This window comes from Python bivittatus, unplaced genomic scaffold (assembly GCF_059951505.1).
Source record: "Python bivittatus isolate LINGU-HERP-01145 unplaced genomic scaffold, Pbiv_v1 ctg000700_np1212, whole genome shotgun sequence".
In the NCBI taxonomy this organism is placed as follows: Eukaryota; Metazoa; Chordata; class Lepidosauria; order Squamata; family Pythonidae; genus Python; species Python bivittatus.
In genome coordinates, this window is record NW_028277098.1 from 32,380,380 (window position 1) to 32,518,190 (window position 137,811).

The 137,811-nt window shown below is 36.5% G+C and overlaps 1 protein-coding gene across 2 annotated transcripts; it reads left to right on the forward strand.

Annotated features, from left to right (window-relative positions):
• The first annotated feature begins 14,970 nt into the window (after positions 1 to 14,970).
• Positions 14,971 to 106,223, forward strand: ADGRL4 (adhesion G protein-coupled receptor L4). Of its 2 annotated transcripts, XM_007432858.3 has the most exons (16): positions 14,973 to 15,604; positions 16,628 to 16,792; positions 55,470 to 55,622; positions 67,132 to 67,287; positions 68,282 to 68,349; positions 69,718 to 69,894; positions 69,995 to 70,178; positions 71,742 to 71,858; positions 75,093 to 75,286; positions 77,265 to 77,441; positions 78,950 to 79,150; positions 79,991 to 80,211; positions 82,699 to 82,765; positions 99,295 to 99,386; positions 101,277 to 101,445; positions 104,207 to 106,223. In XM_007432858.3, exons 1-16 carry the CDS (start codon positions 15,484 to 15,486, stop codon positions 104,267 to 104,269), a joined length of 2,325 nt encoding a protein of 774 aa, XP_007432920.1. In that variant the 5' UTR covers positions 14,973 to 15,483; the 3' UTR covers positions 104,270 to 106,223. The 2 variants fall into 2 exon arrangements, with proteins under 2 accessions (XP_088009613.1, XP_007432920.1); XM_088153487.1 differs by lacking the exon at positions 55,470 to 55,622 and having other exon boundaries at positions 14,971 to 15,604.
• The last annotated feature ends 31,588 nt before the right edge of the window (positions 106,224 to 137,811 follow it).

A 137,811-nucleotide genomic window follows, 5' to 3' on the forward strand; every position in this document is an offset into this window, starting at 1 on the left:
CCACCCTAATGGTGGTATCAATTCCTGGCAAATAGAAGGGGTAGAAATGGAAGCAGTAACAGACTTCATTTATTTGGGCTCCAAGATCACCGCAGACAGAGACTGCAGCCATGAAATTAAAAGACGCTTGCTCCTTGGGAGGAAAGCTATGGCAAGCCTAGATAGCATATTAAAAAGCAGAGACGTCACCTTGCCGACAAAGATCCGCATAGTCAAAGCTATGGTTTTTCCAGTAGTAATGTATGGCTGTGAGAGCTGGACCATAAAAAGGCCGAGCGCCGAAGAATTGATGCCTTTGAACTGTGGTGCTGGAGAAGACTCTTAAGAGTTCCCTGGACTGCTAGGAGGTCAAACCAGTCAATCTTAAAGGAAATCAACCCTGATTGCTCATTGGAAGGATCGATAATGAAGCTCAAGCTCAGATATTTTGGCCACCTAATGCGAAGAGAGATCTCTTTGGAGAAGACCCTGATGCTGGGAAAGATTGAAGGCAAAAGGAGAAGAGGACGGCAGAGGATGAGATGGTTAGATAGCATCACTGAAGCAATGAGCATGAAACTGAGCAAACTCAGGGAGGCAGTGAAGGACAGGAAGGCCTGGCGCAATATGGTTCATGGGGTCACGAAGAGTCGGACACGACTTAACGACTAAACAACAACAAATATAATGTCATCATTCTTGGAATTGTGATTGCCCTGTTCATACCTTCCACCAACTCCCCATAACATTCCACCCACCTTCCCTTTTCCTTGTAAATCAATTTATCTGACCCTAGATAACTGATGAGCAGAAATAGCAGTTCTGAGCACCACCAGAACCATTTTAACAACTCCAATAAACTTCTGCTTATGTACCATGATGTGTCAGGCTGTTGATATGACCTAGTTGATAATGTCTATCTTAAAAAAAAAAAAAAACTTGGATGAATGAGGTATTATTTGTGCACAGCTATCATATTTGGCCAAAGGAGCTATTAGACGAATAAAAAATATCTATTTAGCTTTTTGTTTCTGTTTTTTTGTTTTTTTTTAAAGACTAAAGTAATTTTCACAGATTGTTGTTGAATTCCAATGGTGTGATCTGAGGATATAAAAAGGGGGCTGGGGCCATATGTGGCTGAAGATAATAAGCCTCCAATATAATTTATGTAAACTGATTTATTACAGTCAATGTGATGGAATGACTGTACAAAAAACCAAGTCCCTAGATGAACGATGACATCTTGCTGTGATGTGATCATCTACTTTATCCATGAAGTGCTAGTGAAGATGGTATCCGGTAGAAATGTGAGAGTGGTTGTTTAAATCCATTCTTAATTCTATATAGTTTTGATTAGGCTTGTTTAGTTCATTGTTATTCTCAAAATAGCTTTACACTGAAATCATGGTAGCATCCATGACAAACTTCTGGTCAAATATGACTGTTGAATATCTTCATTCACTCAAATATGTGTAAATCATTTTAGAAAGTTCAGAAATTATGGCATCAATCTTCTCTTACTCATCCTTGGCATGGCCCACTAAGGCAGATAAACAAGGAGCAAAACTAACCACCCTGAAGTTATACAGAATGCATGTCATACAATACGCAACAAAAGAGACTCAACCCTAAGTTATCCAATTAGATTGAATAACGGAGAAAGACTGCCCTGCCCTTCGCTCTGATTGATATAATTCCAGTTGTGGTTGCCTGGATTATGTATGGGTTGTATGGTATGGTGTTTAATGTCTCGCACATTAGTTCTTTAAACACAGCCCTTTATGTAGTGCATATCAATTTCAGCAAGTACAAACATGTTGTTTCAGAGCAGTCTGACTGCTGGTCCTGATGAAAAGAGGATGCTGGAATTTTTCAACAAGGGAAAGCCTTACAGATCCGAAAATAATGCCCTCAGCTTTCCCACTCTCATATTTTCTCCCCCACATTTCTTCTAGGATGCACAAAAGGCTACAACTTTGCCAAAGGAAATTGCTATTAGACGTCTGTATTTCAAAACTGATTAAAAATAAATTCTCCATGCCTTACTGAAATTTATTCCATAGTGGGCCTTGATTTCTATCGGCACGAGCAAGAATATCTGGTACCCAGTTGTTAACTTGATTCACCTCAAACTTACCTCAGCAGAGCTAAAACAAATCATATCAGGTTTTCATTATGTTTCATGTATTCACCATTCTTGGAAGTTTTATCAGGGACAGATATAATAAACAGACTTTTTCAGACTTTTATTTTTTATTTGCTTACAGCTTTTGTTGTTGTTTTTAACCTTCCTGAATAAATTAGAAATACCTTGGAACAGTAATAAAGGAGTCAGCTTTTCCCTGTAATATTCAATATTTTGGCTCATAGACTAGTTGGAAAATGATAGGCATAATAAAGAAAATTTGCAAATTCCACCTGTTCATAGGGGAATTGATCCTGCTTTTTTTTTTTTTTTCCCAGTACTTAGGGAGAAAATGAAACTTGGCAGAATTTCCTCATGCAAATTCATTTCAGCTGGGCTTTTTTTTTTAAACGGCTTCTCTCATATTATCTCTTCAATAAATGAAAAAGAAAAGTGAAATTTTACCATATGCATTGCATACGTTTCAATTTAGCTTTCAGGTGTCACACCTGGCGTAAGTCTGTTATTGGCTGCATTTCAGTCAACAGACATTACCATTTGTTTATAATACTTGTCTTATTGCCTTGTGAGACTTCATTTATAGTAACACTTGCAATAAAAGCCCCATGCTTCTATAAATATAATATACCTAGCGCTTGAAAGGTAGACACTTGGCATCAAGCTCTCTGCAGGAAACATATTGCATCAAGTTAATTAATTGACAAAATTTATACCTTCTACACTTCAACTGATATGTTCTGAGCCTTAAAACTTGACTGCAAAGACATTCCATAAAAAAAGAAAAACAACAGAGTTGATAAAGATCCTTTCACAGTTATTTTCTTTTACAAGGCGAAATAAAAGTAACTGAGGAGTTCTTCCTGTAAAATGCAAGTCTACACATTTCTTTTTGCTCTTTCGTTTGTTTAAGAAATTTTGAAAGAAGTAAACATATCCATCTCTACTATAGTTCTCAGAAACAAGGAATTCTCAAAATCTAATAAACTTCCTGTTTTTATGTGTGCAGTTTTATGAATAGTATCAATTCTACTGTTACGTGACAGAAAGTAATGAAATCAAAACTTTATCTGCAGTCCACTGGAAAATTAAAACAAAGGCATATCCTTAATTTCATTGGTGCAAATGAATACAAATATTGGAAGAATATTGGCAAAATAGATGGCTATTCATACAATATTACCACTGATCACTTTTCTCTTATATGTGTCTCCTGGCACATTTGTTACTTAACTTTGCTTCTTCATATACTGTATATCTGTAAATATGTTCCCCTGTCCTGCTACTCTACTTGAGGCCATTCTTACCCAGTTTTCAGTATTTGGTCTCACTGAATGTGTGTCATTGGAAATGAAATCCACTTCCTTCAAATCTCCATCATGTTCTTTAAAGTTCTGCAAAATGTGCAGGGCTCCAAGACAGCTAAAGATGAGTTTTTCATTTGCTTGCTTTTGTTTTGAATATTTATATCAAGGGATCACAACTTTTTAATTAACTCTTCACCCAGTTTGTGATTTACATACAAAATTAAAATGGTTTATTCATCCGCTTCTGCAGTAAACCCAGTGTCATAAATCATTTTAAAAAGTTATCATATAGCGGTCTATCAAATCTGCAGGCCAGTAGTTGTGCTCAAAGGCTGAACATCCATTATAGAAGAGATCTCCAGTTACTCTTTTAAAGAAGCCTGATTGGTAAGGCATTCTTATCCCTTCTGAGTTGCTTTTACTTCTTCAGATTGCTTTCATGTGTCAATATTAAGTTGAACTTAATTACTTTTCTGAGTGCAGCAACCATCCTACCAGACTTCTGTACAAATCTGATTCTTTCTAAACTTGAGAAAATCTTGTCAGCTTAAATTAAAAAAGAAAATGATCAGGATATTTGCAATACCTCGATCTTAGTCTTCAATACAAACTGATTTAGATACTCATCAAAAATTATAAAAAAGCAGAACACAATTAACTTCTAATATCAATTATTTATTTCTATTTTAAATGCCTGAAGTGAAAATTCATAAATTTCAACTTGAGGGAGGCCTAGAAGACCAAATAAGACAAAGAAGCAGGGTTCATTGACATATTTTATGCTCCAAACTTTACAGGACCCCAACCAAACAGGCAGAACATTGTGGACAATCAACCTCTTAATCAGGGAATATATTACAAAACATCTACTCAGAGGTAGGCACTCTTTGTCTAACGACCTGTTCAAAGAAACTGCATGTATTCATGTATCTTTTTTTCAAAAGAAAGGCAAGTCAGATTGGGACCTTAATTAGCAATAACATTGACAACCCAGGCCTAAGCATATTTTCTCTCAACATTCTCCCCTCATTTTAGTTTTACATACTACACATTAAGTGCTATCTCCCAATGGCCAGCAGTCCAAAGTTCTTCTATGAGGCATTGCCACATCAATATTGAAAATATATATATATATATATATATATTTTACATTCAGTACGAATAATTAAGTGTATAATTCCTGAACCCTGTAAGAATGCTGCAATTGCTAGTTCCAGAAACCCCCAATGCTATCTGGCAATTCTCAAAGTTCCCCCATCCCTTTTGAAAAGCATTTCTCCACAAAATAGAAATGCCATCTTGATTTTTTTAGAAAACCATAAAAATCTGCATACTTCCACCTTCTTGGGTTGAGAGGAAGGGAGGGAGGGGATGAGTAACTATACATTTTTCAAAAGTGTAGAGTAATAGCTTGATATAAAGACAACATATGTAGTTAGACAAATAGGAAACTCAATATGGCATGTTTGTTTATGCATAATAAAGTTAATCCAGTTAAATCCTGCATCAATTCAAACTTTTGTTCTAAGTATCAATGACCCTAAATATCTAATTATGAGAACTGTGTAACTGGAATTGCCAAACACAATATACAATACAAAAGGAACAGGAATACAGATTTTTGCCTTTTTAAGAAATCTTGATTGATAAATCCATGCTCCCCATTAAATTCCAATTTCAGTGTCAGCCTTCTCAATGAGAATCTCATGAGGAAGAGATAGTAACTTGGATGAATTTTTACGACCAATTTAAAATATTTCATTTAAGATAATTGTTTTCTCCACTGAGAAATTTGAGGCTTTTTTCCCCTTAAAGGTTTAAAGTAGCATGTCCAAAGACATAAAAGCACTAAATTACAATGATTCAAAATATACCATCCCCAACCCATTTAATAATTCTGAAACTGATGAATGTCACAGAAATAAATAGTAAAATCAGTAGCTTTGATTCCCCCCCCCTTTTTTTTTGTTTGTTTGTTGGAGGGGGGTTAATACAGTAATTCTATTATTTTAACATGAGGTTCCATGTAAATTCTTATTCTATGGCAAAATATAAGTTTATGGATGGCACATTTTAGTCTAGAAATAGTCTTTTTTTTCCCAGCACTTATATAAAGTTAAGAAATAATCAACGTCTGATCTATAACCATTTAAATTGCACAACTTTCAGTTTGAAAGCAATTTTCTGACAGTTTAAACTTGCAGAGATTCCAGACACATTAATATGGCCACTGGTGTGCATGGCCAATTGCTTTTTACCTCCATTCCATCTAAATTGACCATCACAAACCACCATATGGCAATGATCTTGGCTGTGTCAAAGATCTAACCATGGTTTATGTTCATAGTGAATGACTCAGACAATCCATTCTCATAATGCAGTCTGGGTATGGGAAAAGAGTCAGCCAAACTTTGTGTGTGTGTGAATTGAATAATCTGATCAAAAATCACTTTCTATTGGAGACAATGGAAAATCAATTGCAATTAAAGGAGTATCTATTGACTATATCAATCCATGTGTGAATGAGTTGTCCCTCTAGAATGTCATTTAAAACTGACATTTGTAATAACTAAGAATTCTTTTCTTCCTATCCTTCCTCCTTTATATGAATCATTCAGGAAAGAGCAGAAAACTACAGATTAAATATCAGGATTAGTTGTGTGCCATTTTTAGAGCTTATTACAGTTTTTGCCATATGACTAAAGTACAGATTGTGACCAAAGTATATCTGGCATTAAATTCAATAAGTCATTGTGAAAAGAAAGAATTTATGATCACGTACGCACAAGTTTAATCTATTCTGATGTCAGCAATGTGAGTCAATCGGAAACAGAATAAGATATAAGGTTTATCCATCCTATTGACAAGGACAATGAAGGGAACAGGAAATGGAACAAAATTAGTCTATTTACATGACAACCTAAGACTATAATCATATGGTTCCACTCAAATCCTACAGAAATTGGCCATAAGAAGCAGCATAAACAAGACACATCATTTAAACCTATACTGTACCCATCAACCTTTCCAGTCTCTCTGCAGCACACAGAAATAAAAACAGTGAACAAAAATTAAAGGTTATCTTTTAACTTGCTATGGAACTATTGCTTATAAGCTAAAATTGTGCCTTAGAATAGTTTTTATCCAGAAGGGAGGGAGGGAAGGAAGGAAGGAAGGAAGGAAGGAAGGAAGGAAGGAAGGAAGGAAGGAAGGAAGGAAGGAAGGAAGGAAGGAAGGAAGGAAGGAAGGAAGGAAGGAATTCTTAGCAGCTGTTGTTTTAGATATTTTAGTCTCCACTTGTATTTGCTGTGTTTGTCATTGTTCTTGGGAATTAGACCCAATTAGATTGGACTGTATTTAGGTGTATCACCACAATCTCTTTAATTACAAGACAACTCAAAATAAATGCACAGAATATTGTGCCATATTCCTGAAAAATAAAATAGATGTTAGTATCCTATTTTCAGATGACATGAATTTTGATTCATGGAGAATAGCCCGCAAACTCTTGTAATAGCACATTCCTCTCTAGAAGGAAAGCTTAAGCTATAGAAAAGACAAAGAAAGAAAGGAATATATGATGAATGTGGTAGAATCTTTCAAATTTGAATTGGCTGTATATTTCAAAATTATTTATAAACAATATTACAAATTTTACAGAAGTTGCTCTTAGGTGTATCCAGTGCTTTTGTGTTGGTAGACATATTAGGAATGTTGAATGCATGTCACATATCTTCTCACAATAGTTGCTGCTCTGAGACTTGCCCATTCACTAAATGGCTGCCACAAAGATATGACATGCTTCAGACTGCTTTATTATTCAAATGGAAGCTAGTAAAGCTATGGAACAATATCCCATTTTGAGGGGTGTTTACATAGTATGGTCAAAAAAAGTCAAGATGGTGGCTGCAACAGTGCAATCTAAGATGTGTGTGTGTGTGCATGTGTGTGTGTCTGTGTGTGTGTGTGTGCACATGTGACATGCATAAAAAATAGGTGGAGTATCAACTGCACCATCAGTTGACCTTTTGACCTTTTTTGACCAGATCCTGCTGACACCCCACCCCACCCCAACCACCCTCAAATAAAGCACTAGCCTACAACTATGTCTTTATTATTCTTTTCTAAGACTGTTTAAAAAAGACATCATAGGTCCAAAGGCTTTATTTTTAGAGGGGGGAAAAAATAATGGTAGTTGTTCAGATGAATATGTAGCTTTGTGTGCATAACATTGAGGCAAATCTGTATCTGCTTCACAATTCTTATTCATATCAAGTATGCTAACTGACAGGGGTGTTCACAGGGGACATCAAAAAAGTCAAGATGGTGTCCACAACTATGTGTTTAAAAACCTGTCCCTTCTTTAAGTGAGTTAATTATTTCCATGTAATTCTCTCTCATAAGATCTTTGAATGTAACTTTGGTAGGTGCGCAAGATAAAATCTTTCCAAGAGGCTCTAGCATTCATATCAGAGTCACTTCTCTTTTTGATGAATACATTCCTATACACAGTTACCTGAGAATAAGCACTTCTGAACACAGTGACACTTATTTATAAATAAATATGCATAAGATATTAACACAGTGATCCTGGTCTAATTTTCTGCCTCAAGCTTCTTATAATGATTGTTGTTTATTTTTGTGACTTCTTTCTTATTCATTTTTAATTGTAATGTTTAAATATTAAATCTTCAATGTGCTAATGTTGGCTATTGTTTATTTCTCTTGACTTGTCATAATTTGATTATGTAGTTTTTAATTATGCATTTTGATTTTGTTGTGCGCCGTCATGAAAATTTGGTTGAAAACATGCATAAAAATAAACAATAACGTAATACGGACAGCACTTCATTCCTTTGGCTCATCTGCTTTCCTTTTTCTTGCAGCTGATGCTATGCATGGCTAAAATACTTTAAAGACTATAATCTTATGGGTTGCTGCATCAAGCTTTGGTGTGATGTTTCACTGAATCACATATGCCTTCGTGAAAAATACTCTGCCAAAAATACTCTTTCCTCCAAAACTTTTCCCCCATGAGAGGTTCAGGTTTATGAGTAATCTTCAGGGTATTTTTAGAATTTCTTTTGGTGGCATTTTTAAGCTCACTTTTGTTGAGAGACGGTTGATTGAGGAAGCTCCGGTTGTTGTTGTTTTTCCTACTTCGTACCTCTCCATAGCTCAGTGGATCTTTGATTGCCCCTACTTCCTGATCTGAAAAAAGCCACAGCAGAGAGATTACTGCGTGTCCGTTTCCCTTGGACTTTATGATAAGTACAGAGAGCCAGGAATGCTGCAAAGCACCACAAAGCTGATTGTACAATAAGAGATAGAAAGCCATAATGAAGATAAGTGCAAGATCTCCACATTTTACACGTGAGAAATCTTCTCATTTGAAAGCATGTTTGAAAGCAATTTGTTTCCTATCAGAGTATATAAAAATGGCCAAAAGTGCAAAAGAAAGGTTCAGCCTGGTCCTAATGAGCATCTCAACAGGGCTACGGATGCAGCTGATCCTAAAGTTGTATGAGAGGACCCCAAACTTCAACACAGGTAATTTGGGGGTACCCCTACTTTGGCAGCTCATTAAGATGGATAAACAGTTGTCTATCCTGCCTGCTGTGCAACAGACTTTCAATTTGGAGAACTAGAACTTTAGCTTTAGATTGTACTATTTCTACATAATCCTTAGGTCTCCTTGACATTTCCTGTGTTCTGCTGTTGGGAACTATAGCAAGTCCTATAAGAAGAAATTGTTTAAGATCAGATTTTTTTTTTTATAGTGACAGATGCTGATTTAATTTAAAACAGATCTCCTACTTGAACTTCTAGGAGGCTTTACAGTTTGAATTATAACTGTCTGGAACCTGGAGGTTTTCCTAGAAAGGCTGGGAGGCACAACAGTCCAAAACAATGGGAAATCCTACCATTGCTTAAGAGGTCACAGCTATGCAGTTCACAAGGGCAAAGGTAAATATTACTGGCACCTTCTCACCTAACCAACATGGGAGAATGATGAGGTAAATTATGTTTTTAGAAAGACAAGGCAATATGGGCTTTTCCCTCCCAGAAAACCATGTAGTGTGTGCAGGCAGCAATAAAACACAAAAGAATCCAAAAGCACTAACACAGAGGCCTTTTAGATAGTTCATTGAAAACATCAGCTCAATATGCTGCAAAGGTCAAGAAGGCAAATGGAATGTGACAGACTATTAGGGAAGAAAAATTACAGACGATCTAACAGCACTGTAAATTTGCAGCTGTGCAAACTGCAGATTCTACCTTGAGCCGGGTTATGATTGCTGAAAGGTCTACAGCCCAAAGAGAAAGGGCAGCGATCATTGCAGCAGATCATTGCCATGTACAAAGGTGTGGAACCTCTCTCACAAAAACAAACAAACAAATAAACTGGTAGACGAGATCATCCGCCCAGGACTAAAGAACATCGTTTGGGGTGATCTCGTGTGAGAAATCAGCCCCCTATCAAAAAGCATATTGCACATGGGATGGGACGATACATTCTGAAGGGAAAATGCATTACATAAGAAGCCTCAGTGGGTGGAGGCCTCTGGCCAACCTTGTCTGGCCTAACACAGGGTCAGTCCTGATTAATATTTTGACGGGAGCCCCCCCAGGGCTGTAGAAGACCATGCACACCATTTCTGTCAAGAAAACTGCACAACTATGTTCAAGAGTCATTAGGAGTTAAGGTCAATGCTAGGGCATCTTTAATGGTGAATCATTATAATCCCAATAGTCCTAAGGCAAGCAGCTATGCCGATCCATATCAGTTTAATGTCCCTATATGCATATGGATAGGGTGCCAAAATGTGCAGTATAATAGCCATCCCGCTTCTATATTGCGGCAGACAGATTTACAAGAAAAGGACATGTAGGGACAATACATGTTCAGTTCCAAGAGTTTTATCTCTTCCAGGAACCAACCTTTAGTAAAGCTAATGGAGTCTTCACTGCCCATTCAAAACACAAAGGAGAACTCACAAAAAATAGGGAGTTGCTCCTTCCCCCAGATGAAGTAAAGATTGCAACTAAACTTGAGGTGGAAGGCCAATGATAGCACCCTGCACAGGGTGTGTGCAGGGGGTCAACAAAGACAAAATGGCAGCCATAATGAAGTCCTGCCCCATTTTTATATGCGGCACATTATTTTTACATGTGTCACATGCGCAACGTACATAAAAGGCATGTTTTCAATTGTGTGGTCACAGCTGCCATCTTGACTTTTTGGATACCTTCTCCCCACAGACACCTCTGATTGTTCCTATAATGAAACAATCCCAGTCTTCATCCATAGGAATTAACCCTACATAGCATAGCATATACAATATGCTAAAACCCTGTCATGCAGAAACCATGTATATCTGATAGTTCAAGAATAAGTGTACAATGTTATGCACTTAAATATAATGGGAATTGCTTCTAAGTAAACACAGAACTAGCAAATCTGAAATACGGTTACAATGAATGCACAAATCTCTAAAAATCCTGTTTGTTCTACTATCTGTTATCCAGCAATTGCATTCTATGGGCTTGTTTTTTTTTTTTTTAAGGTTTACATTTAAGTTATATTTGCAATATTCCATAACATATGGAGGCTTTTCCTGTATCATCCCATAATTTATGTAACAGTTATTGTAAATTGCTCAAGAAACTTTTTTAATGGAATTCACCCAGTTTCCATACTTTGACACATACATTTCCCTTATGCAGGCTTTTTAAATGCAAATGTAACTGCATATGACTTGAAGTAGCACACTTTTTCTCTGGCACTTTTTTTTTTTTTTTGCAGATTATTGATTGAGAAAAGACAAACACTAGTCGATTTTGTTTGATGCCAGAATTTGTGCCACTGTGAGGTCGGAATTTAGGGTCTCAGGTTTATGGCTGGCAGAACTGATGATTGGAATATCTTTTACATCCTTAATGAAATGCAGATTTAGCTCACTGCTTATTTTCTATATTTTATTATAGAGAAGAGCTTAATGTTTTCTGATTTTCACTCCGGAAGATTTTTTTTCTCCCCGACTGTGATTTCAGAGCCACAAAAAAACTTGGCAATACAGCCGATTTTGAAAGCATTTTTCTCACATGCTCTATGGTCCCTTCTCAGGTGTCACTCCACTCTTTATCCCTATATGCTGGTAGATATGATCACTAAATCCAGGTGGTTTTATCTCCCAAATGTCTCTAAAATCTTCCATTTCCTCTTCATTCTCACCACAGAAATATAAAACTTGTCAAGTCCATCATCCTCTTCATCCTTGATTATTGCAACCTCATTTTCTTCAGGTTCCTGCTGATACCCTCAACATTCAGGTTTGCCACTAATCTGTTGTGAAAATAATCCTCCATTAAGATAGTGCTGTGACATTCCTAAATTGTCATCTCTGCCGGCTCTCTGTTGCCTGCTACATCTGATGTAAGCTTCTTGTATTATCCTTAATGGTCTTATGAGCTGACCCCTTTCCTGCTCTTCTCTGCTTTTCACCTTTCATTCCTACCTTCTTGGCTCATCTAAGCTCCTCATCAAGAACCTTCTTTTCCCCTCCTTTCCACCTATGAACTTCTTATGTGGTTTTCTTTCTTCTTTTTTTGACAGTCCTCAGAAACGATGGTGAAATACAGCTGAAAAATATAACCAGGGAAATGGAGTGAAGAATTCTAATTATACAAAATGGCAACACATGAAAGCAAGTAAATGAATGGGTGCACCTTGGTAAAATGTTTACTAAAATGAGAAAATGGATGGAGGAATTTCAGGATGTAGAAATGCTAGTGGAAAGAGAGTGGGCAGCATGTGATCTGTTGTGAGGAATGAACATTTGCTAACAAAAAAGAAATTGGCTATGTACATGGAACGGATTAAGTTCGTATCCCGAGGTACCACTGTATATGGACATGCTTCTGCCTTCTTTGTTATATGGAAGTGAGACTTGTCATAGACTAAAACAATGAACACAAATTTCACTTCATAGCACACACTACAGAGTCAAACAGAGATTAATCTAAGATAATGTTTCTCAACCTTGACCACTTGAAGATGTGTGGACTTCAACTCCCAGAATTCCTCAGCCAGCATGCTGGCTGGGGAATTCTGGGAGTTGAAGTCCACACATCTTCAAGTGGCCAAGGTTGAGAAACACTGGTCTAAGGCCTTCTCAAGGCACGATAGGGATTGATTATTCCAATGATATCTCAATGCAGTTGTTGTGGACATGGACTGTGCCAGATCAGAACTTTCTCCATCTTGATTTCTGGTTCCTTTTTGTCTGTTTGTTTGTTTGTTTTGGGTTTTTGTGGGAGAGATTCGAAATGGGGAAGTCCCATTTACCGGCAATAAGTGCTTCTGGAGCAGCAGCAGCTGGATTTTGCTTTAATATTGTCAGGTTCAGCCCAAAGAATTCCACGAGACAATGCAAATACAGCTCTTTTGCATTTATTAGCTTCCACCTCAAGACAGAATCTCAGCAGACTGAACCCAAGTTCCCAAGCCAGCCAGCCACAACACCGTGAATTCCTTAGGGAGGTGCCAGCCTCATCTTCTTGAACTTCCCACGCTCCCATTGGGGGCTAAGAACATGCTTATCTCCCTGAGCGTGGCCTTCATAAGTCCATTCCATCACAAATATCATTTACTAGCCAATACCTGAACACTGATTGCTTGAAATATCTGTGCATCCTTTTTGGCCAGGAAAGACAAATTCTGACTGGCTGTTGGTATTTACATATGCTGTAGCCTTATAGTACAAAGGTGCCCATCACATTCTGGTGACTTTAATAGTAAGAACGGCCACTCAAGTCCCTTTCCATTTAAAATGTGAGCTTGGAAGGTGTGGAGGGTTGGAAATCCCTCATGTCTAGAAGTGCCCTAATACGTCTACATATATAGATACTAAAAATTCATCTAGGGATACACCTCAACATACAAGGAAATATTCTCAAGCAGAAACATATAATTACATTCTTCTTTCTCTGAATTATAGAACAAATTTCAAAAATATAGTCAGGTATGAAAAGACTAGTTTGAAAAGAATCAATTCATTTTATAAATGTGTAAATTACCCAATAACAATATCCCCTTACCTGAAAAGGAACTGACAGCTTGATGTACCTTTTCATGTAAAACTGAACAAGATGAGGAATTTGGCTCTGAATAAACAGTTTAGATTCTAGTTATTTATAAATCCACTGTAATCTGGAAATACAGTCCAGACAGAAAACAATAAAATGAAAAAAAAAATCTGCCTCAATTCTATTGGGAGTGAATTTGGAAATCCATTTCTACTGGAATTTATGTTAGGAAGATACTCGCTATTGGCACAAAGATTTTAAAGCTTTAAGAAGTTGGAAGAATCCATTGGTCTGCTTCTGTCTTTAAAAAAATATTGCCAACCATTGTATGGTTTGGTGTATTTTTCCTGAGATCACCACACTAGAAAATTATCCTATCAAATTAGATGGTTTTAGATGTTTGGGCATTCATTTCAGCCAATCACTGTCCAGGCAGAGTAGGTATCAAAAAATGGAATTATTGGACATTTATGAGATCAGTACTTCATCATATTCCTATTTCTGTATCTTCTTGGCCTTCTGTTCTTTATTGCTATTGGTACGTGTGTAATGTGCCCTAAATGAACAATACATGGCAGGAGAGTGATAGGCAAGAGAAAAAAAAATACTGCTTCCCTTCTGTAGCCTTCTTTTGTAGAGGAACACAAGCAAAATGCATGGAGTACCATGGAATACTCCATGAGTACTCCATGATGGAGGGAGGATAGAGTATATCCAAAAAGGGGGAAAGATTCTTCCCCATGAGCATCCCAAAAGTGAGGGTTGATACTTCTGTCAGACCAAGATCTTCTGGATTTAATTTCTTTTGAAGAGTTTGCTAGAAGTAAAATGGGAGGGAGGTTAGGAATACCCAATAAGATTTCCTGTGACTTTGATACTTAGCTGAAACTACATCCATTTGTCTGTTTTGGGAGAAAGAACCACCTGATTTCACACAGAAGGCCTGCACTCATCTCATATATTGATTGTATATAGTATTATCAAATAAACATTGAAATACATTCTCAAAAAATCTTGAGCACTAAATCTTATTTGTAGTTAAGTCTCAGTTCAGTCAAGACCTTGGGCAATGATACTGTAATAGAAACAATTAGGTCCTCTTTATGTAGAGAATGACATTTCACTACATCATGTTGGAAGAGGTTTACAGCAAGCTTTCAAAGAAATTACACAGAACATAGACTATAACAGGAAATAACTCATCAGAGATAAAGAGATTGCATTATTTTTTTCTTCATTCTTTGTTTGGTCTAACAAAATTCTTGTTTCCCACCCCATAGTATAGCTCATTGCTCCTTTTCTTCCTTAATTATTGTGATGTCACCTCCTTTAGAGTTTTAACATGTTCCTCCCTGCTTAAGTTTCCCTGCTGACCCTGAAATTCTTTGCTGCACAGTTTCCTGCCTACTTCCTTCCAGAGCTTTACATCTTTGTTTTCCACACAAAAGAAATCTTAGTGGATTTCCTGTGCCTCCTTCTTATGCTGCTACTCTTAAAGTGGCAGAATTTCATATAGCAGCTGGGATATTTTGGATACCCAAGGAAAGCCATCAACAAGACAGAAGCAGACAGACTTCACGAGCTTTTGGGATGCTAGAGTTTTCATACGCTCAACCATCTTCAGGAAAAGGAGATAATAAGCTGGCACCTAGCTTGCCCCTTGTTTTTATTTCTAATCTGTTCTCCATAGCTTTCCAAAACCAAGGTAATCTCCAGACAGTTTGGCTTACAGCTCTTTCCCTAGTCCTTAACATCTCAACTTCTATATCCACCTTCCATGCTGAATTCAACATTCCCATCTGTTCTATTAGCCATTCTATATAATTCTTTTCTTTTATCCCACAACTTGTTATTCAAAATTTGAAACTTCCTCGCCCTTTCTTTAAAATATCTAAAAGAGCTTATCTAAGGATAAACGTCATTGTAAGGTCAGCACTTTCACAGGGATTTTGTCTTCTAACGGGCATGTGTGGATATCGGACACATGAGCATACACCATCCAACACGATTCTTTCATTTGTAACAACGGAACTTGAGACTGGGCACTTCATAGAAGCACCATCCATGAAGCTTCTCCTGCTTTTAGGTAGGTGATTTCCTTTTCTCAGTAAAGATTAAGACTAAATTAGAGTTAGGAAAGAAACAAGGTTCTTATAGCAATTCAGAAGTCCCTTTATGGCCGTTGCTACATTTGACAAGCGCAACAAATTTTTAGTATCTGTAGCAACTGGCAGGCAAGCCTGTTTACACTGAAGGGATGGCAAAGATCCTTTATGAATTCATTCTTGTTGTATCTGGAGGAGAAATTGTACTGTAATAAAACATGGCCAAACAAGATTTATTTGTTTATAAATGGCCAGATTTAAAAAAAAAAAAAACTTAAGTTCTCTGCAGGAAAGAATATTAATAATGTATAATAATACCACAGAGGATCTGAACAAGTTCAATATATTTACAAAGTTATTTAATCTTAACCTTTAAAATATATGTCTGTTACTGTAGTTCTGGTCATCATTATTCAAGAAAGCAGTTTCTGTTTTTCATGCAGCAATTAATCTTAGACTTGTATCATTAGGACTGTGATGCAGAAAAGCAGTATGTAAGTAAATAGGTTCTCTCCTGTACAAATTGGTTTTACCCAATCATTTCTTGATCATTAGGGTATAGTTTAAAAACACTTGGGAGTAAGTCCCACTGAGTGTGTTTTTGACTGTTCCTAATCAGACTGTTCATCTACTGTTCTTTTTTCTTTATATTAACACCTACAAGCAAACATGTATACATTTATTTGCATATGTATGTATGGGGAGATACACACACACACATGTATATACAACAAAGAAAAGAAAAAATTCTTATGATGGCATGGAAAAAACAGTGACTTAAGATATGACAGAGATACTTTCTTAACAAAAATATTTGAAAATTCTTACTCAGATATATAACTGTTTTTAAGGAGATCTTTAAAAGTTTAGTAGTGACAATGTAACTTGCATTTGGGAATAGGATGTCTCAGGTTCATACTAGTAAGTCCCAACTGTATTTAAATAGAACTAGTTCAGCATCTGCTCTATTCTTAACATTAATACTTGCTTTTCTTTCCCTTCAGTGTTTCTTTCCACCCTCCTGGATAGCTGCTACAGCCTCCAGAACTGTACCAACCCATGTCACAAGCATGCAAAATGTGAAGTTCGCAATGGAATCCATGGTTGTTATTGTAGCCCAGGATTCACTGGACCCGGGATAGAGGCAGATGGGAACCATGGTTGCTATGGTAAGGCACTGGCTTTCTTTGATATCTTTTCCTCCATTTGACAGCCTTGTGATTTCATCAGGCATCATACAGGAGAACACCAAATGTAGTTATATGAAGGTTTTACAGGTAATACTGTAGAGCTGTGGACCCTTTGAAAGTGATTTGGAAGGAATGCTTTGGCTCCTGCCCAAGCGCAAGCACAACATTTACCTGTCTTTAAAGCAGACTTGTTAGATTTTCATGCAAACCTGAAAAATGATACCAGGGGTTCAGGCATTAATTCATTAAAATTAAAGAGGCTGTTAAAGCAGCAGCGTCCTTTCTTTTCAGGCTCAATCAGAAGCCTGAAAAAGGATGGAACTGCTTTAAATGGTAAGAGGGGAGTGCTGTGTTCCTGCTAAGTCTGAAGCAATTTTTCTGAAAATCATTTTCAAAATGTGCACAGCTGTACAATGGAGTTCCAGAATTCATGCATTTCTTATGTCTTGTGCAACTGCTCAGGCAAGCATATCCTTACTTCTGGAATTTAGGTAGTACGTTCTGATGCCATCAGAGCTAGTGAGAAACAAGCATTAGCAGTATAAGCTTGTCTTTCAAACCATGAATGGACCAAATAACACTTAGCTGTAAGCACAGCAACTTGAGTGTTAACTTGACCAAAAATTCAATGGCAATGAAAATTATAACTTATAATACCAGTTTTCTGGAAATTATATCCTGTTTGTTCAACTGTCACCTGCAAAATTCTTACTCACTGTTACTTAAGTAACTTTAAGAAGGGAGCCAGTGGAGGCAGAACCACTGGACAGGGATAATTATTTGTTGGGTCCTTTTTAGATTTTAGGTGCTAATGAAAGATTTAGTCTATGGTCCTGAGTTTTAATAGATGCTTAATTTGTCAATCATAGGCATGCTTACTGACAAATAATTCCCAAACTATTCAGTAAAGTCATCTTTACTGAATAAGCTTTTACAGGATTGCAATATCAGCCTATGATTCTATGCACAATTTTCAACATTTAATTATTACAGCCATTAAACTGCCAGTATGCAAACGCAAATTAAATATTCATATTTTTACATATTGCAAACGCATATAACAAATATGGGAAATAATCTGTTATAAATACAAACGGATGGGAAATTAATGCTCATTCTCATGATTATGTTCATGATATCTTCTATCAAATTATAATAAACGTTGCTCTGTGGTCACATTTCTCAAGAGTATTGATGAATATATTGCATTTTTGCTGTCTTATCTAATTTGCTGTCTTATCTAATTGAAGTTGATGATCAACCCCCTCCTCCATTAATAGAAAACTGGAGCCCATTTTAAATTCCCAAAATGCCCTAGAGTGTTGTTGTATACATGGGAAATACAAAGATATACAGCTTTTCAAGTGAAGAGTACCTCCAATCAGCATTCAATTATTTCTGACTGGATTTGGTACTTTTTTATTATCAGATCCTTCCCAAGGATCTAGGATAGCTAAAGATCCCATTGTAATATTAATTATAATATTATTACAATATATAATAGTATTAATTATATTGATATTGTTAATGTTAATAATATTTATTCTTATTTTCCTCTTGTTGACATCCTTAACATTTTTTACTGAAATGCAAAAAAAGAAGTATTTTAACTAAAAGAAACACTTCCCACAGCAAGGAAATGTTAGGTCTAAGAACTGGATAATACAGCACTTTAAAATTAAAAGAAAAAAATGTTTCTTGAAGGCAGTAACAGTTTGGGGTTAATATTTTCTGTCTTCTTCTAAGAACATATTTATGGTCTTTTTGTAATTGGATAGGATCTTAGAAGGATTAAAAGACAGGATAATAATTAGCTTGAAGCTAAAATATGTGGAACAATGCTTTGACTTAATGATATGTTAGATACGGTGGTCTATGTTCCCCCCCCCTTTCTTTTTTCATAGGAATGACTTTTACTGTTGTAGAGATAAATGCTTGCTTCATTTTAACTGATAATCTTTGTTAGCAGTATTCTTCTATCAACACAGATTCATTTTTGTGTGCTCACGGGAGTCTCAGCTCCCCAAATAGCACCCACAGTGAAAGCATATTACATTAGATAGGTGGTAACATTCACTGTTACTGTTATTAGCATCAATTTAACAATTTTGCACCTGTTCAGTAATAGCCAGTTTTTAATGATATTGTTAATGATGTTATTTAAATACTCATTTTTTCCACTCTAACTCTGGCACTTTTTTATTGGTATAATCAAAGAAGCTACAGGAACTATTGCTTTCAAAAATAAAATTCAACCTTTGGAAAAAAAAAAAAAGAATTTGTGATGGTAAAGAAATGATCAAAGTTATAAATGTAATTTCTTCTAAGCTTATTCAGTTATAAATCCAACTCTTAACTATTGAAGAAAGCAGGAGAGTTGGTTCCTGAGTAAAGCTTCAGTTCTACTTGAGCAGAAAGAAGTGAGTGGAGAGCTGATCTTTGTCATTTGTGCTTCACCTTCCAGGACTCAGTGACTATCAGGAAATATTAAGAGCAGCATGCAGGATGATTGTTTCTATACCCTCTTTTCTTTTGCGGGAAGCCTCTGCCGATAGCTTTGGGAACCTGTGCTTTGGCCATGCTGGATCCAGCCCAGTAACTGCAATCTGCATTCTCAAGAATGACAGGGACAGGAAGTGGCTTGAGTAACATACAAGCTTTATTATCCATGCAGCAGGTGGGATCTAAAACTCAAGAAGTTAAACTGCTGCCAAATCACTAAGGCTGATGCAATACTTTTAAAATCTTTCTCAGTGACCCAAAAGGTGAATCCTGAGAATGTTCACATATGTCCTGTGGTTTATGTATAGTAAGATCTTCACTATAGAAAACATGTGTACATCAATGTGTATAGTTTCTCTCTTTCATAAAACACACACATGTATACAAATCCATAATCAAATTAAGATTACTTTTTCCAATACATGTGCAGATTGGTAGCAAAGGGGAGAAGAAGATGAACTAAACCACCTGTAGGCAATTTAGCACTTTAGGGTCACAAAGAGCCCTTCACTTAATTTCATCCCTAATTTTAAGCAACAAACTCAGATATTTAGTGGTGATCCATTACTCCTTTGGGCATATAAGAAAAAAAGGGAAGGGAAGGGAAGTGGGGAACCTAGAAAGTAGTGGCTTGCCTACACTAGCTTTGCACCAGCCCAACACTGAATGTAAAAGCAGAAAGTAGATCATGTAATCCTGAAATAAATATGCAGAAAAGATTCCACAAATTGCATGTGATTTAGTTCCAGAATTCATTTAGAAAAATTCCTGACCTTTTCCAAGAGTGATCAAAGTACTAAATCACAAGACTTCTAGTCATCCTTTCTTTGCTGCATAGAAAGCATGGGTGGGCCAGTAATGATATAATTATGAGGCCAAAGAAGTATGGCACTATTCTCCCAAAGCTATCAACAGATGGGTAAAAAATAGACCTCTAAACCTAATGAGTTTCTTGCCATATATAAAATGGGCAAAGACAGGCTTTCTTTTGAAGAAACTGTTGCAGCAGGCTTGCAATGGGTGATGAAGATGATGATGACGATGATGCAAACTCAAGAAAAGGAACTTATGCTAGATGTGAAAAGGGGTGAGAAGGATTCAGATGAAGGCTGTATAGTTGGGGATTGCACCACTTCTGTAAATTATAATTATGGTTTTAGGTATGAATACACTGTAAATAAGGCCTATATTACAGAAAAATGGAACCAGTGCTATGTATAATCCCTATCCAAAAACAATTCAGATATTGTTGGATAATTGTGGGTGACAAAGAAGCTAATTGAAATGCAATGTTTGGAATTTTTCCCTTCCTTTCCTTCATATTACAGATAAAAAGAGCTGACATACAGACTGTTTTGTAGTTTTACTATTTTACTATTGCCTGTCTTTGGACTTGCTGACTGCCAATTTGCTGTAGAGATGGCACGGTGCAGAATATTCAACTAATAGTTTGATCATAATATTTATTTTAACTTTCTAAAATATGTCAGGACAATGAAGTGAATTTGTTTGTTCTACAGAGCCCAGCAAACAGGGAGAGTGGAGAAGCAATAGCCACAAGATTTTCTTGCAAATGTCAATCACAATTTTCACTCCGACAAAACAAATCAGTCTCCCCTGAAAAACAGAAGCAGCTTTCCTAGATATCAGGAATAGAGTAGTTAGGCCTACTTTAATTCATATGTAGCTCTGAAAAGCTATAGTACCTCCCCTTCCCAAATCCAGAGCAATTGTATTTACTCTAGAAGTAATTCTACAGCTCAGGCTACCTTTTAACAGAACTAATTTCGCAACATTTAGTATGCATTCTGAAACACCCCCACAATATAATGCATGAGACCTACACAATAAAGACATTGGTGTCCTGCATGAGGATTGTTTTGCTTTCATATACCAAGTTACCTTCCTGTAACTTTTGATCATTCAAAACTGTAAGAACTGAGTGTGCTGGTGTTTGGGATGATAGGAAAGTTTGGTCTGTGTTCTTGAAACTCGGTGTTTCATTTGCACGTGCAGATTACAGATGTACACTGCAGTCACCAAATGATTAACATGCATGATTGAAACAATTCTTAATCATCACAGTACTTAGTTGTTGGTGTTTCTTGCTTTACCTGTGAATAATGGGACCAGTTTCTATTCTCTTTAGCAGACTTCTCTGTTGTGTCTCTTGAAGCATTTATTTATTAGATTTATATAGCTGCCGACCTTACAAATGTGTACACTGAAGTAAGGTGCCAAAACCAGAGAGATATTGCAGCAAATGTTACTAGTACCAAAGAGATCAAACTTGTTCTGCCTTTTTTTTTTTTTCTCCTTCCTTTCTCCTAGCTTCTAACCTGTTTTCCTTGGTTAATTCCAAAATCTGGACTGGCTCACTTCTCTAAAGAGATGTCTCTTAAAACCTGGCTAGGGCTGAAGAAATGAATTACAACAGAACACTACATTTGCTACCTTGATTTCCTTCAAATGTGCTTGGACAATAGGTATTCCTTAAGATCACTGATATGTTCTGAGTTTGCAGGAAAACTTTAAAAGGAGAAAGATGGGAAAGAATTCTCTTCTCTTGACTTACATTGGAGGGCTACTACCAACTGAAGTAGTTCATTCTAAGGAAAAAGGACACTGGTATGGAATAGCTCTTAAAATTCTCTTAAAATTGCTATGATATTTCTAGCATGAGAAATATGTGGGCTGAATGTCTACCTTAGTTCACTTCTTCTTAGCCTCAGGTTACAGACTGGTTCTGGCAAAGTCTGGCCCGAGGCATTGTACATCAAACTGGCAAGTGCAAGCAGATGATCAAAGCCCCACCCCTTTATATTATGTGTTGCATGCATCACCCACATGTAAAAAGGGGACAGAGCTTTGATCACCCCAGTTGTACCCACTATTTTGATGTCACTGATCCACTCCTGCAGTCACCCCTGCCTATATCCCTCCCAACCCTTCTTTACTACACCAAAAGTCTCTTAAGGTTTTTAACATACAAGTTTGCCAAACTAACAGAAAGCAGCAACCAATCTCACCATCTACCTGAATAGTTCATCCCATCCACAATTCATTCTTTAAGAAATGCAAAGTGCAATGTGGTACAAGATGCTTTGTGCTCTGCTGGTATAGAGTCTATGGAAATTGAATTTTAACTCATATGAGCACCTTGAGGAAAGTACCTTTATCACAAGATCTTTCATTCTTTGTAATTGTAGACTCAGAAGAGTGTCAAGCCCACAGGTTAGGATCCTATTCCAACTGAGGATCCAATATAAATTCATAGGATGTTGCTATTTGCCAAACCTAAAGGTTGCAGGATATTTCACATGTGTTCTACAAGCATAACTGATAGCTCAAAGGAAATATACATGATTTAAGGCAACCTTCTTCCCTAAAAGGAACCTCTGTTAAACTAAGTGAGACTTATTTCCAAGCAAACATGTTGAGGATTGTACTGCATCATATATTTTCTCTTCTGTCAACTTTCTCATTAAACTTTCTCATGCCAGTCAGTTTTCTTATGCTTCTCCATGGAGATTTGCAGTTGTGGAGCGAGAGCACAGTGGTGAAAGGCAAGATGTATTTTACAGACTGTCTAAATTATAATTACATGATTCACTAAAATGCTCAAATATTAATAGTAACAGTTCTTTTATAGCATCTTCATATATCACTCCTAAGCAGTGCAGCTTCAACACCTTACAGTAAATAAAATAATATATAGTGAAACCACAATAAAAACATTTTAAAGCAATGAAAAAGAGGAATGTAGTTGGGAGTTTTGGAAAGATAAAAAATACACTGAGAATAAACTCTAAAAGCAATTGATTGAGACACTTTTGAAATGGGAGAAGGAAGGACGGGTGATGGCAAAATGGAAATATAATGTTCTACAGTGAGGCAGGATCACAATGGAAGAATCCCCAAAGAGCAGACAATTATAAGGAATTCAGAAAGAATGCATTTATTTAAACCAATAAATGCATTCATAAAAGCTAAAGCAATATCACTCTCTAGTCCCAAGGTGGTAAACAATAGCTCAATTGTTCAAAGCTGCCATAAAGCTGAATCATATTACTTTTCATAGGTGATGAAAGATTGTTTTGATTGAAACTGCATTTTAAAAAAAAAACATAACAGATTTTGAATGGAAGTGGCTAGCAACTTAAAATTCCATCACATAGACTTACTATGCTTATTTGGTCACAATGGAAAAGTGACCTCTCCACATTGTGGGGAAGCTTTATGGTTGATGGATACATCCATGATTATAGGCTGCACATTATCCTCATAAATATTTGTTAATACTGATCATCAGATGAAAATAATGATATTTCCATGTCTTCCATAGGGGCTTTCCTTAGAATCTGGTTGGAAAAAGGAAACAGAATATAATGGATTGCTGCTTTGATCCAACGCTTCCCTTCCTATTCTCCTCTTTTGGGAAACTGGGGGAACACTGGGGAAGACTGCATGGAATGATACTGTTAAGAAGTCCTTTATGGTACTATCTACAATACATGAAAAATGATCTCACTGTTTAACAGTTTGATCTGATCCTGACTGGTATTGTTGATTAAATTATTTATATTGGATTGCTGCCTTCCATATTGCAATGCCTTCCATATGGGGCAGCCCTTGAGCTACAGCTGATCCAGAATGTAATAGCTCAGATATTTATAAGTACTAGTTGATTTTTTAAATTTTTTATTTATTTTGGTGCCTTCAAGTTCATGTTGACTCCTGGTAACTCTCTGGACAAGTCTCTGCAGTTTTCTTGGCAAGGTTTCAGAAATGGTTTGTCATTGGCTGCTTCCTAGGGCAGAGAGAGAGTGACTGGCCCAAGGTCACCCAGTTAGCTTTGTGCCTAAGGTGGGACTAGAACTCATGGCCTGCTGGTTTCTAGCCTGATGTCTTCACCACTACACTAATTCTCACTAGTTCGTTTACCCATGTAATGTTGCTACTTGGTTTCCAGTAAGCTTCTGGGTGCCATTCAAAATGCTGGTTGTCACTCCTGAAGCTGCTAATGACTCAGTGCTTGGGTATCTTTGGGACAACTCTTCCAGGGGCTCTGCCCACCTAATATAAAAGAGAGGGCTCCCTCTAGGTTTTACTCCAGGGGATGTCATCTGCAGAATCCTATACAGTACACTGCATGTTGTAAGTTTGCTAAACAGATTTTATGACCCTGGTAGTCCATTAACTGAATTAAGTGGCACTGCATTTTAATTAGAAGGTCCTAAGAAGCTATAGGTGTTTAGATTAGTATCTTTGTTTCACCATGAACTGTGATGTTAATAGCAACTGAAAGCACATGATGGAAAGGAAATGGTTGGTTTTGTTTTGTAAGAATATGAGAAAAGCAAAAAAAAAATAAATCTATATTAATTGTCTAAGGAGAAGGTTCTTATGTGATGACTTTAGGACTTATGCTAGCTTGTAGTAACATCACACCATTTTCTAGACAATTGTAGCTAGAAAATACAGAACAGTAGGATTTCAGAATAATATGTTTTCAGTACATTCTGAACATATTTTTTTTATATTCATATTCCCCAATTGTCCCAGGTTAAGGTTATTATGTATTTTATATCTCTCCCTCTTTTTAAGATTGACCATCTTAGTTAAGCTTTTCATTCTTCATGAGACTGTCACCATATTGTTTATTTTAATAATTCTGCTTTTATTTGAGCCACATCCTCTTCCTAATGTATGTTGATAGAATTAGGAAGATATGATTTCTTTTGCTCAGAATTACCTTCCATTTGTTTGATCAAATAAATAAATTTATTGATGCTGTAATTACTATATTTGATGGTGCCATTTGAGTCCTGCCATCAGTGAATACCTGTAATATATGAGCTGTTTAAAATACTTTTTCTTCAGATAATTAAATTGAAAGAAGTTTCCTTGGTCACGTCTTTGACTTTATTGGTAAATAAGGAGAACCAAGTGAGTTTATCACTACGACATGCCATCATGTATATGTTGAAATAAAATAGGTAGCTTCTCAGATCATCTTATGAAGAGTTCTACTGAAATTGCAGTGCTGGGGGGCATGGTCAAAAGTTTGGTGGAGAAATAATAATAGCTACATTTATTCCTCAGCCAAACTTCTGATCCACTCAAAGAACTGTCCTTTCTTATTTTCCCTAATAAAAGGAACCTTTAGAAGAAGCATTCACTCAGCCCTAGGTTTGGTTTGCTTATTTGTTATCACTCTTTAATGTATCTTTTTAATCTGACCATTAGTATCTTAACTGTATCTTACGTATTAACATGAAGTTGTATTTCTGTTAAGGATGCCAAACAGCAAATGTTCATTAGCTGTGGTATGGAAACAGGATCTGAATAGAACATAACTACTTTGCACTCCCCTTGTGAAGATTGCTGCAGCTGATGTTAGGAGAGATGGAAATTTGTAAGCCTTTAGTGCTGTGTATAAATATCACACGGATAGAGGCATACATGGAGACTTTGATTTAGGGCATATCTGCACTGCACCCTTAAGCTATTCCTGTCGTGTACTCATACCAGCTTGACTCTAAATCTGCTTCAGAAAATCCTATCTGGCCTGAGATACTTTGGTGGCACCTTTAGATTACTCAGCCCAGGACTGTAGGCTACAATGTCCTCCTTTTGGACAACTCCGCTATTGCTGTGCCACCACCACCACCACCACCTTTAAGTTCTGTGTAAGTGATTGGTATTTGCTTTCCTTCATGTGGGTGGGTCTTATTGGATTTGTGGTTGCTGGCCAGTACTAGTGACAGGGCAACAGACAGTTCATGGAGATGGAAAAGAAACCTATTGTCATACTCTGAATTCCTCTTCCATAGTCCTGTGGAAGTCCCATAGCATTCAATTAATGGTTTATGTCAGAGAGGTATAACTGTTTTGTGGCAAAACACAATGCATCGCCCCTTAAAAGACATGCTATGGGTCACATTGCAAAAAAAAAAAAAAAAGTCATATGTAAGTCACTGAAGCTAAGGGAAAAACTAAATTTGGGTTCATTTATGTTGCATTTAATTTGATTTTTTAAAACATACCTCCCTATCATATATACTATTTAAAAGTGCCTGAATATCTTGTTTTTAGGAATCACCTAGAACTGGGTATTTATGGGAAGAAATGCATAGTCAATCTTTGAAGAGTACAAGGAATCCCCAGTTTAAGAATGAGTTCATTCCTAAAGTCTGTCCTTAAGTTAAATTTGTATGCAAGCCAGAACAGTTTTATTCTATAATACTGTATAAGTAGCATTGTGTAATGAACTCAAACCATTGTGTATTTAACTTGAATCATTGTGTATTTAACTCAAATTTTGATACAATAGGCTCCATTCTTAACTATAGGTTGTCTGTAACCCGGGCATTCTTAATCTGGGGACTACCTATATATGAAAACAACCCAGAAGATGGTTTAGATCATCTGCAAATTAACAAACTTAAACTCAGATAGCATAATACATACAGAACAGCCTTCTGTAATGCAAAAAGAATGAGAACTCAGATTTTTTTGTTATGATTTAATGGTGGACATTTGTTATCAAGCCACAAGCTCTTGTTTTTGCAAGGAAAAAGATGAAACTTACTGAAAGTCCCCTCCCCACAAAATAAATGGCTATTTTCTTTCAAACATTTGAATCCAATCTTTGTATATTTTAGAGGCAGCTGTGTAATGGGTGCTGCAATTTAGAAAAATAGCTTGGGTAGATATGCAAGGGTCTGATGCTTTATTCATAATGAAAGCTATTCACATGGGTAGCCATCTAAACAAGTTATTTTAAAAGTAGGCATAAGCTCTAGCAGTGACTAGCATATTTCTTGATTTCATACATATTTCTTATACAGAGATTCTAGATTCCTTGGAAAGAAACTCTGACTTATACAAGGGAAAAAATGATGACTCTAACTGCAGATCACATTGTCCCATACTCAAAATAAAAATACAGAAATTTCTAAGAAAATAGAAAAAAGTTCACACTAGCTATGTCACATCTTCTATTAAAAGAATCAACATACTATTGATATTTATTAAGAGAAAAAAACCAATATGGAATATAATTTATTAATTTATATTATTTAGAGTTAACTGTAGAGCCAGTTTGGTGTAGTGGTTAAGGCACCAAGCTAGAAACCAGAAGACTGTGAGCTAGTCCCACTTTAGGCACAAAGCCAACTGGGTGACCTTGAGCCAGTCATTCTGTCTCAAACCTGGGAAGGAGACAATGGCAAAGCACTTCTGAAAATATTGCCAAGATACCTGCAGGGACTTGTCCAGGCAGTTGCCAGGAGTTATCATTGACTCGAAGGGAAAGAAAGAAAGAAAGAAAGAAAGAAAGAAAGAAAGAAAGAAAGAAAGAAAGAAAGAAAGAAAGAAAGAAAGAAAGAAAGAAAGAAAGAAAGAAAGAACTGTAGTTCTTACCCATTCATCTGCACCTGCAACAGTAGTAGTTAGGCTTATAATGGATGAGTGAAAATTGACTCTCTTATACAGCATTGTATTCCCTATTAGCAACTACTCACAACTTTTTTCTTCAGATGATGGAGGAAGTCACAAAAGAACAATTGTCCTTGTTGTGAGATAACTAGTAGGGAAGTCTTGATGCAGCAAGTGGAAGTAACACTGTGGAGAAACATTCTCACAGAATGCTGATGTTCTAAGATACTAAAGTTGGGTGAAGTCAAAAGTGTATCTTTTAGACATCAAAGACGTATATTTTAAGGAACTTTGAGCAATGACAAATAGAATTCCACAGCAGGTAAGTTAGAGGAAAGGAGCCCAAGCTGAATGGGAGGATTTTGTTTTTGCTTTTTTAAGAGAAAGCGATATCAGAAGTATAACTACCAATAATTCCAGTTGAATTCTAAGGGAAAAAAATGAGGATAGCAAAAGAAGTCAGTGTGGTTGCCCTAAAAGCTTGGTGAAGATCTGAGTACAAAAATATATATAGTATTGATATATACTCGGAGTTAGAAAATAGAAGAGTAGATATAGATATTCCCATCTGCAGATACGGTGTCAGAAAAGTTAAAGTAAGCTGAACTGGCAAAGAATGCTAAAACAACTCAGAGACCTTCTGATAAATTCAAGAAAAAAAGGAAAAGAATCAGTATGCCAGTTCTTCAGTAGAAGTGGAAAAATGCTAATAGAAAACAGAATAGGCAGAACTCTGTCTTCTCAAACAAGAGTATTTGCACTCCTCTAGGCAACTATGAAGGTCAGAATTGAAATTGAGATAGACAAAAACATGGTCAGGGTGTTGGATACATCTTCCCCATCCAACAAATTGCTTCTTTCATGGTGAAGACTAGAGGAGGGGTCACCTAATGTCCTACTTTCCATCTCTGCTGCTGCCATGGAACTAAGGGTTAAGACTGGAATAACCAAAGACCACTCCCTTTGGGACTATCAATCCAGTATATTATTTCCAACAGCTCTGGAATGTTCTGTGGTAGAAATATAGATAATACAGACTGCTGTTATTAAATCTGCTTCTCCTTGTCTGTGGTTCATGTCTTTCTCTCTCTCTCTCTCTCTTTGCTTTTTTATCTGTTTTTGCCAGTTAATTGTTTTTGATGTTGTTGATGTTTAATAAATAGACATCAGGTAGTTGAGCACAGTGGCACATGTGCTTGCTTTGATCTGGATTCAGGGATTGATTGGAAGAGGAAATATATTGACATTAAATGAATTTAAATCTTTAGAGCCAAATCAGTTGCATCCTAAATTGTTGAAGGAATTTGTTGATGGTAGGGATAAATATATATAATCTTTGAAAAACCCAGAGAATGGGTAAAGTGCCATGTTACAGCAGAATGGCAAGAATTGTCTCATTTTCAAGGAGAGACTGGAGAATTAAGGGAACTAAAGATTATAGCTATAGGGAGATGTGGATTCAAAGGGTAAATGGTAATTCAAGGAGCACTTGAAGACACATGTAGTACTTGTGAGAAACACTTTAAGCTAAATATAAAGAGTGCCTATTCAGCTGGCCCACTCCAGGCGACTGATGGACCCTGTGGGGTTCCAGAGGGAACTTGGGGTTTTTCCCAAGGACCTATCAGGCACTTTGGCTAAGGCCTTGGCTGCAGCCTGGACCAGACTGCTCCTATGCAGCCTCTCTCTGTGAGATGATCTCAGTGTCCTCCTTGGTTTTCCAAAGAGCTCCAAGAGATGAAATGCCAGAAGTGATACCTAGAGATTATATGCTTCAAGAAAGGGAATGAATGGAAGACCACCTCCCAAACCACATTTGGCCATTTTGAATAACAGGTCATGCCCTTCAGCTTATGTAATGCTCCTGTGGTCTTCCAACACTGATAAATGATATCTTCCCAGACCTCATGGAACAGTTTGTTATTGTTTACCTTGACAACATCTTGATTTACTCCCAGTATATGAGCTGATCATAAAGAGATGAATCTGTAAATGCAAGATGTGGAAATTACAGGCCAGACTAACCTTATTTTTTGAGTAATTTTATTAATAAACTGTGGGACTAAACTGTAAGCATAATCCAAATTTCAGGAAAGCATTTGACAAATTATTCCATGATATTCTGATTTGCAGGCTAATTAAGCATGGGCTAGCTGGTATGGCATAACAGAGATATAGCTGGATCAAAACTCAAACTCAAAGATTGAGTCTCATCAATGATTTCTCATTAAACTGGAGTTAGGGATCAAATGGGATCCTGCAAAGCCCCGTAGTCATAATCTTTTTAATTAATGATTTGGATTAAAAAGTGTAGGAAACACTTTTCAGACCCATAGATATTGGGTAGGATAGCAAATACCCCCAAAGATGGAAATAATATTCAAACCATCTTGATAGTTTAGAAAAATAGTTTAAAATAAGCACACAAAATTTAACCAAGACAAATGCAAAGTTTGTCACTTGGGAAAAAGAAATCAAATGTACAGATACAGAATGGGGAAACCTGACTTAGCAAGAGTACTTGTGAAAAATTTATTGGAATAATAATTGACTGCAAACAACACAGTGTGTGGTGGCTACTGAAAAAAGGCAAATTAAATTATGGACTGCATCAACAGAAATATAATTTCTATATCATGGAATGTAATTGAAATATTGTTTGCTTCCTAATTCAGTGATTTTATCCAGTTTTGGGCCCTGTACTTGAAAAATGATTCAAATGTTCTGGGCAGGTTCAAAGGGCAATAAAGATGATCAGAAGACTGGAAACTAAATCTATGAAAAGAAATGAAAGAAACGTTTCATGTTTAGCCTTAAGAGAAAACCGAGTATCATATAATAACCCTTTTCAAATTCCTGGAAGGAGGTCAAAATTTGTTCTGTATCAATCAAAGTGCAGGTTACAAAATAATGGTTATAAATGATGGAAAAGAGATTCTGATTAAATGTTTTTTTTAATTTCCCAAAAGTAAGAACTATAAGAAAAGAGGGGTGGTGAGCAACCCTTTACTGAATATGTTCAACTGGAGCCTAGATAGCCATCTCCTGGAAATGCTTTAATTTGGATTACTACACTGTGCAAAGGGTTGGATTTAATGGCCTAGATGCCCTTTTCCAGCTCTGTGATTCTCTGTATCCATTCTACTAATGGAGATAATTGACAGAGGAATAAAGACTATACATAGTTAAATTTATCTGTCAAATGCCAAAAATAAGACATTGATCATTCCAAGATATCTTCCTGTACTTCTTATTCTACATTATTGATCTTGGAATTTAGAATGTTAAAACTGAAGGAGCAATATGTGTCCACTGCTCTAAATTATTATTTTTATATGAGTGTTTTTAGAAGCCTCATGTCCAGCTGCTTTCTTGTATAAAGATAATCTCCGAAATTAATTCCAGAACTGGCCCAGGAACACTTTTCTGTACTTTTTGTCTGATCTTCTTTCTTATGCATGCATTGATGGGCTATGGATGCAATTAAATGAGCAGATCAGTGCTTTTTTTGCAATGCTCAATCAATGCAATACTTAATCAATGCGCAAAAGTACTTATGTACACTGAAATCAAGTTGCAGGAAAATGAAAATTGCATGATGACAATAATAATGATGTTGGTAAAATAACAGGTTTCTACTGCATTGATAACAACTTCCAAATACTGTAAGAGCAATCATCCAGAAACCCAGTATCTGGGGGGAAATGTGGATAGGGAGAATTCAGTAAAGATCCCTATTACAATCCAAATACTATCCTCATTACTTTTTTGTTAGAGTCATGCTCCATATATTATAATAACAAGCACTCTGTGCCTAGCAGACCATAAATCTAATACTTTAATGACTGAAATCCAAATCTTTATTCTCCATTAAGAGAAATATGGTGTAGGCATTTAACAGAACATTTGGTCGGTGACATGATACTACTTCTGCAACAACGTAGGGTGTAAGCAATTCACACTGCATACAGAAAAAAATCTTATTTCCAGAGCAAGCAGAGTGAACATAGCAGAACAAATAGCTTCAAAAAATATACTGACTTGAAGGTATATTCTGAGAGGGAAATTTCTCAAACTTAATAAGACTTTTCTATAACAGTTAAGTAAAACTAAAGCCTAACTGACCATTTTTCTATAGTATCCAATTTTTGAACAGATTTTATACAAGAGTTGCATAATCTAAAGTGCTTAATTGCATGATTTGCTAAGATGATTGATTCTGAGGGAAACAGTAGACTCTTAAAAGTGATCTTGGACCCATCTTTTACAAGACCTAACCATATGAATTATACTATTTTTGTACTAAGTGTGAGATCTTGTAAGACGATTTTAGAAGAGCTACAAAAAGGCATAGATTGAGCTGGTATCTTTGTGCCCCAATGTCTGCTACAGATGGGAGAAAAGCAGACTGTGAAACTATTTATACAGCTGCATGGTGTAAAGGAAAGGCTCATTAGCTGAACATCTAGTACATCTTTTCATGTAAACAGGTAGTTGGCTCATGCTCCCTTGTGTTTACAATATATTGAAGGAGGTCCACATTGGCTGGGTGCTTGTGTAGAGGATATGCATTCTTAAAACATGTGATTTTTCCTTTTGTACAGAGTGTCAGAAATTTAAATAAATCTCTACATAAGACCTGCATAACTTGTAACTCATCTAACCATGTGCAGCCTGCCTTATATGTATCATAATGCATATATACACTTTCTCTCTCCCATGTGCACATTCACAAACACACATATTGTTGTTTAACAGCCCCAGTCAATCAGAAAAGGCATAGGACAGGTCCATCAGATGCTAATGGTTCTGAAGACTCAGGTTTCGTTCTGGCTGGAGGCAGCATGCTTCAAACACCAGCAATACAGAACAACATTAGATATTGCCTTTTGGGTGGCTGCCCCTGTTCTGTGGAACTATCTCCCCCACCCCCCAATATACAATTGGCCCCAACTCTGCTTCCCATTAGAAAAGTTGTTATGACCTGGCTTTTCCCCCAGGCATTTAGGTCCAGTTGAGTGGAGTCCCCTTCCAACTGTTTTAATAATCCTGTTTGGTTCACCATGTACTGTATATATAGGGTGTTTCTTTGTTTGGTTTGTTTTTTGATGATGAAGATGATGATGATGTAGTATCATTACTTTCTGTAAATGATTATTTTTGTTATATGCTCCTCAGAGTGCAATATAACCCTCATGCAATTAACTTTGCATTCATGTTTAATACTGCTTTCTACTATCACGTATGTCATCTTCTATCCTCCTTCAACAATATTCTTTTAAGAGAAAGGAAAGCATCTAAATGCCTTTGCTGCTAGTGGTAAAGCTTCTTCTGTCCCAGGAAATTCAATAATTAAATAACTAGATAATATCCTCCTTATTGAGGAGATTTAGGAAATTGCAAGGACATTAGATTATTGCAGTGCTTAACATCAGCAGAGGGAGAAGAAAAGCATTACTACTGATTTTATTGGTTATAATACACATGCAGCTATTTTTCTTATTTTGAGTACCACAATACTAAGCAGCTTGTATCACCATTGTTGCTGATGTTCACTGTTCGGTGGTTAAAACATAAATAACTAGTGAAAGTGATAACCTGCTATTAAAATGCAGTTTCATAATGGCATGCAAATATCTTTTCAGACCGTAAATCCCAATACAATTCAACTATACTACAGAGGCATCATAAATTAAAACACTTAGAAATACCTCCTTCATTGTATAATTACTATTTTACATATTAAGCATCTTGTCTGTATTTTAAACACATTTTATTATTTAGAAGATAAATTCTTTTAATTATAGCAGGTGATGAAGAACTTCCCTTAATGCATAGGTCTATTCCTCTAAAATGCTTATAAAAGTTAGTGCCAGGGATAGTTTGTAAACATATTGTAGGGGATGGATGGATGGATGGATGGATGGATGGATGGATGGATGGATAGATAGATAGATAGATAGATAGATAGATAGATAGATAGATAGATAGATAGATAGATAGATAGATACTGTAGATAGGTAGATATACACACACACACACACACATACATACATACACACACACACATATTCTTGTCACCTTTATCCAAGTATGTGTATATGTTTGTGTATGTATGTACACACACACGTGTGCACACATGCATACACACACACTATCATTCTATTTACCTCTGGGGCAAACATGACAAGAAGGTTCATAATTTTTTATTCATGCAGAGTCAAGCACTAGAAGGGACTACTTGATTTTTAATCAAGCCATTTAGGCTGAAATATTTGGCAGATGATATTAGGTTTGCAGTCCTACATGCTATGGTTGATGTCCTTATATTACCAGCTTTATACCTTAATTCTTTAGTGCAGGACCTTTTAGATTCTAAATTGCATGGAGAATCACACTCTGATAATGGGAAGAAATGCAAGAAGCAATTCTGGGGTGGGGTGGCGTGGGGGATGTCCGAAGAGTCAAGATGTTGGTCCCAGCAACACAATCAAACCTCTGTCCCTTTTGTATTTGCATCTATTTTGCAAAGTTGTATAAAGGAGCAGGATTTCAATTACAGTGTCACAGTCATAATTCATTCATTCATTCATTTATTTGAAGTATTTATATAGCTGCCTAACTCTAGGCAGATGTGACTCTGGGCAGCATACAAAAGAAAGGAAAAATTCATGTCCCTCCTGACTGGTTAAGGCTACTCGGGAGGTGACATGTGGGTGGGTCCAGGCGATGGTGAATTCATCCTTGAGGGAGGAAGTGTTTCCAGCCATCTTTAAAGAGTGCATCCTTTCCTGATGCATCCCATCCTCAAGAAACCATCATTGGATCCCACCATATTGGACAATTTTCATCTGGTCTTCCACCTCCCCTTTTTAAGGCTCCAGAGGATCCTGACGGAAAAAAGAAAGTTGAAACCAACAAATACAAGAATATCATGAAAACCAAGTATCATGAAAACCAAATATCATGAAAACCAAGTAAACCATAAATGGTGAACATGGCTATAACTCCTAAAAATGGGGACTCTATTCATCACATTCCAAAGGCCAGGGGTAAGAAACAGTTCTTAAATATCTTCTTAAAGGCCTGCATGGTTGGGGCCAGCCATATGTCAGGGGAAAGTCATTCCAAAGGGCAGGAACAAGCACACCTCTTGAGTCCCATAAGATGACATTGTTTCAAGGAAGGGATCTTGAGGGTGCCTTTCCAACTGGAGCATGTGGGGCAAGCAGATACCCTTAGGTGCAGGCGATCCCACAAATATGCCATTTGTAGGTGATAACCAGCACCTTGAAAAGAGATGACTTTTGAGATATCCAGAAGGCTTCTTTTTGCCTAATTATATTAAAAGGAAAGCATCTAAAGATATTTATTGGAACCACTTCCTGTAGTTTGTAATAAGTAGTACGAATTGTGATGGTTACTAAGAGTTCTATTCTGGCAAATAAAAAAGGTAAAGATGCCATTGAGTCAAGACTGAATCTTAGTGAATACATGGACTCAACCATACACTATTCTTGGCAACTGTACAGTAGTAATTGCCACTGCTCTTCAAAGTGTTTTTAAAACTCCCTAGTCTAGCCTACAGCTCTTGCATTTCCTGCTGGTGTCCCAACCAAGTATTAATCAACCCTGGTCTGCACAGCCTCTGAGACCAGACATGATTTGACATGTACTTCCCTATTGGGAAGACAAAGAAGAGGCTGTTTAAATTATTCCATATTTGTAATTATGCATATGCATCAGAAGAGTGAGACAGATGTTGGGTTGGGTTGGATTGGGTTGGGTTTGTATCATTTTTTCTTCTAGAGCATAAGGCAGTGTATGCTTTCACTCATACTTCCTCATCTTCTCCTACAACAAAAGTCCCCCAGCAAGCTTCCATGATGGAGAATGGACTGAGAACCTGGGTCTTCTCAATCCTAGTTACCTCACTGCACTGACAGTCATTCAGCTACAAAACTCTTTGTAAGCAGTTATACTTACAAAACTCAAAGCAGTTATAGAACTCAGCCTGTTGCTGCCTGGGCCAGGAAAGACAAGCAGGTAGTACAAACCTCATCATAATCCTTCATGGTCCATCATGGAATGTGACATTGACTGACATCCCTTAATAGTACTGCCTTGCCTTCCTGGTGACAACATTGGAAGGACAGCAATAATTGTTCCCAGTCACTGCAAAAGTAAAGAAATATGCATTGCACATAAGCTGATTTCAGTTATTACAGGTTTGAAAATAGTCATTCAGCATACATCTCTGATATCCCTCAAGTGGAGCCTAATTTTCTGATGTCCTTCTCTGTTTGTAAACATGCATGTAAAAAGTCAGTGCCAGTGTGGTTCAGTGGTACACTTTCTCTCTGGTAGACTAGGGTTAGGGTGACCTAGGGTTAATCTTACCCTCAGCCATGTAGGAGGAGAGCCTATTAGTCTGTGTTAGTGTTAGTCTATGGTAACAAAAAATCAATAAATCTGGATACTACCAGATCCATTTTTATTTTTTTACTGTCACCCAATAAAAAAATAAAATTTATTGGGTGACTTTAGGCCACTCACCCTCTCTCCTTCCAACTTATTTCAAAGGTTGGTCAGATAAAATGAAGAGAGATCATTCATTTTGAGCTCCTACAGAAAAAGATGGAATATAATTTTAACAACATAAAATAAAAAGGAAGAAAAACTTAGTCATATATCTTGGGGGGGGGGGGTAAGTCCATTTTAATTTGGCAGACTTGACTGAGTCATTCATTACATGGCTATAAAGTGTGCATTTGGAACTAGTGTATCATAGGTACTAATGGAATTGAGTTGGTTAGAATTGTAACACGGGGTGTGTGCAGTAACAACGTTCCAGTTCTCTTCCTGAATTTTTAACTTTTTTAAAAAGTAGAATCTGTTTTTATTTAGAACTACATGGAAAATCATGCAGAGAGCATTATTTTTCTCACTGTGAGGCAAACCTGTTCCTGCCTTTGAAAAGTCTTAGCTAAAGATCTTGAGATAATTGAAACATTTTATTATTAAATGTTAGAAACACTTATCCAATGTTTTCTTGGTAACAGTACAGAAGTGAGATTTTTTTAAAAAAAATGTCCAGTCTCCTCAACTGGTACAGTAGATGGTCTCCCATCCAAGTACTTTCCAGACCTGACCCTATTTAGCTTTTCAAGATCAGCCAAGGTTGGCTAAATGCAGTATGGTCCGTTTTAAATAATGTTCTCCACTTTTACAGATAACATCTGAACATTTACCAGTCATTTGCTCTGAAATTTAAAGCGGCATTTGCAATCACAAATCCTCTTGACACCCCCTCCCCACCTCACTCTAAGGAAATGCTGTATGTTCTTCAGAACAAGGCATTTTGCTGAGAAATGGCCAGAGGACAGGGAAATTCCCTGTTTCAGGCAACAAAAGCTCTGATCAAGGAATTGGTGCTAAATGTTTCACTGATCAAGAACTCTAGTGAAATGTAATCAAGAGCTTATACAGTTGAAAGAGATTTGGAATTCACATAGCAAGCACTATGGGGATGCTTTGAAAATGCATTCACTCTGCCAAACGATGACTGTTCAGAATGTATGGAACTACTTAGTATGTTGATCCCTGCAGTTACGTTGTGAGAATCCAGTGGCTGCCATCATTGAAGGCATTGAGATGGCTGCACACCCACATACTTTATGATTCTATAAGTTATGACTGAGGCAGAAATCATTCGTCACAGGAGGCCATTTTTAGCACTATCCTTCGGCTAAATGCAATGAGGGTTCCATGAGAATAATGGAATAACTGTTTAGAATGGGGGAAAAATGTTACAGGCAAAAAGGAGGTGCAAGGAAAAATAGAAAACACAGCTCTGCCTGCACTTACTTGGTGTGGAATTTGTCAGCTATGATGGACTGCATGCTTATTGTGACAATATCAAAATCAAGTCATGAGTATCCAGAGAAAAGTTACTATACCTACAGCCCAGATCTATTGCCAAATAATTGTTTCAAGAGAGAGTTGAAATGAGTCTTTAATAGGAGGCTAGAGGCTATGCATGGCTTCAGCCTCACATGTCTAGAGTGGCCAAAATACTTCAGACAGATATGGCCTTAACCTTTTTGGATAATGGTAGTGATATGCAAAAACTGGATTCATGCTTTATGACAACTTTCCTGTTTTGAAGTGTCTGGACATCCAGCGTGCTAAATGTATTTCTAACCATTATTTTCAGGGACTGAATATATGATTCTTACAATAAACAGGAAGCTTATTTGATGTGTGGGCTGTCATGATTCTAGATTTAAAACTGTATTAAAGGAATGAAAAGGTTTCTTGTGGTTCTGACCTGGGCAAAAGACAGGAACTGGAAAACAACATGGAAAGTGAACCTTTAAAAAAGAAATTATCCCTCCAGCTCTGGATCAGAATTAGTAATGCTGTATAATTAGGAGATATCTTCAACCATCTACAGATGTGACTCACATTTTAACGCTTTTTCATTCATTCATTCATTCATTCATTCATTCATTCATTCATTCATTCATTCATTCATTCATTCAAAAGCACTAATATGTGGGTAGCTCTGTGGAAATTCCCCAACAGCTTTTCACTTTTAATCTAAGCTCCCATTAGAAAAAGAAACATAAATCTCCCAAGGTTTGGAGCAGGTCTTGTGTCTCTGTTGTATGTTCTTGTCCTTGATGACTCATATTATATCAGTAAGTGCATAGCATTTTAAGTACGATGCTTACTTTGGTGACCTTTACACCATCCTGGACATAGATTCTCTCCCTTTATAATAATATTTCATGCTTTGGGGAAAATGTTTTCTATTTGCCTAAGTCACTGGCAGCTAGAATGATAACTGGATAGAAACTAAAGATGAGTAATTCATCAAATTATTATAATAATATTAGAGGATGACTAAGTTATTATTGTGTAATAACTCTCTCACTTAGTGATTACTGAAGTTCTATAGCCTTCAAATGAATGTGATGCCTCTTGCAAATTCTGCTGCTCAGTGTGGCAAAGTCTGAATTGAGAAGGTAGGGAAACATTACCGGTAGTATGACAGTTTGCAATCTGCACACACCAAACTGAATGCCTGAAAAAGATTAATGAACCCATAGTATATGAAGCAAGGCCCATTCACAAATCCAGAGTATAGATATGGAGAAGTTTTGTTATGAAAGGGAGGGCAATTTTTATAATTTGATTTTTTTAAAGTCACTGAGAATTGTAAGGAAACCATAAGCTTAGTTGACATGTACATATATAGGCAATCATATTATATGCTTTCTAGCATCTGCTTTATATCACCACATTTCTCTTTGGTTAAGTATTTCACCCCTTCTCTTCAATAGTAAAGCAGTTTTCAAGTCCTTAATTGAACTTGAAAAAAATAAACAAGGTTGGACCTGGTTGGAACTTAGATGATAGATCCCTCCCCACCACCCAGAGAATTCCAGGTTATAGATTAGACTGGAAATGTGAAAAACACTATGGAAGAAATTAACGAAAAACCATTTTGTTGCCACAGAAAATACTTAGATATACCATATTTATGCACCAGGAATCAAGCTCATCTAGAGGAGTTACTTTTTCTTGACTCGGGCCTATATTTTCTTTATTTGTTATTGTTGTTGCTGCTGCTGTTTTTCATGTGTCTTCACTATACAATAACTGTAGCATCCTTAAAAATATAGGACTGGATTTATCCAGTAGACAATTACTTATTAGAAGGAGATAGCGTCACAGAGACGCAGAGATATCAAAGCTCTACTTGTTAATTCTCATTCAGTGGGATAATTTTCAAAATCACAGGGGATCTCTGAGAATAAGATTGGCTCAAAGTTGTAAATATGGGTTCTAACAGGGAACCAAGTTTTCATGGAGCAACTGATGCTTAGGGTATTTGTTTAAGGAAGAAAACCATAGCATAAAAATATTAAAAATATATTTAACATATTAAATCATATTCAGTAGCATTTATCTCATGTACTCTCCCAATTTCTGAAGACTTTCATATTGCTAAATAGTAACCATTGAAACAATGGCAGTGATGAATATTTTGTATACTAGAGTTTTGCCTGAGATAGATAGATAGAGAGAGAGAGAGAGAGAGAGAGAGAGAGAGAGAGAGATTGAAAATATCACTTTAATTGAGATTAAACCATAATCCTAAGCAGTCTGTTCAGATTGTATACTGGAAGAAAACCTTTTCTAGTCTCACTCATAATAACCCTATTCTTCTGGTAATAAATTAAAGAAGTGTTATCTGTTTTGAAAGAAGGAAGAGAAGAATTTCCTTCCTTAAGAATAATAAACAACACAACAAAATCCTTAATCATGTCACATCCACCCACTGGAAAGTGGCTATGATGATTAAATAAATCTCTTCATTTATATTATCACTAAAAGTTTGCTGTCAAATAGCAAATGTAACAACTTCATATTGTGAAAGTTTACTTTCTCTTAGTGGCATAGCCCTATTCTTGCCATTGTTTGTCCCTATGTTTTCATAATCCCTGTTCCACAGGAAAATGTGACTTAAAACAACCTGGACCTTTGCACTGTCACACTGTGAGCCTTTTCATTGTTTTCATTGTTAAATTATACTGCTTCCTCAAGTGATTCATAGGTTTGAGTTCTTTCAAGGACATCATGTTCTTTTCTATCTAGTTAAAGGGAAAGTATGTAAAACCGTGATACAAATTACTCTTAAGAATGCTGTGAGAATATTCAGACATGCAGAAAAAATAAAGGACATTGTTCTTCTGGATGATTCCTTCAAAATTAAGGTAAAGTCTAGCTTGGCTCTACCTTTACAAAGCATCCAGTGTTATGATGCAAAATCTATCTATTTTGCATCTCCTAGTATGGTTTGCTATCTTGGAATATAGATCAACAAAAACTCAGGTTATAGATCTAAGAAAAATATTCACCATCTTGGAAGAGCATTGCCAGACAAAATATTAGATGATAGTATTTGTGTTAAATACTGTATTACAGCCTATTAAAATGTCCCTGATATTCTTCTACTCACCATTTATGCACAAAATATCTTACATGTAGTAGAGCTTTACTTACTCTACATGGACAAAGATCGTTCATCCACTGAACAGAGCAAATTAAGCACTATTAGTATTAGTTCTGTAGTATAGGCAGTGTTGGTTTAGAACTGAAATGACATCATCTGAACCCATACTAGTTCATGCTGTTCTCCACTGAGAAGAATGACCCATTTCTAAGGTATGGTTCTCTGTGATAGTGATAGAAGCTTGCAATGCCAGCAGTTATCCAGTATGACCTAGTAGTTTAGGTATTAGACTAGGACCAGGAAAACCCAGGGTCAAGTCCACCTTCAGCCATGGAAATTCACTGGGTGACTTTGAGTCAGTCACTTTCTCTCAGCTCAACCTTATTGCTGCTGTGGGAAAAGTAGGATGAAGGTCTTGAGCTCCTGAATGAAAGGCAGGATATAAGTCTAATAAATTTAAAAACAATAGTAGCATTGTTTAAAAAAAAATGTACTGAATGTATATGCTTGTTTCCAAGATGGTACTATAGAAGGATAAGTATCATTCAGTGAGGAACTGACTGATTTTGAATTCTGTGAGAGTCCATCATGTCAGCACAGAATAGAGATTTAAATGGGTTTTCATACAATGCTATTATTATTACACTAGTTGTTATCTCTTGTCACATATTTTGCTTTCATTAGCTCTCTATATTTATACAAGCTAAGCATCTTCCAGAACTTAAACTGCATAGTTGTGAAAGGTAAGAAATTCCATTTTGAACAGAAAAATAGATATTCTTAGGCCTATGTGAAGTTGTTTTGATTTGCCTCACTGAGACATTTCTTATTGCAAAGGGGACACAATTCAGCTCTCTAAGGTGGTAAGATTTGTCATGTCAGAGACACTTTGCAGCCTCCTCCTAGCTTCCTCCAGCTTTTCCATAAGCCAGAAGAGCTACTACCAATTCTTCCAGGAGCTGACTGGACCCATCAGAAGAGTTTCTGTGCATCTGTAGCACTGGCTTTTATAAGTTCTGCAGAAGACAGCAGAGCCAACAATGCAGCTGCTCATTTCGGTTTTAAGGAACATCTGGCTTCATGAAGCAGCTTCAGGGGGTTGTTACACTCAAAATCTTCATTAGGGCAAAGCATCCCCTTAAAGAACTGCACAGCCTTAGATGTTATTTAAATCTACTATTACTTTCACATACACACACATATATGAATGAATGGATTTATACTATTATGCACTTCATGAAAAACAGATGCATATTTTATAGTTATATGTGTTTTCTGAAGGTTCTCTCTTTTCTTTTCTCCCATTGGGAAAGGACACAAGCAATATTATTGTTAATATAATACAATTTGATCCCCCCAAAATTTCCAATTATGTGGTGGATAGCTCTGGTCCAATAGCATAAAAACCCAGATTCCCCCCCCCTTTTTTTTTTGGCCTTGTGGGGTCAAAATAATCAGCTAATAAGATAGCTGCTGTGGTTAGCAACTGCCTTGGACAAGAAACCGAAGATTTCAGGGTGATTTTAGGATGTGTGGCAATTATTCTATGACAGCACATTTCTTGGGTATGATTGATGGAAGAAACGACTGTGAAAGCATCTAACTGGATGCAAAAACAAAAGTACTGTAAATTGTAACACTGTGGTTAAAAACAAATACAAATATTTTAGATGGAATGAAGTAGAAGAAAAATAATTAATTTATTTTGCCTTGGGTCTGCTTGCTCAATAGCTCCTGTCATGCCACATATAGGAGCATAAACAACTTAATTCTAAGGTTCATACACTGACCTTTTCTGTTCTTTGATTTAAAAAGTGTCTGAAATACAGATTAGAAACCTGGAATATAAGTAGTATCCTTTCACAGAGGAATAGATTTAAATGTGAAATGAAAAAAAAAAATCCGGTTATAGGATGCTTCAAATGAAGTTCAGGGAATACACAGCTTTGTAACAAGCCTGCTAATCTTATAGTTCAAAGATGACTTACAGCTGAGTGTAGTTGTGACCTTTGAATTGTCCTGCACTCCTTAAAGTTTTTTGAAAAGGGGTTAGCATGTAATACCAAAGCACTGATTTTTCTCATCTGCTATTTCAAGGCAAGGAATTAATTTGTGAAAAACTTCCAGTGCTTTTCACATTATAACTAAAAGTCCTGTATTTCTGCAAGATGACATGTAATGGAGTGTTAAAGAATAGGCAGATGTGAAAAGCACATTTTTGAAAAATATACAGTATGTACAAAATGTAACAGAGTATATTTAAAACAATTAAATGTGTTTCTCTCAAATATTCCCAACTTGCTTACCTTAATCAATAAATACGAGCTCACTTTTCAGGGACAAGCCCCAATACAAATTTAACAGTAGGAGCTGTATTTTAATACAATGTCTGAGGGTGAGACAAAATGTGCATCTGAGTGAAACTAATTCTTCAGCAACTGAAAACAGGACTAAAAATCCTAAAGTGGTTCCCAGATTTGTCAATTCCCTTCAAAACAGACAGATAACAAAGTACAAAAATCTAAGATAGCCCTCCTTCTCTCTACCTCACACCAACCTCAGAGTCATTTATGAATGGTAACCAAATGGCTTCCCATGAAGGGCAGCATATAATCCTATTTTATAGGCTTCAACATAAAATTTTGCACTGCATTGTCAATCCCTTATCTTGCTTCAGCATCCAATGTAATTTCATGGAGGAAAATAAATCAGTAATCAGTGGTAGGGATGTTTTTCCTAAAATGAAGGCAGTGTTGAAATCAGGTATAGGTCACAGGATATGTAGTCTGGTCCAGAAATAATTGTGTGCAGATTGCTCTGTATAGCTACTAGTCCTAGCCTAGGGATGAAGAGTTATAGCTTTCCACTAGCTTAGTGATGAGAAAACACTTGATGACTTGTTTCCAAATGCACATTGCCATGCACTGTAGGTATTTATCAATCTATCTGATTTGGATTCATTGTTTCTGCCCCCTCCATTTCCACCCCTTCCAATTCAAGGGAATCCATGCATGTATGTTATCCTTCTAACTGTATTTTATGAATTTTGCATAATGTTGTAATAGTAGGGCTTGTCAGCAAAGTGCAGTCAATACATTTGATGCATTTACTGATGGTCTTTCAATTCAGAAAAGGATCTCAGTAGTTTTCCAATTAAATTTGAAAAACTTTTCCTTTCAAACAAGACCTTCTAAAAAAACCTGAAGTTGTGTGTTTCAATAGCTTTTTCTGTAGAATTAAATTAGCTTAATCCTTTGGGTACTCTATTTCACATTATCTGGGATATTTGGAGTTCTTTTTCTTGGTAATTGCTAGACTAAAGCTATTCTTGATGTAAATAGAAATCTTCTGTGCTATGTGTGGTAGAGTATCCCTGGATCAGCTGTTATAAAGAATTAACCTATTCACTACATGCAAGCATGAAAAAAATTAGATTGGAAGTATTCCAGTTTTACCTGCAATATTGCATCTTTAGCTAATATTCATTAATTGTAGGGGAAATCTATTTTCCCTAATCTGGTGGCAAGTCCTATTGAACACAGTGGAAGGTTAGAGAAAGAGATATTTCATTGATAAAATATTTCTATGCTATCTTTCTATCAAAACAGAATTCAAGATAATTTAAGAAAAATAATAGAGGCGTTTTGACTGACAGTTTCCAGAGCATTTGTCTTTCTTTGAGAGAATCATTTGTGATAGGAAGTAACATAATACAGGATATGACATTGAACTTTGTACAAGTTGTTATTTTGGGTAAGAAGTCACTGTAGCACATAGAAAAAGATTATAGATTCTTACATTTCCTGCTAACTCATACATCTGAAATAGATAAAAAGTTTTAATTGTTAACTTTAGAATTCGAACTCAATCATGAGATGAAGTACAGTTATGTGGAATTTTTTCTGTTATATTTGTAATCCAGGGTGGCTTACTGACACATGAAAGCCTGTTTGATACTATAATTGTGATCCTTGGGTGATGAATATCTATTTGTGAATGTAAGTCTAGTACCTTTCATCCTGAAGTTGGACACTGAATATTGCTTTGGGTCTTAGCAATCAGAAGTACTAGGTTGTCTCAGGAAGGATGTATATGGAATCATCTCATCTGATGTTAATCAAAAACAAACAGGCAAAGAGCAGGAGGAAAGTGTATGAAATACCTGGCAAAATTAATTTTTCCAAATGACCAATTTATTTCCTATTACCTAAAATGAAACTCATAATTTTCATTATCTGACCCAAGCAATCTATTTTCTAACCTTTTGCCCAAGCTTTCTTTTTGACATCTGACCAAGTATATTTTCTATTGTATTTGTATTTTTTCCAGTATTTATTTATGGTATATAGTTTCTATGTAATGGCAAATTATTCTGCAAAACATTAGTTTTCTCCCTCCAGTAATTTTTATCCAGTTTTTCCTAATTCTTTCCAAATTCCTTATGTTACAAGTAACAAGAAATGGAGAGACAAATTAAGGCTTCTAAATCCACATTCTGCCAATATCTTTTAAATATGGAAGCATGATAATGGTGGAATGTAATCAAACACAGATTTAGCAGAGAAGCAGAACACATATGGTAATAATATAATAAATATAACAAAATAAAATATAATAACATAATAAAAGGCATGTCATGCTCAATATCATACACACACACACACATATTATTTATTTATTTATCCTCAGATATTTGCACACTCTCTGAAAGTCTGTGATTACTCAGAATGCTTAGATCAGATCAAAGCCTAGCACAATATACTAAGCTTATCGTTAACTTTGGTTAAGTTTTTGTGGCTTAGATGTCTTATGAATTCAACCCATTTACTTTAATTTTCAGCATACTGTGCAAACTCATAAAATGGGTTGATTTACTAACCATGCTGAGCTTGTTGTATGAACTTAACTAGTCCACTTACATTGAAGAAACAAAAATCACATGACTGCTCTGTTTGTTATGAGGTTTTCTCATAACCTCCTTCAACATAAGATTCCACATGTAGATAAGCCAGGCAAGACCCCAAAACCTGGGTGATAAAATACAATAATAAACTAAGGTTATTAGCAGAATAGATCTCCAGGAAGAAAGGGAGAGAAATTTTAAGTCTTAAGTCACAAAATACTTCTATGATCAGTGTGATATCTTACGGAACTATTCCATCATACTGAGATTCATTTGTAAAAGTTCCATATGATGCAAGTAAATAAAATGGCCTTTTTCACTCAACAAAATAACTCTTCAGTTGAGTTTGTGTGAAAACAAGAACAAGACACCAGCTCTGTTTCAGTTTTATTGGTTTATTGTTATAATAATTAATCTAGGATAGCATCAGACCTGTGTCTTCCTATTTCTTTTGATCTCCTCCAACATGGCCCCAAGGAAGACATTCTAAGTTTTTGCTTTAGATTTTGATTAATTTCAGTTTATTATTATGCCCCAAATTCTAAATTGTGGCTAACCTTAACTAGGACTTTTTTATTAGGTATAGTATATCATTTTACGAGTAATTGGCACTTAAGAATAAGTCTACAATATCTATCCATCTACCTGTCTAGTGCGTATACTGCAAAATCAAGAAAATAAAATTTAGATTATTGATAGGTATTTTTTATTTAGCTACAAGCTGGTTCTTTTTGAACAAGATGTGGGTTGAAATACTGTTTAACTTTCTGAGTGACTGAGAATTCTAGTCTATTTTTTTCTTTTACGCATTAAAAAAAGTCCTGATACACTAATGGCAACACTTTCAAGAGTGGAAGCATTACTCTAGCACTTCTTAGATTAGCCATGTGACCCTGCAAAACTGCATCATCCCCTAGCCATTTCCAAATATATCAAAAAAGAATCCTCTACTTTTCAAAATACTTGACACTGCTGCAAGTATATTGAGCTTTTGAAAGTATGAAAAAAGAGAAGCTACTTCCTGAAGTTTTTGAAATTAGTCCAATGTCCATCTATTTCTGGCAGATTTCCATGTTCTTTTAATAAAAGATAATAGATCATAAATTTGCCAGATCTTTTCCTAAAAACAATGTATAATGGGCCTCACCTAGATCACTAACCCTTTAACCAGATTGCTTCTACAACTCCACATCCTGAGGTATAAAACTTTCATATGAATCATAAAAATTATTGCCTACAGTAAAGCAGTAAGGAAATGGTCTCTATTAATCTCTTTCTAAATGGGTTTTTTTAATGCAGTTGATGCAACTTGCACAATTTGAGGTGCACCTTTTTGAGCTCATAAGAATAGTTCCTCGACTTTTGAACATTACTAAACTCACTAGTGCTAGATAGAAAACTACAGAACAATGAACCTTTAGTCAGGAATGGTGGAGATTATTGCGGGCAGTACAACTGTGAACTTGATTTTGTTTCTATATAACTAGAGCAGTAGCACAAGAGGTAATATATGCCAGATTGCCCACTTTGTGGAGGCCTCTACGCTACCTAAATACAGCAAGGTGAATATCGCTGGGATTTGTTTTACAGGAAGACTTCATTTTCTTGTTTTGGAGGGGTTAAGTGAGCAACTTCAACCACTGCTTCCCTTTGGGGATTACGCTACAGAAAGGCAGCTCCAATATCCCCCAGAGAGCAGAGAGAGCAGAGAGCGGCTGTCAGAGAAATAGAGCTGGATGCCATGAATCAATGTGTTCCCCAGCCACCTTCGCTCCATTCACTTCCCAACCAGGGCTGTCCAGCTTTGTGCAGTGACAGCCCCTCAGCGGCCACCAGCCTGAAGCTGTCAAATTCACCCCAGACAGGATTTGATCACAGGGGACCCTGTGTCCAGGTTATTCTGGAGAGAAAGAGGTGAAATATCTTCTTTTGTGCCTTGCGAGTCTCTCTGATGCTAGCGAGGGGGAAAAGACTACATCTTTAAGTATAGAAACTTTGAGCAAAGTTTGTCAAAAACTACTCCAGTGGAAGCGCCATTTAAGAGAATTAAGGCTGTAAGAGAAACAAGGATATTTATTAGCAGATACCTAATTATTTGAATATGGAGTGGTTAGCAAGTAGAGGCCCTCTTCTAAGATGACCTTAGGGACAGCTTAACTTAAAATTATAACAGTGTCAGGTCTAATAGGAGGCCAGTACATTGGATCCCTATAATGGCTCATTTCATATCTTATGCCTAAGCAACTTCATAGCCCTTTCTATACTACCTCCATCCTCCCTGTACCACTTCATTGCTCTCCCTTAATTTCTACCCACATATCACATCCTCACTGTGTATTAATTTCCATCTCAACAGGAAATATAGATTTTATATCCCCGCCCTGCCACCCTCATAATAGCGACTATACGAAATTTCTAGTGGTGGCCTGAAGATACTAATCATGACACCTGTTGAGAAGTGAGAATGAAGATTCAAGCTATCCCTTATAATCTTATGATTACTCATTTCTGGCTTTGCTATTTTGTCCCAGTTATTTTCAGTATTATAAGGGATATCTTGAAATGAAATTCTCAATAAAACAGTAAATATATACTGTTTTCTTGTAAAATTGCCATGAAGAGTAATCCAGGGTCCACTGAAATTCATGGAAAAATGTTCCCTCTTATTTTAGTAGTGTTAGAACAGATGATGCTGTAAGTATTCAGATGATATAGCTTTAAAGTTATTGTGAGTGAATTGTGTAGTTATGAAGAATATTGATAATAGACATACTCATTTTTATTGAATATTAAGTATATAAAGTCAGCAAGCATTTTTGCCTGGGAGACAAAAAATACGTACAAGCATTCCACAAATTACTTTGTTTTATCATGTTATCCTCACTGCTGAACATACTTATGAGGAAAAAGATCCACTATGTTCAGCTGAACTTATTTCTGAATCAGCATTATGTATAAAATATGCAATGTAGGATTATCCGTGTTTATTTTAAAGTCTGTGTCCAACAGAGTTTGCATCCTCATATTTAGAAATTAGTGGCAGAAACAATAGCATTGTTCCTGGTAAATTAATGTTGTATAAAGATACCTTTCATTTATGTTGTCTGAAAGCAAGTGAAGGAGAATCTGGATTGCCATTTTTTCTGAACTGAGTTAGAGAAGGTAAATCCCTGAAAGCTCTGATTAAGAGGTGGCACCTTTCCCAAATCTTGAGTGGTTCTTGAAGATCATTGTCAGCTTGACTCTTAATTAATCCTTTGGCTCTTAATGAATCAGAGTCTGCCTATTTTTTGCTTCTTATTTATATTCTTGAAATCATTAACTTATACTTTTCATATTTTGTCACAGTTATCCTTCTTGGGTTTGAACTTTCAGAAGTCTGGAAGTCAATGAACTGAATTACTGTTCTAGTTGGATCTACAATTCTAGGGAAGTAATCTGCAGATAAGTTTGTAGAAGTCTATCACATTTCTGGAGAGACTTTGAATCTGGTCAGCAGCACTGCCACTTAATAATATAGGAAGTATGGAATTATTGAACAAGGCCAGAATATTACTTCATAATCTACATACAACATGATCTAATCAATAGCCCCTAAGGTGTCTCTCAGGCTCCTCATCTTTCTCCCATGGTGGTATGTTTTCTGTAAAAGAACTAAGGTTGAAGTAGTTTTCATACAGAAAATTTTATTCTACTATGAGCCACACTGAATTTGTTAATCTCAGATATTGTTGTTTTCTGGGTAAACAAATTAATATAGCTTTCCCTCTGGAATACATAACTGTAGTAATATATTCCACAAGATCAGACAACTTCCACTCACTCTTACTCAGTAGCTGATAGTGGGACTGGTAATTAGCCATCAAGATGCCATTTGAAGAACATTTATTGGCCTCTACTTTTCCTATTTGTGCTGGTTCAATGCTAACATCTGCTGCAAAGTTACATTGCCTTATTCAAGCTATTATTATTAACAATGGTGAGGATTCAAACCATTATCCATTCCCATCAATGTTATAAGTGCTCTGAGATTTCTCAAATGTCAAAAAAAATTATTTCCTGTGATGCCTTTCTCAGGTTTATTTTCAGTGAAGAGAGCCATTCATTGTGCATATTAGGATTGGGCAAAGCTTTGAAGAGAAGCTTCGATTTATTGAAGCTTTGATTAAATCACTCTATCAAAGGAGATTCATGAATTGGAGTGGGGACCTGCTTCAAAGCAGCAGATCAAAACAAGCATATTGTAGCCTCTGGAAACACACTACAAATTTCAGTACATTTCTACTGCTTGTGTAGTGTATAATGTAACTTCATTTCCATGGGGGTGGAGATTGAGTGGTATTCTGAGCTGTTTGACATTGATATGAATAGCCAATCAAAGAGTTTCATCTTATCAAAACTGATTTTTTTTTTGAGATGGCAAGACTAGCATTACTTAGGACTTCATTCTTTTTCTCAGCTGTCAACTTCTTTAATGTGGCCAGTCATACATCTTTTCTTTGTCCTTTCATTTGCTACTAGAGTCTTATATTTCTGTAGTGGTCCCAGCAACACATTTACTACTTCAATTCATCACTCAGTATGGGCTCAAGGCTAACCAGTCCAGTATACATTCTTAGGTCGAACCAACAAGGCACTCTTAAGTGAAAATTTATGTTTAAGTTTCTGTGAACGGTCCTGCTTTAAGACACTCAACAGTGAATGAATTTACCAGGGTAAAATTCAGAAGCACAGCCCAAATATTAGTCTTTTAGTAACAAGGGCTAATAAATACTACTGTTTCCTGTGGCAACCTCTTTCTCTGTAGTCCGTCTGTCCTCGTAGCAATGTATTCCACTATGCCAGCCTCTTCTACTACCTCTCCTGAATTTTACCAGCAAATCACAACCCTGGCATAACCAAGTTCTGCCAAAGATGAGTGGGCCCGTCCCAGGATAGGCCAATGTTGCCAGCCAGCAACTACTGACATCAAAGCGTCCCTACCCATAAGAGCAAGTCAAAGGTCATTCTTCAGTGTCAATCCAAGTTTGACATTCCAGAAAAAAGTGAAAAAGTGAAGGCTCACTTTAAAACTGTTTTTAAACTGTTTTCAAAGGTTTTTGATGTTAAGTTGGGATACCTTGTGCCTTGTTCTCCTTTCCTGCTCCTGCTCTTTCTGCCTTAAAAGATGTAAAGTGGAAATATTTAAAACATTAATGTGGTGCTGTTCTTTGTATCCAGCAAAACCTGGCAGGGATAATGTCCTCTAAATGGTCTACCATCCCTGCTTTTTTCCTCTTATTCTACCAAAAAATGAATCCACTAGCTGTACTCATCTTGATGTTTCCCCATGATAACACAGATCCTAATGTTTTTTTAATTAAATTTCAAACCTCAAAGCAGCCTGAGCATCAAATGGGCTTGCCTCAAATCACAGATTCAAATTGAATTGTATCCTTATCAAATCTCGACTATCCAATTCTAATTGTATCAGAGCAGAGTTGCAAGGGTCTCATGTACATTCATGTTCATGTGAAGATGTACTTGAAATTGTTAAAAGTTTCCAGCAGAGTATCAGTGCAAAACTGCAGAACTGCACTGAGCATATCTATCATTGCCAAATCAATATCTTCTTCTTACTTAGCCAACAAACTTTTTGGGGGGTTCTTTTAAATGTTTCCTTTTAATAGTAAATCTTGACTTTTTCTCAAAAAGTTTATTCCTCAGTGCTTGAAGAGTATCCTTGCCAGGAGTCATTTGGTTGTGCATAATTAAGCTAGGTAGTAATTCAGTCATGGAGTATATGCTTGGTTGCCTTCAAAGGTATCCTTTCTAACCAAGATGAGAAAAACAAGCTTGTTTACAAAGGTTATGCATTTTTCAATCTATAAACCCTGCAGTTGCTATTTCCCTTGAACCATGCAGCGTTCAATAGCATAGTAAATTATGATAAAAAGTTGAAAGATAAATTTCAACCCTTGGGTTCCGGAACTGAACCTGCGACTTTGATTTATTAAAAACATGCTGCTGATTAATATGTTCTACAAGAAATACAAAGAAATATTATAACCTAGATATTCACAATCCACACACATTTTCTTCATTCTTAATAATATTTTTATTTGGAACAACCTTGTTAAATGTCACCTAGGAGGGTCAATATTATTAACTTTGGTTACTAATGGCTGTGGCTATAATAGTAATATTAAATCAACATCCCTGCAACTTTCTTGTAACTTGATTGGGACTATTCCAATATGCAACTTTTAGATTTTCCATATTGGATTTCCCCTATACTGTAGGTATCCTTTTAGCTTCATGAAATGGTTTCAGATGTAGGATTTGGATGGAGATAAAAGTGCAAATGAGATACTGGAATAAAATTCAACCTGGAAAACTGTTCAATGGCTCACATTTTGTTTTGTTTTGTTTTGTTTTTGTGTGGGTTTTTTGGAGGGGTAGAATGTTATCAGAATTATTTTTTAACTATCCAAGGAGGCCCTGACACTTACACCGAAATAAATTGAAAGCCAAAATGCCATCACAGCTTCATTGACTCCCCAGTTTTAAATAAGACACTGGATATTGGAGCAGGCTCATTTAAGTCTCTTATTCCTGCAGATTGTCTCCACAAATTAATTTCACAGAAATTTAGTTAGTCTGGATGACTAAAGAAAAGCTAGCCTTGAAAACTGGCAATAAAGAGTTTGTTGTTTCTTTTGTGAAAAAGGGGGGAGATGTCCTTTCTCTGAAAGGATATTGAGAACTGAAGAGGATCTATTATGTATAGATCCATTAAATCTTTACAAGTGCTTAGCTATGTGGATTGCTGCAAATGTTACGATAAAATTAAATGAACAAAACTGTAAAGATTTTAATAGTGACCACTGCATGCCAGTTGAAAGCATTCCTTCCCTCATATGAGAGTTGAACAATAATTTCTCTGTACTGTAGCACATTTCAGTCCATGAAGAAAAACATATGACGGAACTATTTGGTTTGTATTTGAGAAAGGAAAGAGGATGGAATATAGGAATAATAATGGGCTGAACCAACTGTGTTGTCCTGGAATCCTGTAAAGGCCCATATTCTCATGGTTCTTGTCCATGCAGTTGAAAATTCCAACATACTGTTTTCCCCCAAAAGTGCAGCTGATAGTTGTCATATATAACCCAGTAGTAAACTGTGCCTTTCATAAGCCTCTCATATCAAGTACTTTTTCAATCACTGCAATCTCGAATAGAGTCCTTTTGTATAGACTACCAAAAACTGTCTATCTAGCATATGTAAATGAAGAAAGCATTACCCATGTTATATGCACATCAGTGCTCCCATATGTGCAAGTTTTACAAGAGGAATAGAAATATTATTGATGGATTTTTCCATGGACAAGAGTGCCAATTTTATCAGCTGGATTAACTCAAACATGAGCAATAAATAAATAAATAAATAAATCATACAGTATCCCAAAACTCTTATCAGTCATTCCAACAGTGATCTAAGGTAGTGTATACTGTCAGAATTGGATCTATCAGAGGAATTATTTTCTTTTTCCATATAAGCCTCCCCAATGTGTATGTTTATTGTTGTATAGTTAGGAGTACCCATTTAATAGTGGTCCAGATAAGGAGATTCTATGCTGTGGCCTTCACAGTGGAGAATAATGTCCCTTTGAGCATGGCAGTTTCCCATTATGAAATGCTTTTGTCAACAATCAAAGACCTATTTATTTAACTGAGCATTCAACCCTATAAAAATGTTACCAGAGAAGATTTATGGGTATTAACGTTTTAATAGCGTATATTATTGAACAATTTTATGTAAACAGTTTTGGGATTTAGGATGAAAATGATACATGGTATCAGGGAAATATCATTAAGCTCAGGAACACCCTGAGATTTGCAGAAGTACCCAAAATATTTCAAAAAGAACTTAAAAGAGCATACACACAAACACACACATACCCCAGAATAAAATAGTCTGCTGACACCAATAGAAGTGAATATGTGTAGCTCAGGGTTGAACTGTGGAATCCTTGGGGTTCTGTGAGCTTCACTGTTTTCTTGCAAACATTTTGTTACCCAGCTAGGTAACATCAGTACCCTGCCAGGGAAAAGATAAAAGAAAACAAAACCCCCACCCCCACCAACACTGGCAGGGCATGCCACTGTATATAACAGAGAGCAAAGCCCATTCCATTCTAACACTGAAGATGTTACCTATCCGGGTAACGAAACATTTGCAAGAAAACAGCCAAGCTCCGAGAACCCCAAGGACTCCACAGTCTGCTGACAATTATAGGCATAGATTATCAAATGTCAAAACAGAAAAACAAACAAGAATAGAAAAAATGTATTGGGGAGACAGTACATTGCCCTATGTGAGCTTCCTATAATATGTAGGATCTTACAGGAGGAGAGAAGCAGAATGGATGACAGACTGGCTGAAATGTCAGAGTAGGATCACATATATAAGGAGACAAGAAACATTTTCTTGCAGGTTTCATGGTTAACAATGTACATATAACAATATATATATCAATTCAGTGAATTCACACACCAGTTGCTTGAATTGTATATAAACTCTTACCATAAAGATCATCATTGTCCTCTTTTTTCTTCAAAATAGTCACCTAGTTTATGTCTTACACTCAGTATGGTCCTTTAACTTACACAGATATATCCTATCCCACATTCCAATTGGACAAAATATTTTAAGATATTGAGATTATGACTTCAGTGTCAGCTCAATAATTCTGAGTTCATTGACTATGAATTTAGCAGTTCATAAAACAGACAATATTGTAGATCAGTTTCACTGTATAATAATTGGGCCAGAGATGTTCACCTCATTCTAGAAATATCCATGAATGCCATGCTTGACTTCTCAAATATATTACCCTGCTGTATTTAATGGCAAAATCTGAACACACTGATCACAAGTAGGTGGGAGACTCAGCTTTATCAGAACTTCTGACATTCTATTTACCTTCTATTTACATTCACGTAAATACTGAGAATCCCCCACAGAATACTTAGCACTTCCTGAAGGTCAATGAGTGGTTTACACCTATATGGATGTAATAGAGCATACAGAACCCTATCTCTGGGCCCATTATTGCATGTATGTTTCTCTCTCTCTCTCACTCTGAATGTATGAATACAGTAACAGAGTATAATAGGTTTCAATTCTGTATATACTTATCTGGAACTAAGTTCCATTGTATTCCATCAACTGAAACTTGTAAAACAATATATGCACACACACATACATACACACACACATTCAGATATACACATACATACATATATATACGCACATACATTCACACAACAAACACATCCAATTTAAAGCTAGCCAATTTAAGATCTTTAGATCAATTTAAAAAATTAGAATCTACTATTTGAGTGCATCCTTCTTTATTTAAAAAAGAAGCAAAAGGAAGTTATTGTCATAGCTCAATGCCAAAAACAAAATGTTTACTATTCCTGATCATGAGTATTTGCCTTGAGAATATGAATATATATGTATATTATACACACACACCAACACACACACACACCTCTCTTAGGAACCAAGGTAAAAGTATCCAATCCATTATTTGAGGATGCAGCTGCTGAATCATAGAGGCTTTTGATACATGGACTTATTTTAAAGGGTTTTTTTACCGGCAGAATAGGGGAGGTGGGGCAGTCAATACCACTTGAGAAATCTCTGAAATTTGAAAAGTCTTCATTTTTGGAGGAGGGGAGGATGGAGATCATTTTCAGCAGAGAACAAATAATTTTGATGCTGTATATTTACAGATGATAATGAATGTGCAAATGCCACACAACTTTGTGGAGAAAAGGCAAACTGTACAAATACCATGGGAAGTTACTTCTGCATGTGTAAAGATGGATACAAGCCTAGTAATGGGAACACAAGCTTTGTAACCAATGATGGTACTTCTTGTAGAGGTAAGAGCCCAATAGACCTCCTGTTTATTTACTGATATTTTGTTCTTTAACCACTACATCTCTTCCTATCTTTTCTTTTTATGTAGCTATTTATTCTGTTTTTTCAAATTCTTTAATAGATAAATTATAACTAAAATAAATAAATACTAAAAAAAAAAAAGACTTGCGTTGTCAGACTAAGTGAACTCAATGTAATATTTTAGCTCTATATAATCTTGTATATATCACTTTGGAATAATTCAATACATAATGGTTTACATGTAACAACAATCATTATTTAATATTTAAAATTGTATATGGCCTTGAAAAAAGTTTTTAAATTTGCATTAGGGGCAGGAATATGATATTTTTGGTCTACTTTTCCAGACCAGGAAATAATAAATCAGTTTATTCTTTGGGCAAGTATACAATCCCTGTGTTGATATTATCTTGTTCAAGTCACATCTCTTTACAATCCTGAAAAAGTATTTTCCCAGGTGAAATAAATTCCTTTGCACTGTTATATATTTTTACTATGTAAGTTCCACTGTATTCACTGAAGCACAGGGGATTAAAAACTTTCATTGCCTAAATATTATTCATGTTAATATTGTCCTAGGCCAATTATACTCTCCCTCCCTCTCTCTCTCCCTCTCTCTCTCTATATATAAGTAGAACTTTGGTTTATCCAAATTTTTGAGCACCTGTGTAGTTCAATACACTAAGAATCTAATTAATCTTGTTATCTTGGGAAAGAGTTAACAGTTTCTCAGAAGTATTGTTAAATGAGGCCATACTTATATAAGCTGAACTTTTATGAAACCCAAATTTCATAAATGTATGAACCATGTACACTAAACCATGTACCATGTACCATGAACCAGGTACACTAAACCATGTAATGTTGTAATGTTTTCTCCAATGCAATATTATCCAAATGTTAGTATGGGAGTCCATAAGAATCTGCCATGTAACATGGTAACATGCTACATGGCAGATTCTTATGGACTAATTTATTTTTTAAAACTATAACTCACGTTTTTCAGAACTTCCCAGTGTTGGAACATTCTCAGGTTGTAAAGCAACAATGTACCCTCTGAGGCCACATTTGACCCCCAACCCTGAGAGATCTTCCAAAGTTGTTACCAAGTTTATTTATTTATTGAATATATATCCTACCACAATATTATGATTCTTGGCAGTTCACAATATACACAAGAAAAAATATATATGATTTGACATTGCTAACAGTGGAAAAGAATATGTGGTCTGAATTTAACAATGTCAAACAGAGTTGATGATAAACTTTATATCACGTGTTATTTTTATTTGTTGTTTATTTATTTAATTGGTATACTGCTACATCTTATCAACTCCTGACAGTTTACAGCAATTAAAAATACAGCAACAGTAAAATGTCCACAGTAAAATACAATATAAAATAATTTATATTGCATAATAAAACCAGCACAGTCAGTTCACCCTCACTCTCTGAAGCAATTCAGTTTCCTAAGTAACTTATGGAAGGCTGATACAAATGAGGCCAATACTTCTTGCCCTCAATTCCCCTCCCACCCCCAATGGGACACCACAAGTTGTTTAATGCTGACATATAGGTATTAATATCAATTCACATTTAAATATATTTAATATAAATCAATATTAATATCCATTAACACTAGAACTACTAAACATTCTGGGGGGTGAGTCTTCTCTTCTGTAATGGAGCTTTAAGTATCAACAAACAGATTAAAGTATACACCAACTAATAAGTGATAGAAATTACACCAATATTCAATAGATTAATTAGAACTGTATTTCCTAAGGTAATCACAGGTGATCTTGGAGTTATTGAATCAATTCTGGAGTAATGCAACCAATTTTTCCCAGGCAGTATAATGTCTTTGGCCAGTCCCACCAAAAATGTATACAGAACTATGAAATAATTGTGGTATGTATGTGTGTGTTTTAATTGCTAATAAATGTACAGATCCAGGTGTATTATTTCAATAGCCTCACTTGCACTATCCTCCAGCAATAAATCCTTGAACTGCATTTTAAGTTTCTTAAAATCATAAATGATACCTTGAAAAATACTTATAAATGATTTACATTCATAATTAACCTCTATCTTTTGCACTGATAATTTTGAGCTATGGTGAATTATTCATGACAAACTCTGCACAGTGTTTATTATGGTTTAGGGAAAGTGCTGCTAATATTAATGTATGCATTAATTTTTAATATTCTATTTATAACTGCCTTTTTAAACCTGACTGATTTGCAATATATTATTTTGTCAATCACATCAAAAAGCACTGTAGCCTGGTTTAGGTCCATCCCTGGAGAAGCAGCTATATAATTTTACTGGATGCATTTAGGACCCAGCTTCCTGTATTCAGCTAATATGAAGAAAAAACAATTTTGATAATGAGATTGGTCCCTAGCTGATCTGTTGTTGTTGTTGTTGTTGTTGTTTAGTCGTTAAGTCGTGTCCGACTCTTCGTGACCCCATGAACCATATTGCGCCAGGCCTTCCTGTCCTAGCTGATCTGTGCAACCATGATAAAAATGGATGCACTTGCAATTGGTCTTTGTGTGAGTTGATGCTTGATAACTTGATTTTTAACATAGGAGTATCATATATTCTACTAAAGCACTTCATCTTGTTTAACATTTCCAACTCTGCAGTGGTTACTCTCTATGGAAGCTGTTGTTTTATCAATAGATGAACTAAAAGACCAATGTTGCCCATAGAAGAAAAAAGGGCATTCTATGTAGCAGAAGAAGTGGGCTAGCTTTGCACTGTATATTGTATCCAGCATTATGGAAGATATTAAGTATGGGAAAACACTTGATAGGATTCAGTGTCATTGTCCCAAATAGTAAATGAAGATAAGCAGTGTAAGAAGTCCTAACTGGCACTACAGTGGAAAGTGGAGTACCAGCATAATATACAAATGAAGTATAGGACTTGAGGTAAGGAGATCCAGGATTAAGCCCTAGCTCTATACAGAAGTCACGGGACAACCTTTAGGCCTCTCAGTCTTTCTTAGACCAACTCGCTGGACAGGGTTGCTATAACAGAGATGGATCCATGTAAGCTGCCTTGAATGCTCAAAGAACAGTGGCATATAAACTTAATAAACAAATAATTATGACCCAGTGACACATCTGTTCTTTAATAAAGAGTAGAGGAAATCATTGAAAGATAATCGAGAAGTTATTTCAGAAAAGGCCAAAGGCTTGTAGATGCAGAAGTTCATAGCTATGCCAGCGTAACAACATCAATTGTTGTCTTTATTCAAGACCTCACATTATCTATTGGAGCGCCAGATAATCCTTAGATGATATTCAAGAATCATGTTCCAATTTTCAAAATGCTGTGAGTTTAATATATTTAATAAACATCAACCAGCAACAATTCACCAAGAAGATAGAATGTGGTCCCCAGCTTTACAGGTAATAGAAAATATGTTATATCTTCCAGCATTAATATCATCCCAATAATTAGCCCAAAGTAGGTGAAAATGTGTATACTAAGGTCCACAATTCCTTTCAGAAGACATATAACTCTCCAATTATCCAAATAAATTGCAGGTTCTTATGGATTCTCATATTATCTTTTTAGAATTAAACTTCACATTTTTCAGAACTTCTCAGTGTTGGAATGTTCTCAGCTTCTAAAGCAAAAATGTACCATCTGAGGGCCCAAAGCGTTATGTGGCTGTCAAAATTTAATTAGCTAGTGAATTTACATATCCCCTCAATCTCATGACTCTTGGTAATTTACAATACATATGGAAGGAAAAAAATGTCCATGTTATGATTAAAAATAAAAGTAAGCTAAATCATAAAATCAACAACAACATAACAATAAAAAACAAAAGATGGTGCAGCAGGTCAGTGGTGCTATTTCAACACATTGGGGAAACCAAACAGCCTTTACACAAGAGAACGGCCCAGCACAGAAGGAGCAACAACACAGAACCAGAATCAGCAGTTTACTTTCGTCTAAAAGAAAAAGGACACTCATTTGAGGACAATAAGGTTCAAATTTTGGACAGAGAAGATAGGTGATTTGAGAGAGGAGTGAAGGAATCAATTTATGCCAAACTGGAAAATCCCTCCCTCAATAGAGGTGGAGGCCTTAGACACACCTTGTCCCCCATTTTCCAGGCTGTCCTTTCTACAGTCCCCAAGAAAATTAAGAACAGTTCAGAAGTTCACCAGGAAGGCAACAATCAACATCTCCCTGGGGATGAGTGAGGAATTAGGAGTAAGACATCTACATCTCAAAGACTGTACTAATCACATCTCCCATTGTCCCTCATTATGCTAGTAAGAAACACAGCCACCCTGGAAGACTTTTATGGGGTCCCCCTAACCAACTTTTTTAGACTGAAGAAGCTGCTTGGACAAGTAGCAAAACATCTCTACCAAAAAAGAAAAGTAGTCCAGTTGCCATGACTCAACCTCCAGACAATTCCACCTGGATGACTGAGAATCTTCATAAACGTCATGTGTTGTTGTTCATCTGAGGTTGTATTTACCTACTTTTGAGAACTGCTAAGGACCAGATGATTTTTATGATGTCCTGATACATAAAACCATAGAACTCAAAGAAATTGTACTTTCTTTTTCACATGACTATACGTCCTTTATTATATGGGCCAGTCCTTTATTTTAGAAAGATGTCCTTTAATTTTTTCTTTTTTTTAAAAATCACTTCTGTCCTTTAGTTTGGTCATTTAACTTTTACCGTACAAGTGGTACCACTTACTGCACAGTCTTTCACATTCATGTGAAAAATATGGAAATTGAATGGTTTTTTTTAAAGTAAACGTACCTCTGCTGTTTGATTTTAGGTATTTTTGATAGATATGCATTTTTGTAAAGTTTTTCTTGGTTCTGCTCTTGAATTTTCCTTTGTAAAGCAAAATTATAAACGCAAACAATTTCTTTTTATTTATCCTTATAAACCTCTTTCAGATTTGACCCTTTTTCAGGTTTGTCCTTTATTCTTTCCAAGAAAATATGGTCACTGTATGTATAATATAACATTTTAAACTAAATAATAATAAACTTTGTTTCCAATCACCAAAACTCTGGGTTCGTGACTCATGAGGAGTTCTGTACAAGCTCACTCCTCAGCTTAATTGCAGCAGCTGAGCAGGAATTCCCTCTCAGTCTGCCGGCAGCAATTAAGCAATTAAGCTGAGGCAGCAAGCTTGTGCCTTTTCCCACACAGAGGCAGGCAGCCTTGTTTTGGTCATCAACCTGCTCTGGATCCCAGAGCTTCCAGTGCACAAAAGAACTTTTCCCTCCTCCCTCCAAAACAGGCTGAATTAATTTCTCTCTCCCCTTCAAGAGAGGCTGAATTTCCCTCCTCCCTCCAAAACAGGCTGAATTAATGTCTCTCTCTCCTTCAAAAGAGGCTGAATTTCCCTCCTCCCTCCAAAACAGGCTGAATTAATTTCTCCCTCCCCTTCAAAAGAGGCTGAATTTCCCTCCTCCCTCCAAAACAGGCTGAATTAATTTCTCCCTCCCCTTCAAAAGAGGCTGAATTTCCCTCCTCCCTCCAAAACAGGCTGAATTAATGTCTCCCTCCCCTTCAAAAGAGGCTGAATTTCCCTCCTCCCTCCAAAACAGGCTGAATTAATGTCTCCCCTTCAAAAGAGGCTGAATTTCCCTCCTCCCTCCAAAACAGGCTGAATTAATGTCTCCCTCCCCTTCAAAAGAGGCTGAATTTCCCTCCTCCCTCCAAAACAGGCTGAATTAATGTCTCTCTCTCCTTCAAGAGAGGCTGAATTTCCCTCCTCCCTCCAAAACAGGCTGAATTAATTTCTCCCTCCCCTTCAAAAGAGGCTTAATTTCCCTCCTCCCTCCAAAACAGGCTGAATTAATTTCTCCCTCCCCATCAAAAGAGGCTGAATTTCCCACCACCCTCCAAAACAGGCTGAATTAATTTCTCCCTCCCCTTCAAAAGAGGCTTAATTTCCCTCCTCCCTCCAAAACAGGCTGAATTAATGTCTCCCTCCCCTTCAAAAGAGGCTGAATTTCCCTCCTCCCTCCAAAACAGGCTGAATTAATGTCTCTCTCTCCTTCAAGAGAGGCTGAATTTCCCACCACCCTCCAAAACAGGCTGAATTAATTTCTCCCAACCCATCAAAAGAGGCTGAATTTCCCTCCTCCCTCCAAAACAGGCTGAATTAATTTCTCCCTCCCCTTCAAAAGAGGCTGAATTTCCCTCCTCCCTCCAAAACAGGCTGAATTAATGTCTCCCTCCCCTTCAAAAGAGGCTGAATTTCCCTCCTCCCTCCAAAACAGGCTGAATTAATGTCTCTCTCTCCTTCAAGAGAGGCTGAATTTCCCTCCTTCCTCCAAAACAGGTTGAATTCATTTCTTCCCTCCCTCCAAAAAAGTTGAATTTTCATCTTCCCTCCAGAAAAGTCTTAATTAATATCTGTTGAGTTTGGGGCTGCACATGGTCCATGAGCATTGTTAACTTTATAAAAAAAAAATCAGTTTTTAAATTAATAATAATTTAAAAGTTTAAGTTCAGAATACATCTAGAGAAGAAGGAAAGAATGAGAAAAAAATGAAAGAGAGGGGCAGTTTAAATGCTTTTTGAATAACTTTTTTGATAAAATAGTTCTTGGCAAAAGATGCCCAGTTTCTAGCAAAGAATATTCAATTAATTTTGAATATTCTGGTAGTGATATGTTTTGCAATGATTTTGAATCTACTTGGTATTCAAACATAAAACTCGATATGCTTCTTTTTATCTATAACTAGTTTCCTTCTGAACTGTATGCATGTTTGTAATAAAGTAATGTATATAAATCTAGAAAACAAATTGTCAAATTCATAATAATATGTTTAATTTTTATTTATTAGTTATATCTAGTTCCTAACTGAAGTGTTTAATGTGTTGCTGTATTAATAAACAAAGAAACAGATAAACATGTATGGTTCTCTAAGTCCATATGCAGCCCGCAAGGATCCTTATTTACAGTTGAGTAGCCCCTTTTTTTGTTTGACACCACTGCAGTAGGTGACCATAACTGGAATGCTGTCTGGAAAACCTGCTTTTGAGAACCTTCTGAAGGCCATCAAGCATGGGGGCTAGCTTGATTGTATCTTTTCATTCCACAATTGTAGATTACATAATACAGGTAGACCTCACTTAATGACTGCCCTGTTTAGCAACTAGTCAAACTTACAATGGCACTAAAAAAGTAACTTTATGACCAGCGCTCACGTTTACAACCATCACAGTGTCCCCGTGATCAACATCGAGCACTTCGCAACTGGCAGGCATTTAAAACCGTTACAGTGTCCTGTGGCCATGGGACTGTCATTTACATGCTTCACAACCAGTTTCCATCCAGCAGAGTCAATGAAGAAGCCAGGAGTAAAATCACATGTTGCAGTCATGTGATGTCTTGGTTAACAACCCATGGTGACTCACTTAACCACTGAATGAGAAGTGATGTTGTAAGTCTGTCACAGGCATGGGATATTTCCCTTAGTGACCACATCGCTTAGTGATGGAGCTGCCAGTCCCAATTGTGGTTGCTAAACGAGGACTTTCTGTAATGCATTTAATGTAATCAGATCCTCTAGATGTTATTTTAATCAAATAAATGAAATCAGACATACATGCAATAATAGCCCCATGTACTACGTTTGGAAATGTTTCCTCACCACCACCACCCATAATATAAAAATTCTACAGTCCATTTCTACAGTGTTTACTTTCTTCTTTATAATGGTGTTTAAACAGGTCAGTGTTATTGTAAAAGTAGATAATTGACTGAAATAGTACCTTGCTTATGGCAGGATTTGAATCCAAAATTTGGTTCACATGAATCCAGTGGACATTATTTCTTTTCTTGTATGTGTAGAAGAAAATAGACCCGGGTAGCATTTCATAAGATTATATATTTATCTATTTACTTACTTCATTTTTATACAGCTACGCTTCACATGGATTCCTGGCATTGTACATTAAAACCAAAAAAGTCATCAGAATAATGATCTCAAATAATACAGACACAATGATACATTAAAAACATAACATCATTAATTAAATTACACCATCATACACACAAAACTATAGGCAAACCAATGATAGAGTTTATCCAAAGTCCCTTCAGAACAGCTCTACTTTAGCTGCTTTTCTAAAGGACAAGATTCATGTTCCACATTGTCATGTGGATTTGTAATTTCAACCAACCTAATAGAAGTTTTAGATTCAGGTATAATAAATTAAACGTGTGCTCATTATTGCTCTTTGCTCATGGGATTTGTAGAAAATCTGTTGTAGGTCTATGTTTCAAGCTTTACCCTTGAGCTCATAATAACCTGATTGAATTAGCGTATGTTAGACACTGAATGTTTTCTCTGAATGTCTTAGATAAAATGAACATGCAGGCAGGGAATCCAATCACAGTAGAGGCCTCCCTCAAACCCACAATGATTATGTTGAGTGCCTGCTTCGGGCCTCTGTGTAAACAGGGTTTCCTCCCCCCCGCCCCCAGAAGTTTAGAACCTGGAAAATCAGGGTTGTCCATTTCACTGAAATATTCCCATATATCTATCTGAACTCCACACAACTTCCATTCCCCAATGTGTGCTCATTCACTATGGATATGAAAACAGATTGACTATTCAACACACAGGAGGAAAGTGTCACAAACATATTAGGAGCCTTTTTCTTTAAAGGAATAGCTGAATCCAGGTTTTTATAATTAATCGCTAAACTCTTATTTCAAGATTTCTCCCCTGTCTAATTTTCCCTGCCCCATTTCCATTCCATCTTATTCTTGCTTACATTTTCTTTTCCTTGCACAATCCACTTTCTGGTTCATCTTTTGTCAGTAAATGCAGAGTTCAAACTATCAAAGAGGCAGTGGCCTTGTGTGCAACTTCCATGTTTGTGATGAGCTCCTCACCTACATCTTTCAGTATCTACTGTATCTAAATAGATGTCAGATCTTCTAGCCCTTATTAGATCTTCCTGATATAAAAGGACATTCCATTCTATTGCAGCTTTGTGTATCTTTGGGTTTATCTTTTGGTCCTAATTTGCTATTTAGTCCTAATTCCATGGCTTCACTCTTACAGATGGATACTATTTATCTGCATATCTTCCACTACAGTACTCATTGTCAGTTTATTTTATCTCATTTTTAGTATATAGATTGTGGGATCTTTCTCTTTCCTCCCTCATTATTCTTTCGACCAAAAGTAACAAGAGTCACCCTCCGGGGGAGATGGGTGGCATACTAAATAAATGAATGAATGAATGAATGAATGAATGAATGAATGAATGAATGAATGAATGAATGAATGTTCTAAGGCAAGGGCTATAGCAATGCACATGGAAACAGCCAAACCTTAATGATAATTCTTAAATGTCACCAAAATAAGACAAGACTAGAAATTAGAAGAATATATGGTAGAACTGGTAACTAACACCTGAATAACCTTAGGAATCTGAAAGAATTGTATGATAGATTATGTTCAGAGTGAATCTGGGTAGTGTGCTCCCACTGGATCTTACAGTATCAAATGAAATCCTTTAATATTCATCATTTCCAAATCAAAAAGGTTTTCCTCTTACCCAAGTCTGGTAAGTAAGAAATTCTCATATTAGAGGCCATCTTCTCTCTTCCTCTCTGTTTCCCTTTCACTATTTTAAAGTACCCCATACCTTCACAGTGACAGAGGGTTCTCCTGATAGAAACACTTTTTGGAATGCCAATGTGTTTTGCATTACATTGTGTGGAAACCTTTCCATTATTCTTATCTAATTTTTTTTCTTAGCATTTTGCCCTGCTTAGTTGCAACATTAGTCTGTTTGCCTGGTGCTTTGCCTAGTTGACATCACAAAGCTACTAATACATGATGCAACAAGAGGCTTGTTTTTCAATTGGACAGAAGTAGGATAGGAAGACTATTGACGCTTTTGAACTTTGGTGTTGGAGAAGGCTCATGAAAATACCATGGACAGCCAAGGAAACAAACAAATGGATCAAACAAATCAACCCAGAATTTTCACTCAAGGCACAAAAGACCAGGCTCAAATCATCCTAGTTTGGACACATTACATGAAGACCTAGCTCTCTGGAGAAGGCTCTAATCCTGGGAAAGGTGGAAGGAAAGAGAAAGAAGAGAATGACCAACAGCAAGGTGGATGAACTCAGTTACAGCAGCTATGAGTGTACCAATAGAAGACCTGAAAGACCAGGGTAGGGATAGATCATCATGGAGGACATTTAACTATGTGGTCACTAAGAGCTGACAATGACTTGATGGCACATAATCAGTTTTCAGCTGGATTGTTGAATAAGAGTGACTGGGCCAAAGTCACCTAGTTAGTTTCTGTGCCTAAAGGAATATTAGAACATGGGACTCCCTGCTCTTCATCCATCACCTTAAACACTACACCACACTGGTTCTTCTCTATATTATATTATATTATATTATATTATATTATATTATATTATATTATATTATATTATATTATATATAATTCTTCCCCCCTGTGCCCAAAAAGCAAAGAGAAAACATATCTTTCATAGGGAATGAAGGATTCACCACATAAAAATTGCTCAAACTCCATGTGTTACTAGGTATTTTAATAGCTTCATTTATGATTCTAAGAAAAACAAAGCAGATCACATAAACCTGAAGTTGGTCCACTGTGGCCTATGTATATTTGTCAAGGTGACTTGGATTGCACGAAGGAAAAGCATAGCATTAAACTGAAAACTTTTGATCCATTTAAAATAGTAGAAAAAGCTGTTTTACTTGTTTCAGATAATTCAACATGAATAATTCACATTCTGCTATTACAATAATTAATATGCACCAATTTCAAAACATGAAAAGGTATAAGTTAATGGTAAGATATCAAATCTTGCTAACTATTATACGATTTCAATGTCAGGAGTTCTTACTCATATTTTATTTAGAAAAAAGTATAAATGGGAACTCAAGCACTCAAGGTTAAAGGATAAGCTTAGTTTGATATTTTTCTTGCTTATAATTTAGTTGAAAAAAGTTTTTTTTCTGGAACTTTCAACTGAACTTGAAATATATAATAAAGAGTAAAGGTATCGTGATTCTTTGCAAAGACCATTTCATTCATGCAAGAAAACCTTTAGTACCCCAAACTGAAATTAGAGACCAAAGAAATTAGAGACCAAAGAAAGAAAAAAATTCCAGCTAGCAGGAAATGTTTTCCAAACAGGTTTGAGGCACAGCACCATCTCTCAATTTCCAAAACTAAGTACTGTTTGCACTACCTTGAACTTTATCCTGCCCAGAATCATAATTGCTATGCATGTTTCCACTTAGATTGGATGAAGAATTTAGTTTAAGTTAAAAAACACACACACACATACACACACTTCACTATATACAGAAAATGTTGATATGTTGTTGGATTGCTATCAAAACAGCAAAGTGTTAGTATGTAAAGCCTTTTAAAAAAATCAATTTCTCTCAATATTTTCAGATATAGACGAGTGCAGTGAACTGGGAAGTGGTGCCTGTGGAGATCATGCAAAATGTGACAATGTGGATGGAGGATATAGCTGCACCTGTAACGAAGGTTATCAACCATCCACAGGAAAATTACAGTTTAAGCCAAATGATGGCACTTCCTGCCAAGGTAAATGATATTATAGAGGTTTATCTGTTATTATAGAAGTGTATCTTCTGAGAGGCCCACCAATGTCTCTTTAGTTTTGCTTAGATTAATCAGCTGGATATGAAAATGTAGCAATGCATGAATACTCAGATTTAAAAAAAAGAAGAAGACCGATGTGTGTGCCTGCTGAAATATAGAAGTCATTTTCTGCGTACAGTGAAAGTTGAGTTAAGTGGATCTCAACATAACTGGCTTCATATGCAAGAGGCCTGCAATGATTTACAACATTTGGGTAATCATGTGATTATAAAAATGTCACAAATGGCCTCCTTTGTATGATGATGTCATCCGGCAAAAGCTGTAAATTGATGCAAATCATGCAACAAAGTGATTTATTTACACAAATGATGTGAACAGCTGCAAGGATGTACTTTCACATGTAATGGGCATTTTTGAAAAAAACTGATAAACCCAAACAGTACACCAAGTTAATCTGCTAAAACAAGATTTCACTGTCTGTATAAAATAGAGGTTTGCTTTTCTCCTATATTGGGGTGGGAAAACAATACTTCAAGCGTGGGGATGGCTAGCCCCATAGAGGCCTGCTGTCTTCAGCCCCAGATCCTTCATTTTCTTGGACTCTCTTTCTCCTTTTTTAATAATGTTTTTTAAATCTTTATGTTTTATGTATTTATATGTATTTATGGTTTTAATGTTTTGTGTGAACTGCCCAGAGTCCCCCATTGGGGGGAGATGGGTGGGGAGAAATTTAATAAATAAAATAAATTGTTCCAACCACTGTATAATAACTGTTAAACAGACAAATACATTGCATAATTTCCAATAGCCTACTCTTGGCAATTAATGCTTATACATTTGTCTTTCAGAAGCACTTTACGCTCTCGCCCTTGTGAAAACATAAAACGGCTGAGGCTTCCTTTCATTGACTGGAAATTGACTATGTATAATTATTATGTTATGGTGTATTAATTAGTCTGTTTCTTCATTCCTATAGAAATACCAACAATGAGCTGTGAACTGAATGATTGTATACCTAAAAACATTAACCAAACTTTGGCTAAAGTGAGTAAGACTCATGTATACATTTGTTGTTAATTCTTAATTTTTCTAGTTTGAATCATATAATATCTCCCCAATAGCAAGAAGAGCCAGTATAGCGTCCTGCTTAGAGTATTAGATTGGGACTGAGAAGACCTAGATTCAAATCCTCACTCTGTCATTAAATTAACTGGATACTTTTGGGTTTATTGGTCTCAGTCTGACTCACTCCACAGGACAGCTCTTAAGAGAACATGGGAGAATTCATGAGTTCTTGAACAAAAATAGGAAATAAATGTAATGAATAAGTAACAGCTGTCACATTTCTACAGTGTACATTTATTGCAATCCCTTCATATCCACTTATTATAATATACCAGGCACACTGGCTTGTAACCCTGGATTAATTTAATTTAAGACATTTTACAGGCATCTGATTCATTGACCTAACTTATGCGGTAAAAGTGGTGCAGCACAGAACTGCAGAATGAAAATATCCTGCAGTATGTGGTAAGAAGAAACCCATACAGGGCTGATTATATGATTGCTGAAGTACACTGGATTAACTATAGCTTCCTTCAGTTACTTTAATTTTATGAAAGCTTCAAAGCCTGTATAGTGCCACACCCAGAATAAAAAATGACTTTCTTCAAACAAAGCTGGTATCCATCTTTTCTGGGAGCTAAAGAATCTCCACAAAATTTGATTACAACTTTCTTTCCCATATAAAAGTTTGATAAATTGCCAATGCACTTGTATTTGCAACAAGAGATTTTATTTATGTTGCCTTATGGAATCAGGCTATAAGTCAAGCAAGATTTCAATTTTTACATTCTGTTCCTGCAGAGCTAATGTTTTACAAATACCTGATTCATTTTTTAACATTGTTAATATTTCCCACACTAAATTTCCTCACAACCCCACCATCCTACAACAAGAGAAAAAGAGAGTAATATATATTTAGGCATCTCTGTCGTTTAAGCATGTGGATTCTTCCAGTGGTAGTCCAGTCACGTATAGCAGAGATACCCTGAAATTGGTAGACAGAATTGATAATTAGAATTATATTTGTCCTGGAGCAAATACTGATCCAAGGGTAGCAATTGCTGGGTAGGCCTAGTCTAGGTGTTGAGCAAGACGTTCTTAGGGCAACCTTGTGAGATCATCTTACCTAGAGATACCTATTACTACTCAGAAATTCATAGCTAATCACACTTGAACACAGACCTTCGCTGTAGACAGTCTATATTTTATCCACCATACCATTCTGTCTCTTTCAAGCTCAGCAAAAAAGAATGATATAACATCTTTTTAATGTGGATCACTAGTTATAACTGTTCATTTGAAATGAAATATTGGCAACGTGCATAATGGTTTAAAACTTTCTTTCAGATTAGAGAATTAAAAGATCCTCTGGCTGTATTACAAGAAATCAATAAGAACAGCATAGGACCGATATCACCAATAGAAGTAATTTCTTATGTTGAAATGTTATCTGTACCTTTTTCCTTGTTAAGTGTCACAAATTACACAATTTCTGATGAGAGGCTTTGGAATCAAACTCTTAACGTGAGTGAACTGGGATTTAAATTTTTGGTTATTTATAGTATATTTTATTCAGGATACACCATACAAAGTTAACATAATACTGTTTTTATTAATCCAACAGGAATTTGTTAGTACTGTGAATAATTTTGTTCAGGAAGATAAGAAAGCAGCTTGGGAAGCTGTCCCAGCAGATAACAGAAGAAGAAGTCTCACTAAACTGATGCATGCTACTGAAGAAACAGCAGCCTTTGTATCTCAGAATTTCCCAAAGATGGCAGAAGTAGAGGTTAATGCTAGTGATTTGGGTATGCGCAAGGAAACAAAACATATTGAAGATGGATTGTTTTTCTTATTGCCTTTTTTTTTTTTTTGCTTCCTTGCAGAGCAGATTGTTGATGTTAAAAGCTGTATCATAAATTTGTTCTCAACTGTATGAAATCCAACAGGTGTAAGTAATTTATCCTTGGTATTTAGAACTGAACAGAAGGCTAGATAACCTCCTGGCTTTGCACATATAGCCCTGCCATTGATTTTCAGGCATGTATTAGGGAGAAGCTTAGCTAAACCTTTTTCCAAGGATGGACAGGCACACGAACTTCTCTTCTGCCTGGTTATCACTCATATTTCTCAAGGTGGACAACCTCTGGCTCATGGGTCACATGAAAGTCCTGAACCTCTTTGGATGAGAGTAACAACTCCCCAGGCAGTCCATTATTTTGCTTTATTACAGCCCCTTATCATATGGGGAGTACAGTTCTTCGCCTGTCCTGGCTAAATACATGAAAGAGAATACAGAAGCCTACTCTTTCCTGACTTTCAAACCATCCATATTCCCCTAAAGAAGTCTCTTAGTACTCCAGTCGAGGAAAAACTATTTCTTAGATACTGGAAAAGCATTTAATGAGAAGCTGTATATTGAAAGCCATTGCTCTTTAAAAATAAATAACTAAATAAAAGTTCTGTGTAACAAGGAGTATGCAGCTAAGTAATTCCAGTCCATCAGTCAAATATTTGTTTTGTTTATAACAAAATTGGTCATTGACTTTTCCATTGTTTCACAGCAGATTAAAGCACTGGAATGAAAAGTAAAGCTAAAAGATTTCCTGTGCTACTTTCTTATTTTTACGCTGGGGTGGGGGACAATATTTGGTTTGTTTGTTTTTGACAACAAATATCATTATAGTACTACACAGTTGAATTGTATGGCTTTATCTTCACACAAATGCACACTGAATGGATTGTAAAATAAATACTTTCAGTGGTATTGTCTCCTGTGCTTTTAAAGAAATTGGTATTTGCTTTCAGAAATGCATTCTTAATAAAGTGGAAGCTCTTGTAAAGGTAGCTTTCATTATTCTTTACCAAGCCTCGCTTAATGCAAAGCAAATTAGAGGTTACTTTTTTTCCCCCAGGCAAAGAATGAAAAGGTACAAATATGGAATTAAAGGATGTACATCTACCATGAATAACATGGTCCTAGAGTTTAAAGCACATGAACAAAATGGTAAAGAGGGATGAATAGCTGTTGAGGATGCGGCAAAGGAGACAAAGAATGAAATGTATGGCATGACATCATGATGTTAATGCTGTGATTTATGTGCTTGAACCAGACATTGGGACACAAGCACATAATCGTATCATTTGCATAATATGGTCACCATGTATGTGTTGTTATTTTGGCACCACTGCACTTTGCTGTGGAGTTGCTGGGGTGAAGAGTTTTTTGAAATATTAAGAACAACATTGAGCTTTTAAAGTCTATAATAACTGTACAGCCCAGTGTAATAATTCTTGCAGAACATTATATTATGCTAGACTTCAGCGTAATTGATATTTGCAAAGACAGTGTTCCTCTCTTTCTTTTTCAGCTGTAAGACTTTATACTTTTGATACCCAGTATGTGAACCTCATCAACCAAAATATCCAGATGGGAGGAGATAGTATAAAGGTCTCTGCAAAGAAAAAGGAAACATCTGCTTCTAAAGGTTAGGATGGTGGCTTGGGGTTGTAGGTGCAGAAGTTGGACTCAGTGGAAAACCTTCCCTTGTCTAAGATTCATCAGCCACATAACTCTACTTGCAGTATCAGGAAATCCAGTATATTGTTGAACAGGTCAAATAGAAAGCACACACACACACACACAAAAATCTGATGCCATTCTGAAGTTTTCATTCTCATGCTAATAAAGCTTCATAAGTATCTTATGATCTATAGCATACATTGACTGATAATGAACTTGTGAAAACTTCATTTGCCTAGAAGGAAACCTTTTTTTTTTTTTTTTAGATTTCAGGGGCTCAGTCATCTGCAAGCAGTCCCCTGTCTCCCCTTAATATTGAACAAAATCACTGAAATAGGGTAGAAGAAATTTCCCATCATTTGGTCATGCTTTCGGTCACTGGTTTCTTATTGCTTCTCCTTCCCATCCTCCCAAAATTCTACTTAGAATAGCTGAAGGGAAGGCAGATTTTAATATTCAAGTGATAAATGGGCAGCATACCTTGGGCTGAAATTCTAAAGGATAAATAAGCCTTGTAGGGATGGGAGAAGCTGGAAAATGAAATACTGAAATCACAACACAGTCTCCATGGGAAGGAAAAATGGGGAAAGCTCAGTGAAAAGCTGAAAAATAAAAAGGAAATGGAATAGAAAATGGAAGCAGGAGTTAATAACTAAGGACGTACACAAACTGCTTGTTTGAGCCTGTAAGGACAGAGTCAGGAAGGCTGAAGTTCAGAATAAGAAGATAGTGAAGGATGCAAAATACAGTAAGAAAAGGTGAGGGGGTGTTATGCCAGAAATAAAGGAAGAATCAAAGAGGATGTTGTGTTGAGGTGGCAAAATAATGGGAATAGGGAGAAGGTGTAATTGCCTAATATCTTATTTGTCTTCTCTGAGAAGAAAGAGAGAGTCCTTCCTAATATAACTGAGGAAAATGGGGAGGACATAGACCCCTATAAAAACGGCTAAAGGAGCTGGAGATATTTAGGTCTCAAAAGAAAAAAAACTAAGGAGGGATAAAACAACAGTCTACATGCTGTATTTGTAAAAGGTTATCATATTCAAGAGGGAGATGGATCTGTTGTCTCTTGAGACTGAAAGCAGGACACAGAACAACAGGTTAAAATTAAGAGATTCTTAGATTGGGATAGTATATAAATGGAGGAAGGAAGGAAGGAAGGAAGGAAGGAAGGAAGGAAGGAAGGAAGGAAGGAAGGAAGGAAGGAAGGAAGGAAGGAAGGAAGGAAGGAAACTTAATCTGAATATTTTTTAAAAAAATTCCCAGGGTAAGAAAGTTAAGCAGTGGAACAGCCTGCCTAGAACAGTGATAGAATCCCTTTCACTGGAGATTTTCACATGGAATCTTCAGGGATGGACTAAATGCTCTGTAAGGTTCCTTCCAACATTTACAGTCTATGGTTCTCTGAAAGCAGGTAGGAAAGGGGATTTGTGAAAGTGCATTGTGAGTGTGAAAAAGGAGGGGATGTAAAAAGAGAGAGGTCTAACAGGATTTGTGTGAGTGCAGTTTCTAGCCACGCAACCTGAGAAGACCAGAAGTTTGTTCACATAGGATATTTAATATACCAATATATAAGGTACTTTCCATCCCTTAAGTCATTTATTTCCATAAAAATGAGATATCACTTTGCACAAAGTAATAGAGTAGTACATGATCTGGGGTGTATCATGACCCTGGAATCTAACCACAAGACTATAGTTCCAGAACTGAAATTATATTTTTAAGTGTACACTGGAGGAGTGGTATTACTGCTGGCTTTTTTGGTTCTGTTTTGTTTTTGTTTTACCTGAAATTGATAGTTTAAAAGTTTTCCTTCCAGTAGGATGAACGTCTAATTTAGGAGGTCTTGTTAATGCAGTCTACAAAGCATTGTTCTTTTTCCTTATTTTAAAATAAATTGGAGTGGAGTGGGAGGAATGGCAAATAAATTAAAGTTTACATTTTGACGATGTCACATATCTTTCACATTACATTTGATTCATTAACTTGATTACAGATGAGATAAAAAGTTTCTGCATCCATTTGTAACCAATTACAGTTTTCATTTTATGTGATCCTGGACAAACTGTAGTTAGCTTACCAGCCAGTGTCAAACTTGGATTTCTGAAGTAGGTTTGCTTCCCTAATCACAGCTTGAGGTTCAGAGAAAATGTGGTTAATTGAAAATGAAAGCAAATATTCCATTCTTGCAGCTATGCCAGAGAATGAACTGGAGTGATCAGAGTCTGCTTTTGAGTTACATCTGAACTCTTTGTATGAGCTGACCCTGAAATTAGCCTCCTATTGATTGCTCCTTTCTCCATATTGTACACAGTTTTTAATGTGACTGTCTGCCTCAGCAGGAGCAGCACACATAAGTGCATTTCAGAGCTTAGTGTTGATAATAACAATAGGGAGGCAAAATTCTTGGCAAGGTATAAATGTCTGCCCCTGGATTTATTTAAGTTAGATGGTGAGAAATAAAGAAATCAAATTGCTGGATTTTAAAAGCATTTGCTGTGGTTTCTTATATTTCATAATCATTATGATCATCTTTCTGTCATTATTATTTCCAGGCAAAGTCACTTGTTAGGTAAAGATATTAAGTAGGTGGACATTCAGAATCTTGTCCAGTTTGTAAAACTAAGAGCTATTCCGCTTAGAGAACTATGTGGGCAGGGGTGTGTGCAAGGGGGCTCAAAAAAGATATATTTGTGGGCATCGCTGTGTGATCAAAGTCTTGCCCCCTTTTTTTTTTTACATGAATCTTTGGGTGATGCATTTAAAAAAGAGGTGGGGTTCACTTGCATAGTTGCAATGGGCATCATGACTTCTTTGCCCCCTGTGCACACCCTGTGTCTGGGACTGGAAACTAATCCCCTGGTGCCTAGAAATTGTAGCCTCTTAAATCGTACAGATGGAAGAACTATCTTCCAAAAAATATATGCAATATTCATATATTGAATTTTTTACCAGTAAGTCTAATTTCTAATAGTGGTGCAGCCCTTTTTGCTTTAAAAACATTTTCCCCTGTTTCCGTAGTCTTTCCTATTAGTGTACTGCAAACATTCCATTTACTTGATGCTCTTCTTGCCAGCGTTTTACAAATATCTTTTGATTCCTGTTTCCTTGATGGTTTTTTTAAACATTATTTTACTATTTCTTTTTTTAAAAAATCAACCATCCTCAAACCACTAAGCATGTTTTGTTTGATGGATAGGCACAGTTGCAGTTGTGTTTCTGCGATACGACAATATTGGAGCGCTGCTTTCATTATCACAGAACTTCTCACTGAAAGAAAATACAGAGCATGGAGAAATAGTAGGTTCATCAGTTATAGCTGTTGCAATTAAGTCCACTCCACCTAGGCTGTATCCAGCTGAGAAAATAACATTTACTTTAAAACATGCACAGGTAAGCTTTCTTTTTAAATCAACTCTCATTTAAAAGTAAGACTGTAATTATTCTGTAGTATGTTGTAAGGGCTGCTTCGGCAGTACCCTTATAACTCTGTTGTTTGCCAGTATGGCATAATACAATTAGAAGGGAAATTACAACTTTGAGCTCAGCGCAGCAAGTGCAAGACACGAAATAGGTAGCTACGGAAAAGCGTGGATAGAAATTGACAAGAATAATGAATGCATGGAAGTCTTATTACACATTTGTCAATAATGTGTTAGTATAATCCAAGTCTCTTCCTTGCTGGAGGTTGTATAAGTGTTTTTGAAAGACAGAATAGGACCCAAGGAAGGATTCATGAAGCACATTTTGTAAATGTAACAGAAAGAAGATTTATTTACAGGAAATGTAAATAAATAAATTAATTAATTAAAATAATAAAATAAAATAAATGTAAATAAATAAATAAAATACATTGCTTCCTACCAGAAGAGTCAAAGACCACGTCTCCCGTCCCCGTACCTGGGAAGAAAGGAAAATCTCTTCGACAAAGAATGGACAGAGTAATAGGCAAAGTAAATCCCATAACACTCTATCGACATCCTACTGCCCCCTGCTGATCAGTAGGTTATCAGGTCCTGAAGAGTCAGTGCCAATGAGTTTGGACTTCCAACCTTCCTCAATCCTGAGCATTTTCCACTTGCGAAGTGTATGTCTGTTGCATTCCTCATGTTACTTGGAAAGGCACAGCAACAACCACAACAAAGAATGAAATTTAACAGGGCATCTGAATGAATGGTGCCACTTGCAGTGACAGTTTCATAGAGTAGCTGTATAATTCCTGATACTTCTTTTTGGATTGCATGACATTATGCAGTGATAATATATATTAGCTGAGAGCTACAGAATGGCAAATGTGGATTGAAAAGGCCAATATTCTAATCCACACTTAAAATTTATTTATTTATCATATTTATATAACCGCCAATCTCACACAAGGTGACTCTGGGTGATGTACAACAATTATCTGGGCAGCATACAACAATTAAATAAATAAGAAATGAAATGAAATGAAATGAAATGAAATGAAATGAAATGAAATGAAAACCCACTGAATATTCTTGGATAAGTAAATACTACTTGATTTAAGCACTCTCATGAAGGTCAAGAACCCACTGTGAATTATTTGGAGGAAATTCAGGCTATAATAATAATAACAACAACACATGTGTGGACATTGGAGGTACAGTAAGGGGGAGGACGTGGTAGAAGGACAAATAATAATAATAATAAAAAAAAAAGGAAATTTCCATAAAAGTTAGAAGTTCAAAACTGAAAGCAAGTCAAATATATCCAACAGAGAATGAAGAAATAACATACCGTACCTTGGCAAAATCAAGGCTACAGGAGTAAGCAAAGAATAATACCCTAGAAAACATTATATATAAAGCCATGATGATTTGTTTGTAAAATCAGAGTGAATACCTAAATGTTAGGGGAAACCAGGTATACAATTTTCCCTCCTTTATTTGGTTATTTGATAAGCAGTCTTTCAACAATTGTGTTTCAACTTTCTGCTTGATTTTGTTTTAGGCATGTGTTGCTCCTTAATTATGCATAATTAAGTTTTGCAGTTTGTACATTATAACTGTATGACAAATTGTTTAAGCCAATGCAGCAGATTTATTTATTTATCTATGTATTGATATAGCAAATTTAGATTGCTACCTATTTTAACCAAATAATTCTTAGTGGCTAAAAAAAAAAAAAAAAATGAGGCAGCAACAAATTTAAAAAGAAATAACTGAGACTCCTTACAGATTGTTGAACAGCATAAAAGAATGCTAGCATCCTGGCCCAGCCCCTGAGAGAAAAGCCAGATCTCCAAGACCTTCCACATCTCAGAGAGGAGGCTATTCCTTAGAGGAGGTGCCTTGTTTCCACATGACTGTATGCCATTCACCATCCTTAACATATTTTGTTTCTGTTCCAGACTATAGGCAAAAAAGATGCTAAGTGTGTCTTTTGGAATTATTCAGAAGACACAATGGAAGGGAACTGGGCCACAGAAGGATGTGAGCGGACCCAGTTAAATAGCACACATACATCATGCAGATGTAACCATCTTACTCATTTTGCTGTCTTAATGTCTTCAAATGGCTCTAAAGTTGTAAGTGCTTTTTAATTACAGTCTTGATTCTTTTCTATCTGGGGGCATATAGACCGTATACAAGGAATATTTTCTGCAAACAGATTAATCTCCTCCTCCATTTTCTCTTTCTCAGGATTAGATATTTCTATGGATAGGTTGACTCTGAATGTTACATTCTCAGAATCTCTGGATATCCATTGTGACAATGTGGTACCTATTCTATTTTACTTTCTATGCCAGAGAGGCTGTTCACCTGTCCATTTTCCATTATTGCCATGGAGCATTAAACACCTCATTTTTTAAGTGGCCAGCTGTACTTTTACTTTTTCACTTGTTTTTATTTTTTTAAAAATGGGCCACCTTATAATTTAAAAAATCTGAACTCAAAATAATTTCCATTTCAAAAGGTACTAAAAAAAACTCACCCTATATTTAGTTGGAAGAAAGGTCCAGTGGAAATGAGAGAGACCTTCACTCAGCTATGAGTGCATGCACCATGTTTCACATACAATGGAAATAGCTACAGTTGCATGCAAAAGTTTCAGCATCCCTGGTAAAGTTGTATGGATCAATGAAGTCTGACAGCCTGACTCTGCAATGTGACAAACAGCATCATATTATGTAGTTTAACCTATCCCCCTGCAATCTCCACCCAGTTTTTCCAACTGCCCTACTGATTAGCTATTAATGACATGAACGAGAATTGATTGCTGTCCAAACTTCTTTTCCTTTCCAAACCTATTCTGTGCAAGAACTGTAGATTTTATTAAATACTTTTCTATGCATCACTTCTTAGTCTGTGTACTACATCTTAGAAAGCCATTAGAAAGACCCTCATTTGTCCTTCATCATTTTTAATATTCATAGTGTGTGCTCACTCCAGAGGTTTGTATGAAGAACACAGAGAAGTTTCACACTTCTCACACTTTGGAGATGACATTTCAAAAATTAGATTTCACAGTGCTGACCTAGAGTTATGCTAATAAATTACATTAAAAGTAACTAAAGTATGTGTTTCAGTTTTCTTCATATACATGTACATTTTAATGCCAGCTTTATCCATTATAACTTTAGAATATCTTTTTTTTAATTTATGAATGACACTGAAACATTCAAAAATGTGCAAAGATTATTTTGATATTCAGGAAGTGTGCAAGTGACATTAAAATGAAACCCCACACTAATTTCTCCCTCCTCTGTGCCAGTCACTTTGAATAATCTGAATAACAAAAAGAAGGGAAAAGAAACAAAGAAGGGAAGGGAAGGGAAGGGAAGGGAAGGGAAGGGAAGGGAAGGGAAGGGAAGGGAAGGGAAGGGAAGGGAAGGGAAGGGAAGGGAAGGGAAGGGAAGGGAAGGGAAGGGAAGATACATGAAATGATGGAGCAGATGCATCTCCCCTTTATATGCTGTAACACACACACACATACACACACACACACACACCATGTGGACAACCTTGGGAAAAAGAACAAAAATAAAGTTTTATACAAATGTTAAACTAGACTATTCTATTTCCTCCACTCCAGGAAGCTAAGGATTATATTCTTACAAGAATCACTCAGCTTGGAATAATTATCTCATTGATTTGCCTCGCCATGTGCATTTTCACATTCTGGTTCTTCAGTGAAATCCAAAGTACAAGAACAACTATTCATAAAAATCTCTGTTGCAGCCTTTTCCTGGCAGAACTTATTTTTTTGATTGGAATTAACATGAACACTAATAAGGTGTGTATCATTTCTTATTCTGAAAATGGGACATTAAAGTGCCATCTTCAAAGATGTATGTCCTAATGGGCATTTCTGGGACTATCTGATATCATTTGCCTTGTATGTTATCACATAGATTGCATCATTTATGTCATTTATGCAATGATGCCATGATGTGCATGTCGCAGACACTACCTGTGTGGTATTTCCCAGTCCTAATGTGAATATCGGCATTTGACATTACCGTATGGCTAACTGGGAATTTAAAATTCTCTTCTAATAGTTCCTGCTAATTCAGCTCAGTTCAGTTCAGAATATGTAAACTCCACTGGAGGGAAGGATAATCCTTCTGCCTGTGGACTTCTTGGAGAATTGAGACCTTCATTAAGGAAAGTGGAGGCAGGCTCTTAATTGTTTAGACTGGCAATGTTCCAATATTAGTAGGAGTTCTGCCAATTTCTTTTACGAGTTGCTTTTTTAAAAAAATCAGTATAGAAAAATGTTGCTTATCCACATTGCTGTAAGGAAAGCAATAGAAATCTAAATCTATCTAATGGAAGAGAGAATACATTAGTCTGCAGTTTACATAGTCTGTTGTGTCAGTGTGAATATTTCAAGCTATATTTTTAATATGGGCAAAACAAGCGTATATGTAGCTTCAGTTTTCAAATGGCATAGGTCCAAGTGTTTCCCTATACACATTCAGAAAAATGGTGACAGGTCCTTTATAGTCTTGTATTGAGACAAAATGTCAGAAGATTGTGTTTCCTCTGTACAGGGAGAATGTTTTAACCTGCATTGCAATAAATGTACTGTTTTATATTATTCACTTATACTGTTCTCTGTTTGCCCTTCTAGCTATTCTGTTCCATCACTGCTGGATTGCTCCATTACTTCCTCTTAGCGGCTTTTGCATGGATGTGCATCGAAGGCATTCACTTGTATCTTATAGTTGTTGGAGTAATCTACAATAAAGGATTTTTACACAAGAATTTCTATATCTTTGGCTATGTAAGCCCAGCAGTGGTGGTTGGCATTTCTGCTGCACTGGGATACAAATACTATGGAACAACTGATGTGTAAGTCACTGTTTACATCTTGGATATTTGGAATGTAGTCCAAATATACTTTGCTGGGATGTGATAACACAACCATGCTTCTGATATGATGTTCTGTTCGTCATTACTTCAATATTCTTAACAAGAGCCATCTGATACCAACAGCCATATTCTTAACAAGAGCCAACAGAACCATCTGATACTAACAGCTCTGAAACTAACACTTTTGCCTTCAGTACTCCACATTTAAGAATGAGTAGGAAGCCTTAATTTACCCAATACCAAAAGGTGTTCTGACATCAGTCTCTTGCCCCAATAAGTGATTTTTTTTTTTTTAATTTTCAAATTTGTATGCTACCCATCTCCCCCAATGGGTGACTCTGGGCGGCTCACAATAATAAAAAAAGAAAAAACACAGGACTCTCCAGACATAGACATGATCTATAAATAGTTAAAAAACATATATAAAAATGGCCTAAAAACCTCCTATAATTTGGCCCTAAAAAACCTGTAAGATGCTGGTGGGGGACAACCCCTCACCCCACCAGCCATCTCCATAGGTGCGGGCCCCCCTCTGGCCCCCAGGCCTTCTAGCAGAGCCAGGATTTGATCTCTTTCCTGAAGGCCATGATTAATGTTGCTGTGCTAACCATCCTCATTATATCCTGAGTGCACTTGATTTTTGACTAAATATTAGAGACATTCACAAGATCCTTGGTAGTGAGGAAAGAAATCTAGCCTCAGACACATTGCCTTTTGTAAGCAAAGTCCCCATCTGCCTGTGCATGAATGTATGGAAACTAGATTCCAAAGCTCTGCCTCCCTTGTTGAATTGGGTGAAACACAATATAGCAATACAAGGAGAAACTGCCATCTGTAACCAAGACTGAAAAGGGTAATCAAGACTGAAAAGTATACATTTTTCAGTATACAAAGTATACTGAAAGTATACAAAGTATACAAGAGATTTTTATTTATTTATTTCTGAAGCCAGGGGAAATCAAATGATCAAATTTAGTGGTCATATCTATAAAGGCTTCTCCAGTCATTTCCCTGGAAGAAGGCAGCTCTTAGCAGCCCTGGTCTGAAGCTTGGATAGATAGATAGATAGATAGATAGATAGATAGATAGATAGATAGATAGATAGATAGATAGATAGATATCCAAGTTTTTTCCTTATTATAGATTATTACATTTTCTGATATATAGAAATTTATTCTTCCTCTCCCCACTCCCTCTCTTCTCTTTTATTCACGCTACTGCAAAAATAATTTCAGTGATATTTCATTCACATTTAAATATTGGATTTTTAAGGGGAAAAAATCTTTATCTCCTATTATGCCAAGATGTAGGCTCATTCTCTTTTTTCCCAATTTGAATAATTTCATTCATGCCTCTTGCATGACTTTATCCGCTTTCTTTGTAACCTGCCCAAGCAGGGTTGGCAATACTGCATTCCTGGACTGGAAAGCAGCCAACAGTCAGAAAGTAGCAATTCGGCTTTGGCAAAATTTGGCCAGATTATCTACTTTCAAAAAAGTTTTTCCATGTCAAATTTTATTCATATTATCCTGAATAGGAGGCTACTGTCACTCATTCCCAGGGATGGAGGATCATGATATGCCTGTTCCATATTTTGTATCAGTTTTTGCTCATTATTATCTGTTCTAATGGTTCCAGTTTCCTCACTTCATCCTTGTTAAGGCAAGACTATATCCTCTGACCAGGGATTAGACCTAGGCAAGGTGGCTAAACTTTGTGTCAGCAAGGCTGTTTGCACCATGGAAGTAACACAAAGCTTCTTGTCCAGGCATTTCCCATAGACTCTCTTCCTTGTCATCTCTTTCATCAGTTCTAGTATTTGGAGGCAGCTACGGCACATACATTGCTTCCCCCCAAAGCCTTTTCTGCCCTTTCCAGTAGCTGACTGCCTGATCAGGGGCTCAAATAATGTGAAGTGAAACAACATGGCTTCTTCACTTCACTTTTTAAATCAGAGCTCAATGCTTTGCAAAACAGCTTTGAAGGTATGCTTCACCCAAGCCTCTGTTGAAGTGAAGTGTGCCTTCAAAACACTGTACACATCTACAAAAAATGGGTAGCCTGTAGCCCCAGGAGCACATGCAACTTTGGAAGCTTTGGTGGGAGAGCAATCCCTGGAATTCTCTCTGATTTCAGATCCTGTTTTGGTGGCATGATTACTGAAAATTGGCAACATGATTTCGTCCATTTTGCATCATTCCTCACCTACTATGACCCACAAAAAAGTTTATTCTGCTATATAACTCTTTCTGTCCTGCACATAAACATACACACACATATATATCCCAGGAAGGCTTTTCCTTGTCATCTAATTGATAGGCTTGCAATTCAGTAAAACCATTCAATGACGTGTTTCCCAGAATAGGAATACCAAATAAGTGATATTTGGATTCAGCTGTCAATACAGGCCAAGGTGGCTTAATCTGTAAATGTATTTCAAAATATTTTGTCCTATTTACCTTACAGATGTTGGCTCAGCACAAAGAATAACTTTATATGGAGTTTTATAGGACCAGCATGTCTAATAATTCTTGTAAGTATGCTTTTTTCATTTTTATTTTAAAAAACCTGGGATACATAAAATAGTAATAGTAACAAAAGGTGTGTAATCATTACTTACCCATTGATAGCCCATCTGTGAGTGTTAAATATATGGCAAAATGAAGTCTTTTAAAGGCTTTTATATAACTGGTTCTAAAATATACTTATCTCTCATGTCTAAGTGCTTTGCCTGTCTCAAAAACATATGTTTGATTAACTAATATTTCAGCTGGGGATTTATTTCTTTTAACCCAATGGCTTGAGGAAACAGAATTCTCTATAGCAATTCTGTTGTGTAAGATGTACCATCTTTACATGTCAGTGATATCTTGGCAGAACTCAGCAGGAGAGGTATACAGACATGATGCCAGGAGACAGATAATCTGGTATTTCAAATGCTGAGTTACTTAATCTTTTATCTGTGATCGGTCATCTTTGAAGATTAGGCTGTCATCTTTTTGATTTTTTTCATTCTCATGTACCCTGCCATCATCAAGGCTATTTTAAACAAAATTGCAACATCAGAGACAAGAACCTGCTATTTCACACAGACAGGCAAGTTGAGAATTGATAGCCTATATTTCGGTTGGAAGGAGACTTTTAATTCCTCTTGGAATTGTTTTCAGGCTTGATCTTTTGGAAGCATTTGATGCTTCCAAAGTGCCACTAAGTTAAACATGTAAAACTTAATTTAGATCAAGTAAGAAATGTTGGAAGACTGTTAGGCTGATGACATAAATAACTCCTGGTCCTCACTTGCTGATAAAATGTGTATTTAAAATATATTTGCACATTTGTATGAAATACAGTAAGCATAAATCTATTACCAGTTTGATATTGAAAAATGGAAGAATGAAAGCAATCTCTTTCACATTGTGAAATTGTAGTGAAGTAGATAAAGTGTTTTATCCTGATCTAGACATTTGTGAGCATTCCAAATTGCACACACTTATAACTCCTTCACCCAGGCACTGTTACAAACATATCAGCAATAATATTCTTTTCAATCAATTTTGTGCCGAGTTATACAAGGAGATTTAAGGTTGGGAAAATTAGCATGGGTCATGGAGAACTATTCCAAATGACTCCATTTAGGCAAAGACCTTAAAATGGGAGAAAGAGGCTGAATACTACCCCTGCTTTCTCCAGCTCTCCATGTGATCCATGACCTAAATAAAGCAGAGATTCCACTAATCCCATTGACCAGTGGATCTATATTCAAGCCAAACAAGCACGGCTCTCCTTCATACTTCCTGTTTAAAGAATGCAGGTTAGAAAAAGGCTGATGTGTTCTTCATTTTGAGCTCCGTGCAGATTCAGATAAGTGCATGAATTAATCCATTCTGTCAATATGCAAATGTTTATAGTTTTGTTCCAATACATTGCATGACCTTTTTGTTTGCTCGGGGCTGCTAGAGCCAAGAAGCTATTGAAAAAGGGGATTTTTGCAATACTTGGAAAGAATGTGAAAGCAGCTTTCAATGGGTCTTAAAATTAATACCATGTAAGAATTCATTTTTCCCTGTTAAATAAGTTGCATAATCTACATGTCTCTCTTCAGAATTTTCCCAGATGGACCGCACAGTCCATAGGCGTTTGTAATGCACTTTGTCTTGTATTCAGCCACTTTTTAAAGAAAAACACATTTTCTTAGCTGCAGTTGTTGTATGTTGGAGAATAGAACTAATCTGTCTGGCTTACCAACGTAGTTAACCTCTCTGGCTTTCCAACGTAGTCCTGCTGTCTCCAGAGTTGGAATTGTGGAAGAATATTGCTCTGCTAGCACTGAACATAGTACAATATTCACAACCAGGAAGAATGTTCACAAATATGGAACTGATCTTAGCAACAGCAATATCTGTGAATTCTTGACCTAGAGAAGATACTCATTTTAGTTTAATATGACCTCCCCACTAACTTTGAACTGGAGTGTAATGTAAAGAAGGTGATAATTTCATAAACATTTCCAATCAGGCCATCCATGCCTAAAGGGGAATTTGATTTTTTTTTCCCCCATTGAGAGGAAGACACTCATCATATAATCAAAATGCTTTTTAAAAACCTTTCCTTTTGCAAAAGAATCTGACAATGTAGCATGGTGATGTAATATTTGAGAAACATTCTGAGTTTTATTAGGATGGTAGAATGAACCACCTAATATTTGGGATCCATAATGTTTTAAATAAGTCTTTTTTGCTTTTGCAAGGCTTTTTCTAGACATTTCTTTATAAGAAAAGGGGGAAAGTACAGGGGATAATTTGATGAGTTAGAGTATATGATAATATGCCTTGAAAGTTTTATATATGTTATTGAAGTTATACCAAGCCTGCAGATTTATAAGGGTTACTTACAATATCATACTATGTTTTAGGCAGATGAAGCATTTTGAACATTACAGATCTGGATTTAAAAAGAGACTCACTTCGACATTCATCAGTACACACTCGTTCTCTTCCAAGTGTTTAAACAGCACTCATTTTCCTAAGATATTTATTCATTAATGCCTAAAGTACTATTAGAATTCTGTAGTATATGCCTGTGGCACAACTGATCCTATCAACTCTTTTAATTATTATTTTCTTGATGAGAATACATTAAAAAAAAAAACTAGGTCAGTCTGAACATGCACAGGGAAAGGAGTACTTTAAACCTTTGTAAAACAAGCTGCAAGTCAAAGATAATTTCCCTAACTTGCTTCTCCTTGCAGTCTTTAGAACCACAACCAATAATTCTAAGACTATATTTCAGATTAGATCAAAGCTCGACTGGGTTGAGAGTTTGTAACAGTAATACAATTTTAAAATAAAATAATGACTTTAGCATAAGCTTTCAGAAAATAGAGAAAATCTTCCTGCAGGAAGGGGTGAAAGTAATTATGGCTACAAGTGATATAAAAGGTTAAACTAAACCTGCTAACTTCTGTGCTGTGATACAGTATTCTACCACAGTAACCACTACTGAACAGAAAAGAGATTGGCAAAGCAACCCTACATAAAAGAATATTTATGAAGCACTGAGAAGTCAGAAGCTCTGCAATATCTACCTCCTGCCAGGCTTCTGTCAGGAGGGTAGAAATAAGAGACTTGCAGATTGTGCAATTCTTTTTCTCCTTATCAGTTACATTTTTAATGAAAAACAAAACAAATTAGCTTCCATGAAATCACTGGGAGACAATATATCTATGCTCATTAGAAATCATGGCAAGGGCCCAAGAATTGTTTAGTTCCAGCAGATCCAGTCTTCCCCTTCTGGGACATCAGTACCTAACCTTTTCCAATACTAGATTCACCAACACTGGGAAAAAAATGAGTAGATAGATGATTGGGAGATGGAAAGGATGCCTACATCAGATTTCTTTGGAACTGTGTTGTGCGGCAGATGGGCATGGCTCTGACCTTAACCATATTTTAATTTTTATAATGATTGTTTTTATATATTTGTTGTTCTAGCTGATTGTTGAATGCTGCCCAGAGTCACTTCTCGTGAGATGGGTGGCCATATAAATTTGATACACAAATAAATACATACATACCTATCTACCTACCTACCTACCTGGGTTTTAAAAAGGCCACTGAAACCTAGCTTCTCCAACAGGCCTTGGGGACAGAAGTGTCATGAAGTATTCCCTCTTATAATGAGATATTCTGTTTTTGAACTGAGTCTGTTTTCCCTGGTATGGAGTTGAGAGTTAGTTGTTACTCAACTGATCTTTATGTATAATTTTATACCCTTATATGGTATGTCAAGCTGCTCAGAGTCGTGATAACTGGAGTTGCATATAAGCCAGTAAGAAAGTAAGCAAATGCCTCTCTATTTCTCTGGCCAAGAGTGGAGAAAAGTAAATTATCATATAGGCCTTGGAATGCCATCCCAGGAATTGCAACTAAAATTTTGTACAGTGTTTGTCATAAGACAAGAACACATCTTACTTGTGTGAAGGTATCTTTTCATGATTATTAAGGAATTGGAAATTTTGACCATTCACTTAGGAGAATGAAATGTCTCACACAAGCTGGATACCGGATACCAGTATTCCAGTTGCACAGAAAATGATCTGCTTGCGTATAAGCTTCTTCCTTTTAGATTCCCACATACCTTTCAAGAATGCAGTCAGAATCCTCAGTGATTTTCTAATGCCTCCTTCACACAATTAAAAAAGAAGAAAGCAAAAACTGTCACCCTAACTATAAATCCATATAAACTATAAATCTATATATCCACTTAAGGTAATATCATACGTATTCAGTTACTAATCCATTGTGTGGAAGTCCTATATCATCTATTTTACAAAGATAAATAAACACAAATACCCAAATCCTCATTTGATACATGTACAGCTTTCTCTAACAATATGCATTTTGTTCTCATCCTGGCTGTAAATTTCCCTCACATATACATTTCAGTGTGTGACTTTCTCCAAAGACACGTTTTCTGAACATGGGCATTTTTGCACATAATTTTTGAGTGCAGATTTAGACCACTAAAATTTAAAAGGATGTATGCGCTGTTGTAAGATTGTTTCTGTCTTCCTTGGCCTTCTATCTCCCTGCTGCCTTCAATATTACTTCCTGTTGTTGTTCTTAAACATTTTCCAGTTGTGTCAAACTAGAACAAATAGCTAAAGCATTTGGGCAGGTGTATCCATCTGGGAGATGATAATGAGACAAATAAGACAGCAGACATACTTTTCATTGTTGACTGACAGCTTGTGTGCAATTTCAGGCAATTAATATAGCATACATTTTTATTGACTGGCTTAAACCATTGCATAGTTAACAATTTAACTATCTTCTATCCTGATGGAAGCATCCCTGAAGCAGCCTCATTTTACCAGCCATTAGCCAGAAGACAAAAATCTTTTTCTGTTCACGCCAGGCTGCACTTCAGAATTCTAGCTTATTATTTCTAACATTGATAATAAGGGTCACTGGAAAGAATGATGTCTGTGATTCTGGACATCAGACATTTTAAGAAAACGTATCTAAATATATATTTTTAAAAACAACAGAAAAAATGTGACTTTAAAAAACTTCCCTTCTCTCTGTTTTCCTGAAATTTAGCATCAGCATATAGATAGTTTCATCACTAATTGAGTGAGAGTCTAGGTTAGTAGAAAAGGGATGAGTTGGAAGCTTTATTTCTGAAGTTTTGAATATAAAACACTGAACAGACTAAGGAATAGTATGTCAAAATCTTTAGAATTATCTCTTTCCTAGGCTGTCTCTTCTTTTTACAGAAAGAGTACCATAAAAGTCTCATCCTTATGCATTCCACTTCCATACCATACAGCTTTCAATATTCTTTGATTAGTGGGGGCGTTGGGAGTGGAGTCACATTTTCCTCTTCTTCCCTTTGAATATGCTCATGTTCAGAATAGCTACTGCTTGACTTCTTCAGCTGCACCCATATTGCGTCGTTTAAAAAATTATTTAGATAGCACCTGATTTGAGAAACTGTATTTTACATATTGCTAATGCAGGATGTCTTTCTTTGTGATAGCTTCTTCTACCCCTCCCCCACAAGGCAGGTACAAGCTGTTTTGTGACATGTTATAGAAAAGATAAGGGGAGAATTAAAAAATGAATACTTAGCCTACTTAGATATGCATATATTGTACCAACAATAATCATAAAGTATCATAAACATAAATGTTCAGCCACAGTTACCAGCACCTGCCTTAGAACTGCAGCAGAATGAAGAAGAAATTCCTTTCTTTGTCACACCACCAGTTACCAAATCTGCACGTGGTAATGCAATCTACTGTGGCAGCAAACAGGATGGCAATAGTCATGGAGGCTCTTACCTCATCCTTTGCCACCCTTGTCAGCTCTCTACCATCCCTGCAACCCTTACTAATAGGGTACAGTTGAAAATGTGCATACTTCATCTCAGCAACAGCAAGATTCAAGACTTGCTTTAATAATCCATATCAAAGTAAACCATTAAACTAAATGAAACAGTACATCCATGTGTCACTAAATCACAAGGCTACACCTACATATCTGGTTGCAAGTCCTAATTTTGAAGGCCTATTTTTTTGGGTGAACATGTATACCCAGCTTGTAGAGACCAGCAAGGCAGTGCCTGTCTAATTTAAGCAGGTATGTCTGAGAATTGCTACTTAGAACTCCAGTTTGAAATTCATGACAATTTAACATCTTATATGAGCGAACTGTGCCTTCTGACCCTGAGCAACACCTCTCCCCAATTATATGCCTTAGCAGATTTTGTAAATTTTAAAATCTTTAGTATTCAGTTAAAAACTATAGTTGATTATGCTGAAGCTAGAATTACCAAACAGTAATATATCTACTCCAAGACGATATTCTTATATTTTGTTTTAAATAAACAAGAAAAAATAATCTTAAATTGTATTTAGCTGCACTGATTTCGTTTAACTGAAGGATTCAAAGCAAGTGTTCCTTCCTTACTTAAAGGCATTATGTATGAGAATGCATGTATTACAGCATGAGTTATTATTATTATTATCATTATTATTATTATAATATTATTATGTTTGAGCATGAAGAAAACTTCTTTTTTAGTCAAGAAATCCCTTATTCTCCTTATAATATTTAAATAAAAATATATGGCATATATACTTTATTACTTTCTAGGGAGAAATGTCACATGGATGATACATCAAATTATGCCCCCAAGATGGATGCTAATGACATTTAATTAAGGTTGAAGGCATGGCTGGTGTGGGTCTTCCGGGCTGTGTGGCCGTGTTCTGGAAGTTTTGTTTCCTAACGTTTCGCCAGCATCTGTGACCGGCATCTTCAGAGTGCAGGAGCACAGACAGGAGCAGTTCTCTCTGTGCCCAGGATGATGTGACCCTTTTGTGGGTATTTATAGAGATCTGAAGGGGGGGATTGGTGGGGGGCTTAGGGGGGGGTGGGGGGTTTGGGTTAACGAGTGGCTGCTTGTTTTGGTGTCAGAATATGTGTGTATCTTCCTGGGGGTTAGGCAGGGTTTTTTCTTCTTCCAGAACACGGCCACACAGCCCGGAAGACCCACACCAGCCGTCATATTCTGGCCGTGAAAGCCTTCGACAATACATTGAAGGCATGGTTGAAATAAAACTGCCTTCAGTAATCTTTAAAATGCCATGAGGAAGGGAGTTTTATGAAACTTTGGGGGTAAACCTTGATAAGTCAAAGAGTTCCAAAAACTATGTATTTTTTTTCTAAAAAGAGACAAAAATAAACATTGTAGACTAAAGGTATCTCCAGCCTTTTAGCCCTGGGAAATTAGGAAGATCTCATCTAGTACTGGATCATAGCATTTCTTGTGGAGGAAAACATGGCCCTTGATTGGAGCTAGGATATTACCATGACCAAGAGCATCTGCAAGGTCCTTCCATGAAAATTAGGTCTCTTTATACTGTATTATATATTATCATTGTAGAAGAGACATTTTGTAATGGCCCCCTTAAGTCCAGCAGTGATCCTGACATTAGATGTTACTGTACATCAGAAACATCTTGGTTGTTGCAAAATTGTGAGTATACAACTACCCTTTCTTCTATTCTGCTATTTAAAATGCTGTACAAGGTTTGAGAGCAGAAATTTTCTCCTTTTCCGCCACTGATAAGTCTGCTGTAACCTTTGCACTGGGTTTTGAAAGTGACTTAGCAAGCTATGGCTATCTTTTTTTAATCCCTGTTGTGAACAGCAATACAACAAGAGAAGGATTGGAGTACATGGCATTGGCTGGTGCTCAACTTTTACCTTCTCTCACTGATCAAGTGGAGAAAACACTGGCCATCTCAGCCTGAGTTCTTGGAATGACTGCATGAGAATGATTATGAGCTATTTCTGTGGGCTAAAATAATGGGCTTGTTTGTTTGTTTGTTTGTTTGTTTGGAGGGTGGGGAATGAGAGATGCGGATAGTATAAGTGTGTTCTCAGTTTTAATACAGAAAAGCAGAAATTTCATCCCTTCCACCAAGTGCTCACTTATTGCTTTATTTCTCATTTAATGTGCAATCATTACTTTATTTTTATTTAACTATAGACTGTCCTAAGGTTAGTGGGCAGATTAAAACACAATTTGATATGAATAATCAATGTACTGAAGGGGAAAACAAATCAGAGACACAAATGGAAAAGAAGCTAACTTTAGTAAACTCTTCCTTTAATCCAACATTTTATCTTTTCTAAGGGTCATATATTTTGTTTAACCCATCATTCATTTCTCTTCTCTCCAACTTCTTTCTCACTTACGAACTTCACTCTCCTAGTTCTACTCTTTATCTCACTTACTAACACAGGATGCAATTATGTCTTCTCATCAACCTAAGACATTCTACCACTTCTTGCCTACACACACCTACATACAACTCCCCTTGATCCTTATTAACAGGCAGGAAAAGCTGTCTTCCTATTGAGTCTGAGCTGATGAAATATATCAAATATATATATTTTTTAAATGCCTAGGGAAAATGGCTTCAGAAAATGACTAGATGCTTCTGGGCCTTTTTTTTTTTTTAATAATTCCACAACAAAGACTACAGCTGGGAAAATCAAAATTCAGTTCTTTTTCCTGTATGCCAGCATAAGGCAAGAAATGCATTCAAAGCCAGCTGTTTAAGCAAACTGCCAATAGAAGATGAAATTACTTGTATTCCTCAGATGTGAGCTCAATATGGAGCTGTCTGGATGTCTTACAACTGAGTCATGGATCCTAATGCAAAATCTAACACACTAGGATATCATATGGCTTTCTGATTCTCTCCAGAGGAACTTAGAATTACAATGATTCATACTTGCTGTTCTTTCTATCTGAAAACAGGCACTACAGAGTTAATACACTGGAGGATTTCTTTATATACTGTAGTGTTCAATAACTTTTCATTTATTTTATTTTTTGTTGCTGTTTACACTGAAAGCTGCTGAATCAAGTAACCCAAAGAATATAAACTAGCTGTGGACAGCTTTGTCTTGGTAAATACCGTGGGGATCAAGAAGTTTGAAAGGTTTAATAAACCAATACAAATTCAAACCCACAGCGAGCCTTGTTCTCTCTGGGGCCCATAATAATTACAGTTGGAAAGGAGTTGGATATTTTAAGTAGAAATCATCTGGATTCTGATTCTTATAATTTGAGAATCTAGATTCAGTCCATTCTCTGTCCATGAAATGTTTCCATCCTTTCCCACTGTAACTGTAGCAAAGAAGAATTCTTGTGCTGTGGGCTGCTAAATATTTATCCATTTCTATACAAGCCTGGAAAACTTTTCTTAGATTAGGAATCTTCATTCAAATTGGAAACTAAGAGTTAGTTGGCCTTCCATTTTGATTCCTCCCTCAAGAACATCCATTAGGTCTCATTGGACTGTCTTGCTTTATCATCACAAAAAGATCCATACCATAGCATACCATAGCATACCATAGCATACCATAGCATACCATAGCATACCATACCATACCATACCATACCATACCATACCATACCATACCATACCATACCATACCATACCATACCATACCATAATAGAAGAGTTTGGAATAATAAAAAACAGAAAAGAGTAACAAATATCAAGGAAGAACAATACCAAGGTACCCCTTTAGCATAAAGCATTCCCATAAAGAGCCTCCTACTAGCATACTATACTATCTTTATATTATCCCTTTCTGTATTCAGTTACTGATCAATAGTCTGCTATTGTTCCTTTATTATTTAGCAAAAAGCAATCTTCTGTCCCTTCAGTTCTGTTCCTGTATTGTTGACATATTTCTCTCCCACCTACCCCCAAATATTTCTATTTTATTTATTTATATTTCAAATTTAGTCACCACCCATCTCACTCAATTTTCCTTAAAAAGGGGGGGGGGATAAATCTTTTTGATTTGAAAAAAAAAATTAAAAGGTTTTGATTTGGAGATTTATACCTAATTACCTAAGTATGAAAAAAATGAACCTAAATTAAAGTCTAATTTTAAGTCTTATGTATATTGTGATCAGTTTAGATTTTACATTTATGTTGCAGGTAAAAGGCTATCAATCTTCTACTGTTAATGTGAGGATTGATTGATGGTGTCATTTCCATGACCTAGATAATCTTGTCTTTTGGCTGCCTTCTTTTAGATCTTTTTAGAAATTCAGGATGCAAAAATAATTAATACATCGCAGCAGCACAGATACACTACCATGAACCTATCCATGCTCATTTGAATGCCTGAATGAAGCCCCTTCATCACGATTACATTAAAATGTTCAAATGGATGAATCCCCTATCAGGACTGAAAGTAAAACCTGAATAGGACTAGTATAATTGTGGAAACAGCATTGAGGGGCAATTGCTTCTCTTTTTGCATTAATGGCCATATATCACTAATAGTGTTGTTTAAAAATGTCAGTTTGTTCCAATGGGGCTTCTTCAGGAGATTTTGTCTGTACACTGTGTTCCCATGTCTTGTGTCTAAGCAGTAACTGAGATTATAGGATCATTAACATCCAAAATTCACGTACCCTCTTGCTTTATCAAACAATAAAAAGGTGACCGTTCAATGATGATGATAATATGATTAAAAAGAAAATTGCACTGCATCCTACATAAGAGTATACTTAAAAGTGACCAGAGTTACAGCTGGTGCAAAATGCAGCAGCTAAAGTGCTAACTTGTGCAAGATACAGGATCCTACAAAGCCTATATTTAAACAATGCAGTTAAATTGCTTACCAAGTGCAATTTAAGTGGTTGCTGCTAGCTTTTAAAACCCTACCTGGCTGTAAGAGAAAATGCCTCTTTCATTACAAACCTGTCCAGCCATTAAAATCCATAAGAGAGGTGTAGATGACTCCAATGTCAAAAGCTTGTTTACCTGCTATATAGGAGAGAGCATTTCCTGCATTTCTTCCAGACTGTGGAATATATTCTCCGATAATTCTATATATACTGTTCCTGATTTTCCTTGCTATTTAGAAAATCTGTACAGACGCTTTTTTTGAGGGGGGGGGAGGTCAGGCTGCTAATTGTTAACTAATTTTTTATAGCCATTGTGTTTTTAAATCTTCCATTCTCTCTTTAAAAAAAAAAAAATCCTTTCACCAGCAGCATCTTGGTCTTTTAGAGTTCTTGGTAGATTTAAAACTTAGAGAAGGGTAATTTCCAACTTTATTTCTCCCTCTGGAATACTGCAATTTCTCACCTATTTACTACAGATGCACTCAAAACACAAATTAAAAACAGGTGGGATGACCCAACTTTCTAAGAACATGCAATGGTTATTTAGAACACTTAGCTAAAGTATTTATAACTACCCAAAGACACCTGTAAATTGCATGCATGTTTGGATTTGTTTTTGCAGATTTTGTAGCATCTGCAAAATTTGTAGTAAAGACAAGATACAGCAGGGCCACAGAGGAACACAAAACTAAAAAGGGTATGCTGTTATTAAAGCAGGCACTTCAGAATTCCAAATTTCTGAAAAATTATTAGTCATTATGAAAGGGATGGTTTTGGATTTTGAAGAAAGACTGTAATTGAAAGTTATTTTCCAAAAAGAAGGAAGTAACTTACAGGAGGAATAATTAAACTAACTGGAGGAAGCACAAACACATGTGCCCATTAGGACAAGGGAAGAGATATTGATTACTGTAGATCCCCTGAAAACAAGATATGTAAGAGGACTCCTCCTATAAAAGCAGTCATAGAAGAACTTTTCTGTGAATAAAAGAGTGCCAGAATATTAAAAGCTCTTCTTCAGGAAAGACTAATTTGTCTTCCTTCTCACTTCCTCCTGCCACCTGCTGCATACTATTCTGGAGGGTTTCCAAGTTCAGAAATAAATTTCAGAAAGTAAAGGTGGAAGTTATTGTAGAGAATTAATTAAAATTATACCTTCTGTTCCATTAATGCGGACTAAAAGTACCCAATCCATGAACGGAACTCAATTTACATAGGAATCTGAAAGACAAAAGAGAGAAATATTGAAAATAAAATAAATTCCTAGTTAAGTCCTTAGCTATAAGGTAATATCTATGGCCTTAAAGCTTGGCTGATAAGGGGAAACCTCAGTGTGAGTGAAAAAGGCATAAACTCTCTCCCCACTCCTCGGTCATGATCCCTTTCTCACATTTGTAGAGAACAGGAGTGATGAAAGAAATGAAAAAAAGTTCTGTTTGGTGGGTTGAAGTAATATTTAAAATGTTGAGGATAGAGAAACCTATGTTAATATCCAGAAGCATTGATAAGTTCCTCAGGGGCCTCCCTGACCTGCCTCCCACTTTCCGCAAAATAGCATGAAATACTAATTAATTGTTAGGTGCAAGTATAGGCATAACTGTAAATTTTTTTATTTTAATATTTTAATGCCATATGAACTTGTATAATATTCTACACTATAAAATTTCCTAACAATTCATTTTAAAAAATCCCCAGATTTGCAGTTCTTGTGGACTGTTTATACAACTTTTTGCAATGTTAGATATTTTTCCTACGTAATTATATAGAAACCAATAAGACATATTTTTCATGTACCTACTGTTACAAAGGTCTTTTACCACTCAGTTTTTCCTAAAAGTGATTTTGTATGCAATTTTCCAAATATATGCTGGTTTACAGAAATTTTCCTTGCAAGATTCATTTATGGCTCCATCTATGACACAGAGGAGCCTGGTCAGACATACCAAGGATGACTAATTTCCATACTAGAAATGATTGGTACTCCACCAGAGGTCTGCATGAATTTGTCAGGAAGAGTTATTACCAGAATAATCTTATTTTTTGATCGAATAACTTACTCAATTGATCTTTGGTAAATTTTGTTTCTTTAAATATTTGTCTACTTTTACCAGGGAAATCTCTTCTCCTTTATAAAGTTTTGTATAATAGTGGTGAAAAATTCCTTGCATATCTACATTATCTGTTACCATAGTATTCCCATTTTGTAATTTTAATATCATTTTCTTCTCATGTTTTTTTCTAGTTTATATGCTAACCATTTTCCTGGTTTATTTGCTGACTCAAAGCTGTTCCAAATGCAGTACTCCGATGGGAAGCAGGAGTCAGTACACTTGAAACCAATCTATGGATTAATATCTTTACCCACTGGCTAAAATTACACCATAACCCCAGTGGACTGACCCATATAATACTGGCATATAACTTTGAGGTGACCTGGAAAACAGCTATCCAAAAGAAACTGAGTCTCTATGGGTTTTCCAACGATGCCATTTTGACTTTAGAGTTTGACCGAGCCAGGCCACTACTAAGGCAAAGGATCTTAGATACAGAAGGCCAAGCAGAAACTGCTGTTTTTACCCATAATATAATTGCAAATAACCAAATTCTAGTGAGCAAACCGGTCTCATACTTGTATCATATTACAGTCCCAAGATTCAGGAGAGCTTTATCCTTAGCTCGATTTAACGCTCTCCCTACAGCTGTTTTAGAAGGAAAATACAGGAAAATCCCTTATGATATTCGATACTGCCCCTGTTGTACAGGTGTCATTGAAACCACAGTCCATGTTCTTTTGTATTGTTAGTATTATAGGGACATTTGCTTTCAGCTGATTACCCCTCTTTTATTTAAATTTCCCGGGCATTCCGATAATTTTTACTTGCATTATTTGTTAAATAATCAAGACAGATCTATTTCTTTAAAAGTTGCAAAATTTTGCTACATAATGTGTAAGCTTCGCCCACAAATGGTTGCTAGTAGTTATTGATGAAAGGGGTAATATTGTTGTCTGTTTTATTGTATCTATTTTTATTGGTCAATGACTGAAATAAATATGATGATGATGATGACTCAAAGTTCTTTTGTTTTGCAAAATTCATTTTTGTTACTATTTCTTTAATTGTTAACATAGAAAGCTGGCATTGTAAAATTTTAATTTTCTGTGAGATACTTTTTCTTCCTGGAGACCTTTTTAGTTCTTCCTTTTTCATCTTTATCTCCTTTAAAATGTTCTGCACCTTCTCTTCTCTTCTCAATTTTCTATTTTGCTGAATAAATTGCCCCCTCATAAAGGCTTTACTAGCATCCCATACTGTTCTTATATCAGTTCCTTATGTAGATTAATCTCAAAAAAATCTTTCAATTTCTTTTTACAGTCCTCGTTATTCTTTTTGTAACAAAGTTTCATTTAGCCTCCATCTGTAAGTTCTAACTTTCCTCTTGTATGTTAGAGTCATTGGGTTATGATCTGAAAAAGTCTTTGGTAATTGTTAATACATGTAGCAAGTTTCTTAGAAATCCAAAACATATCTATTCATAAGGCAGTTCTATCAATTTTTCCATAAGTCCCTTAAAAATATAGCTTTATTTTCATTTGGGGCATATACAGTATTTCCAATATCATAATCTTAGCTTCATTCAAATTAATTTCAGCCCCTACATATTATCCATTATCATCATTCATAATACATTTTGGTTGTAATTGTAGATTCATGTATAGTACAACTCCATTTTTATTAGTTGTCCCTGCCAAAAAAAATTCTTATCCCAAATTTTTATAAGTCAAATATTTTTAATCTTTTTTTTTCTTATATGTGTTTACTGTAGACAAATTACATCTTGTTTTAATTTTTTCAAACAGTGAAATACCTTTTTTCTTTTTTGTGGAACATTTATATTCCATGTTAGGCATTTAAAACCCATGTTTATGTTGTGAACTTAGAAAAGTCTACACTTTTAACACCTAACATACTTTTCTTCTCCTGATCTTCTTGCTCTATTTGTTGTATAGTTCCCTCCTTTTCATCCAATTGCATCTTCTTCAGTTCCTCTTTGAAACTTTCATAAAAATCTCTCACCTTCTGGACTGAATTAAGTCGGTATCTCTGTTACTTAAAGGTTAAAATCACTCCTTCCAATTTTTCAAAGGCTGTGAGTATGATGTTTCCTTCCTCAGCTTCTAGAGCTCTGCTCACAAGTCACCCACAGGTCATAACCAGAATCTGTGGGTTTGCTCATGAGAAGCTGCCATCCACAGCTCAAATGGGTAATCTCCCAACTTCCTCCTTGCCCAGAGAAGCTCCATCAGCCTGGGCTCACCACCCAGCCACCAGTCCTTGCCTCAGCATCATCCCCACAGCATGGAGGCATGTTAGTCCATCATGATCTCCACCTGAAAACCGAAAACAGTTGGAAATAGCCATTGTGACTTCACAGGAGGAACAGAATAAGACCTCATTTTCAGGCAGTTTATTTGGTAGGGATACTTACAGAACAGCCCAAGTATTATTGTTAGAGTGTTGAAGCTCTTTCTGTCTCATATAGGATACGGTTATTCACTATATGCTGATGTTCTCTGTTGGTAGTTAGTGAAACAAATGTAAAATTTCATGTTCAGCCAACATTATTCTAACCTGGTACCCAATTTTCAATATTTTCAAACCCAGAGGAACAATACTTGCTTTTCTGTTTGTTTTACTACAATGTTTTATGAAGATAAAGGTATTACCATATGGATGTAGAACCTTTTACCATAAACCTATTGCAAAATCCTCATAAATACTTCTATATTTTATACTCAAAGTTGTCAATAAACACATACTGTTATTAATTTTTTTTTCAGGCAATAAGGGAAATGCAAAATATTTTAGGTTGATCTTTGTCTAGTTTGGTTTAGATTAAAACCCTAGATAAATATATGCATTTTATAGCTAAACATAGGATAAATTTCTGATCCCCAAATAACTTTACCAATTCATTTACTAAAGAATTTGCAGACTGCTTTGGAAAACACATTGAATTACCATCCTATTTGGTAATAGCAGTTTCAATTTTACTGATTTTAAACTGTATCGCTTGACTTATTTGCTAATGTCAGTAATGTATTGTGTTAGAATAAAAATGATATTGAATATGTGCGATTATAGACCCAGTTAGAGTGTTATTATTTGGTTCTTTGAAATTTTGGCAAGAACTTTGCCCCAGTTACAATAGAAATATTATGATATTTCTAGCACTTAAGGTGGTTATACATATTTGGACATTTTTGGGAAGAAATTAAATGTTGATCCTAATTCCCATGAGAAATTGAATGACATATTTTAAATAAAAAAGTGTACTAATATGTTTAAAGATGCAAGTACTATTTTTGTATTATAGAAAAGTAGAAAAAATACAATCTGTTTCTTTGTTTTTCTCTTTTTAGTTTTTTTCCCCAATTTTACTGTTTTTTTCCTCCTTTCTTATATTCATGCCATTTGCTAGTTTGTTATATTTACTTAATTATAAATACAATTTGTATGAACTGCACTAATCAGTTTTGTATCTTTCCTTTTCTTATTTTTAATCTTACGGAAACTAATAAAGCCAAAATTAAAAAAGGGTTATAATCCTGTTTAACTTAGACAAGTGCAGCACTTATTATGCTTAATAAAGTGGCTTTTCTTCTTCAAGAATACAAAAAAATGGATTTATTTGGTTTTTATATGAAAACAGTGTACATTTGTACTGAAAAAGCTGGAGTGTGCTATAGGAACCACTGAAAACAACTTAGTGCAACTTTCTAGTGTGCATTTTTTTCTAAACTAAAAAGTCAAATCTATATTTTTCAAGGTTAATTGGATGGCATTTGGAGTAATTATATATAAAGTATTTCGTCAAACAGCCATGCTAAAGCCAGAAGTTAGCTGCTATGAAAATATAAGGTAAGATTCAACTTTGATAGAATTCTTTGGCAGTATGTTTTAAACAGTTATCTAGCAATGTTAGTCCTAACTAACTGCAACTCTTGAACCACTTTCAGTTTGTTAGTATAATAAGAAAGTACATCCTCATTATACTGCATTAAAGCATTTATCTTGCTGACAAATGCCTAAATTCCACACATTGCTTTTGTTTATATAGCTGCTGCTATAAAGAACATTGCTATTTTACATTTTATGAGGATCTCTTGGGAGCAAATCATGGTGGAACAAAAAGATCTCCCAACATCATAAAACACTGAGACATTTGAAAAAATGTTATTTCTTGTTGTATTAATGTTTTTTAAAGTATATTAAAATTCTCAAATGAGGACACTGATAGGTTGCGAAGCCTTTTAGAATTCTGATTTTGCACCTGTTAGCTGGGAAGATGGTCCCTCAACACCATCCTTCAAACAGAATTAAAGCTTTGGGGTTTTTTTTACAACAAATGTTGTACAGTATATTGGAAAGACACTAAACTTGAGATTCAGTCTGGCTAATATGACCATCTTACTCTTGTAAGCCATATTCAGGGCAGTGGCCTTTACTGCCAGACACATTGCATAAGAATACAAATATCAGACCTTTTAGTAAGGGGAGCCAAACATATGTTCAATTCTCCCATTCTGAACTCTCAGTGGGGCTTTTTAATGTTTCACTCTATTTCCAGACAGCTGATAGACATAGGTGTTCCATTTTTTTCTCCTTCACCAGGTTTTTTTTATTGTTATTCTTCTTTTTTACCAATTTTATTTCATGGGCTGCTATGATTTTTCCATCAATCTGTTTTCTTTAAAACTGATTTATAGAGACCTTGAAAAGCATTTGTGCTGGAAAAGCTGGAATGTGCTATAGGGACCATTGAAAACAACTTACTGTTTTTGTTGCTTGGAAACACTCCTGTTGTTTCAAGTCATTGCACTAGATTTATAGGTAGGATTTAGCAGTTGTTTGATTGATCACTTTTCTCCCATTCTCCACCCGATTAGCTCTCACAGTGCTCTGAGTCTAATGGAGTCAAATGGTTATACATGTCTAAAGAAGCCACACGAAAAAAGAGATAGTGGGAGTGGGGGATTTTGAGAGAGAGAGAGAAAAAAAGCAACGGACAAGTTCAATGTGCAAAGGAATTTCAAAATCACTGGGCTGCAAATGAAAGAGAAAACGAATGACCGAGGCTATTTGTAAGAGCACATGGTGTAATTTGTCAGAGCCCATGAACAAAGCTGGAAAAACGTATATTACAATGTGTTAACATAAGAGGGGAGAAACAATCTTGGAACAGATTTGTATGTTGTTTGGGAGTCAGCATCCTGACCCTGCAACAATTTAAAGTTCCTTTGCCTTGTGAAAGCAAAATCTTTTCAATATAAGGAGAAAGTCCATTTTTTGAACAGCCAGCACTATCTCTAAGGCTGAAACTGAGAAACAGCCAAAAGTTCCCTTTGATGCCAGGCATACGGGCTGACCTCAGAGCAAACTATACATTTTTTCCCCCCAAGGTTTCTTAGGGGGTATACTTTATAACAAACATATGCTTTACCTTGGGGAATTGCATCAACAGTAGATTTAAAATCAAATCATATGGTTCTGCAGTACACTAGAGAAAACAGATTTGAAGATTAAGACAGCCAGTGTTTAAAAGCCATCAGCATTTACACTTTCGTTAGTGATTCTGCTCAGAAAGCGAAAGAGGGACTTTATTCTAGGAACAGCATTGCAGCACACCCTAAAGCAGAAACCATGCAACCGCAATGCAGAATGCAATGGTTTTTCAGTGACTAGTTGTATTTAAGGGAACAAACTAGAAAGAGAGAGAAGGCTAACACCTCTTCTTTCTCTTCTCCCTAGATCCTGTGCACGAGGAGCACTTTCTCTCCTTTTTCTCCTTGGTGCTACCTGGATTTTTGGTGTGCTCCATGTCATCCAGGGATCAGTGGTCACGGCATATCTTTTCACAATTTTCAATGCATTTCAAGGACTGTTCATCTTTATATTTCTTTGTGTGTTGTCACGAAAAGTAAGGCTTTTTAAAAATATATATAAATAGGTCATGATGTGCATTTATACAAAATTATCCTTAAAATATTCATCCCCTCCCTCCCTTCCTTCCTTCCTGTCTTATGTAAATTGCAGCTATCTGAAAGCCAGAGCTGTTTTAGAGGAGCTTGAATAATACTGGCCCTTGGAAAGTTCAGCTGGGAAATTAGTCACCCAAGCCAAAGTCTCAGTTAAAGTGCCTTCTCTGAAACTGCTACTTGCACTTTCCAAGAACTGGTATTGGCACTAAAACTGCAAACCAAAACTAGTAAACAAAACTTCCCTGAAGTTTGCACTGTAGTGTTCCACCACCCATAGAATAAGGGCTACAGTATATTGGTAATTATGTTTAATGTATTTTATCATTTATATAGTTTTCAACGTCTATTGCAGGATGATCTGCTCAGTTCAGTAATCTAAATTAAAATATCCCAAAGAAATATCTATCCTGTCATATTCAAAAGTAATTGTTCAACTATCAAACTGCTCTTCCCTTTAGGAAGTTTTGCCTAACACTCAACCAAAATCCACCCATCTATTTCTTAAGACCTTTATTCCATATTTTGCACTCTGCAATGATAGAGAACATATTTTGATGCCTCTTCAGATACTTGAAGAGTGCTAGTATATCCACTCAATCATCTTTTCCCAAGGTTAAACATACCTCAGTCTCTCCTTGGAAAAATTAGTGCACATCCAGACTGCAACTGGTGAGCTACAGCCCAGTTGGTGAGTGGATAGGACAGTATCCTGGCTTAAATTGTGCTATCCCTTTTTTGTCTTGGCACAAGAAAAATGGAGGAGAAGGAAAAAGCCTCTTTTGGTGACAATTACTGGCAACAGAAGACCCATGGTTCTTTTTCCTGTCATTAAGTGATCACTCCATGAATTAGTTAACTGGCATCAGAGCAGCTATTCCCCCTCTTCACTCTCTGCCTCTCTATTTCTCCTGTTTCCCCCACAGCAAGGCAAGCAGGAAGCAGTGTGACCATGTCTTCTGCTGTCAGTTTTCTAATCCTGTACAGTGATTACTTCTTGGGATTGGAAAAGTGGCACCAAAAGAGAAGGTAGGGAGAGAATAGGAGAGCAGGATTGATGCTGCCAGTTCTCCAATCCCATGGCTTCAGTCTGGGAAAATCTGAGAACTGGCACTAAAGAATGTGCTCCCTTCTGCTTCTTTCTATGTACCCCCACAAAGAAAGGGAAACGGGGTTGGAACATCTCTTTAGCAGTCACCTTCTCCCCCACCTGCATGACTAATCCAGGGTAATGCATTCTTGATTACTGTCCAGTGGTCCTCCAGAGGCTAGGTAAGTAGTTTTCCCATGAGGGGGTAGAGTCTAAAGACTTACTTCATCCCTACTTCCCTTCTCTTGACAGAGAGAACTACAGAACATATCTCAAATCTTACCCCAATATGAGACATTTCAGTTGGTTCAAGGATTCTGTCAACAGAAGGTAGAAAGCACGCAGTAAAACTGGAACAGAAAAGTCTGTAGGGTGTCTTTGCTGTGGAGGTTAAGAGTTTTGGGAAGACAGCCTCATCTATTTATATTAACAAGGCAACTGCCTGCCTCTGTTAGGAGGCCTTGTGGAAGAGCCCTTTGTTTCTAGTCCCTTGTCAAGACAACACCTGTTCTTGGAACTTGTTCTAAATCTAGAGAACTGGGTGTCCACCTCTGTTTTATACAAAGATTGGGGCAGGTCACACAGAGAAAAGACCAAATTGATTGATTGACTGCTTGATAGATTGATAGGGAAGGTTGTTTTTGGTTTGTTTGCACAAATACAGAAGGGGAACAAATAAATAAAGAAGGAATCACACATTTCTATTTCATGTTTGAAAAAATATTAAACAGGGCTGTAAAATTAAGTTTCCAAATTGATAATTTGAAAATATATATATATCTTCACTACATGCAGATATGGAGAAACTCACAACATGTTTGGGATCAATTGACTAGTAATTTCTTGCAAATGTAATAGTCTGCCCAGAAATCAGTTGGAAAGTTGATAAAAAGATAGATAGATAGATAGATAGATAGATAGATAGATAGATAGATAGATAGACAGACAGACAGACAGACAGACAGACAGACAGACAGACAGACAGACAGACAGACAGACAGACAGATAGATAGATAGATAGATAGATAGATAGATAGATAGATAGATAGATAGATAGATAGATAGATAGATTTTTCCACAGCAGTATCATGCAGGCCATAAATACCTGATCCAGATTTGAATAGGATCTAAAGGACAATATAATCTGAAGTAGAGAAAGTTGGAAATGCACACATTAAATGGATTATAGTAACGTTGGAATCTGATTTATTTCAGCGTCCCATACTTAAAAGTGTGTCAAGAATTGCCATCCTGCTTGAATAAAATAATTCATGCACATGCATAATTCACAGTCATGTATTAAGACTTTGAAATCTGATTTATATAACACAAGTCTGGGATTTCAGAAGGCATTTCAGATTATACAGCAGTAATCCTATGAAATAATTAAAGAGATTCACTAACTAAAGTCATCTGATTCTGGACTGAAACTTTTATGCGATGTTCTATAGCTTGCATTGTCAAAACCTCATCAGCATCTTTCCTAATTCTCTGCAGGGCCAAATTATCTAAAGCCCTTCTAAAGGAATAAGCCACACTCAGTGGAAGACATTTAAAATATATATATTTACCTGTTAGTAAGCCAAGGTGCTCATTCCATCTTTTCATTTCAGATCCAGGATGAATACTCCAGATTGTTCAGAAATGTCCCTTGCTGTTTTAGATGCTTAAGGTAAATTGATGGAAAGCCAAGATGAGCAGCACTGTGGAAGAAAGCAGAAAACGAGAGGCTTTCGAAAAATTGCTATATTGTGAAAGTATGAAATGAGCTACTGAGCTGTCATCTCTCTTAAATCAATTATTTTCTCTCCGGTATAGGTATTGTACTTAAATGTGCACTCAGGCACACTATATTGTGTACAAAACTGCATATCTGTACAAGACAGACTGGTTTATTGTGCAACAAATAAGGCTTCTAAAGGAGCCCAGGACTCTTTAGGGCAAACAGCTAAAGCTTGAAGGAGGCAAAGTGAATTCAAAGTGCAAAGCTGTTTTTGTGATCAGATTTGCTCTTCATTTCATACCTGATGACTCGGACATGAAATAATTTCACTTATCAATGTTTAAAGAGAATAAAGTCCATTACAGCGTTAATAAAAAGGTTTTACCTTGATCACAATATCATGTTCCCCCTTGAAAGGAGCTAGGTTAAGAAAATAGCCATGTGTGCAATTCTTTAGTTCTAATCATAAGGGTGAGACATACAGCTCTCTTGCTAGCTGAGTTTAGGTGGAAGGCTTGCAGACTTCTATTAGCTAATTCCACCCTGTCCAGTGGTGGTGCATACTAAACATTCAGTGGCCATGAGATGGGGAGACTCAATGTGTCTATCAATACAGGACTAAGGATATAAAGGAATTCTGCCCCACACAGTTCTTTCAAAGTGAATGATCTGCCAGCATGGGTTTCTGTCATGGCATGGAGAATAATGATACACAGCATGCCAGTATTCAGTTTTCCCACCTCAAACTTTTTCTTCAAAAGAACATATCTATACAGCAAAGAAAAGGGGGGAAACTCCTTATATTTGAAGAGAGATGTCTTATGAAATAGTGCATTAAAAATATGCATTAGGGCAATGTTGTGTATAACACTAGTGTGGAAGGCATCTGAAAGAGGAACTGTACAAAGCATATTGGTGTGACAAAGACCTCTCCTTAAAGCATTAATGAAGCCAGGTCCTGCAGAAGGCTCAGCATGACCACTTTGAAAGGTTCACCCAGTTGCATGCCACACACGCATACATACAAATGCAGATTACCTGGGAAAATACATATCATGATATTGATGTACCCCCCACATCCAACACTGCAGTCACAGTTATCGTGGTGAACCCGTAATCACATTAGGTGGGAAACAACCACCAAAAGTCCAAAGTAGAATCTAAGGCAACATTTTAAGAACTGGATCATAGCCTTCTAATTAGGTCTGGCAAGAAGAAAAGTCCAATTGTGTGAGCTGACTAAAATTTGCTTTAATGAATTGACTCAGGTTATGGAGCCAATGTGATCTGTCTTGCTGAAATAAAGAAGGTATCCAGGCTCCTTTGCCAAAATAGTGTTGGTAGCCTCAAACAACTTTAAGGCTGGCTGGAATCTTTTCAGGCAGGGCTAATTTGAGATTGCCCAAAGCATGCATTGAACCTTCCCAGCCCAGATGACCTTTAGCATATGCTAATGGACTTTAAACTGGCCATTCCAGGGCATGGTACCCAACCCAAATGCCCTTCAAAGCATGCCATATGTAGTTACAGATGTGCCTCCTTCTGACTGCAGTTGTGTGTATGTTGCATGTATATGTGAAAACTGCATTGTATATAACAAATTTGCTTCTAATAAGAACTCCTCAGGCCAGTATGATCATTGGAAAACTAATTTCAAAGAGTATAAACTCATCTGAAATCTGCAAATAAGAGGTTTTCCAGAAATGCAGAATTTCTCTAGGAGGCTTCAGTAAGAAACAAATTTAGAGGACTGAATAAATGAAAGTTGAACATGAATGCTTAGATGTAAGTGTAAATCTGCTTATTGGATTAAATAAATCCTTTCAGTTAAAAATATCAAGAATGTTGCTGTTTTCCAAATGCCAGAGCATCTATATAATAATAAATAAAATCTCTGTTAACAAGAAGTTGAGTGTTGTCATAGTAATTTACCCCCTTCACCATTCTATCTTGTAATTTCAAAGACTCTCAAATCAGGGATGGCAGAGAGACACCATCGGCAAAACACTGGCCATTTCATGTAGCGACAGCAGCTGGGCAAACTGGTCCCCTATAACCATTACCTGCCACAAGAAGAAGAAGCAAGTGCCACAAAGATCATTCTCAATATTTTTCTACTCAGCTGAACTGGGAATGTACTAGCTGGTGAAGCTCAAAAATACAAGCAAAGAAAAACTCTTCTATATACACCTTTGATTTTTTTTTTCCTTTATGGAGGGACTTTGCTTGTATTTTTTTACTTCTTCTTTTAGCCCTAGCATTTGTGTTTCTTTTTCCAATTCTTCAATTTCCTACTGAATGGCAATTCCTAATTGTGGCTATTTATCCTATCATTCAAGTCACCTTGCAACCAAAGGATTATATCTGTAATGTAATATTAATGTCAAGTTATTATTACATTACTTTAAAAACACTCTGGACACAATGCAGCAAATTAAGTATTTGCTGGTCTTACTCTCAATTCCCCCGCATATCAGTTCTGGGGATTATATTTTATTTTCAGTCCATTATTCACGCATACTCCTTCATCAACCCAACCCATCTCAAGAAGTTATCCAGGAGGTCTGCCATCACGGAACCCTTTCTTTGTTAGAAAAGTGTTATTATTTTTATGCAAGTAGGCAATTTGACAGAAGGCTAAAATCTATTCAGATAACAGGGTTTCATAGTCACTGAAAAAGACATTCCTTCATTGCAGTTAAGTGGGCAATCAGAGCTCTGGGGGTTTTATAAGCCTACGGAGGAAGGTCTAAAAAGAGAAACTTCTGAGTCAAACCTACTCTACACTTCCCTTATGCATGTAGCGCATAATCTCTGTTAAGATTTGGATCAATATAAAGTAGATAGGAAAGCAGCAGGACTAATACCCTTTTCCTGTTGGTGATCCAGTATTCATGTCACCATCAACAGCTATTCTACAGAGAAAGGGACAGAAGTGATTGATTGTTCCTGCCACTTTAGTTCCTCATACCTCATCAGTTACTATTCTAGTCCCTGTTGTAAGAAGAGTGCTATGTTAGACTATGGTAGCCAAAAATCAGAAGTCTGGTAGCATTATTTGTTTGTCCATTTATTTGTTTTATGAGCTGCAGGTCACAAAAGCTTATGTCTTTTAATAACATTAGTTAGTCTGAAAAGGTGCTACAACTCCCTCCTGATTTTTCTTCTGGTAACTATTGACCATTGGAAATGTTCTTTCAAGAATCACAGGGTGCTGCAGTGAGAATGGGAAGGGGAAATAGTGAAAAAAAAAAATCTGCATCTGGGTTATTATTATAGTTCTCTTTGAGACTGTGACTCCGAGGAAGTCAGCTGGCAGCAAAATGTTATAACAGGGCAAAGGACTGCTATAGTTTAATGACCTTAGATGGCAAATATATAATTATTTCCAGGATACTGAGCCACCTGATCTTTACCAAGATAAATAATTTTAACATTCCTATTGGATTTTTAAAAAATTAAAAGTACACCTATTTTGGCAGAGTTTAAATTGAATGAAAAGGAATATTTTTCCTCGTCTGGTGGTATCTTATCCAACAACTTCTTTCCCAGGCTGTTTTTTTTTTTTTCTTTAATACAAAAACTTGTGCTCAACTATTGCCTCAGTTCATTTCCTATATTGCCTTTTCTGTCACCATCATTACCATCTTCTTCTATGTGGATGCTGCTTTCCCAGAAGGTTTTTGTGGTTCCTTAAATCATCAGTTTCCCTCTGAGCCTTTCCCATCCTTGGGATTGAAGTTTCCTTCAACCTAGCCCTTATGTATCCACAGCTTTGATATTGCTTAATTTTCATCAAGCAACTCTCCCATTATTGCCCTCAAGTTGTTACTCAAGTAATAGTCCCTGTCCTTTTGCTTTCTTATTAAAGACCTGCCTATCTGTCTATCCATCTATCTGAGATGGTTACATCATTACGACATCTTAACGTTAGGTTTAATACTTAATGATTCCAGAAACTAGGTACCCTACATCCAAGTGTTTTACTTGCTTGTTTGTTTGAGTTTGTAGAGTCCCTAGCTCTTTTCCATAATCAAGGGAATTATCAGTGATGATACCCAGGAAGTAAAATTCTACACTACAGGAGATTCAGTTGTTCCTAAATCACACCAGCTTTTAAGGGATAACACTACTATTCAGCTATGGTTTTGGCCTTGGCAAAACCTGAGCACTCTATACGAGTGGTTTTCAACCTTTTCCATTGCACGGCACACATCTTTTAGGCAGGACTTCCAGATTGTGAAACCAAAAGTCTCGTGATGTCACAGGTTGCTGGGACTCTGGAGGAGAAATGGAAGCAGTCTGCCCAGGTGATGTCATAGAGGCAGGGTTCTGACTGCACAGCTGCACAATACTTTCCAACATTTACTTGTGGCTCACTGATGCGGCCCACCTGCAGACCTTTCGCAGCACACAAATGTGCCATGGCACAGCAGATGAAAACCGCTGTTCTATGCTGTTCATTGTCTCACCTGCCATTGATATTATCATCCTTATTTTCTATTGCCTGCATTCCTTTCTCATGTGTGATTTGATTTTTACTTTGTAAATCTGGTGGCAGGGGATGTCTCTGTTTAATTGATGTAAGTCACTTTGAGATACAATGATCTGAAAATGAAGCTAACAAGGCAGATGAGAAGAATGACATCCAAGGTGGAGGCATTGCATACACATCACCCAAGATCCACAACATAGCATCATGCATAACTGGAAAATAAAATCTTCAGTTGTCTCTCTACAGCTGAACCTTTTTATTAGATCTATGTAAGTTAAGACGTAATCACTGCCTGCTCGAATAAAAACATAATTAAACAAAATGAATGAAAATGAAAAATATAACCTACTCCATTCACTGACATTATATTTAGTCTTGGCTAAATTACCAAATGCAGCATAATACAGTAACCTGTAAGATTCGGCTTTCTTCATGTTTCTCCATCAAAAAGATATAAGCCACGCTGATTTTATTTACTCATTAACTTTAGCAGTCTTCAGCTAATCCACCTTGTATGAAACAATTTAGCTATTGTAAAGTTACAAATACAATTTTATTGTAGTCTGTAATTCTGTCTTTTTCAAGAAGAATATGCTCTAGGAACAGAGCATTTTTGCCCTGTTTAAGAAAGTTTAAGAAAGAAGAAAAGCTGCATGAAGGAATATCAGGCCCTCTGAATTACAAGCACTATTGAGATTAATCCATGCCACCAAAATTCCTGACTTACAACAGTGACTCTAAGGGTCTTTGGCTTTTTAGAGAGTTATTCCTTGCCATGGTGACACTTGATGGCTAACACCTATTCAAAAGCACAGGTAAGTTATTCCTTGATGTATTTTAACCATTTCATTGTATTCTAAACAAGAAAGAATAATATGAATGATTTTTCTCCACCTTAGACTGAGAAGTCAAAAAACATCTACCAACTCGAATTGGACCAGAGTGGTAAACTATAGTACATGACTTTTAATAAAGAGGTCTTCATCCTGCAATGAATTGATCTAGGCTGATAATATGAACAGTGTTGATTGTATGTGTCTTTTCAACCCGTCGTGATGAATATACCAGAAGAAACTGAGTACTAGAGGCTACAAACGTACAGAATAAAAATATGCATTTTTGAACATGCAGCATTAGACATGGATAGAGCCAAACCAGTTCAATAGCTTGAATGGACCTAAAATACTTTTAAGCAAATTCAAGCAAATAGACATTTCCCAGAGAATTACATCAAGCTTGGAGCAAAGCTTAAAAAGAAGCAGAAAAACCCATCAAAATGATTGATTAGCTGGAACAAGTTTCTGTAGGATTAGATACAAATATTTGGGGCTTTTAAGCTTAGAAAAAGGATATGTTGGGGAAAACATGATGGAGCTATATCACACAGCTTTCAGCGGCTGCTACTAAATGCCAAGTCAACCTGTAATAAGGCCTTCCTCATTTGCAATTTAGATGAGAGGCCAACCTGGCACGTATTACTGACACCTGGCTGGATCTGGAAGAGGGGGTGGCCCTTTCAGAAATGTGCCCAGCGGGGTTTCAGGTGTGGCATCAGCCAAGACTCCAGGGCAGGGGTGGAGGTGTGGCAAGTGTCATCTGGGAGTCTCTTTAGGCTTTCAGGGGCACTGCTCCACAGGATACCAGATGTAGACCCTGTTCATGAAGTTGGGCTCTAGGGATCAGTTGGGATTGATGCTACTGTACCATCCTTCCTGCTGGGTAGCAGCCTCCCTGCCTGAGCTGCTTGACTCCATTTCCAGGTTGGCAGTGGAGTTCCCCAGACTTATGGTCTTGGGGGACTTCAGTCTGCCTTCTCTGGGAATGGGGTCTGAGGTGGCTCAGGAGTTGGCTCTGGTACCACTATTCACTGCAGGGAGGCAGGACCTATTAGATCAGTCTACCCTCATGGACCCGGATGGGTTTTGGTTATTCCTGCTGGTCTGCTGCACAGTCCATCTGAAGCCTTGACTGCCTCTTGGAATAAGAGGGTGACCAAGGCTTTGGATCAGATCATGCTTATGCGACTTCTCCCCTCTTGTGGATCCCATCACTCCCTGTGGTTCACAGAAGAGCTGAGGGAGATGAAATGGAAGAAGAGATGTCTAGAGTGTCATTGGCATTCAACAGGGGACGGACTTGACTAAACACGGGTTAGAGCTACTATTAAAGGGGCTTGGAGATCCCCTTGCAGGGTTGTATGGAAGAATTGGCTCAGATCTCTCAGACAAAGTGGCTTGAATTTGCTCACAGTTGGATCCCAGAATAGCTCTTTCTATGTTCTGATATTCTTAAATTACCCAGTTCCATTTCAGTTCTCATCAGGAAATTAGGACTGCTACCAAGTCCTTAGCTTTGCCAGCAAAGGCTGATATTGACCAAAGGTAATATAGAGAGAGCCATATTCAATTTTATCTGCTGTCACTTTAAATGATTTTGGTTATGGATACTTATTTATATAACATACATTTACAAGTATTTAGAGAAAAACAGAGTATAAATAGTAGGCTAATCAAGTCAAACATATATTGATCCTTAGAGGCTCATCTGCAAGTACTAAGGCTCTGAAATATTAATTTAACAGTATCTTCATTCTCAAAATAAGAACGCATCTTATTTTTGGCATTTTTAACAGAAGTGAAAGACAGATTCCATCTGAGAGATAGCATGTGAACCAGTGAAATATGTATGTGCCCAGCACACAAACTATTACTATGCACACAAAAACTTAAATGACATTGCTTGTAATGCCATTTTGTATTGTCTCATGTATAATTTCAAAGATACCCTCCTGACTCTAAGTCTGGCTTGCAGTGATGGGAAATACATGAAAATTGCATTCATAATGCTCCTTTGAATTATGAAAGGATGGGACATACATCATATTGTTTAAGACTCTCCCCAAGTTACATGAAAAAATGTTGCAATACTGTGTTGTACTGATTTCCTCTCATATTGAGTTAGAAACTGCAACGCTTCTTCAAGGATATTTCTGTTGACATTGTTCTACATAAATTATTAAGTGAATTCCAGAAATCTAAAAATGCAAATGAATTGCAGTGATGCTAAAAACTTGTCCCTTTTTATGTCACCCATTATTCATGTTATTTCTGATATACTTCCCGATGTAGCTGTGGTACATTGTGATGGCAAGCATATCAGAAATGCTGTAATTCAATGACAGAACTGCATGCTTTTCATCTACAAGGGCTTTGTGCAATCTTCCACTTACCAAGCCATTGTTAATCACAAAATGAGCCAAATGGACTCTAAATAATAGGTATGTGTATCCTGTTGCTTAGCTCAAACTCCCAAGAAACCTGCTTCTTTGCTAACACGTCCAAAAAGTAATATCAACACCAACTTGTTCACAAAAACATTTTGTGAACTCCTGAATAATAAATAGTTGGGCTGTACAAAAGTTTGCAGCTGCTTTAGGTAGTAACACCGTCCTTCTGCTCCTAAAAAGTGAAAAGAAACTGCTTTATTTTCCATCTCTCTAAGGTCTCCTTTAGCACATCCAGTAGACAGAAGAAGTTTCTCTACATCTACCGTCCATGTGCAGAACACTCTTCTGGCTAACAGAAGTGCCAAAGGAAACCTCCAAGTGACGCAGTGCATCTCAACAAGGCAAATAATGTCACCTCCACAACATAAAGCACCTTTGTGAAACAAATTGCAGCTATCCTAGTGACTACCCTGGAAGAATGGCAGATGTGGAGCAAGCTACCTTTAATTTAATTGTGACTAAATAAAGTCTTTAATGTGTCTTAGAAAGACTAAATCTGGGTCCAGCTAATTGATACTGTATCTTCCTCTATCACCAAGAGGAATTTTTGGGGATCCATTTATTCCCATTCTATCTAGCTTCAGTTCTTGCTTCAAAGTAGAGGCAAAAAATATGAACTGATGTCCCATATCGATGACTGCAGAACTCCCTCATTTTGAAGCATAAGGGCCTTGCTTGTACATGATAGAAGACAAAGAAAAGCATTAAGCAGACAGAGGGGAGGAGTAGATTTATGAATTATTGGGGAATGGGAAATGCATCAGTTGATTGCAGTTTGAAAGATGTCTCCCCTGAAGCTAAGCAAAATTGAAAAGGCATTTACCGAATCTTAAAATAAATTCCTTTGATATCACATATTCTACCTTTTTAATAGATGATTTGTATGCAACACTTTCAAGAGAGTTAAGGGTATTACAAGCTACTGAATCAGGCACAATTGTCTTGTAGATACATTTTTGCAATAATGGGTAGAGTGTATGATCCTAGATTTCTGCAAGCTTTCTACAAAGCCACCCATCTTTGTAGAGCTTCTGACACTATTTTCTTAGTTTTGTTAAACATGCAGGCTTACATATCTTGAAATATATGTATACCCCCACCTGGTGTCTCCTAGTATCTTGGGACTACAACTCATGGAATCCTAAACAATCAATCATCTGACCAGACTGAACAATTGACATACAAGCAGTCAAAGCAGGGGAAGTGGCCATGTTGGACAAGTGGCTATATTGGGACAGGAATCCCCAGCTTCCCCCTTGCTCCTCACCTCACAGGGCCCCAATAGACATCACACCAGAGCAGTGGCATGGAAAGGAAGGTGTAAGGGAGGGAGGAGCCATTGCTGTTGTTTCTACATCACTTCCTTTTCTACTGACACCTCCAAGTCAGCCATCACTTTATCAACAGTAACAACAGGGCCACCACCTCCAGACTCCTCTTCCTCCTTTTCAATTAGATAACCTGAAAGTGAAGCAAAGAAGTCTGGACCATGTAGTAGAAGAGGCTCTCTCAAAGGCTGGGAGAAGTTTTCCCAGCCTTGTTACCAGCTTGTTTCTTCCTGCTTGAATAGGAACAAGGGGAGAGAAAAATACTCTCAGGCAACTGAGGAAGGAGGGGAAGGAGCTTCTGAAGGGAGGAGGTGTAAATGCTGTGCATATGTGTGGTTGCATTCTGAATGGAAGACGAAAAGGAAGAAGAGTCTAAAGGTTGAGCAGGAGTGGGGAAGGAATATTTTGCAGTGCCTGAGGGGGTGAATGGGACATCCGTACGGGGCTCAAGCCCACCCCTGTGATGGTGGAAAAGAAGCTATGAAAAATGACATTCCTTCAAAGGGGGAAAATTCTATATAAACACTGAAATCCCTTAAACAGCATTATGTTTGATGCTTTCTAGATTCTAAATTAATGTCTACAGATTTTACCATGTGCCATCATCTTATCTCTCTTCAATTCTAATTTTGAAATTTTGTCAGGCCTTCACCTTGGCTAGGTTAGATGTACTACCCTCTGCAGTCCTGTGGGGATGCTACAAAAACATTCCTTTTCAGCAGCATTTATGCTCATGTGGAGATGGCTCTGTGGAATCCCTGAGCCACACGTTGCTCTCTTTACAAGGAATCTCATTACAAAATTATCACATTTTAAAGAACTAACCTGGGAGAGAGCACAATGCTTATCTCTCACTTCTTCTATCTGACCAGGACTCTGATGGGTTTTTTTCAGGTTGTCTGATTTTTGTGCCATCCAATCCTATCTATGATTGAAAAGTAATACAAATGTTGGCAATTGCCATTGTAATCTGTATTACCGTTACTTTATCTATTGTATGTAATTTTATTGCATTTTATGTCTACTTTTTAGTTTTATTAATGTTAGGTTTATGTGTTTTTCATTGTAGTGTTTTCTGACTGAATTTGATCTGAGATTTTACCATGCAATCCTCTGCACTTCTATTCTGAAATGTAGGCAAGTGTGGATACTTCCCCCCCACCTTTTACTACTGAATCAGATCTGTTTTAGAAATATTGCAGAATTGCAAAGAAGCATTTTGCAAATTCTATTGCAAAACTGTCCTAAAAAGAGAATGATTCATTTGTTGGTTAGTTTTCATTGTATTGAGTTTGTTATGTCAGCACTAAAAGCAATACTTTGCAATTCTTTACCACTATCTTATGATAACTACCAACTAGCTATTTCATCATAACTAACATTATTGGACTTGAAACCAAATTATAGCTCTCACATCTGTCATTTATCATGGCAGCAAAGCTTCTGAGAATTCAGAGGGCCATCTGGAATCACAGTAGGAATAGTCTTTGGGGACAAGTGTCCTATTAGTGCTGATGATAAAGCTAATTAGAAGGGGGGTTGTGCAACAGTAATACTTACATGAAGGATTATGTTTCGTGCAAGGAATCTTTCTCTTCATTATGCTAAGCATTTTAATAATGTGATATACTAATATAATATCTGCAAAATGCAAGAATATTCAACCCATTGAATGGGATAATTGTCCTAATTTTACCCTGATGCTGGTAGAAGTCTATCAGTGGCATAGTGTGGAGAACTAATATACATATTCATAACTGTATGCATTGCTCATGCCTCAGACTCATCCAAGCATTAGTATAAATATTACATTAAAAAAAGAGGTGCAGTACTCCTGACAAAACCAACTGATAGTTCCACCACTTCTACCCACAGGGACAACTGAGGATAAGATTCTGACTAACCCTTTTATCAGTTAATGGTACATAGGCTGGTGAATATAAGGTTACCTACATCACTCAGACCCCATGTTTAGAAAACCAGTAGACACATAATAAGATGAATTTGGGGATGGAGTACTTCACATAAAGGGGCACTTTATATCAGCAGTCAACTCTCAACAGTGGATGGGCTCAAAGAGAATGAAAGTCCAAATAACTATCTTCTTGCAGGCTTATGGAGTCTCTATTCCACATGCCATATACCTGTACATACACACACACACATGCCTTTAAAACCAGCTAGGGTGTAATTTAATTCTAAGTGACAAATAGAAGTGATATCACCACTTAGAATTTGTTGAACAACATGTTTCACTTTAATAACGGCATATTAAAACAAAACCACTACCCACAAACGTATTAAATTGCAGGACACCCAATTATCTTTTACTATCAGAGTTCCCATCAGGAGGAAGGCAGGAAGGTGTATCCCTCATCACCTATTAAGTTGGATTTTAACTGTGATGGTTGATATTGTTTTGTTTCTCTTTTTTCTTTTCTTGTATGAGTCACAATGTTGGAGTTGGGTGACTAGGATGCTCACTGGAAGCGAGGATCAGGAAACAAAAACTACCACTCTTTGGACACATCATGAGGGCTGATGTATCTATGGAAAAGATGATATTAGTGGGAAAGATGGAAGGAAGGAGAAAAAAGAGCCTTGCAGTGCAAGAATCTTATATACTGAGTATTGGAAGCTAGAGAAGTGTGCTTACAAGATTTGAGCAACGTAGCAAGAGCCAGGACAGCTTGGAGAACTTTCATTCATAGAGTCACCAGGAGCCACCTACAGCCCAATGGAGCATCACATCAGCACCAAAAGCATAACAAAAATAATAAAATAAAATAAGATGTCCATTTAATGTATTTGCACTGATTTTAATATCCCTTACAATCTGTTACAGAGTGTTGATATTCTGTTCTTATATATGATTATACTGCGTAGAAGTGAATACCATATTGTTTAGAATCAGCTCTATATTTTGAAGCAATTTAGCTAGATCCTTATACAATTCAGGACTGTCCCTTAAAATAAGTGATAGGAGCCACTTTGGTGTGGTTGCTTCCTACAGAAATATAAAAAAGAAAGTCATCACATGGAAGGTCTGACTGCTTTTATATATCAGACCAGTATCAGGATAGGGACACAAAAAGTAATTTAATCATTTGTATGATTGTGTCTCCCATGTGTTTACTTGCTATTATATTAAGGTAGTGCTGTATCAAAGCTGCAAAAATTAGTGCAACCACTAGATGACAGCAGAGATATAGATATGGCAACCTTAGTCAGGTCTTAGCCCCACTGATCTAAAACTTACAACTGAGCTAAAGATGGATGCCTTCAGAGTAACATACTGAGTCCATGCAAGAATCCTTAACACAATGTGAAGCTAGCTTTTCATTGGGGATATTCCAATGAGGCATGCAGATAAACTCATCAAATGCCAAATGTGGTCCAAGTTTTAGGACACCCAACTATTAGGGACCTTTCCTCATTAAATGGTTTTATAATTGTAACTTCTTTCTTGAGTGACTTTTTATGCCGTTATGAAGAGAATGATTGCAATAAAATAAAATACAAACAAAAAGTATTGCCTCCACCTCCATAACTTTAGTTTAAATAGGGATATTTTCATAAATGAAGTATGAAAATAATTCTTGAAATGAGGTCTTTTGTTACCTATATTTAGTTCTTCACATAATCACCATCATTCACTACATACTTATGCCAACAATAGACAAGATTCTTAAAGCCACAGTGAAAGAATGCCATACTTTGTCTCTCTGATCAGGTTCTGGCAGTCCTGTCTACCTTTTCACTTGAATTAAACTGCTGTCCACAAAGGTATTCTTTCATTTTTAGGAAACAGGGGAAGTCACATGGTGCCAAATCTGGACTGTATATCAGATGGGGTAAGAAGATGAGATCCACCTTCACAATTGCCCCTTGGGTAGCACATGAGGTATGAGGCCTAGTGTTGTTATGTTCCAGCAAAACTTAATTTTTTGCTTCCAAACTCTGCTTAATTATTGCAATGCAGCACTGAGTTGATAGTGGTGGCAAGTTAAAGGAAATCCTAATGAGTAACACCATCTGCATCCCCAAAAAATGGTAAACATGAGCTTTCCAGATGAAGTCTGGGTTTTGATTCTCCTCTCCCTCCAGTAAAGCTTTGTGATGATAATTCTATGGACTGGCACTATTTTACTGGGTTATAATGATGAACCCATGTTTTGTTGGCCTACATGATTCTGTGAAGAATCCCCTCATCTTCATTCTCCTAGTATGAAGACTGGCAAATCTTGAAGTTTTCAACTCTTGAAGCTTTCATATTTGCTATCACCATGTGAGGAACCCATTTTGCATAAAGCTTCCAATATTGATGAACATCAGTAGCATGATGTACATGTTCCTGCAACATGCCAAGCTTGATAATTTCCTTTTGCATGATCTGTTGATTGATGAACTAATTAAGGACAACATTTCTCATGTAAACTTCAGTGCTTGCTGTCACAGGTCATTCACTTCATTCTTATCCACACATATCAGCTATTCCTGGTTCACCATCTTTATATTTTTTGGCCCAGCAACTCACAGTACTCACATCAGTGCAATCATCATAAACAACCTGTATTTGGCAGTGAATTTCAATTAGAGGACTTCTTTGGCAGACAAAAAATCAATCATGGCATGTTGCTTAAAGTGCACTGATGAGTACTCAATACAGGCTTCCATTTCATGAACAACAGTTTTTCTCACAGCAATTCCTGCCAACTGAAGTGAAAGAACAGATGCTATAAAACATGTCCAAGCTCCTAGAGTGTCGGTACTGCCAATTCTTGGTGACTTATAACATTGGGGTATTACTTTAATTCAACCCTCATATTAGGGCAAATCTAAATTTAGAGGAACAAAGAATTCATCTTGTTTCCAAAATATGCATAGAAAATATTTCAATATTCATATGAGCATATTGTAATAAAACCATAACAAATCTGTAGGCTTTTAAATTAAATGTTTTTAGGGTTTAGTAAGAAAAAGAATTAATTTCCAACTCAAAGTTTGGGAAATTAAGTTCTTGTTCCATAAAATTATAAACTAGTTATTGATTTTGTGTTCTTAAGCTAGGCAGAACTAAAGGTCTAAATAAGATGCAATTCAGTAGCAAAGGGGGGTTCAGAAAATTAATAAGAAAGGTGATGGTATCTTGATTAACTATTTCATTTTCCAGATCCTGGAAGTCAGTTGGTCTCTGTTACTGTTTCAGATCTGAAATCCTAATTAATATTTATTCTCTTGGGTTTCAGCAATTAACAGTCAAAATATGTGCATGAAGATGAAATCTACTATCTAGCAAGGATTAATAAGAATATGAAAAATAATTAGTACAGCAATTTTCATGGAAGGCTTAACTCTGGACATCACTGCATTACTCTATATTACTAAATGTTGGTTTAAAACTATTCATGAAACAAATGGAATCCCCACTTTGCTGGGTGTTTCCTAGGGTTGTGCCTGCTTCAGAAATTATTTGAAAGAAATGCTCTGGACCTTGTGTAAGTGTGAGAGAAGAATTTATTTATTAAAACAGTCTAACTTTTTCAGGTTCCCATGCAAGCCTGAAAAAATGGTGCTACCACTTTGAGTTTCACATTAACTTGAATGAAAAGGTGCAGCATTTCTCCCTCCCCCCTCCCTCCCTCTCCCCTCCCTCCCTCCCTTCCTTCCTGGCTTCTGTCAAAGACTTAAAAGGCAGGCTGCTTTAATGAATAGTAGAGTGCTGGTCTTATGCTAGTGTGATATCCAAAGGAATTCTTCCAAATCATTTTCAAAGCATGCATAATCCTAGTCTTTATCATCACACTAGCTCCTGGCTTTTCCCTTACTACAGACATGAAACCCTGGGCAAATGAAGAGCGTCCATTTGCAAGCAGCAGATGGTATTGCAGAAGGAGCTAGTTATCACCTTTAAAACCCTATATAGCATGGGGGCAAGTTATTTGCGGGCCCAGCTTTCCCTGAAGATGTCTATCCATCCCACCAGGTCAGATAGGGTGGGTGTGCTCCAAGTCCCTCCCCATAATTGTTGCCATCTGGTGAGACCATGGAGACTTGCCTTTTGTGTGGCTGCCCAGACCCTTTGGAACAATCTCCACCCTGAGACTTGGAAGGCCCTTGGAAGGCCTCTGAAGGGCTGTGAAGACATGGCTCTTCACCCAGCATTGGGCTAGGATGGAAGTGAGCCCAGCAAATGTAAATATAGAATTGATGGGATGTTGTGGTACTGTTATGGGATATGTGATGTTGTTGTGGAGGTTTGTGGGTTATATTTATTTTGACTTTATGGCATGTTATCATGTATAAATAGGCAGCCATATAAGTTTTCTAAAGAAAGTAATAAATATTCTGTTGCACAGGGTGGTCTGCGCAACTGAAGGGTGTACCTGGTTTTCCTTGCCTCCCAGCTCCTAGTTTCCAACACAATGACTGGACAGCAAGGCTAAGAAAAGGGACCAAACCAGGTGATGCATCATTATGGTGGGAAGATGAAAGACTAGCACTTTATTTGGTTGTTGTTGCTGTTGTTGAAAGGGAAGAAATTTCAGAAAACTGAATTTCAAAATTCAGAAAACTGAAGAGGTGTGATGATTCACTGAGTTCTGTTCTGATCTATGACCATAATAAACTAAACTAAATGGTACCCTGCATTATTGTCCATTAGCTGAGAAATGATTTATTGAGATCTCTTGGGCACATCTATCAGCCAGGAGGTTATTTGCAAGCCTTGCAGACTTGGATGGAAGTAAATGGGGCTATTCCATTTTTGTTTTGTTTTATTTTGTTTTTGGTGCCTTGACCCCTGGTGACTGTCTGGACTAGTCCCTGCAGTTTTCTTGGCAAGGTTTTTCAGAAGTGGTTTTCCATTGCCTTCTTCCGAGGGCTGAGAGAGAGTGACTGGCCCAAGATTGCCCAGCTTGGCTTCATGCCTAAGGCAAGACTACAACTTATTGTCTCCTGGTTCTAGCTTGGTGCCTTAACCACTACACCAAATTGGCTCTGTTCCCATAATGTCCTGGTAACTTAAATGGTCAGAATAGTCTACACAAGCTGTTCTTCATTTCAGCTGTGAAATCACAAGACTGGCCTATGAAAATTCTGTTTGTCTAAAAGTGCTCTCTTATTTCACATCAAAGAATAGGAACAAAGTAAGATGAGGACAGACTTGGGTCAGATGACTTGTCTTTTTATTTCTTTTCAAAATAAACTCATCAGCCACATGAAACTGGTTTCATCTTGCTCTCTCTTTTCACTTTTTTCTGGGAAACTTTCCTGCCTTGGGCAGTTTGCAAAGTAGACTCCTCTGTCCTCAATGTAAACTACTGAGAAAATCAGCTACAGATAGAATTCTTTGACATCCTGTTTCATTTGGCTTGTCCTTCACACTATGGGATGGGTTTTTGTTTTTTTGTTTTTTTGTCCTCATCTAAGGCATCAAGTTATTGTCAGACTGCTTTAACTGGAAATATGTTGGGAAGAACATGTTATTTTGCCTGAGTGACAACCTGAGAGTACTTAATGTTTTCACTGCTATTAAAGAAGACCTCTCACAGCACTGAATTAGAAATGGGGAATGTTGGGGGCAGGGGAGTATCACTATAGAATCAGATTTTGTCCCTGACCTCGTAAATTCACTGTAATTTGCAGAGAACCCAATTGCATATGATTGTATTCACAGAGGGCCTGTTTTCTGGGCTCCCTATTTAAGCAGAAAGAACCTGCAGTATCTACAGCTGTATTGAAAGGATATTTAGCATGGACTGGATCCAGACTTGCTGTACCACAGGTAGAGGAACTCTTTCCATGGAAATCCAATAAAAGTCCTTTTTCTCTTCTTGCAAATCCTAGTATGCCCAACTCTCTATGTACGTATGTATGTATGTATAGCCTCCCAACACTTTAGAGCAGATGAGCTCTACTCAAAAGAAAATCTGAAGTCCTCCATCCTATTATAAAAAGTTATAGGTTAGGAGCAACAGAGGTTATTATATAATCACACACATTTATACACATTTTGCCCTCTCAATGTTCGCATATATTCAGTAGGGTATAAGTCCTACTGTAATCAATGGAGGTAATCTTTTAATGCACACACATAAAGTTGCACTCTTAGTGTATAATATAATACTTTCTTCAATAGTGTCCCTGGGCCATAAGTTTATTTGGTTTTCCCTTTGATCAGACACAGTACTGTGACACTAGAGGAAAGATCTGACACTCCATTTCCTTCTACCATCCCACCAGGGTTCCTGGGCTGCAAGGTCAGAAATCCTGCTAAGTTCCACATTCCTCTGGGGGTACTAAATGGCCAAAGATCTCTTCCATCTTTCATTAACTTTTAAACCCAGCAAACCTATGGCAATGTAGATCTTTTTGCAGATTCCAAGTTTCTTCTCTGGCACTTCTTAAGCAAGCCATGGTAACCATCAACATGAAGTTCCAGGGTGGGGGGGAATCATCTAGCTTTTAAATATTAAAGAATGATGGAGTTATCCCCTCAATGCATGTGTACATTTTATATACACATACCTAGTCCCACATATTCAATTTAGTATATTTTTCTCCATATTTTCAATAAAAATTGGTAGGAATAAATTGAACAGATGCAACTTTATCCTCTTATCTCTACTGGGCATGAAGCAGAATGTGAGAAACTGTGGGGATAGAAAATCCCCCTACCAAAACTGCAACCTAAGAAAACATTTAGATTATTTACTTTCAATATTTATTTGTTTGCTTGTTTCATACCTTGCATTCAAAGTGTCTAATAACATTTAAAAAGAAAAATAATAGAATTAACAATAAAATAAATGCTGAAGTCATCTATGAAAAGCTTGGTGAAAGAGAAGTATTAAATATATGTTCTGTTTTACCCACCCACTCACTCCCCCAAAAAGTATAGCTAGACTGCTTCAGAATTTGGACCAGGGTGACAGTCATGTGCTCTGAGTTCAAGGTAATGTTACTTTGCCCTTTACCTAACTGAAAATATTCTATTTTTTTACATATGTCACTATGTTTTCGTTATTTAGTAATCCCCCCTAGAGGGACCTGGCTTCACCCTTGCCTGCAACATTCCAGAACCAATACAAATTAGAGATACTATTAAAATCAGGGGTGGGGAACCTGAGACATAATTTTTGCACTTCCTTGCTTGTCATTTCTGACCATTATGGCAAGTGATCACACAGAAAACAATTATAGCTCATAACATCTGAATTCAAAAATGTCACCATTCCCATATTAAACATTCTAAGTGCATGTTTTTGAAAGACTGAGCAGCATACGGATTTAATGGATTGATTGATTGATTGATGACTTATATGATATAAATGTGTTAAAGGTATACCACAGATATATGTATTATCAGTGAACAGCTGATCTATACAAATCAGTAGAAATTTATTTTAGCTTTGGCAATGAAAATACATGAAAAATAGTTCACATAAGTATAGCATATTCACAAAAACAGTATCTCGAACTGGAAATATTTGAACAAACTGTATACCTCTCCACAATTTTCAGAACTAAAACATTAGAGCCTTCCCATCCTATTATTGTTTACAGTACACTTTTGAAAGTTTTAACCAGAAACTATATCTCTGAGTATGAATCAATACACAAAAAGAACCTAATTCTGAAATACATAAACTCTGAGCTCATTTCAGGTGAATAACACTTTTGAAAGAATACAGCTGTAACAGGTAGAGGGATATTCAGTAGCTTGTTTTAATTCATCCTTCCAATCTGGAATTTGGGATCTGCACCTGCAATTTCCATTGACACTGGTAAGTATATTTAGAGAGCCTACAAATAACCCCTCCTCACACACAGAACCACAAACTATCAGGAAGAAATAAACTCCTGCTTGAGAATAGTTACATTTTCAAATGTATGCAACAGGGTATATGTTTGGGTTTATTATTTCCGATTCCATACAGATTCTTTACAAGATGCTTTGCAAGAAATATACATGCACCCTCAATACAATCTAACTCACATCATTTTTCTCAGCATTATTTGCTTTTTTTCCCCTCTCCAATTCCCCCACCGCAACTGATAGGTTGGAGAGTTATTGAAAGATGTTTAATATCTGCATGTTTTATACCTTTATTCTGTCTCTGATTCTTTGTTCATGAATGCAACTTTTTCTCCCATTTTATAGACTCATGGCGTAATATTTTGGTGCCATCTGCTGGATTACATATAAAACAAGGGAGACATCATGTCATTAGGAGAATATTCCAAACAAAACTAAAGTAACCTTCACACACAAGCCCATATGCACAATTTGGGATACTTACCATTCAGCCATGCGGGAAAGAAACATGTTGTTTTTCAGAAATGAGAACATTGGCAGAATTTTCTGAGCAGGCCTCTGCGTTCTGCCTTAAATGAGAAACAGCTGAAGAACTTCTTTCTTTCACATGTTAAGGGAAAAAGAGCTTCAAGAAGCAGCCCAGTGTCTTACCTGACCAGGAGAAAAGCAGTAAGTGAAAAAGTCTACAGGCAAGACCAAGCCTTTCATGGGTTAGTGGCCTTTCCTGAAAAGAAGGTTGGTTGGTATATTTTTAGGAGAGAAGCTGAGACCGGGCAGAAGTTTGTCTTAATCCCATGACCAACTATTCTTCTGTCCAAATGGTTTTTCAAGACCATTTTCTCATCCAGATAAACTTCACCCAATCTCAAAACTATTGGAGTTTGCCTTGGACTGACATTTGAACTAGTAAAAACTTTTCCCCCCAAAGAACTGTGGTGGTGGTGGTGGAACCCAGCATCCAACAGGTTCATACCTAACAATATTTTACAACAGCCAACATGATTAAAATGAACCAAGTTTCTGTTGAGTTCATCCAACTCTTACCTTGGCTTCCTGGTTACCACTGTCTTTACTCATACTTCTGAACTGCCATGAAAACTTAATTTTAAAACTTAACTGAAAAGGGATTCGAGGGAGTTGGAAGTTTGATTCTCTACAGGAGGGTCCCTCTACCTCAGCAACTTTAAGATGGGTGGACTTCAACTCCCAGAATTCCCCAGGCAGCCATGCTGCCTGGGGAATTCTGGGAGTTGAAGTCCACCCATCTTAAAGTTGCTGAGGTTGAGGAACCCTGCTCTACAGGACCTCATTTCCCACTACCTGAATTTGATTGTGTAGAATATCCTAATGGAGCTCTTTGCTCTCTTAAATGCTGTAAAGAAGAGTTGGAAGGGGTTGCAGGCACAGATTCTTAGACAACAATTAGTGGACTCAACATTTTCTCCACAACACATGGCTACCACTGTATCATAAGGTGGCCCATGGAATTTTTAATACAGCTTTTCCTTTATAACTAATGGTTCCAATCATAACTTGAAGTTAAGGCAGGTCAAGGGAATTAAACAACAACCCGATGGAAGGGAGCTGGTGTGGGAAAGTCACCCAGTGGTCATTGCTATCAGGCCGTCCTAAAGATGCTATTCTAGCATGTACAGTTTGTGCCAGAAAGACAAACAAAATCCTGTCCACCCACTCTAAATTATAAATAGTTTTTCAACAAAATGTCATCAGTACAGGAGAAACCAGAAATTAAGTCTGTGAATGAAGTCAATGATTGCTTTAGCTTTATACCTGTAAAAAATGCCGGGTCACCCTGAATTATATTTTTTTAAAGGCTGTTTGTTGGCAAACTCTGCTTTTAAGCAAACTTTCATCAGACCTTTTGATCAGACTTTGACCTGTTTGCTGTCTACCTGTCAAAATTATTTGTTCTTTCATGGTGTCCAGAACAATTGCAGGGTAAAAGGTTTGTTCAGCTCTTTTGCATTCTATTCAAATCATTTACTTTTATCACTCTACAAAGCTGTTGATAGAAAATAGAAAATGAAGATACAAATAATATTGACTCAAAGTTACTACTACACATTTAAAATACCCAAGAGTCAAATGTTAACCATTTAAACTCCATTAATATGGAAAGCATGCCATAATATCTATTAAAATTTAGAGGGAATGTATATTTTAGTCTTAACTTTGTATCTATTCATAACACAATGCAAGAAGGGAAGAACAATATATTGTCTACTTTCCCTATGTTAGGGAAACTTCCTTAACCAATCTGTTTTTAGTATCTCATGCATGTCAATAATGCCAATTATTATAAATCAAAACATGTCAAAAAGTTTTTTTTCATTTATTATAGTTTTACAAAGTATGTGAGAATTAATTTTTGATCCCCAATCATCTTTAATCTTTTGAATCATTGATGTAGTTTTCCAATGCTCAATATATATGAAAATGGAAAATAGAATTAGGGAATTGTGCTAATTTGCTCTAAAATAAAATTCAGACAGTATATAGAAGCAAGTAGGAAAATTCTGCCTTTTCTGTATTGGAATTGGAGGAGATGTTCCTCTAGTATTTGAGCTCAAAGCTAGCTATTTGATTTGGGCCTAGGGATACCAACTCTACAGATGAAAATGAATTCAATATTATTCCCCAATATAGAGAATTTACATGGGGCTGCCTTGAATACTATGCATATACTTCAACTGTTCCAAATGCAACTGCTTGAATGTTAATGGAAAGACCCCATTACTGCAATATTACTTTGGACCTTTTGGATGTATTGTCTGCTTATTTCTGGATGCATTCAAGGTACTGGTTACAACCTTATGAAAGGTATACGATCTTGAGCCTGGTTATCTTCAGGATTGCTTACTTCAAGCCAGATCTGTTTGTTCAAACGTGCGTGCAAAGATTATATGCTAAAAGTGCCCATACCTTAAAACAAGAAGTTGTTCAGGGGCGAGTGTTTTCAGGAGCGGGGTTTCCCTCTTATAGAACAACTAGATGAGAAAAGCCTCCTCAATATTTCAGAAATGTTGAAGACTTGATTGTTCTGCAGAACATTTGAGACATTGGAGGAAGACAGTCATGTTAGGCCATGGTAGCCAACATTCAAAAAGGATCTAGTAGCATTTTTTGAGATTAACAGTTTTATTTGAGGCATAAACGTTTGTGAGCTACAGTTCATGAAAGCTTATGCCTAAAACTATTAATCTAAAAAGGTACTGCCAGGCTCTATGAAGAACATTTGAGGACTGAGTAGCTAAGGACAACTATCAATCTGTTTGCCCTGGAATGAGTGATGGATGCTATGGTATTAGGATTTTATTCATATTATTATTATTGGAAATGTGATAATGAATCTGTTCTGTTATGGGAGTTATAAGATCTTTAGATTTGCTTGATTGAAGTGGCATAGAAGCAGTAGTATAAAATAATTAAGTACACATACTGTAAAAGGATACAATAAATTCAAAGATTTCCTTACCTGCATTTTCCAAATGGAAAAAGTACATGGAAAATATTGAAGAAATATGAACAAAAATCTGTGCATAGTATTTTGGGTAGTTCATAGATAAAAGAACGGAGTAATTCAGTATTCATTTAAAGGAGTTTATTTAGGTAAATGAAACACCAATTCATTCATCTTTCTATAAATCTAGTTGTGGACTAGACAACTATTTTTCCTCCAGATCCCATCTTGTTGAGTTAAACAGAGGTTCACTGGTCTTTATTGTGTCTATTTCCTAATCAAGGCCTCTGTTCACTCTGATAAACATAGATAACAAGTAAAAAATACAAATAGACATAAACATCTAATGAAACTGCATACCAGATCCTTTCTTATTTCCCATCCATATGTATGTTGGAAAAATATAGAAGAAAGGATGATGCCCTGTAGGAAAATATAGGTAATTTACTTTTTTTTTTAATTCTCAGTCTGTTCTTCAGGTAACCTCCTTGCCAATCCATAGTGTTATAAAGTGTATGCAATGGTTAGAGCTAGTGAGGCAGGAATCTCTCATTCTCACAGTAGAGAAAGCTATTTTATAAACAAAGGACAGGCAGCAGAAACCTTCAAGGTAAAAAAAAAAAAAAATGGCTAGCAATTATTGATTGATTGAGCGAGTGAGTGGATTTGTAGGCTGCCCCATTCCAGAGGACTCTGGGTGGCTTGACAAAATTGAAAACAACAACAAATACTGTTGAATTGAAAAGGTGGGGAAAAGGTCCAGAATTTAATCTTTTGGTTGTACAAACATAGAGTAAAGCATTCTAGGGTGCTGTTATATGGAAAACTTTGTATGTACGGCTTTTTAACTGTTGTAGTAAATCTACTTATTTAACCTTCTTATGTCTGCTTGAGAATCTCGTCTCGTCTCATGTGAGAAATGCAGGAACTAGAAAAGGGAAAATGATTAATCTAAATTTAAAAAATTGAAAACTTTCATAAAAGTATAGATTTATATAATTTTGCCCAATGCCAGGCCACATTGATGGCAAAAGTATTTCCAACCAGCAAGTCATTCCGTGTGCATGTCGGTCCCAAAGGATGCTGTAAAAGATGGATAGTTGTTTGAATAGCACCACATTCACAGTAAATATCCTTGTCCTCAGGGAGAAACCTGTATTTTTCCATAAGGTCTTTAGTTCTAGCCAAACCAGTGCGCAGTCTGTTTAAACATCTCCAAACCATCCACTCCTCCTCTGAACTTCCAGGCAACTCCTCAAGCAGTTCTATCCAATTGTAAAGATGTTTTGCTTGAGATTTCCATCTTTTTAATCATTCTGTTTGAGGTGTGGTAACAATCTCCTCGGCGCAGTCTAAAAAGCTCCTTCTTCATTTCAATCTTTTTGTAGGAGATACTTGGCCAAATAATGGGTGTGCTGGATCATGTAACACCTTTCCATATTCCATGTCTGGCACCATGCTCCTTCTAGCACCTGGTGGGGCTGTTCCCGCCAAGATATGCAGTTTATCAGGTGGACTGGGGCGCAGACATCCAGTGACAATGTGACATGTATGACATCCACATGTATAGAGTGCGCAGGCTGGCCCCAAACGGGACAGGTGTACTCTGCTGCTGAGTAACACAATGCAAGGGCAGCCATTGATAAAGTAATGGGATGGGCACTCCAGATAGTTCTAGCCAACTTTCTGAGGAGATTATTATGGGTGGAGATTTTTTGCTTTAAATTGCAAGAGTGTCTTTTAAAAGTTAATGTTTGGTCCAATGTAACACCAAGGTAACATGGTGCCTCACAATGTGCCATACTCACTCCATCCCAGATAATATCAAGCCTACGTCTGGCCTGCCTGTTTTTGAGATGGAATGCACAGACATTAGTTTTTGATGGATTAGGTTTTAGTCCTTTCTCATTGTAGTATTCTGACATATTCTTAAGAGCCAGAATAAGCCTAACTTCCACCTCCTTAGCTCCCTGAGCAGTAAGTGCCAAATCGTCAGCATAGATGAAAGACATCTATGTATCAGGACCAACAGGCTGATCACTGGTATATATATTAAATAACAGGGGAGCAAGAACACTCCCCTGTGGAAGGCCATGTTGCTGGGCTTTCCACCGGGCTCTTTTTTCCCTGGAAGTCAACGAAAAATCGTCGATTTTCAAGTATTGCCTCGATGCATTTAGTCAGAGCAAGATCATGTGTGATATTATATAATTTCAGGAGAAGCTTCCTGTGATTAACTGTGTCATAGGCCACAGATAAATCCATGAAAACAGCTCCCATAATTAGACCTAACTGAAAGCCTTCCTCTATATGCTGGACGAGTTTAAGTATCTGGCCTGTGCAGGACTTCCCTGGCTGGAAACCAGCTTGTTGAGGAATAAGAATTGGTTCAATAACAGGAAACATTCTATTTAATAGAACTGTCCCATAGAGTTTAAAAGGATGGCAAAGGAGGGAAATTGGGTGAAAATTCTTTGGGTCATTCAGTTCGTTTCTGGGTTTCAGAAGTGCAATAACCTGGGCTTTCCTCCAAATCTTTGGAATACAATTTGAGGCCATGCATGCATTAAAAAGTGATAACAACCATTGCTTGGCAAAATCTCCAAAAAATTTTATTTGTTCAACACAAATATCGTCCAGTCCCACGGCTTTACCATTCTTCATATCATGAATTGCTTTTTCCAGTTCTTCTCTATCAAGGGTTGAGGTCAGTACACTGACCTCCCCTTCCATCGCCCTTGGAAGCCTGCATTTCTTAAGTCTCTCCTTAACCCTGCCATTTAGCAACAGCTGATGGGTATTTGATTTGTTGTGACATTCTTATATTGGCACGGGTATGTTGGATCATTATTCAGATATTTTAAAAGTTTCCAACCCTTCTGGCTGTTCTTTGTCAAATCAATTGATTCCAGGGTGGCCTTCCATTTCTCCCTCCAGGATTCTGCAAGGAGTGACATTATATTATCGCCAGTTTCAATCATTTCTTCGGAGAATGAGTTTTCTTCAAACATTCTGACATAGTTATTAAGATGAGGCGTAATATCTGGAGAGAGCCCTGGTACAAAGTGAGTTTGGCACCCTCTCGGAATAGATTTTCTGGATGCATAACTTACAGCTTTAACAAAAATGTCATTATTTTCTGGTATTGGTTTAATGTTTTGCAATTCAGAATCAAGTACATCAGAAAAGTCCCTCCAGTTTGCTTTTTTAAAATTAAAGTGACGTCAAAACGGAACATTTCTTGGCCTAATAACAAAATGCACCTTGCATGTTAATGGTCTCCTAGTCTCATGAATAGCTGCTAGTATCTGGGTTAACATTGTAATAAATCTATCTGGCTTATCTTGAAATTATACAACCGTCATAATCATCATCAGGAGAGAAGAATCATCAGCAGCAGCAGAATCATCATCAGGAGAGAAGTGAGAGAAAAGCTGTGTCAGTCCTGGAAGCTTTCCAGCTAGAAGTTCTATGAATGGATTTCCAGTTGATAATGTGAAAAACTGAACTTACAACTCTAGATCTTTCCAAGTTAACTTATCTACCTACCTATCTGTTCACTTCTTAGTGGGAGATAAGCTGCTATGATTAAGGGTTGTGGGGGGAGATATTTTCAATATGTCCCATCAGATCTCAGTTGTAGTAGTTTGGAGGGGGGGGCTGTTAGAGATTAATCATATTTATTTTTCATTTATCTTTGCATTTTTTTACTTACTTTTTTCCTGGCTTTTGTTTGTTTGTTTTTCCTGGCTTTTCTCTTTATGGTCTGAGAGCTTAAGAAAAGGCAGATGGGCTGTATATATCATTCTAAACATAGAGAGACTCTGCTTATCCCATCCTGCAATACTCCTAAACAACAGGGCCTGGATAGCTCCTAAAGTTAATGCATTGTGCATAGTCACCTTCAATGCAACAATCCATGAGTTCAATTCCCAACAGAATTTGAAGTCTGTAGAAAGATCTGTGACTATGTATGTTCAAAAAGCCTCAAAGAGGATGAAACTAATCATGTACTATCACCCATCAGGAACATCTATTTTGGTAAAATGTGTCCATAGCTTGGTAAGTTCAGAAAAATTAGAACAATTTTACAGTTTGGTATGTACAGTATGTATGTATGTCAGTTTGCAAAGACCAGGAAACGCTGCACATCCCTGAGAAGTCCCAAAATAAAACAAACTTCACTTTATTCAGACCCATTGGACCACTTTTTGAATGGGTGCAGTGTGGGTTTCCAGCTCTTCATAGTAAATTATTATAAACTTGAAGAAGATTATTCATACATTGCATGAACTTTGCATAAGCTGAATAAGATGACCATATATTCAAAGTTTTCATATCAGATTGGAAAGGCAGTTAAATATTCATGACCCTCTTGAGACTGTAGGCTCCTCTGAGATGCAACTTGGTGAAAACACACAACTTCTGTAACCACTCCAACAGTCTCAAGGTTCAAAATCTTGTAATCATGGACATGCAAGAAAAGCCAGTTCCTTTCTCTGGAACTCAGCACTATCATAAAAATTCAAGGACTTGAATAGATAAAATACAAGCAATGTTAGAGTGGTGAAAAACAACTTCTCTGGCACTGAACCCAAGCAACTAACCTTTTTGCAATGGACTGCTTGCAGTCTGTTTCACACAGTCCTGGCCAAAATGGTCTGATCCTAGGCTATTAGTTTCCTACATCGCAAGTTTTAATCCTCACCCAATTCCATTAAGTGTTACAAGACATAAGTTGATATTTTTATTGATGCTTTTTCAGCCTCCTTTAGTGAGGTTTATTCCATATGATATGGGTTTGTTCCACTATTACCCTGTTTTCACTTAATAGCCTTAACTTTGCTAATATTGTGTTAGAGAGATTAATACAGGTTAAAGATATGAATGTACTTTGGAACTATACAACCCACCCACCCCCCAAAATATTGAATTTATTATATGAAGAAGTATGAAAACAGCCAAAAACATTACTCTCTGATGTTGCAAAGATATGAGATCCCAGGATTACAATACAGGTTTATTTTCTGTTTATGAGCTGGCTTATCATTGGTATAATTAAAAGACTAATCAATACCATTCTGTGCAATCAGGTTTTAATGATATGTTTAAAAAACTGAGCTGAGATTTCTTTTCAATATGTAATAGAATAAGGTTTTTGCTTTCTGCTTTTTTCTGTTTGTTTTCCTTTTTTCCCTCTTCTTTGTTCACATAAGCAATAAAATATGTTACAAATAGGCAATCATAAAGGCCTTTACAGACTGGCCTTGCTTCAGTGACTTTACTGAACCCAGGTTGCTCCTTAACTACTTGGAGTTCTGATCCCACCTGAGCAAAGCTGACCTCAAGTAGGTCTTCTTCAGCAGGTTACTCCTGCTTAAACTGCCTTTCAATCTAGCCAAGCAATCCTACACCCCTTAATCTTCTGATATTCTCATCATCTTTAGAGGCAACATTATCCTGGTCCTCTTTCTCATCTAAGGAGGGTCCTTAAGCCCTACCATGACAAAATGCACATAGGACATTCTATAAGATGCTATAACATCTGGCTAAGTACTTGCACCCTTGACAGTTTGGCTAGTAAAAAAGAAATACTTCTTTTTATTCCAAAATTATAGCTTCAGGCTTTCATACAGCATAACACAACAGGAACTATCATGAGCTTAGCAATTTTCATGCTCTCTACTGCCTGTAGTAAAAAAAAGAAAAAGAAAGAAAGAAAGAAAGAAAGAAAGAAAGAAAGAAAGAAAGAAAGAAAGAAAGAAAGAAAGCAACAGAAAGCAAGACAAAATTTATATACTTTGCTCCATTCCAAGAAAATAACTGATGGATAAAGTGTGAGTTGCCCTCCAGACACAAAACAAGTTATTGGTGGGACAAGGTGATATCATGGCTATGAATCCACCACTCATGTATAGTTAATGATGGTGAATTATTAATTTAACCTATTGAAAAAAATGTTCCAAAAGATCACAAGGCAAAAGATAAACACTCAGGGAAGTTTGCAGTCTGTGATTGCACTCTGCATTAGGAAAAGCATTGTTATCACAAAATCCTCCTCACTCTTCCAGAAACCAGCTTATTAAAACTTGACAGTGTTGGGTGAATGGTGTGATTGCATTCTCAGATGCTATAGGGATTCATGCAGCTTAAGATTCACACAAAGTGGGGTGAATCACTGCAGGACTTAGAAGGTTCAAATGTCTGGTTTTACACTGAATGGCACGTTTAAAGTTAAATTAACTGTGAAGATAACAGAGCTGCTGAGTTGCAATAAATATCTCATTAGCCTCAGGAAAAAGAATACTGTAATAAAAAGTGACTGTTTTTCATACTTATCAGTGTTTCAGTAGAGGCCTGGGAAAAGGTGGAATAATCTAATCCATCTTTCCCTCAGCAGTGAATTTCTGTTGGATCCCAGTGTTTTTCATTCATGGAACCTGGTCACCCATTCATAAAGTGGCCCATTTGGATCCAACTCATGATGTTGTACAATTCCAACTCAAAGCAAACTGCACTAGGAAACATTTGCTTTTTTTAATACAGTATATCCTTTTTGATTGTATGTTTGAAAGATATCATCAGTGGCAGCGACTGCCCTTTTTTAAGTGGCTTGTACATAAAAATGGGTAGAGTTTAGATTGTGTGGTCACAGCCACTATCTTGACTTTTTGGACCCCCCAATGGACTACCCTGTATGTAACTGCCTGAAGGACCTTTTGGTCCTTAAATCTGCCCAGGCCCAATATTTATCATTCCAGTAGAGGCTTAGTAAAGGCTCAGTATAGTTTTCAGGTTCAGAAAAAAGAAGAATGGCAAGTCCACAATAGTGAACAATAGAAAGAAGTTCTGAAGAGAAAAAGTTTTTGTATTAGTTCAGGAAAATCAAAGACAGAATAGCCTATCATCTTGGGAAAAACTAGATGCCTTTTGTCTGTATCAACATTTTTATATACACAGTGAGATACATCTGGCATATCATTATAGGTTCGGCGACTATGTTTTTGATGTCTTTCCCAAATTTCATTGTTCACTAATTCTCATTCATTATTGCCTACCAATCAAAGCTGACCCAGTTTGATACGTTATCAGACCAAAACATTACTAAATTATTTTATCCTATATGTCTTTTAATTGATTTTTTTGCATTAGGACTCTCTTATCAGATCATACATTTGCCAACAGCAAATGTTCTTTCTTGGCACTGAAAGCCCTTTTATTGAATTACCTATATCAGACTGTATTTCTTACTGGAATCTTAGAAACCCTTCTTTATAAGTTAAATCTAGCAATAAAATAAACATGTAGAATAAAGCAAAATATAAGATTAGGTCTTGATTCTTATTGATTCATTGCAAAGCTAATGCTAATGTTCAGAATTACTGAAGTTAAATCATAGTTGTAAGTCTGTTCTATTAAAATAAAACATGTTTCTCTGTTTCAGAGAATAATATACATTATAACGGTGCTATGTGAGAAAAATAGTATCACAGCAATAACATTGGATTCACTGGATTTAATTAGTAGCAGAAAACCAGTTTGGTGTAGTGTAGTAAAAGCACTAAACTAGCAGGTGGAAAACAGGGAATTCTAATCCTGCCTTAGATATGGAAGCCAACTGAATGACCTTGGACTCCTCATTCTTGCTCAGCCCTAGGGAGAAGGCAATGGCACACCAATTCTGAAATGGTTGCCAAGATAACTTGTCCATGTTGTTGCCAGGGGGCAAAACTGACTTGAATGCACTATAGCAGTGTTCCTCAACCTTGGGAACTTTAAGAGTTGAAGTCCACACCTCTTAAAGTTCCCAAGGTTGAGGAACACTGCACTATAGCAATATATAATTCTTCTTAACTTTTTTTCTGATAGTTTTATAGGTTCCAATAAACTATAATAAATTCTATATGCTCCACAATCACATGGGGGTGCTATAAACAAAGAGAAATGTCACTGCTTAAATTATGAAGATTAATTAATTATGAAGATCCACAGCTATATTTTCTTCAGATTTCAAAGTAGTTTGTAATAGTTTACATGATATTAGGATGCATGAATATGATGCTGAATATCAAATTTAGGACCAAGGATGCCATTGTTTTTTTCCTCCGTTCCAGCAGTCACGAAGGGAACAAGAAGCACTTTATCTTCTCCTAGTACTGACTGAATTCTGGCACTTAAATATATTTCACTTTCATTTCTCCCTCCCCATCTTGTTTCTTTTTGGGGTCACTTGCCAATAAGTTTCTATGCCTTAGATCAAGCATAAGCAGGAGGTTGTATAACTTTGTAAGCTGTCAGAAGGGCCATCTGTGATGAAGTCAAGTCCACAAAATGCACAGAATATATTTTGGCTGAATTACCAATGGAAATGGCCACACCAAGGGGCAATGATATTATATATCCAAAATCTGTGACTGCAAAGCACTTTTCAGAAAAAATGTAGCCCATCTCTCTCCCTCCCTCTCTATCCCTTTCTAATACCTAGCACTTATCAGCTTCTGCATGAAGGTAATGTTTCTGTGGCATATACATTTCTGTATTAATTAAACATGAATCAAGGAATGCTGAGTTCATAAACAATTACAAATATGTTTTTAAAAATAATTTCATCCCTAAAATTTCATATACCTAAAAGTTCTGCATTAATTAAATGGAATAGCTGAGATCTATCTGTTACATGGAATAAATGCAGCATGTGCTTGTTGCCACACATAAAGACATGAACAAAAATTCATTCAACCAATACTTGCAATAGTGAAAAACACCTAACTCAAGAGGAGTTTTAGTTGTTTTTGTTCTTTTAGTCGTTTATATATGTTAATTTCAAATGTTAGAGTTTGAATTTGAATTTAGAGTTTTTTACTCATTTAATGATTTTGTCAAGAATATTGGAACAGCTGGAAGAGGTTAAAGATCCAGCAACATTAGTCTTAAGCAGACTTGGTCCTTCCTGGCCTTTTGAGTTATAGTTTCTGTGAACCACGACAGCATAGCAAATGAAGATAAATTTAATCCAATATATTTGGAAGAGATATTTATTGTTTATCCTACAGTATTCAAACATATTGGACCATTTTTAGTTGTCCATCTTTAAATTTATTTGTGTGTTGTTGTTAAATGTATATCCTACCTTCCATCTGGGAACTGAGGTCAGCATACAGTAGAGGACCTTGTCTTCCTTGGTTTTTTTTTCTTCCTACAACAACAATCCAGTGGGGTAGGTTAGGTTAAGAGACAGAGATCAATCCATTACCATTCAGTGGGTTTCAATGGCTAAGGATAGATTTAAACCTGTATCTATCTGGTTCTAGTTCAACATCCCCTGGTTCTCTAAAAACAAAGGCCGGATAGAAATCTAATCAAAAAAATTCTAATAAATAAAAGCAAAAAGTAATAAATTGAGTTGTACAAAATAAAAGGTGAGATATAAATTGAATGAACAAATGAATGAATGAAAACATTTACTATATGCAATGGTGAACAAACATCCTGTATGTTTAACTGATAAAATATGCCATGAAGACCTTCCCATGCAATACTGGAAATTCACTCCTTCTTGAACTCCCTTTTCTACACAATCATGATATAAAAGTGCTGTGGCTAAGCTATAACTCAGGAACATGTTCTCCTGATATTTTTGAACCTATAACTTCCACTATTGATGAACACTGATCATGCTGAACTTGAAATCCAACAATATATGGAAGGACACAGCTTGCTTATTTTTACCCTACTGATAAGGAGTGCTGATAAGGAAAGTTGTGTTCAATCAAGGGGACAAATTGATGATATTAAATATGAACAGGCTAATCTATCAATAAGATAAATAAATTTATTTCCTTTTCTTTTCCTGACATATATACTCTGATCTTGATCTTAGTGTCACATGATACATATGTAAAATTTGCTAACTGAAGCAGAATTAGGGCCATCCCATAATTATATACCTAGATTAGCCCCACCTATCATCTATGAACATTGATCATGAATACCTATAAAGGGATAAATAGTGATGGACATCTGTATATGAGTTCATATGGAGAGTTTTTATTAAATAGATATCTACTCTCAGCTATAGTGAACAAGAAAGGGAACATCCAGGCTGGGCTGTAGAACAACTCCATTTCTACATGAAGGTCCTACATGTACTCCATATCTAAATAGGGTTTAGGATGATACCCAAAAGTCCTCGAAAGCCTTATATCATGACTTGGTTCAGCATTAATTCTTCATTAAGTTTGAAGACTAGGTGTAGATGCTACATGAAAAAATCCATAAATACAGATTTATTTAAGCATTGAAATATGGATGTTTTAAGAATTCAGCCATCAAAGTAAAGAATATTTTGTTATAATTTATGTATTAAAACATTTAAAGGAACACAATAAATAGCTACACAAAAGAAAAAAGAAGATTGAAAGACACCTTGTGGATAACAGAGTTTACAATTATCATAAAATTAAAAAATCATTATTTCATTAATTGATTAATTAAATGTATAGAACTAATTTCATTGTTATCTTAAGAAATAACTAGAAATCTCTATACAATTATAATTGTGATATTTATATTGATATCACCACTATTTGTTATTGTTCCATAGCTAGATGCATGTAAGTATGTAAAGGGGAAAGGGGAAAAAAGGGAAAGGGGGGGATTAAATTAAAAAAGAAAAATCAGTAAAAACACTATTGGGACATAGTTTTAAATTCCCTTCCATTTTACCTGACCGATGATTACATCACTATATTTTTAAACATTAACTTTGTTTCTAATTGCCATCTATACATCAATTATTTCCCCCTTAAAAACCATACTCTAAGTGTCTGAGTTTACCTTGTTTTTTGACATAAACTATATAAGGGAGCCAGTCTTGCTTAAATTTAGTCAAACTTCTGTTCTGAATATATGCTGCTAATTTTGCCAGTAAAGATTATTTTGACTGATCAATTGATTAATTAAAATGCTAGGGAAACTTTAAGGTAGCTAGCAGCCCCAAATATCTCTTATAATAGAGGACACTTCTTGCTTTACCACCCAGTCACTTTCATTTTTTGAAGGAAAAGCCTCTCTTTCCCAGCATTG

What these genes read in the sequence shown, in the direction of transcription:
- ADGRL4 (XM_007432858.3), top strand. Translation starts at nt 15,484, where the DNA reads ATGTGTGGATATCGGACACATGAGCATACACCATCCAACACGATTCTT. An exon ending in GAAGCTTCTCCTGCTTTTAG is followed by an intron (nt 15,605 to 16,627) that starts GTAGGTGATTTC and finishes CTTTCCCTTCAG; the next exon opens with TGTTTCTTTCCACCCTCCTG. An exon ending in GGAAACATCTGCTTCTAAAG is followed by an intron (nt 71,859 to 75,092) that starts GTTAGGATGGTG and finishes TTTGATGGATAG; the next exon opens with GCACAGTTGCAGTTGTGTTT.